Source organism: Macaca nemestrina, chromosome 3 (assembly GCF_043159975.1).
Source record: "Macaca nemestrina isolate mMacNem1 chromosome 3, mMacNem.hap1, whole genome shotgun sequence".
Classification (NCBI taxonomy): Eukaryota; Metazoa; Chordata; class Mammalia; order Primates; family Cercopithecidae; genus Macaca; species Macaca nemestrina.
Window position 1 is genome coordinate 47,717,560 of NC_092127.1, and position 144,179 is coordinate 47,861,738.

The window sequence follows — 144,179 nt, forward strand, 5'->3', positions numbered from 1 at the left end:
CCGGGTTCATGCCATTCTCCTGCCTCAGCATCCCCAGTAGCTGGGACTACAGGCCCCCGCCACCACGACTGGCTAGTTTTTTGTACTTTTAGTAGAGACGAGGTTTCACCATGTTAGCCAGGATGGTCTTGACCTCCTGACCTCGTGATCCACCCCTCTCGGCCTCCCAAAGTGCTGGGATTACAGGTGTGAGCCACCGTGCCTGGCCTGGGATCAACAATTATATATTGGTTCTGTTTACATTTCCATGTCCTCTGCCTTCTAGCCCTTTTGTTCATTGTCAGGGAGAATGTGGAGATAATATTCTTTCATATGTCTTTTTCTTTCCCGAAATTAAGAAAAGATAAAAACAAAATTCATCAATATAACTTTGGACTGTATGTCATATTGTTATGCTTATCTTTACTATTTGAGTTTCTAAGTATATGTTTCTGTGCTTTCTTTATTATATGTTCCATATGGAAGATATTTTCAGCATTTAAGGCAGTAAATGAGACATAAACACAGTATCCTATAGGCACATGACATTGGGTTGGTTAATTAAGGAAGATAGTTCAAACAGGCAGATTTTGAATCCAAAGGAAAGACTGATTTTGTAAAGAATATAAACATGAAAAATAAAATTTAGATTGTTTTACACTATTATTTTGTTTCTTCAGTTAACTAATAGTATTTTAAAGTAGTTGCAGATCTATGCTTTGAGTTTTCTAAGATCAACTGAAGTGATCCATATCGAGTAACTAATGTAAGAATTTTAATTTTGAGCCCTGGTGAATTCCAAGTTTTAAGCCCACTTGTATGCCTATGTAACCAAAATGAACTATTGATCACTATAAAATATTATTTGTAATGTGACTGACATTACGATTTTCCTTCCCCCATCTCAGGAAGACTAACATTCCCCTAAAGACTGAACTGGAAACTTAGAGATGAAAATGGTACACTTTTCCTCCTCTCCCTCCTTCTTTCCTCCTCTTTTTCTATGTAATAGAAAAAGAAACATAAAGCAAAACAGAAATACAGGTATATTAAAAATACTATCTCAATTGAAATAAAAAAAATAAATAAACTTCCACAATCCAAGACTTTTAAGAATGGCTGCCAAATACTATTTTTTCTACACTGAGATTAGGTAAGAAGCTGAGAGCCAATACATGATTATTGAAAGTCAAATAGGATACAGATTTCTTCTAAAGTTTCTCACAAGATATTTATAAGCACCATTGACTAGAGCAATAAGACCCATATACATGGATAGGGCACTGGGGTGATAGAAGAATGTTTCAACAGAGAACCAGTTTTTACTGTGGAATGGAGAGAAATCGAATTCTTAAGAGATAATTTACCTGATGTAAATGACGAGTTGATGGGTGCTGACGAGTTGATGGGTGCAGCACACCAACATGGCACAAGTATACATATGTAACAAACCTGCACGTTATGCACATGTACCCTAGAACTTAAAGTATAATAATAATAAATAAACTTAAAAAAAAATTCCCACCCCACAGTCACTCAGTATTACCAGAATTGAATTAAGATGAAATAAATGTATAATAAAACAAAAATATTCCATCTTTATTATAGTTCCATTAAAAGAGAGCTTGCTAATTTTAGACAGTGTAGTCCAAAAAATATAAACAATTATTTTCTGTCAGATAACAATGGCTCCAACAAATCAACAGGGCTTTTTAAAAATTATACAAACATGGCAAAAAGAATGTGAAAATAAAATACCTGTATTTGGGAAAGCATGAAATATAAACACTGTCACTATTAGTTTTCTATATCAGGCGCATCCAATCTTTTGATTTCCCTGGGCCACAATGGAATAAGAAGAATTGTCTTGGGCTGCACTTTAAATACACTACCACTAATGACAGCTGATGAGCTAAAAATGAAATTTATGAATTTGTGTTGGGCCACATTCAAAGTTGTGCTGGGCCGCATATGGCCTGCAATCCATGGGTTGGACAAGCTTGCACAGCATTCTGCCTATCGGTAGAAGTTTATTATTGCCACCACCACCAAGATTTACTGATGGACATTATATGCCGGCTATTGCAATTTCTTTATTTCATAACAGTTGCTTTATAGATCAATAACGAAATTACAGTGTAAAGAAGAGGATTCACGTATAGTTCTTCTTTTTCTTATTGAGAACAAATTCTTCCTCTGTTTGCAATGCTTAGTAAGAAGTCAATAAGAGTTAGTAGTCAGTGGCTCCACACTGGCAGGAACATACCAATGTAGCTGTTGACCTGCAGCATTGGTTCCCATCCCCGCCACTACATAATTTGACCCTTAAACAAATGCTATTTTGCGATAATAGGTAAAATATCAGTGCGACTTCAAATAACAACATTTGCACACGTTTTTATTCGACATTTTACATTATTCCACAAATTATGTACAATTTCCATAATAAATTAAAAACAAATGAGTAAAGTAAGTCTGAGAGAAGTTCATAGTCACTATATTACTCAATGACATTTTTCTGCCTTCATTTCTAAGAGTTCATCTGATCCAAATACTGATCATCTTCTTGACAGAAGAACTTGTTTTGACAGCACATTTGAAATGCCGAGTGTTTTGTTATGTCTAAGCAGCAGAGTGATGTTCGTTAGTAACAGAAACACTTTATAAAGAATCAGTTGCAATCAAGAAGTGTTGATGAACATTTGGACAATATGTACAAAACTCTGCAAAAATTCTTTAATATTTTTTTCCTCTAGTTCCTCACATTCTTTGCATCCAGATTCTGTTATATTCTGCAAAATATAAAGAAAGATTAAATTGGCAATTTATAATTAAATTAAATATACATTCATGGGAATGGGAATATCATATCATTTGAACCATATGGTGAGGTCTTGAGATATGAAAACTTTATCAAATAAATAGCATACTAGGAAGAATTATGAGAAAAGAGAACTGGGAGATTTGATATATGTTTATTTTTCCACTAATGGGTTAAGGACATTGAGAAAAATAAGCTTGTGTCTGTCAGACCATGGAGTTCCTGCTTTGAGCCCTTCAATGGTTTCCTATCATCTGCTTCTAGCATAAAGACCATGCCTCCCTGCATAGCACACAGGCTCTTCATGAGCTGTTCCTTACCTATTTATCTCACATATACCCTGTGCCTCAATGTTATGCTCTAGGAACACTGAGTGAGCATCTGGCTTTCCTTGCCATGCACAGCTTACTATTAGATGCCTCTCTGCCTTTGCTTTTCTCTCTGTTACATTCTTTCCTATTTTAGCTGCTGCTAGTCACACTTAAGATTATTCAAGTACTCTTTTAGGGAGGCTTCTCTGAACCCCTGGGTTCCCAGGGCTGGACTCAATGTCCCATCTTTTCATCTCAGAACCTCTTATGTAGACCTCTCTCACAACATCTCATGTATTCTATTCATATTATGAAGTTTTACTCTTTTTATACTATAATACTATTCTCTAAGCTCTCTACCAGAAGGGCAAAGCCAGTACGTTTGTTTACCTAGCATTCAGCACAGGGCCTGATGCACCGTAATCACCCACTGGTTGAATTGAGCCATTTAGGTGAATACCACAAATTGTTGTAATTCAAACACAGTTTTATGGATAACTAGAATGTTCCAAATGTAGCAATTAAGAATAAACTTTTTAGAGACCATCTGAACCATGAAGGCTGTGCCAGCAAAAATAAAAATTAGATTTTATATCCATTAACTATTTGGAATTCAGCATCACTAACATTTATCAAGCACATCCTCTATGCCAAGCACTGTCATGTTTCATATAATGCTGTCCGATTTGATCCTGAAAATAATCATGTCAGCTAGGAAGACAGAGATATTGACTCATCTCAACTGACATAATCAACTGAAATTCTTCACATCCAGGTCTTCTGACTGCGCAGTCCTGTCCACGCATTCCAGCATGTATATCACACTCTGCCATGATGAGGGTGACTATCAACATTCACATTAAAGAGCTCATCATTTATTTCGCCATGAGTTATCTGTTGCATGGCTCACTCTTTCCACCAATAAGATGGAGATAACATCATAAGAGTATTATAAACCTTAATAAATTCATTTCATACATATATAAAGTATTTAATATATATGAGACACTGTTCTGGGAATTTGGATATAGTACTAACAAAAAACAAAAACACTTGTCCCTTTTAAGCTGACATTCTCATAGGGAAAAACAGACAATACCCATTACATAAAATATATCGTATTCCAGATATGGGACCTGCAGACAAGGGGACAGGGAGTGCTCAAATAGGGAAGGGATTGCAATTGTAAACAGGTAAATCACTGAGAAGGTGACACTGAAGCAAAGACATAAAGCAGCATTGCATTTTTAGAGAAAAGTCAAGGTGTCTACCCACACAAGTTCAGGGTCTTTGCACTTTCAGTTGTGTCTGCCTGAACATATGTCCCTAGATACCCTTAAGGCTCATTCCCTCACATCTTTGTCAAATGGCAGCTTATTAGTTCAGCCTACCCTAACTGGAGCCCCAGTCCCCCTTCCCTGCCTCCTTTTTCACCACTGGACTTCATAACTAACTAACTTATCACTCATTTGCTGAGTGGTTGGTTTATTTCTGTTTCCTCCCTCTTTAACAGCAGGGATTATGGGTATTTTTTCATACTGTCTCCTGAGGGCTAAAAAGTCTTTATGAAATGAACTAATTTGATTATGCCTCTTTGTTACAAAACTGCTTTCTCTCTACCTTGCTTTGGCCACTGGTGTTTTGCCATGAAAGTCATAATTATTTGCACTTCAGGGCCTTTGCACAGCTGATGCCCCAGCCTATCAAATGAGTACCTAGAATTTACTCTCCTGGAACCCTCTACTGCTCAAGTTGCCTGGAATGTCCCAGATTATACTCAAATTATTAATATTTTCATTGTTATCCTTTTAAAGCATTTATCTTCTCATGAGATAACAGACTCTGCAGACAGACTGCTCAGGTAAGAATTGTGGCTCCTCATTTTACTGGAGCAAGTGATCCAAGCTCTCAGTGCTACAATTTCTTCATCATTCAAATAGAAATAAAGATAACTATCGCACAGATTTGTCATGAGGATTAAATGAATTAACAATTTAAAGCTCAAAGAACAGTGTCTGCCACACTGTAATAACTCAATAAATGTGAGTTACTATTATTGATGTTAGACACTTGAGTATGTAATTAGATTAATGTATATCCACTGCACCTGACAATAAACACCTTGAGGTCAGTGACCTGTCTGTCTGGTTTGCAACTATAATTCTAGCACTGAAGCACACTACCTGGCATGATTCTGTAAATGTTTGTCTACTGAATAAATCATTGAACAGTTTAGCATTGTGTGCATGCTGGAGTTGGTGCCACTTTTGGATGCCATTCCACTGGAAAAGGACTCCTCCTCCTAAGTGCCCCTTAGGAGGATCTGCTTGTCCATGAAAGACTTCTTCAAATCAGGCCCAAAACACAAGATGCAACTCTCAGCAACTGTTGGAAAACTCACCCCATTAGAAGACAAGATGTTGTTTGCTAGGATGATAAGATTTTCTACTGTATCATGAATATCTGTATCTCCGGACTCATGTGAAATAACTTGCAACTCCAAGAGAAAGCACTTCATTGCTGTTACCTTGCAACTGGGCTAAAAATAAAAGTTATAAAGAACAATTAATTTTTTGTGATTATTAATTTTCATACTGATGTAATTTTGATTTTCAAAAAGTTAATCCAAATATTTTATAAAGATACACAATATCCTTAAGAAATTTTACATAGGAGGCAGTTTAATTTTTTTTTCTTTTGGCTTTAAAATAAAAACCAAAACAAACCAATAAAACACAATCAAGAAGGATGGCAATATTGTACAGAACATGAAACTAGAAAATGTAGAAATAGTGGCCAGTTTTTCTCACTGAGCACATTTCCCCTGTGGAAAGGGTAATAATACTGGCCTTAGACTCTGAAAATATCAATATAGACAGTGCATTTGTAAGAAGTTTTAGGATCAAATTGTGTTGTTAATATTTTATTTTATTTTATTTTATTTTTTATTTTATTTATTTATTATTTTTTTTTTTTTGAGACGGAGTCTCGCTGTGTCTCCCAGGCTGGAGTGCAGTGGCGTGATCTCGGCTCACTGCAAGCTCCGCCTCCCGGGTTCACGCCATTCTCCCGCCTCAGCCTCCCAAGTAGCTGAGACTACAGGCGCCCGCCACCACGCCCGGCTAGTTTTTTTTTTTTTTTTTTTGTATTTTTAGTAGAGACGGGGTTTCACCATGTTAGCCAGGATAGTCTCGATCTCCTGACCTCGTGATCCACCCGCCTCGGCCTCCCAAAGTGCTGGGATTACAGGCTTGAGCCACCGCGCCCGGCCGTTAATATTTTAAATAGTGGTAGCTGCTAATTATACTATTCTTTCAATTTCCAAAGTTCCAGAGGGAGAGAAGAAATTCCAAGAAATTTATTAGAAAAATCAAAGCAGGACTAATGTCCACTCACAGGCTGGCCAAATCAGAAAAGGCTCTTAGGTGCCACAAAAATATGTTTTCCACAACATTTACTTTACCAAGAACTTAAAGAAAGGAAACAAGGAATATCTAGGGATTTGACCATTATTTGACTTTGTGTTCTCAATACCTTGCACAGTGCCTGGGAGCCTGCAGGCACTTCACAAATGCTTACTGAATGGATGAAAAAATGAAGAAATACACCCATGTGCCCAGCACTGGTAATATTCCTTAACCCCGACAGTCACTGCTTAGGATTGAAAGACAAATACTGTCACCGTATCAGCAATAATAAAACTGAGCTTCAGAAATGTTTAGTAATTTCCAAGGTAACACAAGTAAAAAGTGGTGGAGTCAGTTTTAAAATCTAAACTTCAGTCTAAGGTTGTTTCTATAACCCATGGGTTGCAAAGTTATCTTATTGCAAAAAAGCAATCTCAGGATGCTGAATTTGATGGTTAATTGACTACTTTCCATTTTACAAAAAATGCAGAGCAAAACAATACATGATGAAGCCAGAGGAGGGAGAAAATTTCTTTGTGCAGCAGCATGACCCAATTGGTTGGTGAATATCTCTTTTTTCTAGTTTCTGGCTATGGTTTCTTTCCAATGCTTAGAAAGTCATCTATATAAGAGAAGTTCCAATTGAAGAATAATGGAGAAGGACATAGAGTTTGTTTTCCCTGAGGTGAAGTTGGGGATTCATTTCTTGGTTTTAGTAACAATCCTGAAGGGAAGGACCACCACCAAAATGACAAATCCTACATGCCTTAGTAAATGTCAATGTATTAATGAAACAAGTTCAAAATCACTTTTCAATTCTAATACATTTCATGGGTTATGTTTCTTTTCTCACATAAAGAATAATTGGTCAGAATCTTTTTCTGACAAATGTAGAGAACCATGTAAAATGCAGAACATGGACGACTTTAAGCAATTTATGGAAAATATTGCAGATGGTGATACATTACAGCGTTGGAAATAACTGATATGTTGGCTACTCTTAAATTGAATAAGTTAATCTGATTTTTGCATCTAATTGCATCATGATGCAACTGCATCACAAAAACGTATAATGTATCTTGTTTGACATTGAGGGAAAAGACTTTTTTAATATTTTGATTTGGCACCATTACAAAAATAGCGTTTATGTAGCTATCTGCCCCCAAGTCCCATCTCAACAATCACTAGTAAAACTCATTGATCATATATTATAGAAACACACCAAAAGTTAGATTTTAAAACTACACATATTTTAGTTGTTACAAAAATATACTTTTAAAAACTTTGATAACGAGACAAATAGCAATTTTGAAAAAAGTATACTCACGTGAACATCACTTTCTGTATATAAAGTAGCATCAATATGCATAGACTGGAAGGAAACAAATTTAGACAATATTAAAAACTATGCCCTGCTTTAAATATTGTGAGCACAACCTACTGAAAACATTAAATTGTTTTTAATTCATTTATTTATTTTGAGATAATTTAAAATTCATATGAAACTGTAAGAGTAAATACAGAAAGATCTTGTGTACTCTTCAACAAGCTTCCCCCAGTGGTAATATCTTCTATAACCACAGTACAGAATTACAATCAGAAAATTGACATTAATACAATGCAGTCACCTTGTTCAGATTTCACAAGTTTTATGTGTCACAGCATGTGTGCATGCATATGTGTGAAGTTTTATTCAATTTTATCACTTGCATAGATTCACATCACCACCACCACAGTTAAGACACAAAATAGTTCCATCACCACAAGGATTATCCTGCTATTCTTTCATAACCAAAGTCACCTTTCTCCCTATACATACCTCATCATCACCCAATCTCTCTAAATTCTGGTAAGCACTTCTCTGCTCTCCATTCCTATAATTTTGTCATTTCAAGAATGTTACGTAAAGGGACTCATATAGTATATAACCTTCTGAAATTAGCTTTTAAAAGAATTGATAGACATTTTTATGAGTCATTTAGGTTTACAGAAAAACTAGCAGAAAGTACAAAGACTTATACACCCCTTTGTCCTCCACCCCAATTTCCCTATTGTTAATATCTTGCATTAGTGTGCTGTGTTTGTTATAATCGGTGAGTCACTATTATGATCTTAGCTATATAGAATATTAGGGCTCATTATTTGTGTTGTATGTTCTACAGGTTGTGACAAATGTATAATGCCACCCATCATCATATATTAACATTTTCACTGCTTTAAAAGTAGCCTGTGCTCTGCCTAGCCATTTCTCCCTCCCTCCGAACCCCTGGCAACCACTGATCTTTTTATTGTCTCCATAGCTTTGCCTTTTTCAAAATGTCATAGTTGGGATCATATAGTGTGAAGCCTTTTCAGATTGGCATCCCCATCTTTCACTTAACAATATGGCTTTGAAGGTTTCTCCATTTATTTTCATGGCCTGATAGCTTATTTCTTTTTATCAATGGATAATATTCTGTTTTATAAATGTACCCCAGTTTCTTTATGAAGATTGGCTTTTTTCACTCATCATAATACCCTGGAGATCCACCCACCTTGTGGGTATCACTAGTTTGTTCCTTTTTATTACTCTGTAGTATTCCCTGACATAATATGCCACAGTTTTTACAACTAAAGCACATTTGTTTCCAGTTTTTGGCAGTCATGAAAAAATCTCTATGAACATTCATGTACATATTTTTGTGTGCATATAAGTTTTCATTTATTAAGGATGAATGTCTAAGAGTACAATTGTTGGACTGTAAGGCAAATGCATGTTTTGTTTGTAGTTGTCTTTTTTAGTAATGTCTCTATTTGGTTTTAGCATCAGAGCAATACTGCCCTCCTAAAATCAACTGGAAAATGCTCCTTCCTCTTCTATTTTCTAGAAGAAACTGTACAATTGTTGTTAGTGCTTCTCTAAATATTTGATAGAATGTTTCAGTGTAACCAGCAGGCTTGGAGATCCCTTTTTGGGAGCTTGTGTATGATGAATTCAATGTATATAGTGATTACAGGAGTGCTTGGATTGTCCATTTCATCTTCACATGTTTTGGTAGTTTGTGGTTTCTGAAGAATTGGTCCGTTTCCTCTAAGTTGTCAGATCTGTGAGCATAAAACTGTTCATAGTTTTTCTTATTATCCTTCTAATGACTGCAGATTCTGTAGTGACAGCCTCACATTTCATTCCTGAGATCTGTGTCTTCTCTCTTTTTATTTCTGTCAGTCTTATTAAAGATTAATTGTATTGATTTTCCAAATAACCAGTTTTATGTTTCATTACTTTTTTCTATTGTTTTCTTGATTTCAATTTCATTAATTTTGGCTCTTACATTTAAATATTTTCTTTGTTCTGCTTGTATTGAATTTGTTTTGCTCTGCTTCTTCTAGTTTCTTGAAGTGGTAACATAGATTTTTGATTTGATAATTCTCCTTTTTTTCTCATGTATTCATTTGATTTTAAAAAATATCCCTGTCAGTATTGCTTTAGCTGCATTGCATATACCTTGATATGCTGTATTTCATTTTTTTCATTGTATGTATTATGAATATCCTTTGAGATTTACTCTTTGACCTACGTATTATACAGAGGTATAGTATTTAATTTCCAAGCATTTGGAGATTTGCCCATTGTATTTAATTTCCTGATTTCTGGTTTGATTCCACTGTGGTTTGAGAACAAATTCTGCATGATTTAAGTTCTGAAAAAATTTTTAAAGTTTCTTTTATGGCTCAGTATATATTCAGTCTTGATAAAAGAAAGTATATTCTGCTGTTGTTGGGTGTAGTGGTCTATGTGTTAAATTAGATCCTGTTGGTTGGTTATGCTGTATTTTTATGCCCTTGCTGATTTTCTGTCTAGTACTTCCATTAGTTACAGAGGAGGAGGTGGTGAAATTCTCAAGAATAATTGTGGATTTGTCTGTTTCTCTTTTAGCCCTATTATTTTTTGCTTCACAAAGTTTGAGGCTTTGTTGTTTGATGTGTATACATTTAAGAACATTATGTTTTCCTCATGGATTTGTTTTTTATCATTATGTAGTGTCCCTTTGGATTCTAGTAACCTTATTTTCTGTGAAGTCTACTTTATTTGATGTTAATCTAGCCACTTGTGCTTTTTATAATTAATGTATGCATGTGTATCAGTCTAGAGCTGCTGTAATAAACTACCACAAGGTGGATGGTTTAAAACAACAGAAATTTATTCATTTACAGTTCTGGAGACTGGAAGTCCAAAGTCAAGATGTTGGTAGGGCCATGTTCCTTCTGAGGGGTCTAGAGAAGAATCCTTTCTTGACTTTCCCAAGGTTCTGGTGGATCCTGGCAATCCCTGGCCTTCCTTGGCTTATAGGGGCATCACTCTGATCTCTTCCTCTATGTCTTCACATGGCTTTCTTCCCAGTGAGTTCCTCTGTGTCCTTTCCTTTTCCAATAAAGACACTAGTCACTGGATTTAGGGCCCACCCCACTCTAGTATGATCTCATCTTAATTTCATTAATTATATTTGCAAAGATATTATTTTGAAATAAGATCACATTTTAAGGTTCCAAGTAGATGTGAAATTTGGGGGGACACTATTCAACCCATTATAGTATGGTATATCTTTTTCTGTCTTTTAAAATTTCAACCAATGTATGTCATTGTACCAGAACTGAACTGCTTATAGATAGTATAGATGGGTGGTGTTTTGTTATCAACTCAGCCAATCTCTTTCTTTTACTTGGTGTATTCTCATACTCTCCTATGATACTAACCACAGGAATGCTGGATCTTTTGTCACTGTTCTCAAGATCAGTGATGCTTTTTCTTTTTTTTAAGTCAATTGTCTTTCTAGTATTCTGTTGTCAAATTAACTATCATTCCTCTGTTATTCATTCTGCTAATGAGCCTTTACAGTTTGCTTTATATTTCAGTTGTATTTTCAGTTCTATAATTTCTATATGGTTCCTTTCATATCTTCTATTTCTTTGTTAAGGCATTTAGTTTTTCATTTGCTTCAAGGGCATTTGTAATTGGTTTTTGAAGCACTTTATATAATGTCTGCTTTCAAATCCATGTCAGAGAATTCCAACATCTGATCCCCTTCAATTTTGTAGTCTGTTGACTATATTTTCTCATTCAAGTTGTAACTTTCCTATTTCTTGGTACAATGGGTGATTTTCAATTGTATCTTGGCTTCATGTCTATTATGTTAGGACACTCTGGTCCTATTTAAATCTTCTATTTTAGCATGCAGTCAGCCTGTTTGGATTTAGCATGCAAGTTCTAACCTACTTTTTAATGCTGTGAATCCAATGACAATTTAGTTTTCAGAACTTTGTGGTGCTATTTTGGTATGCTTGGTGCCATTGAGACTTCCACTGAAGCTGATATTACCTTCTATGGCAGGAAGCACTTCCTTAGGTCAGGCAATCTATTTTCTCAAGGTGGGAGAAGAGGGCCTTTAGTCCACAAACAACAACAGCTCTTCTCTGGGTCAAGCCATTCTCCCTGCAGGTGCCACCAAGATATCTGGCTTCTCTAGATACAGGAAGATAATACCTCACCTGTGCAGACTAGAACTCATCAGGCTGGGCCACTTATAAATTAAGATTTAAAGATAATTAGATTATAAAACAGTAAGGAAAAGATTTCTTTTTGAGCTTTATAAGATCATAAATTTCTACAAAAATCTTATTGTTTCAAGTGTGGTTTCTTTAAGACAGATAGAAAAACACAGAGAGAAACAAACTCCATAGCAGTTCTACCAGGCATCATATGGAAAAATGAGTACTCACTTGAATAAGATCTTCAATTTTTTTCAAATCACTTATTACATTCACCCAGTTGGCTTCTGTTTTAGGGAGCCCTGCACTGAAACAGCTGAAAGAAAAACCATGAGCAAAGCATTTTGAAGGAGCCTATTCATCTTGATGAATACTATAAGCAAAAGAGCAATCAATAATTTTTTTATTCTGACCAGTGAAAAAAATCAGTGTTATCCTTGCCTCTGTGCATTCAACAGCCTTGTAGCTGAACATAAACATTGAGCATATAGTACAACTTTGACATTTTATGATAACTTGAGGCTTCACCAACCTGATTAGAGAAAAGCCTAATTGTAGGCATACTTTATAAATAAACTGGCTCAATTTATCACAATGAAATAGAAACAGTGCCAGATGTGTGGCGAGGCTCAGTAAATGATTTTGAATGAATTACTAGTTTCCTTTACGTAGAGATTTACTGAGACTTTGAAGTCTAATAAATAGGTAAAATTCTTAAAATAAGTAATAATTATTTTCATGTAATGATTTTGACAGTAAATGTTTTTTTACAAAACATTAAACACGCCCCTTTCATGTTGCTCATGCGCTTACTATGCTTGCAGCAGCTTTCTCCATAAACATTACAGACTTCATCCCAGTGTAGGCTGAATGACCATATACTTACTCACTTTCATAAATTTCATAAAAATTAAAATTTAATATCCAGACAAAATACACTTATACTGACCAAGTAACATTGGAATGATTCTTACAGCTTGAGGAAAAATAATCCCTCACTTCCTGATGGATCTTACACAGAAGCATGATAGTCAACACTAATCTGTCTTACGATGAAGAATTACCTGCACAAATCTATGGTTCCCAATACCATGAAGGCATTAGTAGAGTAAAACTGAACTGAGAGTCAGATTATATAAGTATAGGTTAGGTGCTTTGGGCCAACTGGGTATATTAGCTGCATCTAAGAGAGAAGAAAAAAGTTAATAGTCATGGAAACATAAGAATTTTATTAGAAGGAAACAACAAAAAGCTTAAATAAAGAAAGAAATGTTTTCAACTGAACTAGGATAAGGATGAAGGGATAGGAGAAGTCAGTGTCAGGGACAGATAAGAAGTAACATAAGCAAACTCTAAATATCTACTTTTAATTGCCGTGAAAAATATGTAGTCTATCAATAAGTGGTACATTTCCAAGCTCAGTTAAATATCAAAAGGCCCAATTTATTTGAGGGCTATAATGCTCATTTGTACTATTACCACAATGTAGAAAAATGCTCAGTTAGGTGTTTACCCAGCCTCCTCTGAATCTCTATAGTCTGCCTTCTATCCCCCAGATACTGAGTACCTAGAGATATAAGCAAACTGAACATAAACTAACTTAATGGAAAAGATATCCGAGGACAGTCATCATGACCATGAACATAATATTATTTATGCCTAAAGATAAAATTACCCCAAAATGAAGACATGAATGCCAGCTTCAGTTAGAAAATGACTGTTTAGAAGTAAACACAAGTAGCACTGGATGGAAACACTTCTCAAATGTGGTTTCTGAAAAATATAATCATAGACAAATGGTTACATTTTTTAGTTAAAAAGTGAGGTTTAAAATAACATGTCAACATATTTTTAGGTCTAAAGATGTAATTTTTTCATATTTTCATAATTAATGCTCCTTATCAAAAAACAATAAAACTATAATTTATTTTTTTTGCTTTCTCTCCTACCTCCAACTCTGCCTCTTATGCACAAAATTCCTTAGCAGATATTTCTGCAGATGCATGTCAGAGATAATTTAACAAAGTTGACATATTTGTTAATTTACATACATACCAATGTCACCACTTAATGTTTTTATATTATCTTTGACCTCCTCCTCATCCTTCTCTCTGTTTTAGCAGGCCAAAATAATTTATAAAGCACAGGTTAATAACATGCATTAATAACAGAGATGCACTAGTTATATTAACTTCACATAAAATATTGATAAAATGAATTATATCAATATTATTTGGTGAAAAATTGGATAAAATGGAACCAACTACAGATACTATATTCCATCTCGAGAGTGACTATCTAATAATTTTTCTTGGTGATTTAGGAAAATCATTTATCCTAGAACTTACCAGAGTTTTGATACTTTCACCTGCCTCTTTTATGTTGTCAAAGCTTTTATAGTTTCAGGAAGCAGTGTTACCTGCCACCTTAACCACTGATTGTTCATGCTTCCTTCTGTTTACACTGAAAAGATGAATGATAACCACACCCTGCCCTCTAAGACTACACAATTTAGTGTGTACAAAGACATTTAGAGAACACAAAAGAGTGGGATAAGTGAAATAACACATTTATAATGACAAGAAGAGCCTTAAGATGGTCAATAGAGTTTTTAAAAACCTTTTTAATTTATTTTCAAAATAAGAACAATCCAAATGTGAACATACATCTATGACATCCCAAGATCTTTAGAGAATAACCATGTAACTTATTGCAAAGACTCTGAAATTCAAACGACCTTTTAGGGAAATTCCATATGCTATTTTCATCTTTTTTTTTTTTTTTCTTACCGAAATTCTCATTACTCAAAGCCACGGTAAATCCTTAAGTATTGAAGAAGAGTTGGCTATGGCAGGGGGTTTCCAGCAGCCATCCATCCACGATGCTTCCTACAATACAATCTAGGGTAAAGTATGATCCATTAAAAACACAAGTGGACTAGTGAGAAAAAGAAAGGGAGGGAATTAATACTTATTGAACACCTACCTTTTAATAAGCACTCTATTAGTTACTTAACAGATGCATCACCTTTAATCTTTATAATAATCCTATGGAGGAAGGTTAGTAGCATTTGGGTAAGCTGCTCTAGGTCCACAGCAAGTACATGACAGCCAGCATTTGAGACCAGGTCTGTCTAATTACAAAGCCTTTGCAAAACTTTTCTATTATATTATGTCCCTGAATTGAAAAATTCCAGAGTCATACTAGTAAAAAGAAAAAACAAATACTTAGATTTATAGAAGTACTGATTGTTAATCAGTTTACAACAGCAGTAGTCATTTCTACAGTCACTGAATATGTATCTTCAGTCTTTTAAATAAACCACTGTTAATCATTTGAGAATTTTGTAACCAAGAAAATTTTATTTTTCTCACTCAAATCAAGTGAAGAATGTGAAGATTAAACATTCCTAAATTCAACTCTATGTCATTAAAAGCAGTTTATAACCAAAATATACAAAAATACAAACAACTATTTTCTGCCCTTTAAAATAGTATATATGTGGTGACCTCTTCCACAAAAAATCAAAATCTTCCACAACCCATGACACAAATATTCACTGAATTAAGTTCTATAAACTCAAATAATTAAATTATTATACTTTTCAGATGTTTCTGAAATATAAAAATGGCTGCTTTAAAATATATTATGTATAACTCACAGAAAGAAAAAGCTAACACTTATTTAAGTATTAAGCAAGATATAAAGGTGTATCCAATAGAAATACCTTTTTGTCCACAAGAACGTATCAAATCTAATCTTCCTGTTACACATGATCTAAATCACTCATTGATTGGTTTATTTAAAGCAAACCTTCCTTATCACTCTCATTTTATAATTATTCCCTCTGTCTATATTATCTCAGTGCTTCAAATTTTTTATAGAACTTTACAGTTATCTTCATCATTTCATCCAAAGTCTCTTACAATCCCTACCTCCCTTTTAGTTGTGGTATCCTCAAATCCACATTTTTCAAACAGCAATAATATTGACTTGGGATTGAGCAATGCCGTGGGTGATATAATTTTTAATTAGGGCTTACTAAGCTACTTTTGTAAACAATTTCATTCCTGGCCTCTTCTAGCAGTGAGGCTTTTCAATATCACAATGGATTTTCACTACCCTGCTCAACTACATCCTGCTGGCATAAGTAAAAAAAACCTAAGTGTTTAGCCAGAATACTCCACAATAGAGTGTGATTGCCAAACATGGAGGAATGCAATAGAAAATGTCCTCAAAGGTATCTAATCAAATAATGATATTGGAAGCCAGTGTAGATGGAAAGAAGTATTGGCCGGGCGCGGTGGCTCATGACTGTAATCCCAGCACTTTGGGAAGCCGAAGCAGGCGGATCGCCTAACGTCTGGAGTTCGAGATCAGCCTGACCAGCATGGAGAAACCCCATTTCTACTAAAAAAATATGAAACTAGCCAGGTGTGATGGTGCATTCCTGTAGTCCCAGCTACTCGGGAGGCTGAGGCCAGAGAATTGCTTGAACCCAGGAAGCGGAGGTTGTGGTGAGGCGAGATCATGCCATTGCACTACAGCCTGGGCGACAAAAGTGAAACTCCATCTCAAAAAAAAAAAAAAAAAAAAAAAAAGGAAGTATTTTATAGCTCTGCTTGCTGCCTGAATCCATTTTCTGCTGCTAGAAGAGAACACCACAGACTTAATTCATAAGGGATACAAGCTCATTTGGCTCACAGTTCTGCAGGATGGGAAGTACATGAGCATGGCACTGACATCTGCTAAAGGTCATCCTGTGGCGGAAGGGTACAAGGTGAAAGCAAGCACACAAGACAGAGAGGAAACTGAGCCAAAATCACCCTTTAATAAGGAGCCCACTCATGCAATAACAAACTCACTCCCTCCATAACTGCATTAATCCATTTGTGAGGGCCCTGTCTAGTGAAAGTGCCTAAAGAGGTACCTAATTACCTGTTAAAGATCCCACTTCTTAACACTGTCACAATCACAGTTAAATGTCAACATGAGTTTTGGTGGAGGCATTCAAACCATAGCATTCTGCCCCTACCCTCCCCTCTCTGCTAAATTCACGCCCTTCATACAACGCAAAGTATATTCATTCCATCTTAGTAGGCTCAAAATCACTCCAGTATTAATTCTAAAGTTAATACTGTTAGTTAATACTTATCTAAATCTAGTTAATCTAGTTATCTAGTTAATCTAGTCATCTAGCTAATACTTATCTAAATCAAATATGGGTGAGATTTCATCCTGAAGGCAAATGTTCTGTAACCACGAGCCTGTGAAATTAAAATAAGTTGTCTGCTTCCAAAATACAACGTGCGAAGGTATAGAATAGACATTCCCATTCTAAAATAGGGAAATAAGCAAGAAAAGAGGGATAACTCATCTGAAACAAGTCCAAAACCCAACAAGGAGAACAATATTAAATCTTAAAGTTGGAGAATAATTTCCTTTCACTTCATACTCTGCATCCTGGGCACTGAGCGGGGGTTGGACGCCTAAAGCCTCAGGCAGGTCAGATCCCACGGCTTTCCTAGGCTCAGCCTGTGCTTCAGTTGTCATGGGTTGGAGTCTCGTGCCTGAAACTTTTCCAGACTACAACTCTACATTGTTAACCATAGTTCTGGTATTTTGGTGGCAACCCCATTTTCTTGGCTCCACGAGGCACTGCCCTGTCGGGGGTTCTCTGTGGTGGTTCTGCCCCTGTGCAAAGTCTCTGTCTGTGTCCCAAAGAAGTCAGCATCATCTTTTGAAGTCAAGGTGGAGGAAGCCATGCCCCCTGAGTTCTTGTATTCTGTGAGACTGCAGACTTAACACCACATGAATTTCACCAAGGCTTAACACCTGTATCTCATGAAGCAGTGGGTCAAGCTGTAGCTGGGGCCACTTAAGCCATAGTTGGAGTGGCCGAAGAGTGTTGCACCAGAAAGTAGGGAGCCAAGTCCCAAGGCAGACCTGGGCAGTAAGCCCACGGAGAGCAACCAGGTGGGGCCTGGCACTGGAAACCATTCTGCCATCCTAGAACTCTGGGCCTGTGAAATAAAAGAGACTAAATCCCAGCCCTGTCCTCAAGGAGCTCACAGGGTAGGAACTGTTTGGAATCTTGTGACTAGGTCTCACTGCAGGGTGACTGGTGACTCACGGCAACACTGAAATCGCAGCAGGATGGTATTGCCCAGGGAAAGTACATCGTGAGGTGAGCAAGTTCACACAGCCAGGCATCTCTGTAGTGTTCATTCTGAAGTGAAAACTGTCCCTTAGACTCGTAGTCACACAGTTGCCTCTGCTCTAGTTTTTCCTTCTGCTTCAAATATTCTTCACTCAGATATTGTTGGGGCTCACGCCATTGCTATTTCCCAAGCAAATAAATGCTTGTGAAAATAACTGTAAACATCTTACATTCTATACCAATATTATAGTTCTTCCCAGTGAGGAAAGATGATCCGACATACTTGATGTTTTGTTTTATTCTGCTTATTAACTTGTCTAATCACACATTTAAAATTAAACATACAAGAATGAAAGATTTACAAGTATTGGTTTATTGAGTTAAATACATCATCCATTCATTCAAACCACTAGAAAAGACACGACAAGACTGAATAGAATATAGAGATTATAAGACAGCATCACTTTCCTTGATTCATCTAGTAACTATTCACTGAACATTTACTACAGGCTAGGCATTTTTTATGACCTTGGAGTACATCAATGATGGCAGAACACAATTTTGATTTCAGAAAGAAAGATGGACTATATAGAAAATGCACAAATAAATTATTATAATTTTGTATTTTATTAGAGAGTGAAAAATTATCTAGGAAAAAGGAAAAAAAGGAAAGAAGGGTGAGGCTGAAATTTTGGGTGGTCAGGGTGAAGATAGCAAGGGTGTGAACCCCAGTAGTATCTCTGTGAAGACTATTTGAAGCGGAGGGAATAGATAGGGCAGAGGCAACTGTGTGGCTATGAGTCTAACGGACAGAAAAGAAGCCAGTGGAGTGAGCAAGGGCAAGAGTAATCTGAGATGAGGTCAGAAAGGTGGAGGAGAGGAGGACCTGAATCTGCTTTGGGTGGCAGTGGAGGTAGAGACACGTGGTTAGAGTCTGGAAACATTTTTTACGACAGGACTAGTAGAATTTCCTGACAGATTGTAGGGTACAGGAGGAAACAAGAGAATGAGAATGACTCTGAGTCTTTTCCTCTGAACACTGGAGATGATGGAGCTGCCATCAACTGAAACAAGCAAGCCTTGGACAGAGCTGATGCCTTGAGGAGAGGGGACAGGTCAGGAGTTTCAGTTCTGGACATGCTGAGTTTGAAAGGCTCATTAGATATGCACAAGGAAATGTCAAATACGCCATGGGATACGTAAATCTGGAGTTCAGGAATGTTACTGAACTGGAAATAGATATGCGACTCATGAGAGTGCTCATGAGGGAGTGGTGTAGGTAGAGAAAAGGACCAAAACCTAAGCATGGGATACTTCAGTATTAATTAGGTTAGGGATTATAAAAGAAGGACCAGGAAAGAAAAATCAAAAGGAATGACTACTGAAGAAGGGGAAAACGCAGTCAAGGGAAGTATATCCAGCAAAAAAGAATGATGGACACATCCAATGCACTGACAGGCCAAGCAAGACACAGTTTCAGCACTGACCAGTGGGCTTGGCAACCCAGAGGTCATGTCAGATGACTCTGACAATAGCATGTTTAGGGGTATGATGGAGGGGGAAGCCTGCCTGGGATGGTTGACAAGAAAGTGGCAAGAAAAGATTTTGTAAATGCTAGTGCAGGAAATGTTGTTAAGAATCCTGCTCCAAAAGGGTGGAAGGAAAGGGGGTTGTAGCAGGTGGTAGAAAGTGGTGGAAATAACAACACGTTTGCATGCTAATGGGAATGACTTATTAGAGAGGGGGAGTTAAGGATGTTGGTGGGGGTAGGAAGTGCCAGAGCAATGTTCTCTAACAAGCAAGTGAGGATGAGGATGTTAGCTCACCTCCGAGAGGGGGTGAGGGCTGAGTCATCTACTGTCACAGGAAGGAATGCTGAGTTATAAGGGGGGTGGGGCTGGTAGCTAGGTGTAAGTTTTCTACTATTGCTTCCATTTTCTCAGCGAATTAAGATAAAATGTCATGAGCAGAAAGTGAAGATTGGAGGAGGATGGGGAAAGGAGGAGGATGACAGGGAAGAGGACACACAAAATAGCCATTTAGGTAACTGGGAGAATAGTATGAGAGCCTGGCCTATTGAAGGATCAATGTTGTGAATGGCTGTAGAGTGAGATTAGTCATTAAGGTTGTATGTGTTTTCTCCAGCCACACTAAGCTGAAAGGGAAAGAAAGCCTGGAATAGGTAAGATTACTGGATTTAAACCTGTTGTGTGTATACCAAGATAGTACAAGGAAGAGAGGGGCAAGGGATTTCAGATTATATGTAAGGGAGTGATTGGGAGATTTGTCCAGGAAATTTTACTTCATATCTTTATTACAGGACTTCATAAAGGTAGTGTTACTTGAATCATACCAGGAAGGTCGGATATATTCTAGCCATGAGGGAAAGGAGAAAAACAGCATTGAGGCAGAAGGCAGAACCCAAGCAAGGCCATATGCAAACAAGTATAGCGTGTTTGCAGATGACTGTGAGCCATTTTCCTAACAGTGTGAAAATAGTGGTCGGCAGGACTCCACAAAACTGTCACCATTGTTTAATGCAGCAACTGTTAACACTTTGTGTAGAGGGACGGATAATGTTTCATGCTTTGCAAGTCTTGCAGACTTTGTCGCCAGTGATTAACTCATCCACTCTAGTGTAAGAGCAGCTATAGACAACACATAAACAAATGGGTATGGCTGTGTTCCAATACAACTTGATTTATAAAAACAGGTGGTTGATGGATTTGAAACACCAACCACCTGCTTTGACAAATAAGTAGTCGGTTTTGATAAATAAACAGTTGGTTTGCCAGCTCTTGACCGCTACAGCTCTCTTAATCAGTCCTAATTTAAGCACAGCTGAGAAAGTGATATCTTTAAACATTTCCAGTCTTCCTATCATTAATTGCATTAAGACATTTTCAGTAATTGCTTTCAAGCTGTTTTAAATTGACACCAATGTGAGATTTTCAAATAAGAAATTTCCTCAAACTTAATCTGTGTTCAATATCAAGGCTAAATAAACCCCAATACAAACTATAGTAACTTGGATTACTATAATGATTTTTAAAAATTCATTCATACAAATGTAAGACCTGAGGTTGGTATTAATTCTCCTATAAGACTACCAAACATGTTTATAAGGCCTATAAATTTCAGTTTATCAAAACCAAAATAAAAGATTAGGTAACTACTTCATACAAAGGTATACAAATATATGTATCTTTTTAAATGAAATACCTTTAAGTCCTTTGGAATGCTTAAAATAAGACAAATTTGTTAATTATATTGAAATGTTTCCAAAGCAAACAATAATCTATATAAATATTCTTTGAACTGCCACGGACAGAGGTAGCAGTAAGATTTGGACATCTTAGTTTTAATCACTCTCAAAAAGCATTAATTAAACAAATAGTGGGTAAATATAGAAACACTATATTTAAACAATATATTTATATATAGAAATATATATTTAAACAATATTTAATATATATTTAAAAAATATATTTATTTATAGAAATATATAAAATAAATACAGGAACACCTCAGGTAGTTTATCATTTAAGGTAAACAAGGGATATTCATTTATGTGGCTGGAGGGGATATATGATAGATTCTCTTACCACTCTCTGATCATAGTTTTCTGTAGCACTATGTTCATGGGCTATTGTCATTTGGTGCAAATGTTTTGGAAAATGTTTGGTATAAATGTTTGTGAAAAATCCCAGCTCGTATAATTCTCTAGGGCAGGAACAATGGACAGCTTCCTCGGGGCAGCAAAGATCTATTTAATGTACTCTCCAGAAACAATCAATGATATCTGTTCCTCTGGTCAGTTTCCCAAAGCACTTCATTCAAACACTTGCTAAAGTGAAGAAATTATCCCAAGCCATAGTACAAAAGAATAAAAAGTTGGAAATTATGAGATAGATAGGTCTAGAAATTCCAACATAGTATCCAAAAGGAGTTCCATAAACAGATAGCAAAGAGACAACAGACAGAATGAAATAATCAAAACAGTCATAAAATAAAAGTTTACAGAGCTGAAGTAGAACAAAAGCTTTCACACTGACGGGGCATAAAAGGGATAATTGAAAAACACAGCAATTTGAATTGAATTTCCTGATTCCAGGATAACGAAATATATGCTAATAGAAAGCTATTTAAGGACAAAAATCAGAATGAATCTGATCATGGTACTTACAAGACAAGAGAATTCATCTTCAAGGTTCTAAGTGAGTATGAGTTTGAACCTAGAAAGCTATTAGTATTTGAAAAAGAGGGCAAACACATTCCTTCATAGCACGTCTTAGAAAATATAAGACCCACAGAATGTCCATCAAATAATTACGCAAAAAATGCATTCCAGAAAAATTAAAAAGTTATCCAAAAAAGATGTGGGATATAAGAAAGAATGCAGAATTAGTAACATTTATATTTGAGTCTAAATCACTAATGGCAATTCATTAAAGTACATTTTTGACATCATTCATTTTGCAAAAATGTGAAATTCTTGTGGTCAGAAACCTTGTGTATCTTACTAATTACTGTACCTGCAGTACCTACAACACCTATAAGCATGCTAAGCATATAATAAGCACATATGACGTATTTACTGGATTTGATTTTTGATTTGTTTATATTATAAATAGATTGTCCTTATTCTCACAACTATCAGCATCTTAGCTGCACTAGCTTCCCTAACCAGAAGGTGGCCCAGCCAGTCACTGTAATAAATACTATCCTAAATAGCACACTAACTTTACCCCATATTTCATCTCTTTCTACTACATCCATCTCACCAATTTCAAGTTCCAAAGTGCTAAGTATTTCTGGAAAAACCATGCCAGTATAATTTCATGAGATGTAACTTGCAATGGGCTTTCTCCACATCCTGCTAATTCTTTCCTACTCTCTCTGACATTCTGTACCATACTTTTAAATAAACTTTATTGAGATACAGTTTTAAGATAATAAAATATACACTTTTTTTAAGCATACAGTTTGCAGTTTTGATGACAGTATACACTCATGAAGTTACTACCACAACCATGATATAGAAAATATTTGTAATTATAAAAAATTATCTCATCCTCCTTTTCGGTCACTGTATCATCAGTCCCAATGCTAGGCAACTACTGATTTAGCCATGTACTTTTCCAAGTAGCAATGTGCCAAGAAAATCATGGATAATTTCCCTGGGGGAAATGGTGTAGGAAAAGGAAGAAGAGGAAGTAAACTCATACTGTGATGATTATTTTATTTGTGGAATCTGAAATACACTTATGCTGATTAATTGCAAAAAATCAAGAGAAAATTTAACTACGAAAAAAAAACCCAAGCCAGACATATATAATTTCCAAACCAAAACAAAAGAAAATGAACAAACAAAATTCAAAGAATCTAACAGAAGGTTGTAATAGCAGTAGAGGTAGTGGGGACAGGCAGAAAGAAAGAAGAAAAAAAGCAAGTGCAGTAAAAATATACAGAAAAAGCAATGTGGCACTAGTAGGTCTAAACATACCAGTAATCATTCACTCACGCAAGCAAAGATGTAAATAAACTATATTTGACTACTAAGAGATGGATACTAACATTAGTTAAAAAGTAAACACAGATAAATTTTAAAATATGAGTTTATAAGAAATGAAACAAAAATAAAATGATATGAAATGCTTAAAAATTACAAAAAAAAGGATATGCCAAGTAAATGTGACTGTAGTAACAAGAATAGAGAAAAAGTAGAATTCAAGTGAGAAGTACTAAACAATATAATGGATAATGCACATGGATAAAAGTTAAAACTCTCTGAGAATGTTCATTAACACTGGCTCTTGAACACCTCCCACTCCTAAGACCTAAGATGATACAGCTCAATGTTTTCTTGATATCAGACCCACTAATAGAGGGTATCCTGCCCCAGAGGCCAATAACTGTCTCCATCGCTGAGGCCCTGCTGTCATTCCACATTAACAGTGGACTGAATTTTTTAAAATGTGGTACATATACACCTTGGAATACTATGCAGTTATAAAAAGAAGGAAATCACATCCTTTGCAGCAGCATGGATGCAGCTGGAAGCCATTATCATAGGCAAAATAATGATTTTTAATGATTTTCTGTTGAAAATCAAATACTGCATCTTCTCACTTATAAGTGGGGTAAATAGAAACTGGGCACTGAGTTAGTGTGGGGGGAGGGTGGGAGGAGAACAAGGGTTGAAATACTACTCATTGATTACTGTGCTCACTACCTGGGTGATGGCATCATTCATACACCAAACTGCAGCAACACACAATTCACCCATGTAACTAACCTGCACATATACGCCCTGAACCTAAAATAAAAGTTGAGAAAGTAAATAAACAAAACCCTCTGAGAAGATATAATAGTTATGCATGTTTATGTGCCTAATAGTATAGCTTCAAATTATACAGAGAAAAATGAATAGGAAAAATAAGTTAAAAATATTTTAACCTAGTTTTTTAGAAATTTAAACATATACAGAAATCAGTGAAGCTAGCATTGATATGCCAATAAACGAGCTCTCAAAAAAAAATCGTTACTTTGTAGCATTTGCCAATTTTTGTTGTATAAAAACCTCACTATACTGACTTCAAAATATCAATGGTTTAAAAGCTGGCTCGTAAAATTCCTAACTATTTAACCATTGGCCCTAATGAGCCAATTAGAGCTGGCTCCAGCAAACCAATGCCTAGGGTAAATTTTAAAACCACAATGAACAACCTTTTTATGTAGTATATATGTACATTTGGTTAAACAGATTAGATACATGACATCCTACACCACAGTGATAGTGCGTTAAAAATAAACATACAGAATATTCGTAAAAGGTCATCCATGACCTAGACCTAAAGTGTTTATGTCCTAGATCTAAAATAAAGTATCAAACATTACAGAAATCTAAATTCATACTTGTTACATTATATGATCCAAAAAATCCAAAAAATTAATAATATTGAACTATTAAATGGAATATTGAATCCCAAAAATTTCAATAATATTGAATTACAAATTAATAATAAAAGACTAGCCAATAAAAAATCCTGTCCACTTATAAATATAAAATTATCATTTAAAGTAATCCTAAATAAAAGAGGAAGTCAATCTGGAAATGGCACTTAATTAAAATACCTGTCCAAATGAAGTCAGAAAGATGACTGACTATAGTTACCTGGTGCTTCTTCCCCCAACTAAACGGGATCAAAACAATGACTAAACATCTATAATTTGACTGGAGTGACTGAGGAAGTATGATGGAGAGCACCAGGGAAGTGGCAACATCCCTGGGAAGCGCAGAAGGCAAGAATAGCACCATAGAGAGGAGAGCAAGTAATCTACTTCTGCCACAATGTCATCTTCACCAGAATTAGCTCAGAGTCAGGGAGACTTCTTCTTATGGGGTAAAGGTAAGCTGTAAATCCCCAGCAGTCCCAATTGTTACCACACATGCCAGAAATCCTTGCTGCAGGAGAGTTTCCTGGTCCTTACAGGTTTTGAATCCAGTTTGGAGATTAGCCAGAAGTTTGTACAGCTGCACTGCCTCAGAGTAGGAGCCCACCTTCAACACCTCCTACCCTTAAGACCTAAGATGATACAGCTCAATGGCTTCTTAAAACCAGACCCAGTACTAAGGGCCAATAGCAACTGACTGTCTCCATCCTGAGGCCCTGCTCTCATTCCACGATGTTCACATGAATGCTTGCAACTCCACAAACTCAGCTACTTAGAGCATAGGCATATCATGATGACCAAGACCCCAGTGTCCAAACTCACACGGCACACCACCATCTCAGGGAACAGGCAGATATGCACAGCAGGAAAGCTTTGAAACAGCCACTAGCCATGTTACCAACACATACCTGTGCTTCACAGCCAGCAAGCACACTGAGCATGTATGTGCCTGTGTACCCAGCCTGGCAAGTGGTTGTGTGGCAATCCACTCCTGTGAAAGACAACTGCAGAGCTGCCTGGCCTTACTGCACCCACAGACATTCACATGCAGCCTGACATCCAGTCCTGCAGCAGCTCTGCCTCTCCAACAGACTGCCACAGGGATGCTTGGCATGGTTGTGCTCATCTAGTTTGGTGGCAACCCTGCCTCCCTGAAAAGAAAGTCACACAGCTACTTTGCTGGCAGCATCTCTGTAAGCTCAAGTCTGGCCCAACAGCCAGCACAGCAGTAGCCACTGACTCTCTGGAGAGGTAGCCAGACAGCTTGTCAGCTCACTGTGCCCACACATGCCCAACCTGAAAACCAACCCAGTGCTCCCACCCCAAGAAAACTATGCCACTGCCTCAAAAGCTCTCACAGCGTAGACCACTGAGGCAATCACAGACATCACTGATGAGTATTATAGCCAAAGAAACTGCACAGATACCATGCTACTGAGTCCACCCAGAATCAAAGCCATTCTCCATACTGAACTTACACCCTAGGAGTTATCTACAGGAAATGTCTCTCCCTAAAAAAGCTACTCTATAAAATTGGAAACAAAAACTATTCTACTATATGAACAAATATCAATGCAGAGACAAAGGAAATATAATAAAAGCAAGAAAACATGATACCCACAAAGGAACACAATAAATCCTAGTAGAAGACCCCAAGTAAAATGATACTTATGAAATGCCTAAAAAATAATTAAAAATTGTAATCTTTAAAAAACTCAGTGAGATACAATAGAACACAAACAATCAATAATTGGAATGAGAAATTCATAATATACAAATATAATTTTAAAAGAACCAAACAGAAATCTGGGAGCTGAAAAATTCGATAAGTGAAAATTTTAAAAATACAAGTGAAAATTTTGACAATAGACTAGATCTTTCATGAAGGAATTTCTGAACTAGAAAACAGGTCTTTGAAATAACCCAGTCAGATGAAAAACACAGAAATGAGAACGAAAGAGAATGAAGAAAGTCTACAGAATACATGGGATACAATTAGGCAAACAAATATTCACATTATAGGAATGCCAGATGAAGAAGAAATTTTTTTAAAAGGCATAGGAAACATATTTAATGAAATAATAGCTTTAGGCTTCCCAAGTATGAGGAGAGATATAAACAGCTAGATTCAGGAAGCTGAAAAGTCCCTAATTAAATTGAACCCCAAAAGATCCTTTCTGAGGCACATGATTATCAAACTGTCAAAAGTCAAAGACAAAGAAAGAATTCTAAAAGCTGCAAGACAGATGTGTTAACTCACATACAAAAGGATCTCTATTAGACTATCAGATTTTTCAGTAGACTAGGAGAGAATGGCATGATATATTCAAAGTGCTGAAAATTAAAAAAAAAAAAATCAGCCAAGAATACTATATTCAGTAAAGCTATCCCTTCAAAAATGAAGGAGAAATGAAGACATTCCCAGACAAACAAACACTGATGGGATTCATCACCTCTCAACTGATTTTACAAGAAACGCTTAAAGGAGTGCTACAATTGGAAATGAAAGGCTGATTATTACTATAATAAAAACTTGTGAAAATATAAACCTCACCAGTATAGGTAAATTCATTCAAACTCAGAATATCTGAGCGTTCTAATGTTGTGCAAATCTTTTAATATGAAGGTTTAAAGTTAAAATCGTCAAAAATTACAACAGCTACATAATGGGTAAAGAAGTAAATTAAGGAAACAGATATATAAATAGTGAAGAAAAGAGAAAACATCTGGAGTATTTTTATGTGACCAAAATTAACTTGCTATCAGATTTAAATAGACCATAAGACTGTTTATTCTCATAATAACCACAAAGAAAGATACAACATATATAACATATACAAGCAAGGAGAAAAGAAACCAAGCTTAGTACCACATAAAACCACCAAACCACAGAGATAAACAATAAAAGAGGAAGAAAGGAACAAAACATTTGCGAAATAACCAGAAAGTAATTTTTTTAAATGTCAGGAGTAAGTTATTATCTATCAATAATAACCTTGAATGTAAGTGGACTAAATTCTCCAGTTAAGAGATAAGAGAGTGGCTAAATAAATTTTTAAAAGGAAGCAACTATATGCTGCCAACAAGTGTAACACAGACTGAAAGTGGAGGGATAGAAGAAGATATTTCACGCAAACAGAAACAAAAGGCAAGCAGAAATAGCCATACTTATATCAGATAAAATAGGCATCAAGTCAAAAACTGTAAAAAGAGGTAAAGAAGGTCATTATATAAAAATAAAGAAATCAATTCTATAAGAGGATGTAACAACTATAAATATTTATGCACCCAACACTAGAGCACCCAGATATCTAAAGCAAATATTATTAGACCTAACAGGAGAAATAGAGGGCAATACAGTAATAGTAGAGGACTTCAATATACCACTTTCAACAATGAGCAGATCATCTAGACAAAAAATCAACATAGAAACATTGGACTTAAATTATACCATAGACCAAATGGACCTAACAGACATTTACAGAACACTGCATCCAACAGAGTACGCATTGTCCCAACTGCATATGGAACAGTTTTTTAGGCTAGATCACATGTTAGGCCACAAAACAAGTCTTAAAAATTTTAAGAAGATAGAGATCATATCAAGTATCTTTCCTAACCATAATGCAATAAAACTAGAAATCAATACTAAAATTAAAACTTCAGAAAATTTAAAAATACATAGAAATTAAACAACTTATTCTTAAATAACCAATGGGTCAATGAGGAAATTAAAAGTGAAAAACTTGCAGCCATAAAAAAGGATGAGTTTGTGTCCTTTGTAGGGACATGGATGCAGCTGGAAACCATCATTCTCAGCAAACTATCACAAGAATAGAAAACCAAACACCGCATGTTCTCACTCAGAGGTGGGAACTGAACAATGAGATCACTTGGACTCGGGAAGGGGAACATCACACACCGGGGCCTATCATGGGGAGGGGGGACGGGGGAGGGATTGCATTGGGAGTTATACCTGATGTAAATGACGAGTTGATGGGTGCTGACGAGTTGATGGGTGCAGCACGCCAACATGGCACAAGTATACATATGTAACAAACCTGCATGTTATCCACATGTACCCTACAACTTAAAGTATAATAAAATAATAATAATAATAATAATAAAATAAATAAATAAAGTGAAAAACTATTTTCTTCAGACAAACAAGAATGAAAACACATCATATCAAAACCTAAGGGACATAGTGAAAGTAGCTCTGAGAGGGAAGTTTATAACAGTAAATGCCTGCACCAAAAAAGAAGAAAGATTTCTAGTAAACAATCCAATGATTCACCTCAAGGAACTAAAAATAACAGGAACAAGTAAACCCAAAATTGGTAGAAGGAAGGACAGAAATGATAAAATTCAAAACATAAATAAAATATAGACTAAAAAAATAAATTCATATAAAAACCAAAACAAAGATTTGGCTTTTTAAAAAGATAAAAATCAATAAACCTTTACCTAAGCTAAAAAACAAGAGAGAGATTCAAGTAAATAAAATAAGAGATGAAAAATGAGACATAACTGATACTGCAAAAATGCAAAGGATCCTGAGAGACTATTATGAACAAGTAAACACCAAAATAATTGATGACATGGAAGAAATGAATAAATTTCTGAGCACATGCAACTTATCAAAATTAAAATATAAAATCTACCAAGAAATATAAAATATGAACAGACTGATAATGAGTAAAGAAATTAATAACAATTAATATAAATTATTTATTATTATCACTAATAAGTCTTCCATCATCAAAGAAAAGACCAGGACCTGAAAGCTTCACTGCTGAATTCCACCAAATACATAAAGAACTAATACGAATTCTCCTCAAACTACTGAAGAAAATTGAAGATGGGAGAAAACTTTTAAACTTATTTTATAATGCCTACATTAATCTGATTCCAAAACCAGACAAGGACACAACAAAAACATAAAACTATAGGTCAATATTGATGATGAACATAGATACAAGATTCTTAACAAGATAGTAGCAAACTGAATCCAACAGCATATTAAAAAGATCACTTAGTGTGAGTAAGAGGAATTCATCCCAGAGACGCAAGCATGGTAAGCATGGCATAACAAGCTAATCAATAAATACCGTACAACATATTAACAGGAAGAAAGACAAAATACAGATGATAATATGCAGAAAAGCATTTGAAAAAATTCAACATTCCTTCATGTGAAGAACTCACAAAAATATTAGACATACAAGGAATGTATCTCGGTAGGTGATGTATGACAAAACAACAGCTAACATCATACAGAAGAAGGAAGAGCTGAAAGCTTTTCTTCTAAGATTAAAGACAAGACAAGGATGCCTATCCATCACTTCTATTCAACATAGTACTGGAAATCTTACCCAGAACAATTAGGCCAGATAAATAAAAGGCATCCAAATTGGAAAGGAGGAAGTCAAATTGTTCTAGTTTGCAGATGACAAAACTTTATATATTAAAAACCCTAAAGACTTCATCAAAAAACTTTTAAAATTAACAAATTCAGTAAAGTTGCAGGATAGAAAATCAACATATAAAAATCGCCAGCATTTCTATACACCAATAATGAATTAGCTAAAATAGAAATCAAAAAGCGATCCTATTTACAATAGCTACAAAAAATTTTAAAAAATCATATACCTAGAAATAAACTTAGCGAAGGAAGTGAATGATCCATACACCTTTTTTTTTTTTTTTTTTTTTTTTTTTTTCCCAAGATAGCAGATAGGAGGCAGTGTTAGCATGTCTCTCCCACTGGGAAAACTGGAAAAATCCACAGACCTTTGGAAAGAAGCGGTAGGCTGCAGCCTACTCCATGAGATAGGAAAAAAAAATAAAAGTTCCCAGAGTATAAGAGGGGGAGATTCTGCCTTTGAGCACGTATCCCCACAAGGAATCTGAAAATCCAGGCCACAGGAGAAGGCCTTAACGCTACCCAGAGCTGGAACAAATTTAGGGAGCCTCGTGAAAATAAAACAGAAGCAGTCGCAGGAAGTGCCTTGCAGGTATTCCGAGTCTCTAGTGTGAACCAAGGGAAGCCATTCCTGACTATATCTCACAGGAGCCCTCAAGAAACTTAGCCAATGAGCTCAGGGAGGGGTCACAGGGTGAAATAAGCTCCCAGCTGAATTTGTGGTATAATTTTGAGTAGGGACAAACACCCATCAACAGAACTTGGTGGCGAGTGGGAAGAGCACTGCTGACCAGCCTTGAGGGCAGACGAGGAGGGACATGACCCGAAAGTCATGCTTGCTATTTCTACAGGGAACGTATGGCCTCAGGCAAGTCTGAGTTCTGTGCACAGGCTATGTGGACCTAAACCTGGTGCTAATAGCATGGCACTTCAGAAACAAGACTGACCTTGCCAACTGCATTGAAGCTGGATGAGGCTTACTGCTGCCCGCTACTCCCCACTCCCTTTGTGAAATCTTCTGCATAGCAGAGGCAGTTATACTCACTCTGGAATATTGCCCTATTGGCCTGCAAACCACCCCATGCCTCTTACAGTGACTGTGACAGGCCCCACCCAAGGGGAATCTGAGCTCAGATCCACCTAACCCTGCCCCCACCTGGTGATATTTCTCCACTCACCCTAGTAGATTAACGCAAATAACAAACTTTTGGGAGCTCTACCGCCCTGTCCGTCACCTGAGAAACCAGAATAATTCCCCTGAGCAACTTAGAGCAAGCTCAAATCCCACTGCTGCTACTGCAGCTGGTGCTGTCTTGCAAGCGCCACCTCCAGCTGGAGGCCAGCCAACTCAGGCCATTACAATACTTCTCAGCAGAATATCACTGCTCTCAGGAAGGAGAAAACGGCTGTGTGATCTCAGCTTATACCACTGCCTGCAATACCCTGGCTATCCAGGGGTCCTGAGTCTGTCCACATGACAAGTTCACTATTAGTGCAACCAGCATTTAAGAAAGCCAGCACACTAAGTCTATTGACAACCAAGGAATCTCAGAGTCTATGTCACTCCCCTGCCACCTCCATTCAAAGCAGGCGCTGGTATCCATTGCTGGGAGACTTGAAGACAGGTCACATCACTGGATCCTTTGCAGATATTCTCCATCACCAGCCCAGAGTCTGGTAGCCCTACTGGGTGGCTAGACCAAGAAGATCAAGGGTAATCACTGCAGTTCGGCTCTCAAGAAGTCCCATTTTTAGGGGAAGGGGTAGAACACCATATCAAGAGAACACCCATAGGACAAAAGAGTCTGAACAGCAGGCTTGAGTCCCAGATCTTTCCACTAGTGGAATGTTTCTTACAGCAGTGACCCAAGTGCAGAGCTGGACACAATAGAGGGGTCCGTCAGCACCTCTACCCAAACAGGCAGGCAGCCTCTGTGATCATGAAGGGTCTTGGAGAAGAGATCCTTGTTCAACCCTGGTACATCACTGCAGACACAACTGGAGTTTCTACCACAAGAATGCAGTGTGGATGCATGTATAGACAGCCTTTCTGGAACACTTCATAGTGATTGCAGCCCAATGGGAGGGGGTACACCCCATATTCAGGCCTGTATGAGAGGCAGGGTCACAATTCCCCCCTACTTGGAACACCAACATTCCTACGTGTGAAAAGAGGTGCCTGTATGATCTGAATAGCCAGAACACTGGTACAGAAGTGAGGCTGTGAGGTGGATAGTTTTTCTGCTGGCCTGGCAGGGGAACTGAGGTAGCTCACACCCTTCATCGTGGTACAACCTCTGCACATCTAATTGAGAACTCCCCTAGCCACCTTCATCAAGGCTGGGATCCCTGCCCACCACTGAGTATTACGTGTACCCACCTGCCTTAGCTACAGCCAGTGACTACTAAGCGCTACCTCTCCTATTGGATTGAAGCCTGAATCATCAACTCAGTAAATAAAATACTGGAGCAAAATTAAATAAATAAAGTGTACATCACAAGAGAATGAGATAAAATTCAAGAGATTCCAGCTATTCCAACTCCACAGGAGACAGTGAACTTGCCCACACACCAAGTACATAACTACTACAAACAACATTTAGAAAAACCAGTACACGAAGTCTCTCTATAACTAAAGAACTCATACAAAGTCTTCACCCTAAAAGCACCAAGAATTAAATTAGGCTAAAATAAAGTATAAACTTTATTTTATATAAATAATTTGTATGTAATATAAATTTTATATATATAATTTATATATAATATAATTTATATATATAATTTATATATAATATAATTTATATATATAATTTATATAAATATAATATATAATTTAACATAAGATTTAATATAAAATATACTATATAATATATAGTATATTATACATAATATATGTAATTGTATATATGTAATTATATGATATATAATTTATATAAATTTTTATATATAAAAATAAAGTATAAAAAAGGATCTTAAGTCAGATCCTCAAGAGGGAAAAAATATATTTAAAAAACTCAATCCCATCAAAACTAAATTCAAGAACAATTTGAAGAAATAGTCTACCCAAATGAGAAGGAACTAGAAAAGTAATTCTGGTAATATGAGAAAAAAGGTTCTATAACACCCCCAAAAGATCACATTAGCTCCCCAGCAATGGATCGAAACCAAGAAGAAATCTCTGAAATGCCAGATAAAGAATTCAGAAGGTTGACTATTCAGCTACTCAAGGAGAAACCAGAGAAGGCAAAAAGCAACTTAAAGAAATTTAAAAAATAATCCAGAATATGGATGAACATTTTTCTAGAGAAATAGATATTATATAAAAAAATCAGAACTTCTGGAAATGAAAGACATGCTATGGAAATACAAAATGCAGTGGAAAGGTTCAACAATAGACTAGAACAAGTAGAAGTAGCACAAGTAGAAGAATGAATTTCAGAGCTCAAAGACAAGGCTTTCAAATAAATCAATCAGACAAAGACGAAAACAATTTTTCTTTAATGAACACAGTCTCCAAGAAATATGGGGATTATGTAAAGTGGCCAAACGTAAGAATAATTAGTGTTCCAGATGGAGAACAGAAGTCTAAAAGTTTGAAAAACTTATGTGAGGGAATAATTGAGGAAAACTTCCCTGACCTTGTTAGAGATCTAGACATCCAAATATAAAAAGCTTTAAAAACTCCTGGAAAATTAATTGCACAAAGATCGTCACTGAGGCACATCATCATCAAGCTATTTAAAGTCAAGACAAAGGAAAGAATCTTAAGAACTGTGAGAAAAAAGCATCAGACAACCTATAAAGTCAAACCTATCAGATTAACATCAGATAAATCATCAGAAACCTTGCAAGCCAGAAGGGATTGGGGCCCTATATTTAAACCTCCTTAAACAAAATAATTGTCAGCTAAGACTCTTTTTATCCAGCAAAACTAAGTTTCATAAATGAAGGAGAGGGCAAGTATTTTTCAGACAAACAAACACCAAGGGAATTTGCCCCTACCAACCCAGCACTACAAGAAATCCTAAAAGAAGTTCTAAATCTTGAAACAAAAGTTCAATATAACCTCCTTAAAGAATAAATCTCAGCCAGGCACAGTGGCTCACTCCTGTAATCCCAGAACTTTGGGAGGTTGAGGCAGGTGGATCACCTGAGGTCAGGAGCTTGAGACCAGCCTGGCCAACATGGTGACACCCTATCTCTATTAAAAATGCAAAAATTAGCCAGGCATGTTGGTGGGTGCTTGTAATCCCAGCAACTCAGGAGACTGAGGCAGGAGAATCGCCCGAACCTGGGAGGTGGGGATTGCAGTGAACCAAGAACACACCATTGCACCTCAACCTGGATGACAAGGGGGAAACTCCATCTCAAAATAAATAAATAATTCTCATAGAGTATATAAAACAATAACACAATAAAAGCAAAGTATCTAGGAAACAACTAACATGATGAATAGAACACTACTTCACATCTCAATATTAATGTTGAATGTAAATGGCCTAAATGCTCCACCTAAAAGATACAGAATAGCAGAATGGATAAAAGAGCCAATAACCAAATATCTGCTGTCTTCAAGAGATGCAGCTAACACATAAGGACTCAAATAAACTTAAGGGAAAGAGGTAGAAAAAGATATTCCATGCAAGTGGAAACACAAAACAAGAGTAGTTATTTTTACATCAGACAAAACAGACTTTAAAGCAACAACAGTAAAACAAGACAAAGAAGGACATTATATAATGATAAAAGATTAGTCCAACAGATATTACAATTCTAAATTTATATGCACCTAACACTAGAGCTCCCAAATTTATAAAACAATAGCTACTAGACCTCAGAAATGAGTTATACAGCAACATAATAATAGTGGGGCACTTTAATACTCCTCTGACAGCACCAGATAGATCCTGAAGGTAGAAAGTCAACAAAGTATAATAGACTTAAACTATACCATAGAACAAATAGACTTAACAGATATTTACAGAAAATTCTTCCTAACAACTATAGAACATACATTCTTCTCATCAGCACATGGAGCATTCTACAAGATAGACCATATGATAAACCACAAAACAATTCTCATTAAATTTAAGAAAATCAAAATCATATCAAATATCTTCTCAAACCACAGTAGAATAAAACTGGAAATCAACTCCAAAAGGAACCCTCGAGACTTTATAAATACATGGAAATTAAATAATCTGCTCTTGAATGATTTTTGGCTTAACAATGAAATCAAGATGGAAATTTTAAAATCCTTTGAAAAGAATTATAATAGTGGCACAACTTATCAAAACCTCTGGGATACAGCAAAAGCAGTGTTAAGAAGAAAGTTAATAGCATTAAATGCCTACACGAAAAAGTGAAAAAGCACAAATAAACAACCTAATATCACACCTCAAGGAATTTAAGAGACAGGAACAAACTAAACCCAAACATAGCGGAAGAAAAAAAAAATAACAAAGATCAGAGCAGAACTAAATGAAAATGAAACAACAACAACAACAACAACAACAACAACAAATACAAAAGATAAATGAAACAAAAAGCTGGTTCTTTGAAAAAATAAACAGAATGGATAGACCATTGGTATGATTAAGCAAGAAGAGAGAAGATCAAATTAAGCTCAATTAGAAATGAAACAAGATATTTTACAACCCAAACCACAGAAATACAAAAGATCATTCAGGGCCACTATCAACGACTTTATGCATACAAACAAGAAAACCTACAGGAAATAGATAAATTCCTGAATATATACAACCCTCCTAGATTAAATCAGGGCGAAATAGAAACCCTGAGCAGACCAATAACAAGCAGCCAGGTTGAATCACTAATAAAAAAGTTGCCAACAAAAAAAAAGTCTGGGACCAGGTGGATTCACAGCTGAATTCTATCAGACATTCAAAGAAGAATTGGTACCAATCCTACTAAAACTATTCCAAAAGATAAAGAGAGAATCCTCCTTCAATCATTCTATAAAGCCAGTATCACCCTAATACCAAAACCAGAAAGAACAAAACAAAAAAAGAAAACTGCAGGTCAATATCCCTGATGAACACAGATGCAAAAATCCTTAATAAAATACTAGCTAACCAAATTGAACAGCCTATCAAAAAGATAATACATCATGATCGAGTGAGTTTCATACCAGGGTTGCAGGGACAGTTTAACACATGCAAGTCAATAAATATGATACATCATATAAACATAATTGAAAACAAAAACCATATGATCATCTCAATAGACACAGAAAAAGCATTTGATATAATCCAGCATCCTTTTATAATTAAAACCCTCAACAAAATAGGCATAAAAGGGACTTACTTCAAAGTAATAAAAGCCATATATGACAAACCCACAGGCAATATAGTACTGAATGGGCAAGAGTTGAGAGCATTCCCCCTGAGAATTGGAACAAGACAAGGATGCTCACTTGCTCACTTTCACCATTTCTATTCAACATAGTACTGGAAGTCCTGACCAGAGCAATCAAACAAGAGAAAGAAATAAAGGGCGTCCATATCGGTAAAGTAGAAATTGATTGAACTGTCATTCAATCCCTTTTTATAATAGCTGAAAAAAAAGAAATAAAGGAATATACCTAACTAAGGAGGCGAAAGACCTCTCTACAAGAAAAACTACAAAACACTGCTGAAAGAAATCATAGATGATACAAACAAATGGAAACAGGTCCCATTCTCATGGATGGGTAGAATCAATATTGTGAAAGTGACCGTATTGCCAAAAGCAATCTGGTCATTCAATGCAATTCCCATCAAAATACCATCATCATTCTTCACAGAACTAGAAAAAACAATCCTAAAATTCATATGGAACCAAAAAGGAACCCACATAGCGAAAGCAAGACTAAGCAAAAAGAACAAATCTGGAGGCATCACATTATCTGACTTCAAATTACACTTCAAGGATATAGTTACCAAAACAGCATAGTACTGGTATGAAAATAGGCATGTAGATCAATGGAACAGAATAGAGAACCCAGAAATAAAGCCAGATAGTTAAAGCAATCTGATCTTTGTCAAAGTATACAAAAACATAAACTGGGGAAAGAGCATCCTACTCAATAAATAGTGCTGGGAAAACTGGCAAACTACATATAGAAGGATGAAACTGGATCCTCGTCTCTCACCTTATACAAAAATCAACTCAAGATGGATCAAAGAGTTAAATCTAAGAGCTGAAACCATAAAAATTCTAGAAGATAACATTGGGAAAACTCCTCTAGACATTGGCTTAGGCAAAGAATTTATGACTAAGACCCCAAAAGCAAATGCAACAGAAACAAAAATAAATAAATGGAACCTCATTAAAAAGTTTCTACAGCAAGAGAAATAATCGGCAGAGTAAATGCACACCTCACAAATTCAGAGAAAATATTTGCAAACTATGTACTGACAAAAGACTAATATCCATAATGTACAAGGACCTCAAATAAATCAGCAAGAAAAAAACAAATAATCACATCAAAAAGTGGGCAAAGGACATAAATAAATAATTCTCAAAAGAAGATATACAAATGGCCAACAAACATGAAAAAAATCTCAATATCACTAATCGTCAGGGAAATGTAAATTAAAACCACAATGAGATACCACCTTACTCCTGCAAGAATGGCCATAATTAAAAGGTCAAAAAACAATAGATGCTGGTGTGGATGTGGTGAAAAGGAACACTTTTACATTGCTGGTGGGAATGTAAGCTAGTACAACCACTATGGAAAGCAGGTACAGTGACTCCTTAAAGAACTAAAAGTAGAACTACCACTGGATCCAGCAATCCCACTACTTGGTATCTGCCCAAAGGAAAATAAGTCATTATATTTAAAAAGCACATGTACACGCATGTTTATAGCAACACAATTCACAGTTGCAAAGATATGGCACCAACCTAAATGCCCATCAATCGAGTGGATTAAAAAAAATCTCATATATATACAGCATGGAATACTACTCAACCATAAAAAGAAATGAAATAATGTATTTTGCAACAACTTGGATGGAGCTGGAGGCCATTATTGTAAGTGACCTAACTCAAGAATGGAAAACCAAACGTTATATATTCTCACTTGTAAATGAGAGCGAAGCTATGAGGACATAAAAGCATAAAAATTATATAATCAACTTTGGGGACTCAGGGAGAAAGGTTGGGAGGAGAGTGAGGAATAAAAGACTACATATTGGGTACAGTGTATGCTACTCGAGTAATGGGTACAATAAAATCTCAGAAATCACCACTAATGAACTTATCATTGTAACCAAAAACCACAGTTACCTAAACTCTATTTAAATAAAAATGAAAAGTAATAAAATTCCATACACTAAGAACTATAAACCTTTTCTGAATGAATGTGAAGACGTTGAAAAAAATGGAAAGCTATCCAGTGTTCATGAAGTAGAATAATTCATATTGTTAAAATGACCACACTACCCACAGCAATCTACAGATTTAATGGAATACCTATCAAAATACTAATGACGTTTTTCACATAAATATAAAAGAAATCCTAAAATTCATGTGGAACTACTAAACACCCCAAATAGCCAAAAAATTCAGAGCAAAAAGAATAATGTAGGAGGCATCATATTACCTGAAATATGCTACAAAGTTCTAGTCACCAAAACAGCATGATACTGGCATAAAAAACAGACACATAGACCAGTTGAACAGCAAAGAAAACCCAGAAATAAGTTCACACACCTACAGTGGACATTCAACAAGTGTGCCAAGAATATATATTGGGTAAAAGACAGTCTTTAGATAAATTTTGCTGGAATATTGCATCATCACATGCAGAAAATTAGACTATATGCAAAAGTCAAATCAAAATGAATTAAATACTTAAATGTAAAGCCTAAAATGGCAAAGCTACTAGAAGAAAATATAGGGGAAATGTTTCATGACATTTGGCTTGGCAAAGATAATTTTTAAATAACTTCAAAATCATAAGCAGCAAAAATAGAAAAATGAGATTATATCAAATTAAAAAGTTTTTGAACAGCAAAGGAAACTATTAACAGAGTGAAGAGATAACATACAGAATAGGAGAAAATATTAATATTTGCAAACTATCCATCTGAATATATAGTGTATATATCCTGAATATACAGTGAATTTAAACAACTCAACTTTGAAGAAACAATAGAACTTGAAAAATGGACAAAAATCTCGAATTATCAAAAATACAAAACAAGTGTTAGTGAGGATGTGAAGAGAGGCCACAGCTTATGCATTGTTGGTTAGATTGTTAACTAGCACAACCATTACAGAAAACAGTATAGAGGTTCCTCAAACAATTGAAAACAGAACTACCATTGGATCCAGCAATCCAACTAATGGGTATACATGCAAAGAAAAAGAAATAAATATATCAAAGAGATATCTGAAGTCCCATGTTTATTGCAGCACTATTTCCAAAACCCAAAATGTGGAAACAACCTTAAGTATCCAACAACAAATGAATGGATAAATATAATGTGGTATATATTCACAATGGAATACTATTCAGTCATAAAAAGAATGAAGTGTTGTCTTTTATGAGAACATGTGAACTTGTAGGACATCGTGTTAAGTGAAATAAGCCACACACAGAAAGACAAGTACTACATAATCTCACTCATATGTGGAATCTTAAAAAAAAAAAGAAAAAAAAAAAAGGTATCATAGAAGCAGAGCAGAAGAGAGACTAGGGATGAGAAGAGGCTTAGAAGGATTGGGAGAAGTTGGGCAAAGAGTATAAAGTTAAAATTAGCTAGGGGTGGCAGGAGGTATGCCATCAGGTAAGAAGCTGGGATTTAATTGGGCAACCAATTTGAAGCATGTTGAGTGTGGGGAGAATGTAGATTGTGTTAAATTTTAAAAGGCACACCAGGGCTACCATATTGAGGAAGTTTTTGTGTGGACAAGCATGGGCACAGGGAGACAAATGGGAAGGTGCTACAGTAATCCAAAATAAATAGCAATGGACACGGAGAGAGGTGTATATTCTGATGGTATAGGATTTGCTGATGAATTGGACATCACATTTGAAATGGAAGCCTCAAGGATGGCTCCAAAGGTTTTGGCTTGAGATACCAATAGAGCAGGGCTGCCATCTATTAAGATGGGTGAAACCGTGGAAGTACCAGGTCTGTGGGAAAAGTCTAGAGTTTTTTGAAAGTTTCATGCCTCTTAGATGACCAATTTTTTCAAGATGTTGAGAAGAGGGCTGTGTTTCAGGATAGAGGTCCAGGCTGGAGATATAAATTTGGAATAGACCTGCTTATTGATAATTTGCAGGGCCTCAAGGCTGGATGAGATCATCTAGCAAAGGAAGGAGGATGAAGAGGGTCTGAGAATTGAGCCCTGGGCTTCCCCAATTCTTTCTGTTGCAGGCCTTCCATGATCTTAAATATAAGCATGTACCACCTCCATTGCAACCAGATTCAACAACACTGCCTCTTTTTTCCTTCATTGAAATTACTTGATAAAGTATCTGACCTGGTTAAGTTCACCTCTCTGCCTACTGTGACCTCACCCCTACATCAGACTGTGCCTAGAGAAATACCATATATTGAATGGTGAAGCTCACTTTCAATTTGTGATCTCTAACCTCAAGAGAACCCACCCTTAATAATGCCCGGCTATTTTATTACATTTAATAGTCTAGTAATTTTCTCAGGTGACTGTTGCTCTGCTTCTCTTTTTTCCTTAAACCAGTACTCTCCATGTTCACAGGTAGATGATCACTTGCTTATTTCACCTAGAAAACAGGACTCACCAGAGGACTTCCACATCTTCCATCTCCTTGTATCTGTGTCCATCTGCTCTGTTTTCCCTTTACAACTATAGATAAACTGTGCCACTACCTAAGATAAAACCATCCATTGGTGCAGTAAATACTTGACTTTTTAAACTTTCTCAACACCATTGTTCCATTAATTGAACCCACTGTCTCCCACATCACCAGTTTTTCTGACACTGCTGGATCATTTATATCAGGCATACCTATATATAATTATTTCTCTCATATAGAAAGACTCTTGACCTCACCAATTCCTCCAACTACTGCCTAAGCTTTCTGTCTTCAGTACAATAAAAAAACTCTTAAAAATAATCTTTATGTGCTACCTCCTTCCTCTCTTCCCAGAATTTTCTTCCTTCCAGAATAGTGCCTTGAACACAGTATGTGCTCACTAATTTTTTTGTTTCAAATGACTAATGAAATTGTCTTATTTATCCAATACATGTGTATCTAAATCATTTAATACTAATTTATTCTTGTTTTCCCACTATCTAGAAGTATCTTTCATATGATTGCCACTCAATAAATATTTACTGTATAAATAAATCATAAATGCATTAATTTTTAAAGAAACAATCATGGAAAAATTGATAATATACCAAATAAGAAATAAGTCAGTAAGTGCAAAGAGATCTAGGGACCTATTACTGTTAACTATTCAGATCTGTTCAGCAGACATTTACTGAGTATCCCCTATGTGTCAGGCACTATGGTTACAAAAGTGAATGAGCATGGTTCCTGTCCTTTAGGAATTTATAGAAAATCAACACATACTTTTGTTATAGTATTTGATATGATTTGGCTCTGCGTTCCCACCCAAATCTCATCTTGAACTGTAATCCCTGTGTGTCGAGGGAGGGATCCAGTAGGTGGTGATTGGACCATGAAGGCAATTTTCCCCATGCTATTCTCAGGATACTGAGTGAGCTGTCACAAGATTTGATGGTTTAAAAGTGGCAGTTTCTCCTGCATTGTCTCTATTGCCACCTTGTGAAGAAGTTGCCTGCTTCCCCTTCGCCTTCTGCCATGATTGTAAGTTTCCTGAGGCCTCTCCCCAGCCATGTAGAACCGTGAGTCAGTTAAACCTCTTGTTTATAAACTACCCAGTCTGAGGTAGTATCTTTCTTTTTTTTTTTTTTTGGCGGCAGGGGGAGGGTGTTGGAGTCTTGCTCTGTTGCCCTGGCTGAGGCTGGAGTGCAGTGGTGCTCAAGTGGTATCTTTATAGAAGTGTGAAAATGGACTAATACAGAGAATTGGCAGAGTGGGGTACTGATACAAAGATAATCTGAAAATGTGGAAGTGACTTTTGAACTGGTAACGGGCAGACGTTGGAACAGTTTGGAGGCTCAGAAGACAGGCAGATGTGGAAAAGTTTGGAACTTCTTAGAGACTTGTATAATTTTGACCAAAATACTGATAGTGATATGGACAACGAAGTCCAGGCTGAGGTGGTCTTAGATGGAGGTGAGGAACTTGTTGGAAACTGGAGTAAAGGTCACTTTTGCTATGCTTTAGCAAAGAAGCTGGTGGCATTTTTCCCCTGACCTAAAGATCTGTGGAACTCTGAACTTGAGAGTTGATTAAGGGTATCTGGCAGAAGAAATTTCTAAACAGCAAAGCATTCAAAAGGTGACCTGGCTTTTCCTGTACGTGTTTTTATGTGCTCTCAAAGAGATAGTTTGAATTGAACTTATGTTTAAAGGGGAAACAAAGCATAAAAGTTTGGAAAATCTGCAGCCTGACCATTTGGTAGAGAAGAAAAACCTACTTTCTGTGGAGAAATTCAAGCCTGCAGAAATTTGCCTAAGTAACAAAGATCCAAAAGTTAATTGCCAAGACAACGGGGAAAATGTCTCCAGGGCATTTCAGAGATCTTCAAGGCAGCTGCTCCCATTAAGTCCTGGAGGCCTAGGAAAATAAAACAGTTTTGTGGGCCAGGCCCAGGGCCCAGCTCCTTTGCACAGCCTCAGGACATGGCACCCTGTGTTCCAGCCACTCCAGCTCCAGCTGGGGCTAAAAGGGACCAAGTCACAGCTTGGGCCATTCTTTAAAGGGTGCAAGCCCCAAGCCTTGATGGTTTCCATGTGGTGTTGAGCCTGCAGGTGCACAGAAGATGAGAGTTGAGCTTTGGGAGCATCTGCCTAGATTTTAGAGGATGTATGGAAATGCCTAGATATCCAGGAAGAAGTCTGCTGCAGGGGCAAAGCCCCTGGAGAACCTCTGCTGGAGCAGTGTGGAAGGGAATTGTGGAGTTGGAGCCCCCACACAGAGTCCCCACTGAGGCACTGCCTAGTGAAGCTATGTGAAGACAGCCACTGACATCCAGACCCCAGAAAGATAGATCCACTGACAGCTTGCAACATGATCCTGGAAAACCCACAGGCGCTGAATGCCAGCCCATGAAAGCAACTAAAGGGACTGTATGCTGCAGAGCCACAGGGGTAGGGATGCCCAAGGCCTTGGGAGCCCACCCTTTGCATTAGCCTGCCAGGGATATGAGACATGGAGTCAAAGGAGATCATTTTGCAGCTTTAAGAGTTAATGATTGCCCTGTTGGATTTTAGACTTGCATGGAGCCTGTGGCCCCTTTGTTTTGTCCAGTTTCTCCCATTTGGAATGGGAATATTTACCCAAGGCCTGAACCCCCATTTTATCTTGGAAATAACTTATTTGTTTTTGATTTTACAGGCTCATAGGCAGAACGGACTTATCTTGTCTCAGATGAGACTTTGGACTTGGACTTTTGGGCTAATGCCAGAATGAGTTCAGATATTGGGGGACTGTTGGGAAGGTGTGATTGGTTTCAAAATGGAAAAGGACATGAGATTTGGGCAGTGCCAGGGGAAGAATGATAATGTTTGGCTCTGTGTCCCCACCCAAATCTCGTCTTGAATTGTAAGTCCCACATGTTGAGGGAGGAACCTGGTATGAGGTGATTGGATCATAGGGGCCATTTCCCCCATGCTGTTCTCATGATAGTGATGGAATTCTCATGAGATCTGATGGTTTAAAATTGGCAGTTTCTCCTGCATGCTCTCTCTCTCCTGCCACTTTGTGAAGAAGGTGTCTGCTTCCCCTTCACCTTCCACAATAATTGTAAGTTTCCTGAGGCCTCTCCAGTCACACAGAACTGCAAGTCAATTAAACCTCTTAATTTTATAAATTACCCAGTCTCAGGTAGTATCTTTATAGCAGTAAGAAAATGGATTAATACAGTATTACAGGATTTTTAGATGCAAGAAACATCCTAGAGATGATAAAAATAAATCATCTTAAAGAATGATTAAAGGTAGTTAATCTAATAAAGAAGAAAAGTGCCTTCCTGGAAGAGTGGAAATAACGGGCAATGGCACAGAGGCATGAAATACGAAGCACACCAGTAGACTCCAAGCAGTTCAATTTTACTAGCACATAAAGTTGGACAAAGGGAGTGGTGGTACTATGGAAAATGAAAAAAAATAGGAGTATGTCATAGAGAAACTTTCTTGACAGGAGAAGTTGCTGTTCATTGTGTTCATGAATGTAATGGCATGATCAAATTTGTATTTGATGTAGAGCATCTGGACCATTATGCAGAGCGCTTAAAGGAAGCCAGGCTTAGGGTAGGAAAACAAGTCAATTATTATTGTAGTAGTCCTCATAGGAACCTAAACCGAGAAAGTAGCAATAGGAATTGCAAAGAGGAAGCTGATTGGAATAATACTTCATAGGAAAATTAGCAGGTCTTGTTGACTGTCTGGATACGCAGGATAAGGGAGAAGAAAGAATCTAGGATGATTAATAGGTTTTATTATTTGAAATATCAGGGTAGTGGGGCCACTAATTGAAACTGTAAACAAGACAGGACTGATCTGAGGGAAAGTTAACTCAATGTTGGACATGTTAAGTTGGGGAGGCTGGTGGGATATCAACAAAAGGGCTCTGGCAGACAGATGAATATGTAAATCGGAAGCTCAAGAGATGGCAGAACTAGAGATGTACTGCAATGGTCAAAAACCATGAGTTCAAAAGAGATCAAGCCAAGAGAGCATATAAAGAGAAAACTGCAGTGGGAAAAGGAAAGAACAACAATCTTTAACCTTTCTATAGAAAATGACTTCAGTGAAAGGCTTCTCATTGATTCAGGTTATTGGTCACAGCTAACATACAGCAAACAATTATAGCACGCCTGTATACTCTGATAGCACACTTTCTTGAACGTAAGAAGATTTTTTTCAACTTGAACGTTTCTGGAATTGGATCACATTTTTAAAGTGATCTCCACCCTTGTCCCCAGAGAAGCTATTATTTAACACATTATGCCTCTTAAAAATTGTGAAAATGCTTCAGGTAGCAGTCTCTAAGAATGAGACTCTGAGAATAATTTACGTACACAAGGTATACTGGAAAATATTTTCAGGGTCACTACGTGTCAAGGAAGGGAGGATAGGTAAATCGGTCAGAGGGAGGAGAAGTAAAGTCACTATTCTGTCACTAGCCAGACCTTGTGGAGCTCTGAAGCTAGGATGATCCTTCAGAATTATGCCAAGTTGGGTGAACCAGGGCCTTTGTAAACAACCCTACCCCACTCCTGTCAAAGAAACACTGGGTGTTAGCTGCTCTTAGGGAGTGATTGTGATCTTGCACAAAAAGAGTTTGTCCCGGAGAGAACTGTCATCTTAACAAGTAGCAAGCAGCACTCCCAACAACTGGGATAACAAATTCTTCATCTCTGAAAGGATCTATGGACACAGAACGGTGTCCACTACAAATGATACTTAAGAATGAAATGAATACGGCATTTTTTTTCTCAATATGATTAGATCTTAACATGATCATGAGGTATTAAACAAATTTGCTCTATCACAACTCATTTCAAATTCACTTTAGTAAAAGGCTGGGTTATTTAGAATTCTGTCCTGTTTGGAATAAAGTGGAGAAACACAATTAATGCTAAGTTTTTTAAAAAATAAAATAGAATTAAAAAAGGCATTCATTGCAAAATTCCTAGGGTTTCAATGAAAAATAATTTACCAATGAAACAGTAAAATAATTTGGGTAAGTGCTAATTTACTGAGCACTTAAGAGTCAGAAGAAGATTTACTAGGGAATTAATAGAGTTGAGGCTTCAGAGCTCCTCACCTGCATTTTCTATAGTGAGGAAGTAATAGCCTCAGGCCTGTAGTGGAGGTGTGGGGAGAGTGGTCCTAGCGTGGTCCTCGCCTTCTACTTCCTAAAAATCATCCTGGGTTTGCAGCAGATGCTATCAGGAGGCAGGCTGCCAGCATTTCCTTCAATCTATCTACACTTCAATGACAACCTAACCCCAATGGACTTCAGGGAGATTTTGGACCTTCCTTAGTGACTCTAATAATGTAAATGCAAAGCTTTGTGACCACTGTCTCCCAGGCTCTTGGCTACTTTCTACTTCCTCCCCTCATCTCTCACAGAAAGACCTGCCCTGCTCACAAGGATGAAGATGGGGAGTCAAGAGAAGGCTGCCAGGATGGAGCCGCTGCCAAGGCACTGGCCTGTCTGAGACCATGCCAAGTGAGACCCATAACCTGAACTTCTCTGAGGCTTCCTTCCAAACAAGAACTTACTTGCCAAAAAGCCATGGAGGAAGTCAGAATGTGGCATTTCCAGTAATACATTATGAATTAAGTAAATGAATACTTCCTAAACCAGTAACAATAAAAAATAAATAAATAACAATCCATTTTGCTAAAGAATGAATTTTCTTTCTATTCTCTTTATAGAAATTATTTAAAATAATTATTTGAAAAAGGAAATCTGAGTGTATGCATCTGAAAATGTATAGGAAATAAAGTATTATAATGAGTCAGGAAATTACTAGTAACAATAATACTTGATGATAACTGGGGTATTTTTCAGACCTTTGCTGCCTATAATTTCCCACTCCAAAGAAATACCTTTAAAATATTCTAATTAACTAATTTTGAATTCATAGATTGAAATTCATTTTCTTAAAGAGAGCTCAGACACTGTAAAAGCTTAAGGCCCTACAAACCTGGATTCTCTCTTGCCTATGATGTGTTAGGCACTTTGCCAAGCACTAAAGTTGATGCTCACAATGACCCTATGAGGTAGGCACTGTCATTACTGCACTTCACAGACAAGAAAGCTGAGTGACAAATTTAAGGAACGTGTCAAAGGTGACTCACAGAGGACCAGGCAGTGTCAGGATTTGAACATGTGGTCTCACTCCTGGGCTCATGCTCTTTAAATTCTGGGCGATACTGAAATAGGAAATTTATTATTTTTATGCACCTTGATATGCAGCCTTTCATTTATGATTAAATATTTACTGTGTCCCTCCCCCACCTTTTATTTATTTTTTAATTTTTATTTTTTTGAGATGAACTCTTGCTCTGTTGCCCAGGCTGGAGTGCAATGGCACGATCTCAGCTCACTGCCACTGCTGCCTACTGGGTTCAAGTGATTCTCCTGCCTCAGTCTCCTGAGTAGCTGGGATTACAGGTGCCCACCACCATGCCTGGCTAATTTTTGTATTTTTAGTAGAGACAGGGTTTTGCCATGTTGACCAGACGGGTCTCAAACTCCTGATCTCGTGATCTGCCCACCTCGACCTCCCAGAGTGCTGGGGTTACAGGCATAGCCTACTGTGTCCCTTTTTGATTAGGGGGATGTGCTAGGTTCTAAATAATATCGAACAGGTCTAAGAGAGTTCCTGCCCCTCCAAATCATAAAGACTAATGAGGAGACCCCAATGGCTGTAACAGTAAGAATAACAAAATACAAAGTTTTTTTAATGTTATGAAGAAATGAAGGAGAAATAATGAATTAAACATTCTGATCTGCCAAGTGGAAGATTGTGATTAATGGTATATAAACATCTGATAAATCTATTCATTCATGGAACATTAGGAAGCTAATGCAATAATATTCTAAAATTTCAACTCAACATAATAGATATATTTGGGGCTATAAATTTTTAAAGTTTAATTTCAGATTTACCAAGTAACAGATGTTTTTCGAGTGCCTATGATGTCACTGGCATTCTGAAGAGCATTTGGTGATTGAATCAAGAAATAAATTTATATCTGGGAAAAATAGCAGAGATTTTATAATCTATCCTTTTTTTCCGTGAGGGAGCTTAGGTCAAAAAATGCACTGCATTTATTCCAAAAGTCATCTCTTTCAAGAAGTTTTTCCTTAAATGACCATAGTCAGATATCAGTTTACCTTTCTCTAAACGCGGCTTAGGCTTTGTTGCTCTTTTATGACTCTTGTTCTTTAGTTGTGCACTTATTTCATACATACTGAGATCATGAGCTCTTCAACCTTTTAAAAAAAATTATCAATTACATCTTTTTTTTTTTTTTTTTTTTTTTTTTTGAGACGGAGTCTCGCTCTGTCGCCCAGGCTGGAGTGCAGTGGCCAGATCTCAGCTCACTGCAAGCTCCGCCTCCCGGGTTTACGCCATTCTCCTGCCTCAACCTCCCGAGTAGCTGGGACTACAGGCGCCCGCCACCTCGCCTGGCTAGTTTTTTGTATTTTTTAGTAGAGACGGGGTTTCAGCATGTTAGCCAGGATGGTCTTGATCTCCTGACCTTGTGATCCGCCCGTCTCGGCCTCCCAAAGTGCTGGGATTACAAGCTTGAGCCACTGCGCCCGGCCTATCAATTACATCTTTAACATCTAAAAACTATGTGCCCGCTCCTCAGAAAAATGAATATAAGCACATATCCAAACTTTAGATAAAATCCTCTGAAGTTAAAACATAGAATTCTCTATGGGGGTCTTAGGACCTCAAATACAGGCTCTCTCTTTTGGAATACTGACTCTATTAAGTGATTGTCTGTATATCTCCTATAATGTATAACATTGCAATGTGCATTATAGAAGTTTAATAAATGTCCATTGATTTGAATTATCCAATGACTAAGTAGTAGCCAAGAGGAAATACAAATCAGCCTTATAATTCACTACTTGGTTTTGTCTTACACTATTTCATGACCTCTTTGTTAAAGAAAAGAAAAAGACATAATGACTGCCACTGTAGGCTCAGTTTTATAGAGGAGATACAATAAATATTAAACCACAAACTCAGTATACTACTTGTTTATGACTCTACATGAAATAAAAATTCATGTTTAGGTGAGGACAGCATCTGTAACATAGAAGTCACTCAATAAATATTTGTTGAGTTATTGTGAATATATGAAAAAATGAATAATAATACTGAATAAACACTGCTACAAATGGAGAAGGTCTTGGAATGGGTGGTAGTTGAGGTCAGTTTTGAAGAGTGGATAAAGTTTGAATAGAAAGAAGGAGGATATTCCAAGCTAATATAGGCCTAGCATAGATAATAATAGCAAGTATGAGAAAACCTAAGAGGTGCCACTGAAGGAAAAGTATTGAAGGAAGTCAAAGGAAATACATGTGGACAGGCAGCTTGAAGCCAGATTGCATGCGTCCTTCAAAGCCAGTCTGAGGTATCTGAGATTATTTGCTCGGCAATGGGATATCACTTTAGATTCTTAGACAGTGATGCTGCCTAATAATTATACTTGACAGGGATTAGTCGGTAATTAAATGCATAACTGAAGAGAAAAAAAAATTTACACATTACTTTTTAACATCAGCTAGTATGAAAACTCAGACCAGTCATTTATCTGTTAGATAAACTAAGAGCCTAATCTGATAAATGGCCCTTCTACTTGAATAAATCCGTTTACAATTCCTGGTCATCAGTGGTGATTCCTTTAACAGAAAAAAAAGACTATTGAGTACTGAAGAGTGAGAATTTGTAGTTGATTACATGCTAAACTTCTGTGTTAATTTTTAGCTGTCTGGGTACAGGCTGGGTCATAATTAGTTGAGGTCATAGCATGACATCTCCCAGCTTCTCCAACACATATCCCCAACAGGGGCTTTCACCTGCACTGTAGCACTCTTTCTTACTGTTGCTTCCATAAGTGTATTTTTGGGAAAGAAAACCCTGCTATGTATCAAGTATTCATATTGTGTCTACATTTCAGTCTGTCTACTAACGCTAGTCATTAATCTCTCTACAAATCCATTTGCAGTATGTTTGGGTTATAAATCCCTTTAGAATCCTTGCTATAGATAACAGTAGATGTGAGCAATGCTGTTTTCCCCCAGAACATCTGTACTGCTCTCTCTCCAACCTAAAGCTCTTTTCTGTATCTTTAACATCATCTTCTCCATCTTCAAATAACTGTTATTCTAATAATAATGTGAAATTACACTTGAGAATGTTTTCCTAGTATATGGACAAGATAAAAGTGAGCTAAAAGTTCTTAAATGACTTGTTCCAGGTTCCCACAGTGCAGTTACTAGAACAACCAAGAGGAGACACTGTCCACTATTGTTTTTTTTTTTTCTTTCTTTCTTTTTTTCTTTTTTCTTTCTTTCTTTTTTTTTTTCCAGAGACAGAATCTCGCTCTGTCACTCAGGCTGGAGTGCAGTGGCCTGATCTTGGCTCACTGCAACCTCTGCCTCCAGGGGTCAAGCTATTCTCCTGCCTCAGCCTTCCAAGTAGCTGGGACTACAGGCACACGCTGCCATGCCAGGCTGATTTTTTGTATTTTAGTAGAGATAGGGTTTCACCGTGTTGCCCAGGCTGGTCTCGAACTCCTGAACTCAGGCAATCCACCCACCTTGCCCTCTCAAAGTGCTAGGATTACAGCATGAGCCACCACACTTGGTCTGTTGTTTTTTGTTTGTTTGCTTTTGTTTTTGAGATGGAGTCTCGCTCTGTCACCAGGCTGGAGTGCAGTGGCATGATCTCGGCTCACTGCAACTGCCGCCTCCTGGGTTTAAGCGATTCTCCTGCCTCAGCCTCCTGAGTAGCTGGGAATACAAGCACACGCCACCACGCCAGGCTAATTTTTGTATTTTTAGTAGAAACAGGGTTTCACCACGTTGGCCATGATGGTCTCGATCTCTTGACCTCGTGATCTGCCTGCCTCAGCCTCCTAAAGTGTTGGGATTACAGGTGTGAGCCACCACACCCAGTCCGTATTGTTTTTATTATACCACATTGTCTCTCATCGTTCCCCAACTCCCCAGAGAAGGTTCCAATGTTGGCTTTCCATTGTGTGTGTATGTGTACATATGTATATACACGTGTGCATGTGCCACTGAAAGAACAAAAGAGAAAAAAAGTCTCCGTTCTTATAGAGTTGACACATTTTTAAATATGACTGTATATGTTACTTATGTGTGTTATGGACATGCAGAGGTAAGTTGTAGTGACTTTCTGACAGATATATTCTAGCTAGTACTTTATTTTTTAAATAATTTTGGTCAAAAGGTTTATGTAACTCTAGGTAAAGTTATTTATGAGATTCAACTATCACTATTTCCCACTCAGCAAATAAAATTCACAGTTAGACATAATTAAGTAAAATTTTCCTAGTATTCAAATTTTCTTTCAACAATTACAAATTTTAATTTAAGGAGAGGGAGATATTTATGCAGAGAACAAAGCTGAATATTTATGTATTAATCATTTATATGTGAATTTAATGGTGATACTTATCTTGTTGTTAACTCTAAACAAATGTTTAGAAAAAAGATCACAGTTTAGAATAAACAATTTTTGAAGGGAGACAGGTACACTACAAAAACAAAAGCTTACATTAATGATCTCTATAGTAGAGTATACTAGTTCAAAAGTTGCATCTAATGTTTACTTCTAATCAAAAACATTAAACAATTGTTTAGAAACATCACTTCTCAGCAGAAATTACTTCAACCTGAGCTATAAGTTTGTGAATTAAAAGTCCACAGTATACTGCCAAAGAAAATAATGATTCTTTGCCTTAGGAACAACAAAGCGGGTCATTTAATGTCTATGAGTTATATACAACCAACGGAGAGAATAAACTTTCTGCACCAACAACCACTTAGTCAAGCCAATTAACGACTTGACTTGAGTATCTGAAGAGATACTGTGGGTTATTAATGGAAAATAAAGACAGTCTTATAATAGGGTAAAAAGGCCTTGCAAAATAATTGCCTTCGGGAAAAAAGGTTTTCTCAGTTTTTCAGTAGAAATATATGAAACATAAATTATATGGGAATGAAAATTTGTTAACAATCCTGTTATTTCACTTTAAATTCCCTCAGGTACCCATTATCATGCTAGAACTGAATATTTACATCACGCAAACAACATTATCAGAAAGGAAGATGAAAGAAATTGTTTTCCCACTCATAGCATTCTAGCACCTGTGCTACCATGAGGCATCAAGACACAGTGAAGCAGCCTGTCTGGACTGCCACTTACCCTCTTATTTATTTATTTTTAAATTAATAATGCATGTGAAGAAATACATGTATAGTTTAGAATCCCTTTGGACACCGAGAAAGCTGTTTTCAGGCAAAGCAAAAGATTACTATGACTTCTATTACCCTTTAAGAAAAAAGTCATCTCTTTTCTTTCTTTCTTTTTTTTTTTTTTTTACACAGGTTAATTAAACATACCAACTCATAAGAAAAGAAAAAGAAGGAAAGAAATTGTGTTTCATAGTGCATCTCATGTAAGAGATCAGAGCAAGAATCAAAAGATGTTCTGTGAGAAGAAAAATGTACAATAATGGAAGACAGGCACTCTCTCAGACTGTACTCAATTAAGGTAAAAGAGGACCATTAATAAGTCTCAGAACTACAGAGAGAATATAAATGCATACTGGCTGGGCTGAATATATAGACGTCAGCAGGTAAGGATACAAAGCCAGGATGACATGGCCACAAAATATAAGTGGAGAACAAGAAGTTTTAATAAGGAAGAACTGGCACTGAAGCATGTTCATTGCAATACAAACCTCTCAAAAGTGTATAATTAATATTTATTGAGGACTCCTTGGTGTGAAGTACTTCTTAGGAGCTATACCTAGGGTAATGAAAGAGGTGAATTGTTGAGCATAAAGAACATTTTGACCTTGATGTTGCAAATATCCTAGGAAAACACCCAAAGAACTTGGTTCTAGTGTACAGTAAAGATGGGTTGAACAAGACTAGTGAGCCCCAAAAGGGAGGCTTATGGGAGATATGTTCTGTAGGAAGAAAGTGATAAAATGAAGGAAAGTGTTTGTTTTAACTCAGAGCTGCACTTGCCAAATACAAAAGGCAAGCGCAGCTCTGAGTGAAAACTAACACCCAGGTTCTGAGCTGTTAATAGCACACAGGATGGCAACCCATAAAGACGATTTCTGATCAAATTTTATGGAACTTTATAGCCAAGTCATAAAGCCATCTCCATGAAGGAAGCTTTACAACAGGGCTTTCCATCAAGAGTTCGACAGAAACAGAACCATTGGAAAAGTCTCTGATACTCAAACAAAAAAATGAAAACAGTGATACAATATTCATTCAGTAGAATGAAGCGCATAAAACACAGGGGATAGCTCACTTCTGGACATGGTATTGGTGGCATTTGCCTCCCTGCCTCTCACAAACAGAGTCACACTTTCCCTCCAGCTATAATAAAATACTGCTATCAAGCTAGATAATCAGCGCATTGGCTTCCAAAGCACATGGAATCTGTAGTTTCCCTATCAGAATCCTACAGCTTTATGAAGCCACGTACTGACAGGATGGCAATGTAAAAAGAAAATAAAACCAAAAGAAAAACAGATAAACAGCTGTTTTCCCCTGCATTAAAGCATCATTGCAAATATATAGTAGTATAGGTTCTTGTGTAGTGGAAACTCTTTTTGTTCTCTGTGTACTGAATGACGACGTGAATAGTTTTGTTGTTTTGATTGCTGTTTTCCAAACTTTATTACCAGAAAAATCATACCCTATGTGCATGTTGCTCATAATGTCCTCCCTTCTAGGAAGAGAAGTTATAGCTCATCCTCCATTTCTAATTTAACTGTTCATTTAATTTTCTTTAGCACTTTAAAATATGTGAATGCTTTGACTTGTAAAAACCAGACCATCAATTTGGGGGAGAATCCATCAAAATGATAACATCAGTGCTTCATGCAATATATTTCACAAAGAAAGGCAAAACTAACTTTTCTAAGACATTGTGTAGCCATATTGGCCACAGCCTGCAATCATCATGTCTGTTTTTTAATATTTTGGTCATGTAACCTAGACAGCAGAAATAATCATATCTCATTAAAAGTAAGCACAATCATGCATGAATTATGACAAAATAACATTCAAAATAAAAGATATTTCTGGTTAAATAAAAGAAAGAGAATAAAAGGAACACCTTTGAGAACACAAGCATATACAAAAAATTGAAACCAAAGAAAGAATTTTACTGTGTAAAGAAGGAAAGACAATCTTATAACTTGATTAAGTATGATAAGCCCCATGTATATTCAAATTAATTTTACTATAATATTTACACATATTGACTTGTAAAATGTTTCCATGTCTTTATGAGATCCAGAGAACAAGTTTTTTAGCGGTCAAACTAAAATAAATTAAATATTTCCAGCCTCTTGGATACTAAGCAAAGTATATCACAGCAGATGTCATTTAAAATAACAGAATTGTGGAACTGTTTGCTTATTTTTATAATGGAGAATAATGAGGTCCAGCTGTATCTAATGACTTGTCCCAAATTACTTAGTCATTGAGTAAATAAAAGTTGGACTTTGTTTCATACACAATCCATACTGCTCCTCATACCACTGAGCTAGTTATAATCTGGGAGGCTGTCTCTGGCCTGGTGAGTCATGAGGAAAAAGAAGACTGTGTCATTTTCTGAAGGGAGGCAAGCAAACAAGATTCAAAAGCTGTTAACAAAGAAATTAATAGTTATCTCAAAATATGTTACACTTAACAGCCTAAGAAATATACGGCATATATTTGTTTATGTTATTTAAAATCACTGAAGCCAGGCGCGGTGGCTCACACCTGTAATCCCAACACTTTGGGAGGCCAAGGCGGGTGGATCACAAGGTCAAAAGATCGAGGCCATTCTGGCCAATATGGAGAAACCCCATCTCTACTAAAAAGACAAATATTAACTGGGCGTGGTGGCGGGCACCTGTAGTCCCAGCTACTCAGGAGGCTGAGGCAGGAGAATCGCCTGAACCCAGGAGGCAGAGGTTGCAGTGAGCCGAGATCATGACATTGCACTCCAGCCTGGTGACAGAGTGAGACTCTGTCTAAAAAAAAAGAAAAAAAACCAACAAAATCACACATTTGCTTTTTTTTTTTCTATTGTGTGCACCAGATCAAATATTCCACTTCATAAAACTCCATGGGGTCCCTAGTTAAATGATAGCTTTGTATGATCAAGTAAGGGATTTCTCTTGATTGGTTTTGTATCTTTTGCAGTTCCCTTAGCACATTATGGTCACTCAACTCAATCACCTCTGGAAAGGATTTAACTAAACAGAAAAAAAAAAAAAATACATGACTACAAATTTCCAAAAGAAACTGCAATGAACCTGACTCTTAGTTAACCAAGTTTTTAAAGTATGTTCATAAGGTAAGCAGAAGGGAGAAAGGGTAGAAAGTAGAAATCAAAGCTTGTAATAAAATAGCGCAGACTAAACAAACACACACAAGTGCAAATCACAGAAATATAAGGTGCATAACAAAACCTAATGTATGCATTTCTGACCATCTGGATCTCCTATTTTACAGGACCAGTGTGTACGCAAAACTGTGCTGGAGACCTCTGAGGCAATACATTTACAGCACTATATGGAACCAACATAGCCTGGCTATATAGGACTAAGACTGGTTTCCATATCACCACAGATAAAATTAGGCCCTCTGATGAATGTGGTATAGAAAAAAAGCTCTGAAGTTCAACCAAACCCAGGCTTGACCTCTAACTCTGCCAATTTCTGTTTTGAGCAATATGATATGGTAAGCAGAATTATGCCCCTTCTCCCCCAGAATATCTCACACTAACTGTGCATGTGACAACGTATCACTCCTGTGACTGTTTCATGTTACAAGGCATAGTTAACCTTAACATAGAGAGATTTTACGTAGAAGGGGTGACTAATGTAATCACACAAGCCCTTAAAAGCAGAGAACTTTATCTGGCTGGTAGGAGAAGGGAAACCCAGAAAGACTCAAATCATAAGAAGGTTTCAACATGCCATTGCTGGTTTGAAACGAGTGAGCCACACGAGCAGACGCACAGGTAGCTTCCCAGAGTGGTGAGCAGCCCCTGTTGACAGCCAGCAAGAAAACTGGCACCTCACTCCTACAACTGCAAGTACAGCTGATCCTTGAACAACTCAGGTTGGGGCACTGATCCCTGGCAAAGTCAAAAATCTACCTATAAATTTTGACTCCCCCAAAACTAATAGCCTCCTGTCGACCAGAAGCCTTATTGATAACACAGCCAATTAACACATATTTTGAATGTATTTCATATGTAGTAGATACTGTATTCTTACAATAAAGCATGGTGTAGAAAAAAATTACTATTAAGAAAGTCGTAAGAGAAAACATAATTACTATTCATGAAGTAGAAGTGGATCATCATAAAGGTCTTCATCCTCATTGTCTTCAAACTGAATAAGCTGAGGAGGAAAAGGAGAGGTTGATCTTGCTGTCTCAGGTGGCAGAGGCAGAGGAAGTGGAGGAGGTGGAAGGGGAGAAAGGAGAGGCAGGCACACTTGGTGTAACTTCGAGGAAACTCATTGTAACTTCTGAGTCTTTTGCTTTTTCATTTCTTTAAAAATATTTCTATGTGGTAGCATCTTTCTTCCACTGTTCGCTTTAGTTTCAGTGCCTGTATCATAGAAGGGTCCATGTCATGAAAGAAGTTGAAAGCAGTCTTGAATAACAATAACCCTTCTGCCAGATTGTCTAATGTCAATTTGTTTTCTGGCACTGCTTCATTTATAATATGTCTTCTTCCTCATAGTGTGGCACTGGTACAAAAGCATTCATCTCCATTAAGTTGTCTTTTGCTAATTCCTCTCGTGTGGTTTCTATTAGCTCTTGAATTTTCCCAAGATCCATATCCTGAAATCCTTTACCCCATCTTTTTTTTTTTTTTTTTTTTCCATACCTACAATCTCATCCATAACTTCCTTGATTGGCCCCATCATAAATCCTGTGAAGTCATGCACAACATATGGACAGTTTTCTCCAGTAGGAATTTATTGCTTTGGGCTAGTGGCCTTCACGGCTTTTTTAATAACAATGACATTTTCAATGGTGTAATCCTTCCAGACTTCCATGGTGTCCTTTCTATCAGGGCTGTCTTTCATGTCACTGACAATCACTTCCATGAAGTACCATGTGTAATGCGTTTAAAGTCCTTGTGACCTCTTGATCTAGAGAATGAATTAGAGAAGTTGTGTTTGGGATCACGTAGACAACTTAGACACCTTCGATCTTGAATTCATGGAGTTCTGGGTGGCCAAGGGAATTGCCCAAAATCAAAAGAATTTTACTTGCAAGGTACCTCCTGACTTTAGAGACAAAGCGCTGATAAAACAAATGCAGAATAAGGCTTCTCATTGTCCAGGTCTTCTTGTAAAAGCAAAAGGCTGGCAACTGGTGTTTATCTTTTCCCTTCAAGGCTCTTGGATTAGCAGCTTTATAGATGAGGGCGGTGTTGATCATAAACCTGACTACATTTGTACAAAACTGTAGAGTTAGCCTATCCCTTGCTGCCTTAATTCCTGGTGCTGGCTTCTATTTTTTACTAACAAATGTCTTCTGTGGCTTTTTTTCCCCAGAGTAGACACTTTTGTCTGTATTAAAAACCTGTTGAGGCAGATATCGTTTCTATTTAATTATTGTTTAATGGTGTCTAGGAAACTAGTATGCTGTCTCTTGGTCTATAGCTATGACTTTCTCATAGCAATCCTGTACCCACATAAAAGCTACATTTTCGATATGAAATGCAAAGGTATTTCACAAAATGTGCAAGGTTTTTGCACCTGCTGTTGTAGCTGCAGCTACAGCTTCAGGAATTTCCTTTTCCTAGGATGGATTCATGTATCTTGAAATGATGGGCAATCAAAGTGGCAGTCCTCGTTTTATGGTACATATCAAGCAATCCAACTTTTTCTTGTAATGTCATGACTTTTCTGTTTCTTGGAAGCACTTCCAGCATCACTAGTGACACTTCCTATGGGTGTTATTCAAGGTTTATGGTAGTACACTAAACACTATGACAAATACTCGAAAACTGCAAGAGGTAACTTTTTACTTCAGTATGCAATTTACTGGAAATAAACTGCTCACACAGGTTGATTAGCATCACAGAGCATTTTATGCAGAGACTCACAGCACTGGAGTTCACCTCAATACCAACAGGAGGGGGTTACAAAATGATTACAGTAGCTTAGTATGTTCCACAATTAATTTTATGCCTCCTTATATTTGTTTACATTTCTGTCAACTCTAAGTGCTTATATGTGTAAGTTCTGATACATTTTAACTTTTAATAATAGATTTGTGTATTTTTTTGGTAGTTAATGATAAAATAGACTAGTATCTCCAGACTAGTTAGTGTCACACTTAACTTTTTCCAAATTTTTTCAGCATTTCTAGCCTACACTGTTCATCTTTTATTTTTTTCAAATTGTCTCAAATATCCAAAAGAATTCCAATATAATTATTTTAAAAATATGGGTATAAGTGAGCCTGTGTAGCTGAAACCCATGTTGTTCGAGGTTCAGTTATAATTTAATTCTGCCACCAACCTGAATGAGCTTGATAATGAATTCTTTCCAGCTGTCGACTAAGAGCCCAGCACGGCTGACACCTTGATTTCTACCTTCAGAGACCCTAAGTAGAACATCCAGTCCAGCTTGCTTGGCCTTCTGATCTAGAGAACCACGATATAAGTCATGGTGTTATTTTAATTCTCTAAGTTTGTGGTGATTTGTTACATAGCAGTAGAAAACTAATACATGGGGCAATTTATTTAACTTCCAGAGCTGCTGAAAAACAGAGATAATAATACAAATCATAAACACATTTTAGGAGGCACATTGCGTACATACTGCATACATAATCTTGTATGTAATGTGCCTAGCACACTATTTAGCATACAGTAATAAATTAATATGCTGTTACTGTACCTTTAAATTCTTTATTTTATGAAACTTCAGAGATTTTTTATTTCATATTTATTTTTTTGAGACTAAGTCTTCTCTGTCACCCAGGCTGGAGTGCAGTGGCGTGATCTTGGCTCACTGCAACTTCCACCTCCCGGGTTCAAGCAATGCTCCTGCTTCAGCCTCCTGAGTAGCTGGGATTACAGGCAGGTGCCACCACACCTGGCTAATTTTTGTATTGACACATTTTATATTTCTGATATTCTCTGCAAAATTGTTAGGGTATTACTTCTACCTGGGTTTCCCTGTACCTTGAACAGACTTACAGGTTTGTTTAAATTAAAATTAAGTCTCATGTGAGATACCACACAAATAATCAAATGACCCCACAAAGCACACAGAAAGTTCAGTCTGGTTGGTCTGTATTTGCATCCTATACATGCTACACTTCAGTTGAGAATGAACCAAAAGTCAAATCCCCACTTCCCAAAATTTCCTTAAATATCCTTAAAATATCCTTAGATATCCTTAAAAATTATGGAATCCTAGTAAGCATACAAAAGCACAAGGGCTCTAGGCTGTGGTTCATTATTTCAATAAAGATCAACTGAAGAGTTATGTGAAATTCCTGCAAATTTAACACTTTAATATCAACTTTGGCTGAACTTTCTAAATATCAAGACCCAGACAAAATAGATCAAATGCTATGAATGATCAAATGCTGTGAATGTTCAATTTGCTTACATTGTTTAGCTGGCCCAAATAATTCATAGTTATCAAAGTACAAATATGCGTTGAGTGAAAAGAGCAGATCATTAATTATGCTGGAATATTAGAAATGGTATAAAAAACTAGAATGTTTGTTTTTAGAGGAAGCAAACCATATAATGAAATTAAAAAGAGAATGAAATCTATGCTACTGCTGTCAGAATGAATAAAGTAGTTTATATGTATGATATAAATGGACAAAAATTAAGGAAAGGTGGCAACTACAGAAGGTGAGTTGAAATATATTGTCAGATAGTATAAATACATTATTTCATGTGTGTTCCAAGAGGCAGATACAGTCAAATAACTTGTATCTAATAGCCGAGCCCTCTGAGAACAGTGGGGCAATGAGGTCATTATTGTTTCAGAGGGTGAAAGGAAGCTGTAGAAAATTTTAAGAAGCAGAAAGATACAGGCAAAGTAGGTAGGATAGTGACGAGTAAGATACCAAAGGCATAATTGAGGTATTTGATTTGGGTGACCTTAATTCCCATAGTAATTTGCTAGGGAACCACAAAATAAAAGTAACAAGAAAAATCATATTTTTGATTATATAAAGAACCATTTAATGAGAGACTATGTAGACACTTACAAAGCGTAATGTTTGATTTGTTGTACACAATGAAATGATAGATCATTGTATGCTTTTTCTATTTCAGTGCCAAACAACTATGAGTCCTGATTCAAAAAAGAGATTTTCTGTTGTATTTTTATCTGAATGAAAATGCACAAAGTGGGAGATTTTATTACGGTCTACCCCAAATTCATTCATTTAACAAATATCAATTGCCCACTACAATGTTCTAACTGCTGTGCTAAGAAGTGAAGGTATAAACATGTTCAAGGTCAGCATCATGACTGTCCTCATTGAGCTCATAGTCTAGTGGGAAGAAAGAAAAGTCCACAGCAGCTAGATGATAATGGGAGGCATTAGAGGAGGGTGCTATGCAAACATGCAAGAGAGGTGCCTGGCCAGAAGACTGGAGGAAGTGACATGGAAACTGGGACTTACAGGGTAGGGAGACACTCATCAAAAGAATAGTAGGGTGTGTTTCAACCTGAGAGGGCAACATATCTATAAGTTAAAAGATAAGAAATTGTCTTGTATTTTCAAGAAAATGAAAGGCATTCCTATAGCTAGAGTCTATGATCAACATACATCATTGGCTATAAACTGGTATATTTTTCTTTGTTATAACTGCTTTTATGTATTTAAAGTCTACAGTTCATCTGGAGACTGAATATTTTTCAAAGTAGGATTTTTGCAACTGTCAAAAGTTTGGAATACCCTTATTTCACCAAAATGGACAAGTTTGTGTTTTCTGCTTTAGCACACATACCCTCAAAATAGAGTGGGATGTAAATCATAAATTCACTGAGACTTCAAAACAACAAAAATAAATCAATGCAGCAATGTAATAGTTTGTGGTGAGACATTGGAAAAGTAAGGCTATCTAGTTAGAAATGATATTGAAACTACTAGATTAAAATAAAAAGAAAACACAGTCACACTTCACCCCAACTCCATGCTCTGTAACCATTGGTTATATACTTAGACAAGAGGAAAACTGACTTAAAATATTTATCTTCTTGTTATGGAGGAATAAAAGTGACAGATATTAAGCAGTAAAGTAAAAATGTACCTCTTATTGCTAAAAAATGGACGATAGTGTAATAATAAAGTAGCAAGAATTAAGAACCTTCAAACTACTAGATTTTTTCACAGACAGACAAATCCTTCACTCATAACCTATTGGTTAGAAGTTGCTGCAATTTCTTTAATTATGAACAACAATGACGGAATGAACTATATAGGAGAACTCAAACTGTGCCTTTTCATACTATTATTTCCTTGCTAGCAATGATGATTGAAATACAAAAAAAAAAAAAATAAGTACAACTGTTAGCCACTGTACACAGAAAAATAGATTACTTACACTTTACCAAATGGGAAATAAAAACCTGTCATGTGTATTTGTGGTACATAGTTGCAAAGATGGCCACAACAGCCTCTTCCATCCCATGTGCCCTTCTGCAATGTGAATTTGCCACTTCTTCCATTGAAAGGTGGAGTCTATCTTCCCTCCCCTTAAATCTGGGCTGGCTATGATTTATGTCCTAGCTATGATTTATGTCCTATGTCTTTATAACTAGCTATGACCAACAGGATATGGCAAAAATAATGTGTGACTTCCAACTCTAGGTCCCAAGAGGCCTTGCCATTCTGTTTGTTACATCTTTGACTGTTTCTGCTGTCATGTAAGAAAATCCAGCTGGACTACCTAATGAATAAACTGCATGATGAAAGCAGCTCACACAACAGCCATCACCAAGGCACCAGGCAGGTGAGTGAGGAGATCTCAAATGAGCCCAGAAAAGACAGGGAGAAAATCATTCAGTTAACCAGTAAAATAATGAGAAATAATAAAGTGTTGTGATTTTAAGACACTAAATTTTACATGGTTTATCACACCACACGTAACTGATTTACTATAAAATATTAAATCAAGAAATTCAGAAAACATGAGTTAGTAATCTCTTATCCAGAAATCCTTCAGTCAATAATGTCATCTAACATTCTATAGCATTTTGTACTACTTTTCACAATTTCATTTTCCCCCATAGATAATCCTCTGAGTTATGCATTATTATTATTATTATCTGGACTTATAGAGGAGGAAAAGAAAGCTAATGGTTTACCTAACTAATAAGTGTTCCCATAAAATATGAGCTTCCTCATTAGTCTATGAGCTTCTTTAGGTAAGGGTTATATTACTCATCTTTCTGTCTCTAGTATATACAATAAGATTAGCATATAGAAGGCTATTTCTATATGAAATGATGGGTGAATGGTTAGACGGATGAGTGGATAGATAAATGAGTCTGCTCCTTCTTCTGCCATTTTAAATGTTTAAGACAACTGTGATATACACCCCATTGTGCAATGCATACATGAGGTCAGACCCTCCAAGGTCTTTCTTCTCCATACTAGTTGTTTTAGCTATTTTTCACTTGAATTAGTACTTAGATATGTTACATTCCTGGTTATGTCTTTCCACATAAGCTCCAATTTGCCCATGTTTCTCTCAAACACTTCAGGTATAAAGGTACTACTGGAACTTGGACATAATGTTGAATCTAAAACTAACTTCTGTATTCTACACTCTGCATTTAATATATGAAAGTCATACTCTATAGATTTCAAAAATTTATCTGAAACATTGTATCATCTTAAATGAAAGAAGTAAAATAATTTCTAGATTGTACTAGTAAAAATGTTGAATCTTTCTATAAATCTGTTGCAAAAAGCAAAACATGTTGGTTAAACTTACAATCAATAAAATTCCATTAGGAAAATAGACTTAAACTCTAGTGATCTATTTGAATTAAGGGAATAAATGAACTCATTAATTATGACTAGTTTAAAAGACTTCTTCAATTTGTGCCATTCATTTGGTTAATTTGGACAGAAGTAAAGAACTCGTGTTGTTTTTATTTAATCCTACCTATAATGCATTTATTTCAGTCAGTTTTGAAAGGATATAACCCCCTTTAATCCCACAGTTAAAGCATAAATATTATAATTCCTTGATGGCAACACAGCTGGCTACAATTCTTACAGCCTGTCTTATTCTATCATGTATCATGATATTCTCATAAACCAAAGATTACTTTTAGCCTCTGTGACATCCAGTAAGCTTAATGTTATTTTGCATTAATTTCCACAGAATTATGAAATTAGAAATTTTCTGAAACTATTTTTCTTAAATCCTAATCAAATTTGAAAAATTTTATTAATTTTATTGAATCTATTTTTATATCTGGTTGATGGAAGTCCTTAGTAACTTTACATGGCTCAAAAAAATAAGACATGATTTTATAAAATCTATTTCTGGGCAAAACACTTTCAATGTAAATACTTATATAATTTACAATAATAATCTATCTTAATTAGAATATTGTACATCTATGCTTACTCATGAGTTTTCAAATTATCCACATGCTGAATATTAATCTAGATTTCTAGACCCAATATCTCAGTCAAGGCTCTGTCATGAGACAAGTTACATTGCAGCTTTTTGTTGTTGTCCTACATTTTTGTATTTTAAATATACATTAAAAGAATGGTAAAAAAAAAAAAAAATACAAAGAATAAGATGTGACAGAGATCACATCCGGTCCACAAAGACTGAAATATTTACCATCTGGCCTTTTACAGAAAAAGTTTGCCAATCCCTGTCCCCTGGGATACTTCCACTTGAATAGCCTATTATTGCCTCAAACTTAATAAATCTAAAATCAAAATTTTTCTACGCAGACAACATTCTCTTCTTTTAACTCTCTATTTCTGCTAAATTCAACATGATGCAGCCATTAACCTTGGCTCAGAAACACCCTGGGCAGCTCATCTGAGCGTCTTCTCTGGAAGAAATCCAGAAGTTTCTGTCAAAACCCACAGGGAACATGGAAGATAGCTGAGGGGAGAGTCAGAGGCTTGCATGAAGAGGCAGTGGCCAAGTGGCATAAAGGAAGCTGAACCCACCACATCAGAGACAGCTTAAAGGCCTGGCCCAGGGAGGTAGGTTGAGGCACAGGAGAGCTGCAGTGTCTCTCTCAAAAGGCCTTCCATCCTAAAGAAAATACCTCTCAACAAGGATGTGCATGTATTTCCCACCATATGTGGCACTAGGTATGATCTCTATCTCAAAATCAATCATTTGATACATTTCAATAAAATTATACAGTGATTTAACCACAACTGTAAAATATGTGCTAATAAAAGGTAATTGTATATACACATTTTTAATGCACAAATTAAATTTCTGTAAAGTGAGCTTTACTAACTGTGACAGTAGTCAAAGTGTAATGTCCCATGAAAAGGCTAACAATGTCAGGTTAGTTTTCACAGAATATTAACATAACCTATTGTACCAGAAAATTAAAATAAGAGAAAGAATTAAATAAATAAGCTCACTAATGGTAGATGCTGACAGTGAGGTTCATGCTTATTTATCTATGTATATATGTCTAATCCCTAGAGGGTTCTGACAACTTTCTAAGTATTATATACATTAGGATACCAAGAAAAACATAAATACACCCCACATTACCTCACATTATAAGAGAACTAAAAAAACAAAAGATGCTTTAAGAATTAGTATTTGATTCAACTCTACCCTTCCTTCCTATAACTGAAAAAAACAGAGCCCCAAAAAGCAGAAGACAAGCTTATTTCTTAGTCTTGCTGGCTAGACAAGACACTCACATTTTTATTTTTTTAAAGTAAGTGGCATACAGAGTGAAAAAAGAAGGTATGAATTAAACCATAGGTGCTGAGTGGGAAAAACAGTTTTTCTCTACTCTCATACCACAACAGTCAACACGGAAAATTTCTGTGACCAAGTGTGTGGGGATTTCTCCCAACCAACAAGCAAGCAGTCAGTTCTGCAGTGGACACCCAACTCTCTACCTGGAAATAGCCTCCTGACACTATCTACCTGGAGACAGCATCAGATCACACAGGTTGGAGGCTCAGTCCCTACAAGTCCCAGGTTATTTTGCCTGGGTTTCTAACCAACCAGTTATAAATGAGAGTTCCCATAGCCTGGTCCTTGGGTTTCATTAATTTGTTAGATTGGCTCACATATTTCAGAGAAACACATTTACAACTTGATTATAAAGGACATTTTTAAAAATGAAAATAAACAGTCAGATGAAGAGATACATAGGGTGAGGTCTAAAGGGTCCTGAGCACAAGTGCTTCCATTCCTGTGGAAGTGGGATGTGCCACCCACCCGCACGTGGATGAGTTCTTCTTCACCTTTCTGCAAGCTTCCACAAGTTCAGCTATTCAGAGGCTCCCCCCATTCTATCTTTCTGGGCCTCTTATGGAAAATTCACTGGATAGGAATGATTGAAGCATGGACAACCATGTAAAAATATGACTGGACAACAAAAGTATGGCCTAATATGAATAGACTGAGTGGGGCAACCCAGCAAGGACTGTTGAGATTTTTCTTGGCCTGTCTGTGCAGCATTCCTTCTTCCTGGGTATGGTGCAGGAGGACCCCTTCAGAAATGGGAATCTTATGACTTACAATCAGACAACTTCTCTATGGCCAGCTCCAAGACACAAAAGGAGGGAAGATGAGAGTATATTTTTAGTTTCTATAGCTTTCCTTGGGGAGAAAAAGGAGAAAGTTTTAAAAAAGTGGCGGGGGAGGCAGGAAGGCCAGGTGGGGTGGGTCACGCCTGTAATCCCAGCACTTTGGGAGGCTGAGATGGATAGATAGCTTAAGACCAGCATAGGTAACATGGTGAAACCAAATCTCTACAAAAAAACACAAAAAATTAGCCAGGCAGCGTGGTGTGCACTTGTAGCTCCAGCTACTCAAGAGGTTGAGATGGGAGGATCACCTGAACCCCGGAGGTCAAGGCTGCAATGGGCCAAGATTGTGCCACTGCACTCCAGGCTGGCTGATAGAGTGAGACCCTGTCTTATAAAATTGAAAATTTTAAGTTAAAAGGAGGGGAGCAATCTCCTGACCTTGTGATCCACCCGCCTCAGCTTCCCAAAGTGCTGGGATTACAGGCGTGAGCCACCACGCCCGGGGATGTAGTGGTAGGTGCCTGTAGTCCCAGCTACTCGAGAGGCTGAGGCAGGAGAAAGGTGTGAACCCAGGAGGCGGAGTTTGCAGTGAGCCGAGATCATGCCACTGCACTCCAGCCTGGGCGACAGAGCGAGACTCCGTCACAAAAAAAAAAAAAAAAAAAAATGGAGAGGAGTGTCAGGAAAATGTTAGAGAGAGATTCAGTTTTCTGAGTCCTGCTTCTGAGCCCTAAACAGCCCCAACATTATGACAAAAGGCTGTCTTTCACCTTTATTACTTTAAAGCTGTTTAGAAGCTGCTTCAGAAATCAAGAACAAAAGACTAAATACTTTAACAAAAGACATACCTATTGTTTTAGTCAACTAGGAAAAACAAGATCTATGGGAATTATGAGACAGAAACCATTGACAGAAACCAAAATATATACCTCATAATATCAACAACTCTTATATTTATCATTCCATGTCTCAGCGGTATGTAGGGGAAATTACCTAATCCACATTAGCAACAAAATTATACAATAGTTAGGAATGAATATGGTAATGTATGGAAATATATAAAGAAATCAGTAAAACTAGATTGAAAGGCAGAAAGAACAATTAAGTAATTTGAGAAGCATACTTTATTCCTAGATGGAAACTATATATTACAGAAATATCATTTTTCCAAATTATTTCATAAGAAATAAATTCAGAAGTGAAATTGACATATAAGAATTGACATAAGAAGCGAACTTGACACTATGATCCGTAAGTTCATCCAAAAACATCTACTGGTGAAAATAATTTTTAAATAGAAAAGGAATAAAGAGGAACTAGACCTAGTAGACGTTAAAATTTATCACAAAATAAAAACAAGTTTGTTCTATCAATACTAACATATTGACAGTTGACTCAATGAAGCACTGTCTGAATCTTGAAGCAGCAGGTAAGGGACAAGTTATTACTTAACAAGGATTTTGTGAAGCATTCGTCTAGGTCTTTAAGAGATTTATATTCTCATCTCACTTCCTATGACAAATAAATTCTAGTTTAAAAAAAGACATTCTAGAAAAAAAGTAAATATTTACGTAATTTCTAGATGAGCTCTAATATTTCTGGAACTTCTCAGTGACAGCAGAAGCCCATCTTAACTACAGTGGCAAAGAGATCAACTAGTATCATTCAAGACTCACATACCTGCCCAACCTGCTGTGCCAAGTCTCTGTGAGTCCATCCTTGGGCAAGGATGAATCATTTGAGGCAATGTCTTGAGTTCCATTCATTCATTTTTCCATTGTTTATTAAGAAGAGGAAGTGTCATAGATATATTAAGGAGATTCTTAGGAGGATTTGGGGTATGTATTAATTGCCTCTTTCTGAAGACTTATATCGTTAGATCCCAGCCTCCATGAGGACAGGAAGCCCAAACTATCCCAAAGGAATGAGCCTACATGGAGTGGTCTACATGAAGAACAACTGAGACCTCCACTTGACACTTCTCATCAACCTGACATGCAAACAAATTATCCTTCAGGTACCTCAGGGAGCCAAACCCAACCAGTTGCCTGTTTTTGAAAATAAAGGTTATTGGAACCCATGTTCATTAATTTATATATTATCAATGGTGTCTTCTATCCTGAAACAGCAGAAATACGTAGTAATGACAGGGACTGTACTTAAATCCTGCAAAGCCAAGAATACTTACTCTCTGGCTCTTTAGAGAAAAATGACCTGCTTCCTGCCTCCCAGCCTTCAAGTCTTCCATTGAAGCCCCATGCATCTGGAGCAGAAACAACCATACCTGTTGTGCCCTGTCTACATTCCTGATCTGCAGAATTTATGAGCATAATAAATGGTGTCTTTATTACATGAAGTCTGAGAATAATTTGTTATGCAATCTGAGCACCTGGAACACAGGTAAATATAGTGCTTGGAAAATTTCAAACTTTTGTTTGTTAAAATCTTGGATGATCTAAACCCATTTTATTTCTTCCCTGTTCCTCCATCTCCCAACACACATACATTCAGATCTTTGTAGTCTTTAAATTCTACCTAAGATTAAGAAACATGCCCACCTATCTCCCCTTTAGTGTTTGCAACCTAATATACTTTCCTTCAAGAAAGCAAATAGTAGTTACAGATGTCCTAATTAGCCTTAAAAATAAAAATGTTTTATTCATGTGGGAGAACTTCAGTTTCACCTGATGTTTCCAGATCTCCCAAACCATGAAGTCTCATTTCACAGTTAGTCTTTGTTTCCTAATTACTGTAAGAATCTCTAATGAACAAGCAACACCCTCCAGTCTCATAGCACTGGTAACTGTGGTTCATAGTTCATGCAAAGAGATGTCATTAAAGTACCCAGAATCATTTTCTGTATTTTCTCCTTTTGTCATTCATCAAAATGAAGGTTTCATGAAGAAGATTAAAGGTCATGAAGTAAAATATACCGTCACGATTCCTTTGAAATGTTTTATGCATTTATTAAAACTAGGGCAGTTTGAAGTGAAAGGTCAGCCAGTGATAATCAGTTTCCTTAAAATTGATGTGATTCTCATTAAACATTTAGCATTTGGTTGTCATCTCAAAAATAAAATAAAGTAATGTTTCTTAAAAAGTCAACACAGGAATATTGACAGATCTGACAAAATAAGAATTACTAATTTTTCTAAGTTAATAAACTTAGAAATAATGTATAATAAACAAAATAATAGGATAACCAGACTTTTAAAAGGTGAGATAAAAATGTTAAAATGTACTTGTTCCTAAATATATTAAGGAATTATAAAGTTTGTTTAAAAAAACTACAAAGCAAAAATATCTCTAAAGAACTTGAACAGATAATTTTAAGAAATAAAAATACAAATAGCACATGAATGCTTTAAATAACTCAACTTACACAGTAATCGAAAGAGGTGAAATTTTTCACCTTACATAAAGGAATTGCAAATTTGTATTTTTATATTTTTTTCTATAAAAGTAATATGTTCACATGGCTAAAAAACAAAACAATATGAGAAAGTGTTTACGTAAGAATTAGGCTTCGATTCCAGTCCCATTCACCCTATTTGTTGTCCCTCCACTCTGGTCTCTGTAGACAACCATTTCTATTAATTCTTATGCTTCCTTGAAAGTTTCTTTATAAAACGCAAGCAAATTTAGAAATATATACTTATATTCTCTCATTTCTTAAATAAAATCAAATAAATATTAGCGTCTTATGTGGAGTTGAACACCTTTGTTCTGAGTTGAAATGCTATTTGCAATTCTTTTTATATAAACCGTTCATTTACATTCTTTGCCAACAGCTCTACAGTTTATATTTCCCCACATGCCCCAGTTTCTAAAAGCTCTTAATATATTAGGGGGGAAGTGCTTGGTGATTGGAGAAGTAAATATTTTTCTCAGTTTATCATTCTTTTGAATTTCCCCAGAGGGTGTTTTTGTTGTTGGTTTTTTGTGTGTGGGTTTTTTTTTTTTTTTTTTTTCCAACCAAAGGATTTTTTTAATGAGTCAGATGTATCTCTGTTTTTCCTATTTTAGATGCTGGAATTGAGTAATGGTTAGAAACTTTCACAGGTTATTTGGGGGTTTTCTAAATATTAAGTCACAAAAACATAAAGGTTTTACTTCCACCTACTTAGGTCTTAGAGCTTAAGACTTAACTTGTCTCTTGCATCTGCTTTGTTGGCTAAAATCTCTGGTACAGTATCAGTAGCAGGGTTGAGAATTGTGCATCCTTATCTGATTTATACTTTTAACTGAATAAGCAGAAATGCCTCTAGTGTTTTTTTTTTTTTTCCATTACAATAATGGCTTTGAGACAAGATGGTGTATTTGTGTGCATGTGTGTTTTTGTTTGTTTGTGTGCATTCTTAGGGCTCAAAAAATAATATTTCAAAATGAAGTCCTCAGAAGCAGCCTCAGAAGCAAGTTTCTCTCTGATCTTCTATTCTCGTGTCTCTCAGCCTCATTCTTCCCCACGGAGAGCTATAGAAACTAGAAGCCCTCTTCCTCAACGCAGGTCATAGGAGCCAGAACCCCTTTTCACCAAAGCCAGGAATAAAACCTAAAAATATTACTCTAAACTTCCCTGACCTTTCCATGTAACAGTTGGCCAAAAAGAAATTAAGACTCTCATTCCAGAGGGGCCATATCCCATACCTGGGAGGAAGGAAAGTTGCATAGATAGGTCAAGAAGAATCCGAACAGGCTTTGTTGAGATTTCCCCACCAGGTCTATTAACATTAGATCATGCCATTTTGGTCCAAGTACAGTTCTACATTAGCTGTTTATGCTTCAATCATGCCTAGCTAATGAAGTCTCCATAAACGTTCCAAAAAGACGAGTATGAAAATGGATAGTTCACCCTGAGTCTTTGGGTCTTCATTTTTGAAGGCTTCTGTGTCACATGAAACTATGATCAACTAAGTGTGTTATGCATTTCTCTTGTTAATTTGTCTTTTGTTAGAAGGGTGTAGGCTGTGACCTTTACAATGGGGAAGAAAGGGATCACCCCATTTCTGCCCCTACAGCGTAAATAGTTTGTCAGTTCGCCATGTTCATAAAATGTTTTAACTCTTATTTTATTGAGCTGTCTTTTTAAAAGATATCCACAGTGGCTGTTGAATTTTGTCGAATAAATATTCAGCATCAATAGAAATTAACATATGATTTTTAGACCAATTAATATGATAAATTATTTTAATAGAGTTCATAATATTTCATTCCTAGAATGAACCCTGCCTGCTTGGTCATGATATTACTTTATTTATTTATTTATTTATTTTTTTTTTTTTTTTTTTTTTTTTGAGACGGAGTCTTGCTCTGTCACCCAGGCTGGAGTGCAGTGGCCGGATCTCAGCTCACTGCAAGCTCCGCCTCCCGGGTTTACGCCATTCTCCTGCCTCAGCCTCCCGAGTACTTTTTTAATGATTACTATTTTAATGAGTTGCTGGATTTTTTTTCTGCCAATAATACAAAGAGTTTTGCACTGATATTCATAAATAAAATTGGGAAAATAGTTTTCTTGTGAAATTTTTATCAAGCTTAGATATCAGTGGCATTCTCACTTCATGGAAACAATTTGGAGTTTGTATTCTTCTCTAAGGGTTTAAATCAAACTGCAATTTTCTCTTCTTAAAACAAATCATTAAATAGAATGTAATATGCAAAGGATGCATGTTGTAATAGCTAAGTAATAAAAACAAAGGAAGAAAAAGCTACATAAAAGCTGAGTCAAACAGAAAAAAAATAGGTTGATGAATACAAACACAAATTATATTAAATAAAAATGAACTAAATACTCTGTAAAATACTAAGATTGTCAGGCTGAATTCAAAACAATAACATAAAACACAGCTACCTGCTGTTTACAAGAGATGCACGTGTATAACATAGAGAAAAAAACAGGCTGAAAGCAAGTGGATGAGAAAATCTATATCATGCAATATTAAATGAAATAAGCTGAGGTAGCTACATTAATAACAAAGCAGACTTTAAGGCAGGTAGCCTTATTACAAAGATGATGGTGTGCATTTCTTAACTATGAAAAGGTCAAACCACCAGGAAGGTCTCACATTCCAAAATCTATAGTCTTCTAAAATCACAGCTTTAAATCTTGTAGGCAAATTCACTGTCATTGTGGGTAATGTAAAAACATCTCTTTCAAAAGCTGATAAAACACACAGTAAAAGAAAAAGTCAACAAGGACAGAGTAGATGTGGACAAAACAATAAATTTGACCTACCTGTTCTCTAAGGTGCATTGCACTCAATGGCAAAACTTACTTTTGTTAGGTCCTCTTGGAACATTTGCCAAAATTAACCATATGTTGGGCCTAAAGCAAGTCATGACAAAACTAAAAGGACTAAAAGTACTCAATGTTTTATTCTCTAAAAGAAACCTGGCTGTGAAATCTAAAAATGAAAAAGACAACTAGGGAATCTTCAATTGCTTGAAAATTAAGCAATACATTTTTAAATAATCCATGGAATAGAAAAGAAATCCCAATAGAAATCAGAAAAACAATAAAGGTATGACGGGTATGACATCATCATTAGACACAGAAAAAAGTATTTTATTGAGGGGTATGATTCCAGGAAAGCAGAAAGAAGTGAAAATAAGGAGAAAAAATAATAACCACAACAACAATAACAAAACAGAAACGAAGGATGGAGGGAGCCAATATAAGGGTGTGCAACAGAGTTCGTCATTTCTAAGTGCACAGCAGTACACAAACTGTACTTTTAAGAGGTCACACCCAGGCAGAGAAAAGGGGAAGAATGTGTTGCTAACTTCTGTATCCCATTGGTCAAAGATGAGCCACACAGGCTATTAACTTGTCCACATCTCCATACAAGGAGAAAAGTCCCAGGCACTAAGTGCACAATGCAGGCAGGAATCCAACTCTGCCTGTCAGGATGCACCTTGTGAAGTCCATTGGATCTTACGAGGAATGACACATGCACCAGCTCTGAGCTCCTCCAGCTTCCTCACTAGAAGCTGCCGCCAAGGCATACAACCCCTTCCTTCCAATGCATTTCTCTCCTTTTTAAAAGATGTGCTTTCTGAGATCTGCCTTTTATGGGGACAAAAACATCTTTCTCCAATTCTCCCAGGAATGACTCCCTATTTGAGTTTAGCTCCCACTCGAAACAGGGCTCTTTCCTTCTTACCTGCTGACAGTCAGCAACATCTGCTATCACCGTGGCCCCTCCACACTCTCATTCCTCCTGGCAGTGCTTCCTGCACAAATTCTGCTAATTTCAGTTGCTTTTGCCTATCTACAGTAACATGTTCTGGATTTTATGGTTACTCACTGTCTCTGGGTCTTGCTAGACCTAGTTTGTGGGACTCCCTTCAATCCCATTCTCATAATTTTCTCTGTGGTTTCCAAGATAAGAATTACATTTGGCATAAACTGCTGCCCCTATTCTTCATAGAACCAGAAAGAATTGTGAAACATCAGCAATGGTGAGGATGCAATATCACCAAGACTCACATAGAGATGATGAAGGTGTAGGGATGACAAAAGTGTCAATCTGTACATCATTTTTGGGATAAGATCTGAGCACCATTAAAATATTTATTACTTTAGACATCTTAGTTCCCTTCCTAGGAAATGTACCTAATGAAATTATCAGAAATATGGACAAAATTTATTCAAAAATACATTCACTGAAGTATTATTTATAATAATCAAAAATTAGAGAAAGGAATGATGGGTTGGATCCTGTTTTGAATTAGAGTATTATATACACATTAAAATAACGTTTACTTATGTAATGTCACAGAGAAATGTCACAATTTCCTGGTAAACAAGCAAAACCACAATGCAACTTTTCAATCTTTTTTATAGCAATCACGTAAACAAAATAACCTGTTAACAGTCATGCATTTAGCTGCCTTCTAGTAAGTACGGCAACTGGTGATATTTTTTCCACTTTAAACTTTTCTGTAGTTTTCACTCTTCTATAATGAGCACATATTACCCTGATAATCAAAGAGATAAGAAGAAATAAAATTAAAAACTTTAACCAAATTGAGTTAAAAGTGGTGACTCAAGGCCACCCAAGCTTGTAAGCTGCATCCCTAGCTAAAATAAAAGAGGAGGGGCCCTGAGTGAAAACATGCACTGGTGAGGTTTTTAGTAACTTAGTTGATACCCCAATTCTGCTTTATAAATGTGTTTATTTTCAGAATGTAAAAATTATAGCAAAGAAATCATGATAAAGACTACAAGTGAGATTCGGTTGGCAGAAAAATTTCAAATGTTTCTTTAGCATTGAGCCCATTACACTCCCCAGGTGACTATCCAAAATAAAAGCTACCTTCAAGGGATTAACTGATACAAATAGTGCCTTTCTGGGTTCTTGTTACAGTAAGAGCAGAGTTCACCAAGGAACAAATTACACTTACTTGCCTGTTTTACTATGCAAATTGGAAGAGATACTTGAGGTCTTTAATTCCATCTAACCTAAATCCTGATATGAATAACTATTATTGGCCACCAAAAAGTAACCAATCAAAGTGCCCCTGTTTTTAAGTATCCTGACAAAGGAGGCTGAACCTAAAAATGTAGGAGTCAAAGAGAATTCATAAAAGGAAAAGAGAAGGCACACGACACTCTTCTTATGACTTTGAAACACTTATTTACTACTCACATACTAGGGGAGATCTCTGTTTAAATCTCTTGCATATTTCAAGCGTAATTTCGTTTAAGCAAAATTCCCCTGCCATAGCTAATTTGCCACAGAACTGATCAGAATAATTTTATTAAAAAAAGAATGTTTATTCATTCCATCAATATCTCAGTGACAAGACGCTTTACAACTACATTGCTATTACTAAAAATGTCTTAAATATTATCACTCAATACCCAAAATTTCCCCCTGCTTCTTTTTTAACCCCTCAATGGTAGCAATACCTAATTTGTGTGGATCAGTAAGACACCAGCCAGGCACAGTGACTCACGCCTGTAGTCCCAGCACTTTGAGAGGCCAAGGTGGGCAAATCACGAGGTCAGGAGTTTGAGACCAACCTGACCAACGTGGTGAAACTCCGTCTCTACTAAAAACTCAAAAATTATCTGAGCATGGTGGCATGTGTCTGTAATCACAACTACTCAGGAGGCTGAGGCAGGAGAATCACTTGAACCTCAGGGGTGGAGGTTGCAGTGAGCCAAGATCATGCCATTGCATGCCAGCCTGGGCAAACAACCGAGACTCCGTCTCACAAAAAAAAAAAAAAAAACCCACCAGTGAATTTGTTCTTGAGTTTGGGGAATTCTTAATGAAAATTCCAAGAAACAGTAATTTCTAGGAAGTTCATGAAGTTAAGGGGTAAGTTTCAGTTTATAAATAATTACTGTCAAAGAACATGATTTCCGTGTTTTTTCTTTGAATTTATAGTTATTTTATTTTTTCATACTAAAAATGATGGAAAAATAAAGAAACTACCTTTTTCCTCTTAGAGTTCTTATAAAATGCTTCGATTTCCTTAAACTCTTTTACTTATTTTACTGTTTATCTTGATCTAGTATACATGCTACAGAATTCTATCTGAGGATGTTAATTAGAAATTATAACTGGAAGTGAAAATAAAATGTATAGATTCACTTTACCAGTAAGAAGCCAGATGCTTAGATTTATTTCTGTGCTTTAATGCCACACACGCCCCATAATGAAGTTTCAGTCAATGATAGACTGCATATACAATGAGGTGGTCCCATAAGATTATAATGGAGCTGAAAAATTCCTAGCACCTGGTGACAAAGATATCTGTATTAGTCCATTCTCACATTGCTATAAAAAACTACCTGAGACTGGGCAATTTATAAAGAAAAAACAATGTTTAATTGACTCACAGTTCTACAGGCTATAAAGGAAGCATGACTGGGGAGGCCTCAGGAAACAAAATCATGGCAGAAGGTGAAGGGGAAGCAGGCATGTCTTACATGGTCAGAGCAGGAAGAAGAGAGAGCAGGGGGAGGTGCTACACACTTTTAGACAACCAAATCTCATGAGAAGTCACTATCATGAGAACAGCAAGGAGGAAGTTTCTCCCCGTGATCCAATTACCTCCCACCAGCCCCCTCCTCCAACAATGGAGACACAAATCCAAACCACAATGACATCATAACGTCATAACACAGTGCATTGCTCAATTTATGGTGATGCTAGTGGAAACACACTTACTGTGCTGCCAGTCAAATAAAAGTATAACATAAAATTATATACAGTACATAACACGATTATAACTATGTTGCTGGTTTATGTATTTATTATACTATACTTTTTTAATCATTATGTGTGGTGTACTCCTTTTACTTATATTTTCTTAAAAGTTAAGTTTTACACTGTTGGTGGGACTGTAAACTAGTTCAACTATTGTGGAAGACAGTGTGGCGATTCCTCAAGGATCTAGAACTAGAAATACCATTTGACCCAGCCATCCCATTACTGGGTATATACCCAAAGGATTATAAGTCATACTGCTATAAAGACACATGCACACGTATGTTTATTGTGGCACTACTCACAATAGCAAAGACTTGGAACCAACCCGAATGTCCATCAGTGATAGACTGGATTAAGAAAATGTGGCACATATACACCATGGAATACTATGCAGCCATAAAAAAGAATGAGTTCATGTCCTTTGTAGGGACATGGATGAAGCTGGAAACCATCATTCTCATCAAACTATCACAAGGACAATAAAAACAAACACCGCATGTTTTCACTTATAGGTGGGAATTGAACAATGAGAGCACTTGGACACAGGAAGGGGAACATCACACACCGGGGCCTGTCATGGGGTGGGGGGAGGGAGAGGCATAGCATTAGGCGGTATACCTAATGTAAATGATGAGTTAATGGCTGCAGCACAGCGACATGGCACATGTATACATATGTAACAAACCTGCATGCTGTGCACATGTACCCTAGAACTTAAAGTATAATAAAAAAAATTATATAAAAAAAAGTTAACTGTAAAACAGCCTCAGGAAGTTCCTTCCAGAGATATTCCAGGAAGAGGGCATTGACATTATAGGAGATAACATCTCCATGTGTGTTACTGACCCTGGAGACCTTCCAGTGAGATAAGATGTGGAGGAGAAAGACAGTGATGTTGATGATACTGACTCTGTGTAGACCTAGGCTAATGTGTGGGTTTATGTCTTAGTTTTTAACAAAAAAAAATTAAAAAGTAAAAATTTAAAAATTTTAAAAACAGGAAAAAGCTTACAGAATAAGGATATAAAGAAAAACATTTTTGTACAGCTGTATAATATGTTTGTGTTTTAAGTTGTGTTATTACAAAAGTCAAAAAGTTAAAGAAAATGTTTGTTTCTTAACTTTAAAAAGTTATAATCTAAAGTGAATTTATTATTAAAAGAAGAAAAATATTTTAATAAATTTTGCATGACCTACGTGTACAGTGTTTATAAAGTCTACGGTAGTGTCAAGTAATGTCCTAGGCCTTCACATTCACCCACCACTCACTCACTGAATCAACCAGAGCAACTTCCAGTATTGTAAACTTTATTTATCCTAAGTGTCCTATGCAGGTATATATTTTTCTATCTTTTATACCGTATTTTTACTGTATCTTTTCTATGTTTAGATACACAAATACCATTGTGTTACAATTGCCTACAGTATTCAGTATAGTAACATGCTGTACAGGTTTGTAGCTTAGAACCAATTAGCTATACCATATAGACTGGACATGTATAGGCTATACCATCTTGGTTTGTGTCAGTACAGCCAAGGATGTTCCCACAACAGAATTGTACAACGATACATTTCTTAGAACATATCTCCATCATCAAGTTATACCTTACTATATTTTGTTAGTTATCGAGACTGAACTTGACCTTACATTTCTGTAAAATACTCCTCAAAAGTCTCAATTAGTCTTTTAAAAAATCTAATCTACATTACCTTCTAATATCCTTACATTAGTAAACTCATTCAAAAATTAGATGTTTGATTACATTTATTATTTAATTTTAAGCACCCAAGTTCTTTCAAAATTAATCCAGTAATATACAGAAAGTGATATGCACAGTTCTGTCATTTTATATGCCTAGAATTGACAAACTATGACCCAGAGGCCAACCCTCATCTGCTGCCTGTTTTTGTAAATAGTTCCGGTGGGACACAGCCATGCCCATACACGATGATGGCTGCTTTCAAGCAATAGGGCAGAGTTGACTCGTTGTGACAGTGATCATTTGATTCACAAAGCATAGAATATTTACTAAGTGGTTCTTTTCAGAAAAAAAATTATGTGCAATATTCTGTGCCCTCAAATATATACTGTAAGCATGCAATAACAAACGGTATATTTTTTAAACCAAGATGCTCATTTTAAAAGTTCTGGGTATGTATAACTTCACCTGTTTTGCCACATCTTCCTTATTATTAGTTATGCTATTACATAAAAGTACCTATATTGCCATGATACAATTTTTAAAACTTTACTTACTCGATTTTATATGGGCTGGTTATCTGCTAACATTGATTTCTGTGCTCCGTATGATGTCACCATCGTGGAACATGATGGAACACTGCTCCAAAGAGCCACATGGCCATATATTGGAATGGATTCTGTAAGAGTCAAAGGTAGGGATAAAAGGATTAATAATTATGTATTGAGTAATCCTCCCTTCCTCAGATTTATGGTTACCTACATACCTGATCATGCTATAAAAAAACAGGAAGACTCATATGGAGAAAACTATATAAGTCAAGACTGAACTTCTTAGAGAAATCTTTTCTATAATCCTCAGAGTTCTCCATAATTTAACTCATGTCCTTGCTGACTAGAACTACATCATTTTGGAGAAAAAAATATCGTATATCATTTTGGAGAAAAAAATATCATATATCATTTTGTAAAACCTATAATGCTTCATATAGCTCTTTAGTAAAATGTTTTTCTCTTTATCACAAAATATCACAAAGCACATGTGATGTCAAATGTATTTGTTTGATATCAAGTTATTGACCAAGTCTAAAGAAGGTGTTGAAAATAAGTTGTAAACGTTTATTCTAAAAGTCAAGTGGCAAAGTCTCCACTCAAATATGAAGTAGTAAACCACAACATCACAATATAGTATAATATTTTAAGGTATATGTGATCTGAGGGGGGTATAAGCATGTCAACAGACTATATGATTGGAAAACCTAAAAATAGTATAACTTCTGTTTTTATAAGGGTAATCCAACTTATTATGCCATTTTAAAAAGTAAAGTAGTATAACTTTTATTTTATAAAATAAATTAAGAAACATCTTAACCAAATTTCAGTATGATCCAAGAATCTTTATGAAGCTTTGTGTTGAAGAAAAAGATTAAGGTTTTTTAGAAAAACTTACATTCAATTTAAAAGTTGATCCTACACCCATACAGCCACCAATCTTAAAATTGCTTCTTCTTTTTTTTTTCCTTTTTGTTTGCTTCTCTGCATCATATTTGTATAATACCCACTGCTTTAAATTTGATTTCACTTCCCATTTCCTTATCCAAAAAGAACATTTTCTTTTTCTTGGATATATTTTCCATTCTCTTTATGAACCTTCATCAACTCTACTAGGCACACTTAAGAGAGGCCCATTCCCTGAGCCCTTTTCCCTCTCCTGCCAGGAAACAAGCTTCCATCAATAACAACCACTATTGATGAATCCTGCAGGAGCATGAGAATGAAATTCGCAAGTACCATAAAAGACATAGGATGCGCATTTAGACCCATCTGATTCCCAAACGGATGGTCCTTGAGAAATTGCTATCGCTGTTTATCTACACCTGTTTGCTTCCTGAGCTTCTAAAAGGAGAATAAATAAGAGCTTCTAAGAATGTGCTTTAAAGTTAGTTATGCTCTTCTCTCCTTTACACCTCATGCCAGTATATTCCTTCAATTTTATCAATATGGGCCAATGTTCCTAGGAAGATAGCAGGCTAGCTTCTTCAGCAAACACCTAACAAGAGGTAACCAAAATATTTTTAAAATAAAAAGCTCTAATTCAACTCTCATTCAATTTTGCCCCAAGAGTCTGCCCCAAGATTCTGCCCCAAGTTAAGGAACATATACTTGAAAGTATAACAATGCACGTTTTTTCCATAACTGCACAGCAGAAATATTAAAAAATTAGGGCCTATCTATCCACATTATTGGCCTCTATATAGCCAAGTATGTCTTTGGGAAAACTTATGTCTGACCTTAGAATTTAATTCGCACATACTGAAATGGAAATGGATGCAAAGAATGTTATAAACTCTAAAGAACTTTCAGTTCAGTATACATATTTCATACAGCAAGAAACTGAGTCCCGGGAGACCGAATGACTTGCTGTGACCAGCAAGATATTCTAAGAACTGATAAGCATCTCCTTTAAAAATTTGAAGATTCTATACAGAGTTGTAGTGAACAATGAAATTCATTGTTCCAGTTGATAGCTCACAGCTGAGCCCCTCCTGAGAAATGCTTCCAATGGAAGAAAGCTGTCAGGGAGTGGCTCTCCCTTCCAGGAATCTGGCCTGCTTCCCTTCCAGAGTTGGAACATCTCCAAAGGGACATCCTGCCTCTAGAAGGCTCCCCATGGGATCCTGTGAGGCCACTGTTGCAACTGCATCACAGTCCAACTTCTCCCTCTGCCCACCCTGTTTTGATCTGCCCTCACTTCCATCAGGTGTTGTTCTTTAGAACATGCCCCAGTAAGCCTCTCACATGAACATTTCTATCTCAGTCTGCTTCCCAGGAACCTGACCCAAAACAATAGTGTATGCTGTTCCTTGAGAAAATGTGAGGTTGGGAAACACTTGGATTACATCGAAGCAGATTATTGCAAGATTTCTTTTAATTTGACAGTGTACACTACGAAACATCAACAAATACCCAGAGTTAACTGAAGTTATTTAACTATAGAACCCTTTTGGATATTGAACATCTCATGAGACTTGTGTTCTGTGGAATACGGTCTGGGAAACAGGAATACAGTCACTCTAGCTCACTTTAGAATATAAGTATTGAAATTACTCATGTGAATATTTTCTATAATAGCAAAGAATGGAAAAAACCTAAATGTCCATCAGTAGGGGACTGTTTAAGTAAATTATAATACATGCCTGCAATGTAATATAATGCATCCATAGAAAAGAATGGGAAGTTTTTTTAATACTAGCATGAAAATATATCCAAGGTGTATTTTTTAAGTAAAAAGAACAAGGTAACTCAACAGTGTTTATTTGGTTTCAGAAAGGGGGATGGTTAAATACATATGTGCATTTTTGTGTGTCTGCACAAAACATTACACTAGAAAATGACAGCACTGGTTGCACCTATAGAAGGGAATTGGAAGGCGCTTTGAACCATTTGAAGTTTAAACCATGGGAATGTATTATCTATTCATAAAATTAAAATCAAAATACCACAAAATATTATATAGCACAGATTTAAATATTTTGTCTAATCATTTATGAAGAAAATTTGGGAAAAGAACTATGACATTCTCCATAAAGCTACTTAGACGATGAACTCTTGGAAGACAAAATTCATTTAGAATGCCCAAAGCATGACACAGTTTCTGAACCAAAGGAGACTGTAAATAATTTTTTTAATTGAATTCTGTTACCTCCAATGCAGCAGCAATTTAAGATAGTACCCCTGCTGTTGTTGTTGTTTTTTGGTTTTGGTTTTGGTTTTTTTACAATGTCTGAGAAACTCTAGCAATGGAGAAAAACTAGACCTTACATGAATATACTTTCCTGGACTGGGTTTCCTGTGATTAGCCTGTAGTTAGCAACATTTTAAAGTCTCCGGACCTGTGTTGTTGATCACAGTAGCCATTAACCACATGTGGCTATTTAAATTTATCTGTAAATTAACTAAAATAAAACTAGAAATTCACTTTCTCACTTGAGCCAGACACACTGCAAGTATTCAAAAACCACATGTGGTAAATGGCTACGATTTTGAAAACAGAAGACAGAACATTTTCACTGCAGAAAGCTCTGTGGGACAGAATAGATCCAGGTATAGACTTTGGTTTCAGACAAATCTGGGTTTGAAATCTGAATTAGCCCCTTACTAAGTGTAAGGTTTGGGACCAATTAATTTCTCGGGATCTCACTATTTTTTTTTTTTTTTTTGAGATGGAACCTTGCTCCATTACCCACGCTGGAGTGCAATGGCACAATCTTTGCTCACTACAACATCCACCTCCCAGGTTCAAGCGATTCTTGTGCCTCAGCCTCCCAAACAGCTGGGATTACAGGTGTGTGCCACCACACCTGGCAAATTTTTGTATTTTTAGCAGAGATGGGGTTTCACCATGTTGGCCAGGCTGGTCTCAAACTCCTGACCTCAAGTGATCTGTCCACCTTGGCCTCCCAAAGTGCTGGGATTACAGGTGTGAGCCACCGTGCCTGGCCTCAAGAACCACAATTTTTTCATCTGTAGAATGGGGAAAATGGCAATTGTGAGGTGTAAGTGAGCTCATTCATAAAAGCTGCATAGAACAGGCCTTGACACACAGTGAACACTCAAAACTGTCACCTCTTATTAGCAGTTATCCAACACTGTGAATGTCACAGCTCACCACCAACCAGTCACCTCATCTATCACAATTATCCTACTCACCCTTCTCACAGGAAGATTAAAAAGTATCCACTAACATCCCTATAGTCTAGTTCATTAAAGTGCCAGTTTGCAATTAATAAAGCTTGCCCTAATTTCTTTTTCAGGAAAGTCTTGCTATGAGAAAAAAAAGTCACGTGAACTAAACCTGTGTTAGTGATGTGGCTAGTTTATATTCTGGTACAAGCTCTTTATCAGGCCAAATACTAGCAACAAACATTTTTATATTTGGATGGTAGTGGTCTTACTGGAAAGACATACTCCTTGATATGATTTGAACATTTTCACAAAAAGGAAGGCTGTCATATTTTGCCATGAAAAGGGCAAAGCCTAGTACAGAAACATTGAAGGGGCAGAGACAAACTGAGGTAGTCAAGGTGAGGTTTCTACAGCTGGTAAATTTGAGCGAAGTTTTGAAAACATAAAAACCATGATGGGGAAAGAAAGGTAAGTAAAGAAGAATGATAAAGAAATAATACCAAGACAAAGGAAAGGGTAAGAAGGAAAAGAAGCCTTATAGCTTTAACCCTTCAAGAATAACGAAATATTTTCCTTTCATTCCATAGGCCAAGGCATTCTCTTTTAGTTGTAGCTTCCCACAACAGAATTTGTTAGGCCTGAATTTAGTAGTGGTCAATTTTGGCCTCTCAAGTACCATTATTATATAGTAGAAATTATATTTTATTTATATTATATATATTAATTACATATGACTATATATGTATGTCATACTTTTAAACTCTAAAAATAGATATAGAAAGCTATTTTGATGGTTTTCTGAACAGTTCCAGCATTTGCAGTTAAAGATAAATAAGTCCAGACAACAGAAAGTTCCCAGAAATGCTTTTAAAATTAATGTCCTTCTTTTGAATTCTTCAGGTTATTTATATAAAAAGATTTGCATTAGAATTATCCTTCATCATAAAAATCAGCCAATTATTACTAAACAATTTTCCAGTGGTGCCTCTTTAGATAATTGTTTAACTATTAAAACGTACCCTGTAATTTATAACAGCCATTTTGACACCAGTCTCTATGTGTTCACTCAGCGCTGCCACAGAAGACATACCTTGTCTATTTTAGAACAAAATACCACCTGAGAATCTGTAATGATGCACATTTCTTATTACCTGCTGATAATAACCTATTGGGTGAAAAGGACACCTAATGATAGAGCACATCTCCCACTCACAAAAAGCTGGACTCAAACATTGCTATTGCATCTCACCAGCCCCTTACAGAAGCAAAGAGATGCGATGACCATAATCCTCAGGAATAACACTTAAATTTAAAAATCTAGGAACAGCTTATCTTTTATTAAGCACAAATGCACATTAGACTGCAAATCCTCCAGTACTCTTTCTCCAGACAGTTTCGCTAGACTTGGCTGTCATTCTTCTGTTTATTATTCTTGCTGATTAGACCTCTAGCATCTCTTGTTCCAAATACTTAGCTTCGTATGAAATGTATCAAGTGATTTAGTCTGAACATTAGATCCCTGTGGCAGTCCCAAACGTCTTGTTTCTAAAACATTGCTTTCCAGTCTACTTTCTGACGAGTAAACTAACCTTCTCAAGTCTATATGAAAAAGCAATAGTGTTTATAAAACTGCTAAGGGGGAAGTTGTCTCTCTTAATGAAGTTTATTTGGCAACTAGCAGTGTTTGGACTCCTGAGCTCTAATGTGGTCAGTGTGGTTGCTTTTTTCTCCCTAGATTGGACAGAAGAACTTATCTTTTATAGCACTGCTGGTTCTTTCTTCTCCGCTTGGGCTGTACAAATTATCTGAGACAGAGCTAACAGAGATCCTGTCCTCACGACAGGAAAATGGTCAGTTTTAGTACTGTATCTCCTCTTTCACTGGCCTCATGAACTATTCTTATCTAAATGGTAGTTATCAAAACCATTATTATAAGTAGATTGCCATTCTTGTCTTTATAATTTTTGCTTTTCATTTTTCTCTGCTTTATATCACTTCTATGCCTTTCAGCTTTTGTCTAAGGAAAATGGGTTTTGTAGACATCATCCAACACTTGGCATGCATCATCCCTTCTGTGGGATTACAGATATGTCACAATCTTTAAGACTTTGACCCTTTCTACTGGGTGTACTTGTTGCAGGTTTCCCAAGATGGCTGCATTTTTTGTAGTCTAAGAGGTCAGATTTATTTGGAGGGCTTTTTTTGGCAGTGGCGGAGTGAAAAGTGAAGCGGTATAGAAGGCAGAAGTGAGTAACTTTTTTCTTGCACCAGAGCAATCCCTGAGTAACTAAGCCTGCACTATTAATTTACATGACCAAATTACTAATAATTTTTTTTGACAAATACAGAGTGAGAACAAAGAAAATTGAAAAATCTTACAGAATATATACATCATCTAGGTTAGAATACAGTATAGAAAATTATCTCCATTCAGTTATAAAACATACTTCTAGGCAAGTAACATTAAATGTGGCCATGTGGTGGGACCACAAACATTCATTAAAAAATATACATTTAAGGAGTACAAAGGTAGTGCTGTTACATGGCTATATTGCATAGAGGTAAAGTCTGGGCTTTTAGTGTAACCATCACCGGAATAATGTACATTGTACACATTAAGTAATCTCTCATCCCTCAACCTCTTTCCATCCTCCAAACCTTTGGGATTCTCCAATGACTATTATTCCACATTCCATGTCCATGTGTACACATCACTTAGCCACCACTTCTAAGTGACAATATACCACATTTCACTTTCTGTTTCAATTTGTTTCACTTGAGATAATGGCCTCCAATTGCATCCGTGTTGCTGCAAAAGACATGATTTTATTATTTTTTATTGCTGAATAGTATTTCATTGTGTATGTGTATATATATATGTGTGTGTTTTTATATATATATATAGATGGTGTGTGTGTATATGTATATATGGTGTGTATATATACACATGCACACCATAGAATCTCTCTCTTTGGATGTGTTGTGTAAATAATGGTGGAAATGTTCACCATCTATTGTTTTCTTATACTCCATACAGACTACCATCATTCCCATCTATTCATCATTAACATATTACAATTTCCAAAACTATAGTTCATGTAAAATTCAGATTGAGAACTTCTTAATGAAATTTGGAGCTTTCCTAATCTTATCAGAACCATGGAATGGACTGGGGTCTAGAGACTTGGACCCAAGGCTTGATTCTGTCATTAAACAGCTATGTGACGCTAGCACGGTACTTTATGTCTTTAAGGGTCAGTTACCTTGTCTTTAAAGTAAGGAGATTAGATTGGAGGTGTCTAAAGTCCTTTCCAGTGCCTAAGTAACATCTATAAAGATCACAGGTTGAAAACCTCAGCATATGATAGAATCCATCCATGTTATGTTGGCTCCCCGAACCACCAGATTCAACAGCAAAGGGAATTTCTCTGGTCTAATCATCTTAATTTTCAAGAAGAGAATAATAAGTGCAGAGAAATTAAATGTATTATTCAATTTTACATAAAGAGGTTAAATTGAGATTTAACAATGTGTTTTGGATCCCCACTTTAATTCTTCACCAGAAGTTCATTCAGCTAACATAGCAAAAGGCATATGCTATGCATTGTGCTGCTTCTCCATATTAATTTCAAAAGGGCTCTGCTTCAACCACAAAAATCCATGATTACAGTATGTTTGGTACTTGCACCTCCATATGTATTGACTATATCTAAAGTGCAGTTATTAGTAGATATTGAGGGATTTTTTCATTTCACAGCTTAGATCTAACTATCCTACACCATCACCAGTACCACCCAAATTTTACTACATTGTAATTTGCTCCAGTCCATTATGTCCGAACAGCTACATTCTGAGTCAGAACGATAAATTGAACATCCTACCTACAATTGCTCTGCAACAACTCCTTTTCATCCTGGCTCACTTTAGTTCAATTATCACCTCTACCTTCGAGGAGTAGGAAGATGGGAGTTTCACCATCTCCTTGCACCAATGGGAATCCACCACACTTTTGCTTTTATACTGCTTGGCACATAGGTAAATACTCAATAAAAATGAATGGTCATTATTATTTTTGTCTTCGTTACTTTACTGAATAGCTGTGCCAACACTGGCATTCTCATCATCTCCCAAAATTTAAAACAAAAAAAAAGTTTTTCTGAGCCCTGTATTAAATTTGATGTTTACTATAGATTTTTCATAGATATACTTTAGTCAGTTTTGGAAAATTCCATCTATTCTTATTCTTCTCAGAACTTGACATTAACTTTTCCTGTATCGTCAAGATTTTTTTGATAGATGTTCTGATGTTGAGCCATCCAGACAATCCTCAAATAAACCATATTTAATTGCAGCAAGCAGTCTTCTGCTGGGGAAGGTTGTGTTGCTGGTCTGTTTTACTGTTATGTTAGCTAATGCTTTATTTAGTATTGAAAAATGTTATTGAGTTTTAAAAAATCTTGGTCTGGCAACTTTGCTGAACTCATTTGTTTTAGTAGCTTGTTAATTTGTATGGCTTTCATCTATAATGAAAATTTTACCTCCTCTCTTTTAAACTTTATAATTCTTATTAATTGCACCAGCAAGGTAGCACCCTCTATAGGAAGTGTGCATGCTCGGGAGAGAAACCTGAGTTCAAGCTTCAGTTCCACCACTTCCTACTGGTAGTCCCTGCACCAGTCACCACCCTTCTGGTGCTTCAGTTTACTTATCTGAGAAGTGCAAAGGAAAGTATCTCATGAGTTTGAGAAGGCTACATATGTTAACGTACTTGGAACTATGGATGAAAATAAAGATTAACTATTGAAATATTCATGGTATGAAGTTAAGAATCAAAGACACCTAACCCAACTCCGGACATTTAGGACAATATTCCCAGAGAAGCCATTATCAGACTGAGACTTCTGGACGAGGTAAGTGAGGAGAAGGGGGCAAGGAAGAAACAGACACTGGATGAAGTAGTGCATTTCCAATAAGAGGAACGTGTCCAAATGTTTGGCTATGAAAGAAAGTGTGTTGTGTTCAGGGGCTGACAGTAGTTCAGTACCCTGGACACTCAGCTCTTTACTTGCAAACAATAATTGTTGCACTAGATAATAAGTTTCTAAAGATAATCATGTGTGTTGCGTCTTTTTATCCTTCACAGCACTTGGCAGGGAGTCATGTACAGAGAAAGTGATCAGTAAGTATCCACTATTGTTTAGAACTTTTGGTGTGCTGTTAGCTTCTTCGGATTAAACACCTTAGCCTGGAAGCCATGTTTTATAAATTGCAGTGGCTCAGAGTAATATGGCTTGACTTAAGAAAGGTCAAGGTTTAGAAGATGAATGCCTCAATATCAAGTCAAATAAGCCATCAGCATAATCACATCTTTCCAGTTTTAGAGGTTCATTACAAGGATCTTGCTTTTCAGGGGTAGAATCGAGAGATACCAAATACAGATTTTAATCTGATATTTGAGGTAACTACAAATTTTTTAACAGCATAACAAGAGAAGAAACTATATTTCTTCTTTTAAACCCTCAAGAGAAGCGATACTAAATAAATTAAATTTCAGCAATACCATTATTTTCACACAATTTCTCATCTCTTTTTTGTCCTACTGAAATAACTTCTCAAAATATTCAGCAAATAAAATTAAGAAAATGAAAGGATTTCTGTTTGAAGGAATTTAGAGAATAGGGTGTGACTTGTTTCAATTTCCTTTCATTTACTGAAGCATTTACTTTGCAAATTTATAAAATTATCCCCCCATATTAAAACTGGCACAAAATACTAAACAAACCTATTTGTTTTCAGTTCTCTAAAGTTCATACTCCTAATAAGGAAGGTAAAGATCCTATTTGTTACCTGGCCAAAGTACACCCTCAGAAAATTCTATTTCCCTTTCTGACCCTGACAATAAGAAATATGCTGTGAATAGTTTCCCAAAAGCCATGTGATCACCAGTAATATACTATGAGTCAAATATAGTCAAACTCATTTTCTCAGAACCTTATCTAACTTGACCCCTCGGGAATATATGTTGGATCATTGACAACAAGAATAACGTTATTATAGGTCTACTCTGTGCCAGGCAAGGTGTTAGACACATAAGGATTCAGTGTTTCTCAAACTTCAGCCCTTCCAACTCCACCATCACAATTCTTGTCATCTATGACCTTTAGCATACACCTGTGGAAGAGGCAATATGAACACAGGTAAATACAGTGAAACACTGCAGATACTATGAGAGAAATATCTATCAGGTGGAGAACTCACAAAGAAAAGGTGTGAGGCAAGACAGGAGGTAAAGATGGCATCTGGCCAGGAAAATGTCACAGAGAAAGTGAGTCTTTAAAGATGAATATGTAAGAACAAGCATATAAGGGATTAAAATCCCTCTAGATAGCAGCAGGCAGAGCAAGTATGACAGGCAGGCAAGGGATAGGAGGTGTGGCCTTCTCTTTTGAAGACCTGGGAGCTGGCCAATCCCTCCTCGAAGGCCTTCCCGAACATCTCCTCTTTCAGGGTGCTTAGCTCAGTGACAGTCCTTCTGATTGTCTTATGTGATCCTAAACCATCTATATATACATTTGCCTCCTGGGGAAAAAGCCTGACCACTTGTTTTAACCAATAATTTTTACTTAACTCACAAACTCAAATCTCTTGTACAAATAGTTCATCCAATCTTCAATCTAGCACTTCTAATCACTTACAGGACATTTTAAGTAGTTTGTTCCACTTCTAGCTCTATTGTGATATTTCTAAAATAAAGTTCATCCATTCCCCTACCTTGCCCCATGTGTTAGCTGTAATATATATCGGTTCCTAACATGTTTATCTTTCCTAACCCTCGTGGTTAAAATCTTGGGCATCCTCTGACTCTTCCCTGTGCTCTGCTCCCCCCACTCAATCCAGACCAGTCAAGTATTTAGGTAGGTGCCCAACCCATATTAGGCACTCAAAATTATTAACTGCTGAATTGCCAAAATCAATTCAATGAATAAATAGAACACTGGTAAATCAAATCTTCCTTGAAATTAGCTTGTCTTTCTATTCTCCATTCTATTTGCAGTACCCTACCACTTAGCATCCATTAATCCATTCATTCCCTCATTCATTTTTGCTTTAAATATTGCTTTAAACACTCAAGCAAATATTTGTTGAGAGACTACCATATGCCTGGCACTAATAGGTGATGGGGATATAACAATGAATAAAATAACAAAACTGCATAAATTGGACTTTCATATTCATATTCTAATGAAGGAGATGTTAATAATCGAATAATTCAATAACACATATAAGTCCATAGTTCCTTATATGAAAATATTAAATCAAAAAAACTCTAAAAACTGAAAGTTTCTCCTTAATTCACTGGTTAACAAAACACACACTGAACTAACATTAGACTATGTGTAAGCTGTATTTATTCCCTTTTGAGGAAGTACCTGAATAAGCTTGGTCGTTACATGATATATAGTAAACACACTATATTACTTTCCAAAATCTGAAAAATAATTTGAATTCCCAAACAGGATTGGGACAGGGAGTGCTGAGGAGGCTGCAATTTGAAGTACATCAGTCAAGGATTACTTCATTGCAACAGGGATATTTGAGCCAAACCCCAAAGCAGGTATGGGGAAGAGGGTGATATCTGAGAGAAAAGCATTCTAGGAAGAAGGAACAGCAAGGTAAAAGACTCTTAGACAAGAGCATAGTAGTATGGTTGATGAATAGAAAAGGTGCCAGTGTAACTGACTCAGTGAGCTAAGGAAAGAGTAGTAGATGGCAGACATCAGGGGTACAAATCACTTAGAGACTTAACATCCACTGTAACAGAATTTGGCTTTTATTAGAGTGAGATGAAAAAACCATGGGGGGTTTGGAATAGAGGAACGGCATAACCTGATTAATATTTTAACAGGATTATCCTTTGTGGTGGATAATCTCCAAAGACAGTTACCATCAATCAATGTCTTCCTCCCATGAACATGCATGACACTCTACTCATCAAGAGGTGGAATCTTTGTCCTCTCCCCTTCAATCTGGATGGTCTTCTGACTTGCTTTTCCCAAAAGAATAAAACAAATGTTACAGTCTGGAAATTACATATCCAAGCCTTAAGTGATTACAGCTCCAACTTCCTCTCTTATAGAAGTTGGTCAAGTTGTGAAGAGTCTGACAACCCTGAAACTATCATGCTGTGAGAAAGTCCAGTTTAGCCATGTGGAAAGACTAAGAGGAGGAGAGCCAAGGGGCCCATACAACAGCCAGAACTGAGGCTCTCTATCTGTGACTTAATGTCTGAGCCATCTCAGACATCCCTTGACCATTGAGTCATACCAGCTGAGGCCATATACATTGCAGTGTAGATACAAGTCATTCTCTTTGTAACTTGTCCTAATTCTTAGGTTTGAGAAAATAAAATGGTTCTTATTTTACACCACTAAGTTTTGGAGTAGTTTATTATATGGAAATTAGTAATTGACATTGAAACTACTGTGAGACTGAGTGGTGGGAAGACACCTGGAGAGAGGCAAGGACACTGTCAGTGAAGGCCAGAAACACAGTGATGAAATAGTTCAACCTAAGACTTGCTAGATTGGAAAATAACAACTGTTCTCATTCTTGCCTTTCCAGGCAGCAAAAGATTCTCCAAGAAATAAGTAGTTTCAGGGCAAAGATCAAATCCAGGGTGTACTATTACATGTGCTCTCAGGTTGAAGATCAAATCAGTTGTATGGCAGGGAGGCCCTTCATTAAGAACTCTGAAAGATTTAAAGTGGTGCCTCATAGACCTTTCTAATTAGGCAAAGGGCTTCTAAAAATGCTAAGGGTTTCTATGGCATCTCGACTTCCCAACAAATTAAAGTGGAACTTGTCTCAAGGATTTGAGACAAGTCGTCTTTTATCTAACGAAGTGAATGAACCTCAATAAAATTCATAGGAAGCCCCCCAAATTTTAAATATCATTGAACTTAAAAACAAAAAGCAGTTAAACAAAAGTGAGTATACAAAAGGTCTCTAAATTATTAACGCTCTAACATCAGGAAGCAGGCTACACCAATGCAAAGAATAGCAAAAATTATTTCTCATAGAAAAGAAAGAAAGAATGAGAAAAGGAGCCCACAGTACAAAAGGTAAAGTTAAAAGCCACAGAGAACGATTCCTAGGGAACAAATTTAAACCTTAATCAGGAAGATGTATTGCTTCCAGAGCAAGAACTTAGGACATATGCCGGCTCTATTTAGACTTGCTATGGACTAGCGACTGTTATATGCCTTCTATTGTCTTGTTTTGAAATTGTATTGTTTAAAGCAATTGTCCTATTTTTGTTTTACTGTTGTATGTTGGGACAAGGGGAAGGTCACAGATAACCTATCTTTTTAGTTACAGGTTTCTACACTCAAGAAACTACATCAGAGAAATATCATCCTCATCTGGAGATCCAGTTTAGAGACTTAAAGTCTGAATTTGATACCATAACAAGATAAGCTATAGGGGGTCCTGAAAGTCAATAATTAGTTCAATGGTACAACTATTTGAGACCAACATGATGTAAAGTCCAAGTTAGCCATGTATAGAAGTCACATAAAGAGAGATGGATGCCTGGCCAGCATGAGCTTTCCAGCTATCCAAGCCGATGTTCTAGACATGTGAAGGAAGACGCCTTCTTGAATATCTCATCTCCAGCAGCCTAGGAGGAGTCAAGCAGCCGAAAGTAGCCCAGATTACAAGATTATGATAAATAACAAATTATTGTTATTCAAGTCACTAAGTTCTGGGGGTGTTGTTTTGTTTTGTTCTTGTTTTATTGTTATTGATCCTTTTGATGCAGGGACAGGTAACTGAAACACTGTGGCTGCCATGTTGAGAACAGGCTGTAGTGGAGATGAGGGGACAAGCAGCAGGCACTTTTGCAATAATACTGTGAGACATGACAGCAACTTGAACCCAGGTGACAGCAGTGAAAAAAAGGATGAGAAGAGACAGGATGTGGCGTATATTTTGAAGGCCTAGCCAAATAATTTGGTGGCAGATTCAACGTGGAATATGACATAAAGAGACGTTAAGGACAAATCCAAGACAGACTGATTGATTATCTATGGAACTAAGAGAATGAAACTGCCATCAAGCCAGATGAGAAAGAAGGTGGAGTAAGCAGATATGGCAGTAAAGGCAGGAATCCAGTAAGTATTAGGCATCCAATCAGAGATGGGTGAATAACAGATAAATAGACGGCTAAATGAGTCTGGAGTTCAGGGGAGAGGTTATGGCTAGATTCACATGCACATTTGTGAATCATCAATGTAAGAAGGGATTAAAAACCATGACACTAGATGAGATCACCAAGACAGAGAGTACAGATAGAGAACAGGCCTAAGGACTGAGCCCCCAGACTGCTGTATTTACATGTTAGGGAAATTAGGAACCAGCCAGAGACTGAAATTGTTGCTGGTAAAGTAAAAGGAGACTGAAATTGGTGCTGGTAAGGTAAAAGGAAAATAAGGAGAAGGAGAGTGGCTTGGAAGCCACATGAAGATCTCTCAGGTCCTGCTGAAAGGATACATAGGAAGGGACCCAAGAACTAACCACTGGATTTAATAAAAGGGATGTTCTTGGTACCCTCGACAAGTGTATTTCTAGTGGAGCAGTGGACATGACAGCCTGCCTGGTTCAAGAGAGAATGGACAGAGGAAAACTGGAAACAGAGAATATAGTTAATGTTGTAAGTTTTCCTGTAAAATGTGGGCAGAAAAAACAGATATAGAAGTGAGGAGAAGCATGAGGAGAAAAACATGAGTATTTTTTAAAAATGGTAGAAATTATAGTATGGCTACATGGTATTGGGAAAGACCCATCAGAGACAGAGAAAAAAAAAATGGTGATGGGGAGAAAGAATGAATTACCAGAGTTATGTCCTTGAGCAGATAATGAGAATGAAACTACACTCCTAAATTAGCTGTGACAGATTTTTAGCTGGTTTCCTTATTTCTAATTGTCTTTTCTTCAATAAATTCTACCTCAAACTAATTTCCCTAAAATGCTATCTTTATTACAGTATTCCAACATTATTTTGCTATATTACTTATGTTTCCTACTTTTTTTACAGTTGTCTGCTTAGCTGTCAAACACCTGAATGATGACTGACTCTTACTGAAGTCAATCCTAATAGACTCTGACCAACCCTCTGCTAAGCACATGGAGCACATTGTCCTTACTCAAAATATAAGTGTACAGGCAGACACATAAAAATGAGTTTACAGACATTAAATTTGTTATGAGGGAATGCAGACTGCACCAGAAGAATTCATGTAAGGGAGAAAATAATTCTGCCTGGGCAGTAGATGGGGACAGAAAATGTTATAGAGGGTTAACATTTTGAACAGGACCCAGGAAGGCTGACAAAGAATGGCAAGTGTGTCTGGAACACTGAGGCAGGATGACCGTAGCTGAAGAGGAGACTTCACTGCAGAGGCTACCCAAGCCCTTTTAGAGCTTATTTCCCACTAGTCCCCAGTGGGAAACCTCTACAGAAGTTAGCCCAGGCTCTTTACTGCTCCCCATCCCACTCCCTGTGCTTTGCTTTAAGCACAGTAACCCATGGTAATCCAGAAGCCAAAGGGAGGCTGTGGGAAAGAAGGCTGAACTATATATCCCAACTGAACAACACACTCCTCTGGCGTACCCTACAACTTTCCCAGGGGTTTGTGGGCATAGAGGGATCTAAACGAACCAATTTCAAGATCCATTGCTTGCACAGGAGCCTCTTTTACCAGAGATATGCCCGATATGTGCCCAAAGCAGGCAGATTTCTGGCAAGTTCTCCTTCCTCACTTCCTCTTTCATAATTACCCTTTAGGAAAAAAATGCCTGTCTCTCCCTATCCAGAATCTTAACATGTGTCTTGCCTCACCAGGATGCCAAATAAAGGGGCGATTTGAAAAGTTGATATGAGACATCTTTAATCAAAGCATTGACATATCTACTTGTATGATATGTATTTCCAATGTTGTTTTAGTTTTATGCTTAATAATCACTTACCAAAAATTAATGGTTCCTTTGATTAATTTTGTAATGATAGTATTTTAAATAACGTAAGCAAGAATAATTTTCACAATAAAAACCCTTCAAATAAAAGATCAAGTTGTACGTCCTTATTTTTGTTGCAGACGAGTCAGGAGAGCAAATAACCTAAAAATATAAAATCTTTATCAAATGTTCAATTAAGAAATAATTATTTGATAATTTTAGAGGTCAGTGCTAACAGTGTGCAAGGACTACTTTGTCAAATTTCTATTAGAAGGAACATGAGCAAAATACCCGGGAAGGAGAAGTAGCATTCAGTGATATAAAGGACCAAAGACCCTCTCTGGGCTCCTTTTGTGTGTCACAATGGCAAGCAGAGCTCACCCCCACCGCCACCCCTCCCCATCAACCTTACAACCATCATATTTTCCGGTTCTAGAACCATTTGCAGTTTCAATTCCCTCATTTCACAAAATAATTTGTCACTTTCCTCATCTTGTCTGCATCCCGTCAGCACTTGGAGGAACCATTAGCATTTAGAGAAGAAACAACTGTGTATTACACGCAGACTTTTAAGAAATCCAATTTTATATGGTCTATATAGAGTCTTCTGCCCCTACAGTGGGCTGAAACACTATGAAATAAGTGCATACAAATACTCTGGCTCTGGATGTGAAATGTGGACAAATAATATCATTGAACTAAACTGAGATCAAAGAGCCTCTTTTTCTTCTCTTGCTGACTCCAGCACTAAACAACTTTTTTTATTTAAAAAGGGGCAATATTCTGCCCAGGCGCGGTGGCTCAAGCCTGTAATCCTGGCACTTTGGGAGGCCGAGGTGGGTGGATCACAATTTCAGGAGATTGAGACCATCCTGGCTAACATGGTGAAACCCTGTATCTACTAAAAATACAAAAAAAAATTAGCCAGGCCTGGTGGCAGGCATCTGTAGTCCCAGCTACTCAGGAGGCTGAGGTGGGAGAATGGCGTGAATCCAGGAGGCGGAGGTTGCAGTGAGTGGAGATTGCACCACTGCACTCCAGCCTGGGAGACAGAGCAAGACTGTGTCAAAAATAAATAAATAAATAAATAAATAAATAAATAAATAAATAAATCTATATTCTTTTACATAGGCAAATTAATAAATAGCATTAAATCACCCCAAATGGTGACCAGGGTCTATTTCAAGGTAAGGATAGCAGCATTTTAGTTTTCAGTACACTGAACACCTGAGTTTTCTTAGAAGAGAATACATATGATATCCAAAAAGGAGCATTAACACTAGAATCAAGATAAATCTCAGTGGAGTGTCTGTCTTACCCAGTTGTGTCCTAACGCAAGTGAAACTCTGCATGCCTTTTTTTTGTTTGTAAATTCAGGATAAAAATGCAATGGTTATTCAAATCCAGCGAGGACATACAGATGAAGGGCCAGTATGGTGCCTGAAACATAGCACAGGCTTCCTCTTTGTAACTTTCAAATTCACATGAGGTTCCTGCTGGAATGGCACTGTTAATAACAATAATTTCTGTTTCAGGCTTTCTGTCAAGATTTCTTAGCTACTTATGCTTACCTAGTCAATACAGTCTGGAAGCTGAGTAAAAAGTAGCCCTTGTCTGCCCACAGCTGTTAACAAATAGTACAGTACAAAATATACATACACACACATATATACACATATACAGTATATATACACATATATAGGCATATATGCACACATATAGACATATACTTGATAGTATTTAATTAGTGAAATACACCATCAAGTAGGTGTTAGTTAATGCATTCTAGTACTCACTAAAAAACAATTTTTCCTTCAACTCCTCTGTGGAATGTTTCCATCCAACCCGTTCCTATAGGACAGCAGCAAGTATTTAAGCGATGTTTAGTGTCAGTAGTCTCATGCAGTTACTGTAATCACTGGGTAAGTGAATCAAAGAGCTAATATTGAGTAAAAGAATTGGCTTCTTGCCAACCCTTCTACCATAACGCCTTCTGAAAAGAGGACGTCCCAAATGGTTAACCATATATCATCATTGGTTGTGATGTTATGGAAACCTCTTCTCTGACCTCTCCATGAACCCCAGCCTTCTAGTTGTATGGATGAATGGATACATAGATAGGCAGAGACAGATATCTAGATCAATCCACATTTGCCTACTATTTGTCAAGCTCTCTCAGCAAAAAGTGATGCAAATTAGACAAATGTTTTCATTCGGGGACCATAAAGGAAATTTCTCCAACGAACCAAACACATATTGATACTCAAATGAATATTATTTGATTAGAAAAATAATCTTTAAATATATAATAATGTCAATTGCACGAGTGCCATACAAACATTACTTTACAACCAACATTCTACCATTACAACGCTGCCTGAAAATAAATAGGGATTGATTATCACTGTCAAATTGTAGGAAATATTTTTATGCAGATAATACCATCCTCCATAAATATCAACAATCTTAAACTTGTCTGAGTTGGAATTTCAGCTCTACCACTTTCTAGCTCTGTGACCTTGAGAATTTCCTCAGCTGTAAAATATATTGCCTACCACATACGTTTATTGTGATGTTTTTAAAAAATACATTCTTAGAACAATGTCTGATATATAGTAAAAACTCAACAATGTTAGCTATTATTCATACTGTTTCTCATAACTTAAGTTATGGGTCTGAAGACAGAACTCTGTATTATCATTAGCTAACCCTCAGAAAAATAGTTAACACAATGTGCAGAACTCAACATTAAACTCCAGGACAGATGGGGAGAAAAGGACAGTAGTCTATATTTCTAAAAGATTTAAAACTGTTTTGGGTCAGAGACCTATTTAAAAAGTTGATCAAAGTTGCGGATATTTTCTGAGAAAAATCCACATGTACCCAGCATTTCAGGGTTCCTTTTCTAGCTATCCTGAAATCCATTAGAGGCACCAAATCTGAGATGAGTATCCCGTAGGCTTTAGAACCTTCCATTTCCAAAAGCTATTTCAATAAACTTTAAGGCACTGTTTTTCTCCATCCCCCAAGGAAATTTATAAACAAATATTTCATTGACAAACATTGGGCCTTGCAATATAGCTGTTGATATTTGCTACATTAATTTCAAGGATTAAAACAAAAGAGCATCATTTTAATCACCAGTAGTCTGCAGGAAAATTCCAACCAGAAGTATAGCTTCCCATCAAGTTCTGGAGTTGCCACTACAAATCAAGCAGGGAACGGTGAAACCAAAAGTATGGGAATACCCTGCCTATCAGAAGTTCCAGACCAATGGCCAACTGACCCTTTTCTGTCACTGTTGCAAAGCAGATGATACTGCAGGAGAGGCTCTTCTGATTGACTAAAATTCTGTGAGAAAACAGAAACGCAAGGATACGAAACTAAGACAATCATAACGAACCTTAAGATCTCTACGATACTTGTTAACTTTAAGTAAAACTAGCTTTTTCTTCACTTTTTAAATCTAAATGGCTTTCGCTGTGTTTTCAGTTCTTCTCTTTATATATCTTTATGTTCCTTCCCTTGGATCTTGTATCTCCTTTCTTTGTTGACCACATTATTTAACATGAAAACAAGAGGAGTTTAAATTTTTAACCTGTATTATATCTTTTTTATTTATTTATTTATTTGACAGGCTGGGGTGCAGTGGCAGATCATAGCTCACTGTAACCTGAAACTCCTGGTCCCAAGCTATCTTCTCGCCTCAGCCTTCCAAAAGTGTATTGTATCTTGACACTTTCAGTAGAGTGGTTCACCTTGCCTCCTCTACATGGCAGGATACATAATCACCAGTTTATTCTGTAATACCACAGTAAGAATTCAGTCTAGCTAATATGGCCTCTTTCACCACACTGACAAGATAAGGATGACGACCACTTAGTTGGCCACCACCAGTATCATAATATTAGAAAGTAGTTTAAAAATATGTAATGGAAACTAGCTGGTGACCACCACTTCACTTCCAGTTTTGAAATTGCTGACTCATCCTATTTAAGAATATGTTGTAAGGGTCATTTAATAATTAGTTTGGTTTACACATACTTTGAAGTTAACATAGTTTTTAATGCATGGAATTACATAAAGTCAAATGAACTGTATACCCTAGTAACATGCGGTCTTAATAACACTTGAAAAAATTGGCTGGATTTTCATTTAAAAGCCACCGTGAATAATGATTTTATTTCAGTGAAATTCGCTCGTATTTTTTCCAAGTTCCTTTGGCATTCTAGATACACTATTGCTTCTCCAATAGATAACTGGCTGGCTCAGAGTTGGAACCAATACAGACCCAGGCCTGACTGCCAAGCACTAACCATTCCTGCAAATTTCTCTCCCAGAAGACGTATGCAAGCAAAGAAGAGGGCGATAATTTGATTTTGCAAAGATAGACGCGCACGCACAAACATCTGCACCGGCCCACAGGGAGTTTGGGGCGGGAGCAGTTAGGAAGCGGGGAGCTGCGATACCTTTCCTTGGCCTTCCTGAGCTTGACTGGGTGCAGAACTCAGCCCTCAGGGCTGCGGGACAGCGTCTTCTCAGAAACCGGCAGCTTGGCTGGGGCCACCAGACGCGCGTCCCTCACCCTCCCAGCGGAGCGCAGGGTGCCCGGCCCGCCTTGCGCTAGCCAGCAGGCTGGAACGCCGTAAGAGCGCAGCGCAGTAGGGAGTCGCACGCCAGGGGCAAAGGGATCTGCGATCTGCACTCCTCCGGAAGCGGGAGGATGGCGAGGAGAGCCTCGGAAGTGTCATTAAAGTGTCATTAGGGGAAAAAACAAAAACTGAAGTTGCCACTAAGTTTTCCCCAGGAGAGGGCGGGGCAACCAGGCCAGTTGGGTAGACCAGAGGGTAGCGCTGGAGCTGGGAGGGGCCCCGGGCGTAGGCTTTCGGGGAAAATACCATCGCCCTTTCAACCACCACCACTCCCCTCCCAAAGCAGAGAAGCCGAGCTCTGTACCTCCATTGAGTCCTGGCTGCAGGGTAGGGGGCGACAGCCACCGCAACCGGGAGGGTGCGGCCACCCAGTTCCCTCCCGGGGGACGCAGGACTTCGAAGGCAGTGAGCGAGTCAGCTGGGATTCCCCCGGGCGCCTTCCACCCGGAGTCCCAACCCCTGGCGAAAAGAAAAGTGAAAGAGAAAGAGCCGGGAGCAGAGGCGAAGACAAACACCTCCTGCAGAGACTGGGGGTGGGGCGGGTGGCGGCGGCTCCTGGATGACTGACTGCCCCAGGTGTCACTACTTCCCGGCCTGTTTCCGTCCTTGCCGGGTCCTGGGGCGCAGAACCTGCAGGGCGAGCGCAAGGACATCGAGGAGCCCCAGCCCCGCCTTGCAGGAACACTAGCCACCGGCCGCCTCCTCTACCTGCCGGGACACCTGCAGAGAAGACACAAGGACACTGGAGGGAGCCCACCAGCCGCGTCCCAAGCGACGGGCACCATGTGGGAAGCTTCCGCAGCAGAACCTGGAGACCTGGGCTGGGCTGGCACATATCCAAGTCTCCCAGAGGAAAGGGAAAAGGGTGTCGGAGCCTGATGCTGGGCGGCTACTCTAGACAGGCCTCTTGGTCCCCGCATAGGCTGGAAGAAGGAAACTTTGAGGTCCAACTAGAGGAAAAGTTGGAAGAAGACACCAGGGTGGCAGCTTTGTGCAAGACAGTTCCTACATGGAGTGAACTTACAGCAATGAGCCTCTCTGCGGATCACTTTTCCAGTCTGTTGTGTAGTCCAGTGTAAAATATCACACATGGTCCCATTTGATGGAACCGTGAGATGTTGTTCTTGTAGGATTTTTTACACTGGAGGAAGGAACTGAGTTGAGGCTGAGTGATTTGCATGCCATAAAGCCAGTAGCAAAGACCTCATGCTCAGTTTTGAAAGTACTTTGCAGAATCTTGCAAATCACTGAAATCCCTGAATCACTGAAAATCCCTATTCTATGGTGCTTTCCAAATTTTCAGAGTCATGGCTCAGAGAAAATGATAAGTCTTCCTGGAGCTCAGTTTAATTTAGCTTAAAATTTAATTATGTTTTTTAATTACATAAATATAAATATCAAATAGAAAAATAATAGAAATTATTCAATTTCCATGTACATAAAGTTCCATATAATATTATTTCATATTTTTATGAAAACTTTGAGTTTATTTTCATTAACTCAATTTTTTGATATCAGTTTTATATTTAAAATAATTACTGATGGACTTTTTGATGAGAATTCCAACTCTAGTCTCCATCAACAAAATAAGTGAGGTATAAACATGCAAAAACAGTTTTTACAATCATTCAAAATTTCACCATAGTTGGAAATTATATGTAAGAATATGAAGCAATCATCCATTTCTGTTCATGACAATGTCATGTTGAATTTTCTTGTGATGGTGTCAATGGATTTCAAGACCAGACAGAATTTTTCGTAGCAATACATTGAAGCTCCGATTTGCAGAATGAGCATGCACTGGGAGAGCAAGACTGCAGCTGGATTGGATCCCATCACAAGGATATTGCAGCCACAGAAGGACTGATACCCATATGTGTGAAAATAGAGAATAGGGATGAACAAGTGTATTATGTGCCCCAACCTCATTTTGGACTGCTGTAGAGCTTCTTGGACTCCTGCCATGTAAACTCCTCTAGCACCTCCTTCAGCTCTTTTAATGGATACTGTGTTCTCTGCAGCCGGTGAATGAAGCAGGTGTCCCAGACAATAAGACACCTCAGAGGCCACACTCAGCACCACCTAGCAGAGCTCGATATCAGATATTGCTGCTGCCAGAGGACATATCATCACATCTCAGATCCTGTCTCTCTTGGGCTGCTCACGAAATCTATAGAAAGTTGCTCTCAGCTGGTGCTCACTAGCCTGTGGACTTCAGCTTTGTTAGCTATCCGCAGGACTGAGGGATATCAGTATCTGACTGCATGCTTTTAATACATTGAGACCACCAAGAATGTTCTGAGCTACTAGAGAGTTTTCACAACACTATGAAATTGATGGAAAGTTTACTTGTAGGGTGAATTTCCAGGCATAATCTGAGTATATAGCAGTAAGAAAATTGGTCTACAACTATTTATTGGGCTTCCAATACAGTAGATTCTAGAACAAGATGGACTGAATGATATATAAAGCATTTTGTCAGAGTAGGGAGATAAAAAACATAAATAAAAATAAAGTACAACTAAAAATTATTATAATCATAAGATATGCTTTGCTCTACTATTTGCCTCCCAAATATGTTGATCAAATTTGTTTTCATAAATGCAGATATTTTAAAAGTATTTTTAATTAGTTATGAGTGCCCACAGTTCAATAAAGTTGGGTTTGCACGTAATTTGTTTTTGTTGCATTGCACTCAAACAGAATGTATGCAACTTGTGCTTTCAGTTGCCACAGGCAGTTTGGCAAAATATTGAAAATTACTCAGACCAATGAACAAGTAAATTCCACCACATAAATTAAAAGCAAAGTTGAAGATTGATGAAATAATTTGAAACTGCTTTGCAATGACTAATAAAATTACAACATAGAAAGAAGTGAAAATTAACTAAACCTCACAGAAGTGACCATAATAATCTTCTTGAATTCAAATAATTAACAATAAAATTACAGTTTAATAAATTTTTAATATCTTTTTTTCAAAGACAATGTCAATTGGGTAATCTTCTTTAAAATAAATTACTAATAAATGTTTTCTAACTTTTGTGATTACATGGAAGAAGTTACAAGTTATTTCATCTGATTTAGTGTTCAAAGTCCATGACTGTGGCCTTATTTATGGTTTTCCTAAGATTTAAACCACCCATCAAGAACAAGTTGATCCCCTGCTCTTTGGAAAACATGGCCTGCCTGGGTCCTCTACGTTTCCATTCGGGGTAAAGCATGCTGCAATGCAGCATTACCTTGAAGTTGCTTCTCACATGTTTTTCTGGTGATCCTGACAGTAGATGGATACTCTTGGCCTTAAATGCTATTTAGGTTTTCAAGAGCTCCTCAAGTTGCTGCTTTTTCAGAACCACAGCAATATTAGTTAGGACTTCTGTAGTTCCTCCAATCTGCTATTTCTCCAGTGCTGTGCTAAACACAAATGTTAACTTATTAAATCCTCACAGCAAACCTATGAGATATAAATTATTGTTATCTCCATTTTACAAATGGGAAAACCAAGGCCCAAAAGATTATACAACTTGCCTAAGATCACATGGAAATTAGCTAACCCAGCAAGGATTTGAACTCAAACAGTGTGGCTTGAATACACATTCCTATTCTCTGGTGCCTCTAAATTGGCAACCATTCTCCACTGTTTCTAAAACAGAGTTCATAAGGAAAGAAGCCATGGGCCCTCAGACAGTATGTCTTGGTCCAATTTTGTTTGCTTCAGGGTAAATTTAGTCACCACCAGGGAGGAAGCTCATCAGTTTTCCTTGAATTTCTGCTTTCTCATCTTATGTTTCTGTAATGAAACTGCAATAGGTATTGCATACCTGCTACTAACATAAGTTATTTGAATAAAGTGACTGACAAAAGGCTGGCAGAACATTGCTGCAGGTCTGAAACAGAGGAACTAGGAGTTGGCAGATTCTAATAGACAAGGGTGACTTTGAACTGAAATGTCAGAGTGTACCCATGACAAAGAAGGAGAAAAGACGCCTAGTTTCAAGCTGGAGATTAAGAACAATAATAACTGTATTAGTCAGGGTTCTCTATGGGGATGGAACTAATAAAATATACGTGTATATGAAAGGAAGTTTATTAAGGAGAATTGACTCATGATCGCAAGGTAATGTTCCATGACAGGCTGTCTGCAAACTGAAGAGCAAGGAAGCCAGTGGTGGATCAGTCCAAATCCCAAAACCTCAGAAGTAGGGAAGACAACAGTGCAGGCTTCAGCCTGTGACCAAAAGCCTGAGAGCCTCTGGCAAACCACTGGTGTAAGTCCAAGAGTCCAAAAACTGAAAAACTTGGAGTCTGATGTTTGAGGGCAAGTGGCATCCAGCATGGGAGAAAGATGAAGGCTGGAAAACTGAGCAAATATAATCCTTACTTGTTTTTCTGCCTGCTGTATTCTAGCTGTGCTGGCAGTTGTTTAGATGGTGCCTACACATTAAGGGTGGATCTGCCTTTCTCAGTTCACTGACTCAAATGTTAATCTCCTTTGTCAACACCCTCACAGACACACAGAAGGATAATACTTTGCTTCTTTCAATTCAATCAAGTTGACACTCAATATTAACCATCACAATAACATACTTAATTTTTGATATATTTAAAAGTACATGTTATCTTAAATGCATTGGTACTTAATGTGGGGGAAAGGAGCTTACGTAGAAAGAAGTGACAAGTTCATATGCTAACAATACTATTCTGAACAGTCATTTAATGTTGATCTTAAGTTACAAAACATTAATAAACCTATTTAGATTTATAATCTGAGAGTTTATTATAAATGTATACAATGGATCTTGTCAGCATTTATTTCAATGACAAATTATAAAAAGGAATTTTACTTCTCTTCACATACATTGGCTAAAACATGGCAAATACACCTTCCTTGAATTTGTTCTATGATTAAAATTCATACATTTTTTTACCACACATAATAACCTTTACAAAAAGTGTAAATCAAGTCAATACCAATAATATGTTTATGTCAACAAAGTTAAACTGGCATTGGTTTTGACTCTATGGCTGACAAATAGTTGGCCTTCAATAAATATTTGTTATATTAATCTTGGTTAAAAAAAATCACCTCTTGTCTCATAGTTTAAATACTTGCTAGAATCAAAATCTAGGAACTTATAGGTATGTGTGTATGTATGTATGCATATATATATGTATGTAAAAAAGCTCTTTCCTTTATCATGAAATAATTTGATAATTTATATATTTATATAACTTCATTCTGTGGTTAACATGTGTGTTTAGTCCTACAATCACTTTTTATTAAATTTTCAACTAAAATTTCTTCATAATATATATTAAAATTAGTTCTAATCACTGGTAAAATATCAATATAACTTTCTGATCACTGGTTAAAATATTGATTTTGTTATTATGGTTGTGTGTGAAATTACCTTGATGAAATGGTAGCCTCCAGTTGCTACTCTACAAGTCTCAGAATAGGAAAACTCACAGACCAAATTAAGATGCCCAAATAACATGATATATTAAATGAATCTAAAGCACACAATGAGATGTAAAAGAAATGGGGCACCAGGTTAACAAAAAGTGTAGGGTACAAGTGTGTGAAAGGATCACACTACCCAAATCCTGAATTATATAATTTTCACATAAACACAGCTATCTCCCTCCCTATGTTTCTCAGTCTCTGCCATGCCAACCTTCTCTGCTGATGCTGTGGTGATGGGGACCAAGGCTGAAGTTTGAATAAGAATGGAATGCATGGACAGAAGTTACCTGGGGCCAAAACACATACTCTACCAGAGAGTGTGTTAGTCTGTTTTCATCTCCATAAAGGAATACCTAAGACTGGGTAATTTATAAAGAAAATAAGTTTAATTGACTCATAGTTCTGCAGGCTGTACAGGAAGCATGGCAAAGGCCTCTACTCAGCTCTTGGAGAGACCTCAGGAAGCTTTTACTCACTGCAGAAGGTGAAGTGGGAGCAGGAATGTCACATGGTGAGAGCAGGAGCAAGAGAGAGGAAAGAGGAAGTGCCTGGCTCTTTAAACAACCAGATCTCATATGAACTCTAGAGAACTCACTTATTACCATGGGGAGGGCACCAAGCCATTCATAAGGTGTTGCAGGAAATCAGGGACCCCAAATGGAAGGACCAGCTGAAGCCGCAGCAGAAGAACATAAATTGTGAAGATTTCATGGACATTTATTAGTTCCCCAAATTAATACTTCTACAATTTCTTACACCTGTCTTTACTGTAATCTCTGAACATAAATTATGAAGATTTCATGGACACTTATCACTTCCCCAAAGAATATTCTTGCGATTTCCTATGCCTGTCTTTAATCTCTTAATCCTGTCATCTTCTTTGTAAGCTGAGGAGGATGAATGTCACCTCAGGACCCTGTGATTGTGTCAACTGCACAAATTGTTTGTAGACCATGTGTGTTTGAACAATATGAAATCTGGACATCTTAAAAAAAGAATAGGATAACAGCGATGTTCAGGGAACAAGAGAGGTAACTTTGAACTGGCCGCTGGTGAACCGGACGGAACAGAGCTGTATTTCTTCTCTTTCATAAGCAAATAGGAGAAATATCGCTGAATTCTTTTTCTCAGCAGGAACATCCCTGAGAAAGAGAATGCGCCCTGAAGGTTGGCCTATAGACAGCCCCTTTTATGGTGGAAGCCAAAGGGATGAAATAAGCCCCGGTCTCTTATAGTGCTCTCAGGCTTATCAGGTGGAGGAAAATTCCCACCTAATAAATTGTGGTCAGACAGGTTATCTGCTCTCAAACCCTGTTTCCTGATAAGAGTAATCAATGACAATGCCACCAAAACTTCATTAGCAATTTTAATTTCTCCTCTTCTGGTGGTCCTGTGATCTCACCCTGCCTCCACTTGCTTTGTGATATTTTATTACCTTGTGAAGTATGTGATCTCTGTGACCCACACGCTATTCGTGCACTTCCTACCCTTTTGAAAATTGCTAGTAAAAACTTGCTGGTTTTACAGCTTGGGGAACATCAGGAATCCTGCCGACGTGTGATGTCTCCCCTGGACACCCAGCTTTAAATTTCTCTCTCTTGTGCTCTTTCCCTTTATTTCTCAACCCAGCTGAGACACTTAGGAAATAGAAAAGAACCCACGTTAAACATCGGGAGCGGTTTCTCCCGATAATAAGGGATCCGGCCTCATGACCCAAAGGTTTCTCTTTGACTTTCATGACTTCCCACCAGGACCCATCTCCAACACTGGGGATTACATTTCAACATGAGATTCAAAGGGGACAAAAATCCAAATCATATCAGAGAGACATAGGAGCAAAATTTGAAGCAAAATTCTATTTCAATTAGCCTCCTAAACAACTATGGGTCTTATCTATACCTCATAGACACAAAACATGTGAATGGGTTAGAATGGGACCATGTTGGATGTCACTGATAATGGCCAACTTAAAGATTATATATAAAAATGCCTGCCTGAAAAGGGCATGATCATAACTACAACTTACTATCCTTTTCTATTATACGTAATATTCTTGCTCATTCTAGTATATATTTCATTTATTCTACCTTTAACATGTCTTTCAGGCTACAAACTTACCATCTATTTTTAACACATCTAATGAATTTTGCCATACCACATAAGCTACTCACTTTTGCATTGTTTATATTTAACATACATCCTATAATTTTTTGCTAAATATTCTCTAATTATATAGCAGAGTCATATTATGGAAGTTCTTTGTGATTACTTATTTTATTTATTTGAGACTTGTGTGCTTTTTGACTTTGTTGCATTTGTAAGTTTTTGTTACGCATCAAGCTTGATGTCCTCAACCCAAGGCTCTCCTGACCTGTAGCATCATGTCTGCTCTGATACTGAAACTTTCTCTTCACATTTATGCCACTCCCTCCAATGTGATACCATCTTGGATCTCAATAAATCTCTGAAATGAAATCAAATCTGCTATAACCTGTGGGGGAATATAGATCGTGTGTATACGTAGATTCAATCCTGAGTCTATTCTCCACTCATACTTTATATTCTAAACATGCCCTATACTCTAAATGTAAGCAAGAACAGTGCTTAACATTTCCTAAGGTATATTCTGATAAGTTTCCAAGATAAACAACAAGTCTTTATCTAAATAAACAACGGACCAAAGAAGATATCACAGAAGAAACTGTAAAATACTTTGAACTGAATGTTAATGAAAACAAAACATACCAATATTTGAGGGATGCAGCTAACAGCTCTTAGAAATTTATAGTTATAAATACCTTACAAAAAGATCAAAATCAATAGAATAAGCTTCTCCCTTTAGAAAAAGAAAAATACACACAAAGCAAATTACAGGAAACAAGAGCTGAAATGGAAGAAGAAAAGGAAAGTAAACAAGTTACTTATTTGAAAAGATCAATACAATTAGAAAATCTTTAGCTAAATTGTTTTTAGCTAATTGATTAATGAAAAAGAGAGAAAATATAAATTACCAGCATGAGCATTGAAGGAGTAGTCATTGCCAATATACTGTACACATGAAAGAATAATAAGGAATATTAAAAAGAGCCTTATGGCAATAAATTTGACAACCTGATAAAAAAGGGCAAACTTGAAAGCCACAATTTATGAAAGCTCACATAAAAAAAGTTTAAATTGATCTATATCTATTTTAGAAATTAAATTTATAATTAAAGTCCTTCCCACAAAGGAAACTCCAGGCCCAGATGGTTTCAATGGCAAATTCTATTAAACAGTTAAGGAAAAAATATTAATAATATACCAATTATATACAAACTCTTTAAGGGAACAGAAGAAAAACACTTTCTAACTTACTGTAGAAGTCCAGAGTTATTCTGCCAAAACCGAAGATATTACATGAAAATAAATCTACAGATACGGTTACATCTTTTCTGAACATTGCACAAAACTTCTTAGCAAAGTATCAGCAAATCTAATCCAAAAATGTATCATAAGGAATAAGAGCAGCTAGAGATCTTCCATGCAATATGTAGCTGATTTAACATTTGAAAGTCAGTCAATGTAATTTTCCATATTATTTGAATAAAGAAGAAAACCATCTGAAAAAATTTAGTGTTCAGCCATGATAGAACATTTCAGCAAACTAGAAATAGAAGCTCCCTCAACCTGATAAAAGGCCTCCACATAAAGTCACAGCTAACACCTTATTTTATAGAAAACGATTAATGCCTTCTCCAAAGTTAGCTGTAAGCAACGACGTCTCTTCTCATCACTCCTATTCAGCTGGAACTGGCTATCTTAGACAACGCAGTGCAACGAAAATAAATGAATATTTAAATAAATAACTAATATTGGGAAAAAATAGGTAAACTGTCTTTATTTGCAGACAACAAATTTATGAGGAGCCTACCAAAAATTTCTGGAATGATAAGTGAATTTAGTAGTGTCCCAGGATACAAGATAAGTATGTAAAGATCAATGATAATTTCTTATTCAAGCCATTAATAATAAGAGATTAATATTTAAAAACTACGATTTACAAAAGCATCCAATATAGAATTCTTAAGTGTGAAGTTAACATCATGTACACTGAAACTACAAAATACAGAAGTCCTCTGCCTTACTGGTGGTTTTGCTTTCCAGGTTTCTGTTACTCGAGGTGAACCACAGTTTAAAATAGGTGAGTAGAGTATAATAAGATATTTTGAGAGAGAACACGTTCACATAACTTTTATTGCAGCATATTGTTGTAATTTTGCTATTTTATTATTAGGTATTATTGTTAAGCTCTTACTGTGCCTAATTTGTAAATTAAGCTTTAATCATGGATAGGTATATATAGGAAGAAACATAGTATATACAGGGTTTGGTACTATCTGCAGTTTGTGGCATCCACCAGAGGTCTTGGAATGTATGCTCCACAGGTAAGGAGGGACTACTATAGTATTGGTGAGAGAAACTGAAGATGACATAAATTAGAGATTGGTAAACTATGGCCTGCTGTTAATGCTCTGCTTTTGTTTTTAGAATACATCTATACTCATTTGTTTACATATGGCTATGGCTACTTTTGCAGTTGAGAAGTTGCAAGAGAGACCAAATAATTTAGCAAAACTTAAAATATTTATTGTTTTGCTCTTTATAGAAAATGTTTGCCAACCCCTCATAAATGCTTGGAGAGATATACCATGTTTATGAATTAGAAAATTTAACGCTGTAAGATGTCAGTTCTTCCCAAAGATATCCGTAGATTCAGTGCAATCTCAGCAGGCTTTCTTGTACAACTTGATGGAGGGATACTAAAAGTAAAATGCAAATGAGAAACCTAGCAGAGGCAAACACATTTGAAAAAGAACAAAGTTGTAAGACCTGTACTGTAGCAGGACGAGCCACAGACAAAACTCCTCAGACACCAAGTTAAAGAAGGAAGGGGTTTATCTGGCCGGGGGCATTAGCAAGACTTCTGTCTCAAGAGCCAACCTCCCCGAGTGGGCAATTCCTGTCCCTTTTAAATGCTCACAACTCTAAGGGGGTGCATGTGAGAGAGTCGTGATTGATTGAGCAACAGGGGGTACGTGACTGGGGGCTGCATGCACCGGTAATTAGATCAGAACAAAACAAGATACGGATTTTCACAGTGCATTTCTATACAATGTCTGTAGTCGATAGATAACAGAACCAATTAGGTCAGGGGTGGATCTTTAACTACCAGGCCCAGGGTGCGGCGCCGGGCTGTCTGCCTGTGGATTTCATTTCTGCCTTTTAGTTTTTACTTCTTCTTTCTTTGGAGGCAGAAATTGGGCATAAGATGATATGAGGGGTGGTCTCCTCCCTTAGTACTACTTAGTCTTAGATATCAAGACTTAATATGAAGCTTTAATAATCAAAGTAGTATATTCATGGCATAAAGATAGACAAATCAATAGAACGGACTAGAGAGTCCAGAAATAAACCCACACATATATGGCCAGTTGATTTTGACAATTGTGCCTGCGTAAGAGAATGAAAGAATAATCTTATCAACAAATAATGTAAAAACAACTAGGTATTTTGGTGGAAAAAATACTCTACATTTCCCAACTTACATCATACTTAAAGTTAACTAAAAAGGATTCAGAGACCTAAATGCAAAAGTTAAAAATGATAAAACTTCTTAAAAAAAAAGCATAGGATAAAATCTTCACAATCTTAGAGTAAGCAAAGATTTCTCGGACAGAACACGAAATGTACTAATGATGAAAGGAAAAAAAGATGACAAAATTGGGTTTCATCACAATATAAGCCGTTTTACCCTCTTTAAGGTCCCAAATGACTATCAACACATTAAAAGTTTTGGAGTCTCATGTAATTAAAAGTCCTATTTGATCTTATTTGACTTATTTCTCAAACTTATTGGCCTTAGAACCCTTTAACAGAACACCAATTAATCTTTTATAGAACTTGTATTACAGAAAACATACTTACAAAGTGGTATTGAAAACAAATTTTCTTTTCTTTTGGAATAAACTATTAGCAAGGCTAATTTAGGGACGAAGAGCCAGAACAGCCAAATAGTTATTTTTGCCACAGAATGTGCTGTATTTGATGCATTTACATTTTACTATAATGCTTCTAATGTTTGGAGTTATAAACATTTCTCAACAGCAGTAAATATTTTTTTAAACAGCATTCTATAATAGCCGTACAATTTAATTAACTTGCTCTATGAATAGGTGTTTACAATTTTATTTACTTTTTATTCCAACCAAGATATCCTCATATAAAATTCAGCTGGAGAATCTGAAAATTTAAGCTTAGGTCACACTCATTAAAGTGGTCTAAAAGACATTGCCAGGAAGAGGTCTTAGTCCTAAAAGTTCTAGAAAGAAACTTATTCTATTTCACTTTATTTTGAGAGAAACCGGAGTATAGGGAAACGAGGTGATTCATACCTAATGAAAAATCCAAGTAATGGCAGAATGCAGAACAGATGTCTTGACAAGTGATGGGGATAACACTAAAGTTTCTCAGCTGTACATGTTAAATTAAAAGAGATAATAAAGATTAAGTTTCAATACATCCCCAATATGAACTAACCAAAAACCAGCATAAGAAAGAGTTGTCAATAAATAGTGTACTAATAAAATACACCACAGAAGTAACCATTCTCATGCAGTTGAAAGAGCAAATAAATTTTAGGTGAATGTAATATAGTATTTGGGTTCTTATCCAAAACAACAAGAAAATGTGTTATATTCCAAGAAAGCATTTAAAGGTTTATTACTGATTGCATAAAGTCAGAAGCTTATACAATACTGAAAGGCCATTTCTCTGAAAAATGGCTTTCAAAGGTAAGGTTTGGCAGTTTTGTTCTATTTGAAACATGAATAAGAAATGAGATTATTGAGCAGGCAAGGAAAATCTTATGTTTGCAAAGTTTACTTTGATGCTCAAACATAGTGAAAATTGAAAAGGTATTGGAAATAGCCATGCATGGTATTTGAACATCCTTTCATTCATACAAAAATAATGAACTATAAGGTATATAAGTTGTGTTGAAAGCCTTGGTATTTTATTTGCACATCTCATCACATATATAAAGGTCTTCTTTTTAAAATATACACTTGTTTACATTTATATTGCAAACCACAATGTATCTGAGATCTGTCTTAATCGATTTAGAAGTTTATTTTGCCAGGGTTAAGGATGATGACCTGTGACAAAATCTCAGGAAGTCTTGGGAACATGTGGGCAAAGCTGTATGGTTACAGCTTGATTTTATACATTTTGGGGAGACAGAAGTTACAGACAAAGACATAAATCAGTAAATCTGAGGTTTACATAGGTTTGGCCTGGAAGGATGAGACATTTTGAAGCAGGGAGCTTCCAGGTCATAGGTGGATTTAAAGATTTCTTCGTTGACAATTCATTGGAAAGCTTAAGCTCTCCATAAAGAAATGAGGTCAGCTTGACTACAGATAAGTAGGGGATTATGGAGGCCAAGATTCTTGTCGTGTAGATGAAGCCTCCAAGTAGCATGTGTCAGAAAGATAGATGTGCATGCCTTTTATTGGATATTAAAAGGTATCAGATTCTTTGAAAGAACTCCTTAAGGAAGATTCTCTAAAAAATGTAAATTCCCCCACGAAAGATAGCTTTTCAGGGCTATTAAAAAATATGTTGAATAAATATATTTTGGGATTAAAATACTTTGATTTCCTTCAGGGCCCACTATCTGTCATGTGACATTATACCAGAGTCAGGTTGGAGTAGCCCAACCTCCAATTCAGCAGCTTATCTAGGAATGGGACACAGGCTGAAGACTGCTCTCTACAATGTTAGATGAAGGAAAAAAAACCTCAAGCTTGCCTTCCTTGATGGAAGTAAGTGATAACTCCACAAAGGAGTTAAATTGCTCTCCATTGTCATGGAAACAATCTAAGGATCTCTATTGTAATGTTAACAATTTGATCAGTTTTACCTAGACTCCAAAAGGGAGAGGGTATAATGAGGTATGTCCAACCCCCCTTCCCATCCCATCATGGTCTAAACTAGTTTTTCAGATTTCTTTGAAATCCCCTAGGCTGAGAGAGGCATCTATTCAAGTTGGGAGACTCCCTAAAATGCATGAAATCAAGCTGTAATTGAACTACCTTGGGCACAGGTTCTCAGCACCTTCTGAGACTATGTCACAGGTCACAATCCTTAACTTTGGCCAAATAAATCTCTAACTTGAGACCTGTCTCTGATACCTTTTGTTTTACAAATTGGTGATAAATGGAAGGGACCCAGAGTGGAGGTGCCCTGACTTTTCACAAATCTTCTATCAGCGCTTATTACCAGCTCGGGCTCCTCATTGCTCAAACCATGAGGACAATCTGCTGAGGTGAAAGAGCTTCCCCACTCCAGAGAATCTCTCAAATTTGGAGTGAAATCTAAGGTTCATTTTGCTGTATAGAAAAGCAAAAAAACAAAAAACCCCTCCTTTTCTGGAGTTCTGCTCTCTTCCAATAAGAAAGGCAAATGTCCTTGCTTCCGTGACAATGACGAGCAGTTTAACTTTTCTTCTGGAGTTTCCACTTGCTTCCACCAAGGAAGGCAAGTTTGAGTTTTTTTCCTGCTTCTAAGATTGTAGAGAGCAGTCTTCAGCCTGTGTCCCATTCCTAGATAAGTTGCCGAGTTGGGACTTGGGCTTGAAATTTCTGCTTAATGACTAAAGGTTTAGGTTCACAATCAGTGGGTCTTAATTTTCCCTCACTTTTAGAGTGCTCAGTAATTGTATACATTGTGGGATCATTTGCTTATTTAGTTTAAATTTTTTATTTGTATGTTTCCGTTTTTGTTGTTGCCTTTTGTTGTTTCAGCCCTTCTCTCATTGGGTTTGACCAACTGTACCAGGTTTGGTCATATCTGAAGCAAAGTCTCAAATTAGGGGGAACAAGGCCTCTAAATTGGTTGAAATTCCCACAGCTGCATAACAAAGGCGGGGGGAAGGGAAAAAGAGTCCAGCAAAAAGAAAAATTAAAACATTTGAGTACATGGGGGACTTCATGTACCCAGCAAGGCCACTTTTTGCTAGCGAAGCCTAAACTGAAAGAGCAATGGCAGCCACCTCATGTTGCAGTTCAATAGCTAAGATTTGCCCTTTTCACCCTGACAGCCTAGGTTTGGTTCTTACATCAAGTCCTTGCTGGTTTGATATTTGTGCTACTTTTGAAGTATCAGCTGTTTGTCCCAGCTAAGATAAGATAGTAACAGATTTAAAAGGATTTTTTTTAAGAGCTCTAGGGTTAAAGGTCAGCTTAATTAATAGCAAATATCCAATGTGTGTGTGTGTGTGTGTATGCTTTTTTTCTTTATGCTTTTTTTCTCTCCTCAGTCAACTAAGTTCCATTTCTTCCTTTTACTTCTGCCTGTCTCTCCTCCTTCTTGCCACCTCTACCCCATGAGGGACCTAGAAAGAAGAAAGGAATTTCTGGCAGCCTTGGATCCCTTGGGGGCTGGGTGGGAAAGGAGGCAGTGGGAGCAGTGGGCGACTAGACTCCTCTACTTATGAGAAGTCTGTTTTTCCTCATGGGATACCAAGAGTTATAAGCAAACAGATTTCCACTGAGGTCACAGAAAAAGCAGAAAAACAAAAAAACAAAACAGAAAAACTTCTTCTCTCTTTTTGTACTGCATTACATGATATTTTTTACTTTTGAGGGTACTGGGAATTACTTTGCATTATGAAAAAATGTTTAACCTTGGTGTGTGTAATAACGAGGTAAGAAATATACTTTTAGAGGCAGCTAATGGCAATTGCTTAAATAGTTATTATTATAGGGGGTACCCTTTGCATGTTTAAAATTAAAAAAAGGGTACAGTTTAAACACTTAGAGAAATGTCTTCATAACAAATTGCACTGTAAGAACATAACATGGCCAGGTCTTATGGCATTTTCTCTCTTTTGGGTGACCGAGAATTCTCTGTGGGCTCTGCCCTGAGCTCAGTGGTCCAGTTAAAAAATAGAGACTAAAGTACAAACCTACCTACTTTTCAGCAGGTTTAGCTTTCAGGTTATCCAAATGGGCTTCCCATAAGGAAAAACAATCACTGCAGCAGGGTTTTTGTTTGTTTTTTTGTTTGTTTGTAACTAGCCTAAGAAATAAATATTTCACATTTTATCAAATTAATGTCTGTATTGTTTTCATTAGGTTTTTAAAAATTAATTAAAAAGCTAAACTTTAAAAGGATTAAAGTTTTATATCCATGTGAACTTCCTTTATCTCTTTTGAAGTATTTCAATTATCCGTTTAGTTAAATGAATAGCTATTATTCTACAATGACCTGTTTTAATAAATTTGTTTTGGGCCTTTAAACATCTTTAAGAAACATCCTCAAAAGAAAATCCTAAATTTAGTCTCTGATTTAGATTTATTGTTGGAGACTTATCGAAACTATAAAAATTAATCACCTCAAAGTTATAAAATCTTCCTACAGCTTCCAATTAAGTCATTAACTCCAGTATTACCACCTCCAGCCTGATGATTAGCTATCAGTTGAGACTCCCTCCAGCTCCAATAAAAAGGATCTTTTATGAAATATTTTTAACTAACCTTTGTGCTGCTAAGTTGCAGGGCTTTAATTCCTGGGTACCCCTATCTTCTCTAAAAGGGGGCACTGACTCTTACTGAATCCTAAACGTCAACTCTGGTATCTGGCACCAAATTCAAGTTTACAAAAGCCTCATCTTCAAACTGGGAAAAAGATGGCAGTCAAAATAGTTTGCTTCCATATGACATTGGACCAGAACTGTATGCAAAGACATAAGTACTCATTTAATAATTTTTCCTCTGTCTAAATTAATATAATTTGTTTATGCCTTAATATTAGATCATTTAAATGCTTAGCTACCCATGTATTTCCTTTTCCTGTCATTGTCAGATTTAGGCAGGGCTTATGTCATGTCCTTTTTGTTTAAAATGTTGCTAATTCTATATATAGCCTACAAAATTGGGTAATACAACAAAGATTACCTTTTTTTTTTTAAATCCCACTGGACCTTATCTGTTTTCATTGTTAGCACCCTGCTGCTAAAACTATATGAGCTCCTTCCCTCTAAATCCAGGAACTGTCACGGAAAATGTGGGCATGTGAGATCATAAGGGCTGATTTTGAGGGAGAGAATTAGTCCAGGCCCCCCAAATCAAGGACAGGCAAACAGATGCCAAAACAGCTGGCAAAATGAGGGACTTTACCTCCTGGGACATTTCATGGCCCTTTCCATTCATCCCAACTGTAAAGAATTCCCTGCTTCCCATTGAATTTAAAGAAAAAGTATTGAGAGGATATCCAGATACCTGGTAATAAAGTCTCCTGGGTGTAGTGCTCTCAGTTATGACATTTATGCAAATATATATAAAAAATGTTTTCAACCACCTCAGGAAAAATTACCAAAAAGACTGCAAAAGCACAGTGGCATAACCAAAATCTCTAATTTCCTTAGCTAAAATGGTTTTAACAAAATGCTTATGTTCTGTATAGCTGATTGCTACAAGTCTGTAGCTAAAATCAAGTTTAAGGTAGCTCAATGCATAAAAGTTACAGATAAGCCACGTTTGTAACCTTGACTTTTGCATTTGGGTTTTACATGGTTTAAATAATTCTAAGCGTTGATGAATGCCTGCCCACTTCCACTCCCATGTGACCTAGAACACTTAAATTAGCTATCAGTCTTTTGTCTCTAAGTCCATTGACCATGTGGGTCCCACTGAGGGTCAGGATGGACCTGGGGCAAGCAGCCACACCATCTCGGCAATGCTATGGGACAAAATAAAAGTTCGGCCGTTGATGTTACCTCTGGCAAATTTTGGCCAGAAGGGAGAGAATGTAAACCAAAAATGAAATTCTAAGCCGCCTAACTGACTGAATGGAGACCCCTCTCAATGTAGGGGATTCCAAAGAAATCTGAAAAACTAGTTCAGATCATGATGGGAAGAGGAATTGGACATGCTTCATTATTCCATTTCCCTTTTGGATTTTTAGATACAACTGACCAGTATTAACATTACAGTTGAGACCTTAAGACTGACAGAACAGAGTCTGTAGCAATAAGAAACTTATTCCAGCCTGACTCTGGTATAATGTCACATGACAAATAGCAGGCCCTGAAAGAAATCAGAGTATTTTTTCTCAAAATATATTTATTTGACATATTTTTAAGAGTCCTGAAAAACTATCTCCTGTGGGTGAAATTTACATTATTTAGAGAATCTCTTTCCCTATCTAGCTATTTCCAGGGATTCTGAAATCTTTTAAGGTGCAGTAAGTGACATTGACTTCTATTCTCTCTGAAGTCTGCTACCTTAAGGTTTCATATACATGGCAAGACCTTGGCTTCCACAACCACCCCCACTAACTCTTGCTTACTTTAACTAAAGCCGACTTCAATTTTTCAGATAGAGCTTGACCCTTCCACTCAGTTGCTAGTCAGAAATCTTTGAATCCACCTATAATCTAGAAGTCCCCTTCTATAAGATGTCCTGTCCTTCCATTCCAAACCAATGTATATCTTAAATGGATTGATTTATGTCTTTGCCTGCAACTTCGGTCTCCCCAAATTGTATAAAATCAAGTTGTAACCCAACCAACCTAAGCACATGCTCTCAGGATCTCCTGAGGTTGTGTCACAGGTCATGATCCTTAACCTTGGCAAAATAAACCTCTTAATTGATTCAGACCTGTCTCAGATATCTTTTGGTTTATAATACCTACACTTAGTTTAGGAAGGCAAAGATTTGTGGATTAGAAGTAGGCTTTGACAGACCCAAAACTAACGTTATCAAATCATCCTTTTACTATCACTTACTAACTCTGCATTAAGAATCTACTACATGCCACGGACTATATAGAAGTAGCATAAGATATAATTCCTCCTTTCCAAAGGGACAACATCTGACATAACTGCTCCTACTAAGAAGTTTGTAATGTGTTGTTATTTCTGTAGGTGGAACAAAACTGGCAACAGTGGTTTGCACATAGTCCTATACAAAAGGCTTTCCTACACAAAAGGAATTCTCTATCACAATTGCTTTGAAATGATATCAGAATATCATTTTAATTGACTTTCTATGATTGTTTGTGAAAATTTTCACACCAGATGTGTGCTAATTCTTCTGTAGTCCAAAACTAGAGGAAAAAAAGGAATCTTCATCAATTAAAGGCCCTAACACTTTACTCCACTTAAGCAAGTACCATGAGTCATATGAACTTGTCTCACTAACATAGACTACTAAGATAAGATACTGTTTTTTGGTATCAGCATAATATAATGTAAAAAATATAAAATTGTGAAACACTTTAATGTGAGCCCATTCTGAAATCTATTTTGCCTAAGTGGGTACTTCATTAATTTAGATACTGAGAATTGAAATGAACTTGCCCAGGATAATACAAAACTAAAGGTGAATTCAATAGTTGAACCCATCACTAATTATCTGCAAAGTCTCATCTCGCCTAATATTTTGAGGATTGGTTCATATACTATTAAGAATTGACATATGCTAATTCTCACTCCATGGCCCTGGGGCTTGATATGCATCATTATTAAGCCTACATCTAAACTTTACATGGTAGAAATTATTATCTTCAATATACATGTGACAGAACTGGGATTCGAACAGGTTACATAACGTGCCAAAGAACATATGGCTAGAGAACTCCATAGTACTTTTTCTTTTCTTTTAGAAATTTTTGATGCCAATCATAGTGCCTCATACATACAAACATTGAATAAACTGTTATCAAATTATAGGATGAATTAATAAATAGGGATGTGAAGAAAAGTATAATGTACCATTTCTTTAACTCCTCTTATGCTTCAACAAAAACACACACATTGATTTTCATATCTTTTTTTTTTTTTTTTTGGAGACAGAGTTTTGCTTTGCTGCCCAGGCTGGAGTACAGTGGTACAACCTTGGCTCACTGCAACCTCCGTCTCCCGGGTTCAAGCAATTCTTGTGCCTAAAACTCTTGGGTAGCTGGCATTACAGGTGCCTGCCACCACATCTGGCTGATTTTTTCTGTTTTAGTAGAGAGGGGGTTTCACCATCTTGCCTAGGCTGGTCTCGAACTCCTGAGCTCAGGCAATCCATCTGTCTTGGCCTCCCAAAGTGCTGGGATTACAGGCATGAGCCACAGTGACCGGCTGATTTTCATAGATTTTCTTAAGGACCAAACCAATAACTATAGAAAAACTATAGAAAAAAACAGTCAGTTAAAACGATTTTGTGACATTACTTCAAAGTAGTGTAAAATGTACATTTTTTTCCCCCAGAAACTTACAGAGCATTCAGCCTTATAATTGAACTCTCTGATTGTCTGTGTAGCCTGAATTCAACAGTCTTTAATATTTGAAGAAAAAGCTATATTTACATCTGAAGTTCCAACAAAATGTCCCCAAATAAGCAGCAAAACATAGATTTTATTTGATAGCTTTTTAAATTAACATAGAAAGCAATAGGTAATAAAATGCTATTTTGATTTTCAAAGGAAAAAAATGGTCAAATGTTTTTCAGTTGATAGACTGGAAAAACTTCTGAAATTGAAGACAATTTGAGAAACCTTGCAGATAAACTGTGTAGCCTAGATATATTGAAAAACTTAAGAAAAGTTTAGGTATGTCATGAATGCAAAAAATGTATGCAAAGACCAGTCTATTTTATCATTTGCCACTAAAATATACAGAAATCTATTACAAAATGTTAAAATTTATCACAACTTATGCAAAAAAACGCAGACCATTCATAGTGCATTCCCAGCTGAGAAAAAATGTTAACAAATACAAAAATGCACTATTAAATCATAACTGCACAAAATAACTACATTACATATTGTAATACTATAATAATTTTAGAGTCACCTCCTGCTGCTGTTGCAGCGTGATCAAGTATCCCTTTAAAAAGCCCTGTGATGCTTATTATCTCCACGAGAGCAGTTCTGTCTGTCCAGTAAATTGCAAATCAAAGTAAAAAATGATCTCTTACAGTTCTTGAGTATTTTTCAGTGTTTAGCGCCCCACTTTAAACTCGAATAGCACCATGGGACCCATAGGAGGTGCCAGTAATGATGCTCTAAGTGTTCCCCCACAAAAAGAAAGAAGTCATGATATTATAAGAAAATGTTGAATTGCTTGATTTGTACCACAGACTGAGGTATGCAGCTTCAGTTGCCTGTCATTTTAAGATAAATGAATCCAACATAAGGACAAGGACCACTGTGCTACACCAGGAGACACAAAAACCTTGTAGTTTTTGTGAAATCCTTTTTTATCGCATATTGAAAATGCAGCTTTTATGTAGGTGCTGTATTACTATAAGAAAGGCATACCTATAGACATTAATATGATTCAAGAAAAGGCGAAGCCATTATACGACAACTTCAAGCAAAAGGAAGGTGAAGATTCTAAGCTGGAGAATTTAAGGCCAGCAAAGTATGGATTGATCATTTTAGAAAGAGGCTGAGCTTAAAAAGTATCAAGACGAGAAGAGAAGCAGCTTTTGCCAAGCAAGAGGCACCATACTGGTTCCTGGAAGCCAGTAATAAAATCATTAAGGAGAAAGAGTATCTGCTTGAACAGGTTTTTAACGAAGATAAAAGTGTCCTATCCTGGAAAAAAAAGAATGCCACAAAGGACATTTATTAGTCAAGAAGAGAAATAAGCACCAGGAATTAAGGCGGGAAGGAATAGACTAACTGTATTGTTTTGGGTAAATGTAGTTGAGGTTATAATCAGGATTGTCCTTATCTATAAAACTGCTAATTCCTGAATGTTGAAGGGAAAAGATAACCACCAGTTGGCAATCTTTTGCTCATATAAGGAGACTTGGACAAGGAGAAACCCTTTTCTGGACTGGATTCATTGATATTTTGTCCCTAAAGTCAAAAAGTACCTTGGCAGTAAGAAATTGCCTTTTAAAGTTCTTTTGATATCAGACAATGGCTCTGGCCACCCAGAACCCCATTAGTTCAACACTGAAGGTATCATTGTGTTCTACTTGACCCCAAATACAATGTATGTAATTCGGCCTCTAGATCAGGGGTCATAAGGACCTTTAAGGCTCATTATGCACATTACTCTAAGAAAAGGATTGTCAATGCTTTGGGAGAGGATCCTGGTAGAGAGAACATCATGAAAGTTGGGGAAGATTACACCATTGAAGGTTGCATTGTTGCCATAGAAAAAGCTATGAAAGCCATCAAGCCTGAAACAGTAACTTCCTGCTGGAGAAAACTGTGTTCAGATGTTGCATGACCTCATGGGATTTATAATAAAGCCAATCCAGGAAATCACAAAAGAGATATGTAGATATGGCAAAATTTAAAAAAAAAAAAAGAAAAAAGAAAAAAAGAGAAAAAAAAACACCAAAAAACAAAGGTGGAGTGAAGGATTTCAAGATATGGATCTTGGAGAAATTCAACAGCTAATAGACACCACACAAGAGAAATTAACAGAATAGACTTCATGGAGGCGAGTCCTTCTAAACCACTGCCAGATGATGAGGAAGATGACATAGAAGAAGCAGCATCAGAATCAAATTGACATTAGACAATCTGGCAGAAGAGTTCCAATGATTCAAGACTGCTTTTGATGACTTACAAAATGGATCATTCTATACTTAGCAGTTAAGTATTTGGGGAGTCAAAAGTTATATGCAGATTTTTTACTACACAGGGAATCTGTGGGCCTACCGCCCACATTGTTCAAGGGTCAGCTGCATTTACTCTCAAGCAGTTTCAGGAGTTTCCTGTTTCCTCATTTAGATAGTGTGCAAGCTAAGAGATGGTTAGGCTCTCAGAAGTCAAACACATAAATGTCTCAGAGTTGGAATAGGTTGAAAAGAACTCTGTGTGTGTGTGTGTGTGTTCATTTTAAAATAATCTCTACCTTGTGGTGCTAGTTTTAGGATTAGAGATGAATGCATGGCTCATGATAGACAGTAAGAATATGGGTCTGTCCTTAAGGAGTGCACAATACAGTAGGAAATATGGGACTTTGGGAAAAGAAAGATCTATGCTCAAACACTGGGTTTACCATTTAATTTCTCTGTGAGAAGAAGTCCATTTTATATCTTCAGTTTCCAATTTATAAAATGAGGACAAACATACCATACATTCTAAGTTTTGTGAGAATTAATTTACGATCATCTACTTGATAACATTTTCATTGATGTGAACATGTTGAAGTCAGGCTTTCACCAGGAGAAGCCAGCTGTCTGGCTGTCATGCACATTAAATTCACCAAATTTAATATGGTTTAGTTGCTTCATCCAAGATTGTGTTATATAATTTGAATGTTTAATAGCATTATGATTTTATAATATCAAATGTCCTGATACTCAATGACCCAATTAAATAACTGTGTTTTCAAGATATCCTTTTCCCTAGAGAGTGCATGAATGGGCAGCTCACCACCAGGGTGTGCTGCTTCTGTTACCTAGCAACCTTCCCTGATTTATACATTGTTTCTTGCTAATGGCAATGATTGTAATCAAATATAGTCTTGGTCTGAGAAACCCCTTTTTCTCTCTCTCTTCTCCTAATCCCCTTACTATTTGAATTGAATACAGAAATACATAAAGACAGACATAGAAATGACTGTAATCATATCACTAAAAGTTAATAAATGTTAAGTATAGCATCAGCCTTTTCCTTTGTGGTGATCATACTGGATATAGAGAGTCTTTTTAAAATTTATTTTAAATTATATTTTTCATAGTATAAAAATACTATATACCCTTTCCACTTAAGAAATTAGCATTCCACATTATTTGACATCTTTCCAAATCCAAATTTAGTGAACGTGTAGTATTTTTAATTAAGCATTCTTTGTTGCTTGGACATTTAGATATATTCCAATTTTGTAATATTAATTAGCAACATAGTAATGATCTTTGTATATACATATTTTTGCATAGATCTGGCAATTTTTAGGATAGAGTCCAAGTAGTTAAAAACACAAAGCTCTTAATTTATGTCAATAAATTTTTTAAATAAATTTACTGCCCCATATTACACTACATGAGAGTGCCCATTTCCCTGCACCATGCCAATATTTAGAAATAGAAAACATTCTAATTAGTTGAATTAGAAGTCATTTTTTAATAAGAGTAGTTATGCCATCTGCATATCATCATAATTCAGTATACTTTATAAAGCTATATATAACACTTTCTGTTTTAAGATTATTTTTAATTTTTTTAAGAGATGGTCTCGCTGTGTTGCATAGGCTGGAGTGCAGTGGTGCAATCATAGCTTACTGCAGCCTCAAATTACCGGGCTCAAGTGACCCTCCTGCCTTAGCCACCCAAGTCACCGGGATTACAGGCAAATGCCACCACACTCAACTAATTGTTTTGATTTTTTGTAGAGATGGGGTCTCACTATGTTGCCCAAGGTTGTCTCCAGCTCCTGGGCTCAAGTGATCCTTCTGCCTCAGCCTCTCACAGAGCTGAGATTATAGGTGTGAGCCACTGTGCTCCCAGCCACTTTCTTAACACTTACTGAATTGACTACAATTTTAGAATATTTTAAAAAAATAATATTGGTGACTTGTTTCTTGATTTGAGAATGATTCTGGTATTTTAACCTTAAATGCAGTTTTGGCTGTTGGTTAGAAAAATATTCTTTTCATGAAAGGAGTCAGCATATTCTCATTTAATAAGACGTTTTATTATTAAGGGGGTTTAGCTATTAAGTGCCTTTATAGTACAACAGAGATTACCTTGTGATTGAACTCCTTTGGTTTATATAAATGATACATTACATTTTTCCTTTAACATTTTATAATAGTATATTACATATTCTAATATCAAACTATACATATAGTTTTGTTTAAATCTTCTTGACTTTGAGGCTTATTCTTTTGCAATTTTGATGAATCCAGTAATTGTTGATTTGATTTTAGACATTTTTATTCACACATAAATTATATTCCTTATCCATTTTCCTTTGATGTATATGTTATGAGATATATATGTATAAGATTTATATGCTGTATTATTTGGAGCAAAAAGTTTTAATATTTTTATATGCACTAATATTTTGTCTGTTATGAACACAAAATGACTTCTTCTCTAATCCGAAGTAAGTTAACTAGAAGTTTACCTTCCTTGATATTATTTAAAACAATAAACAGTTCAAACATTTGAACTAGAAAAACCTAGGTTCAAATTCCAACTATGTGATCTTTAACAAGTAACTTCTTTGTGGCTTAATATCCATAACTGGAGAAATAATGCTAACTTTACATGTTAGTATAATAGTAAGTGGTATGACATATGCTTGTATTATCCCAGAGCCTGCAAATAGGAGGCACTCAATAAATATGTTGTGGATGTTCTATCTGCTTTCTTTCACACCACTATCTGTAATCTTCTTACTTGTAGCTCTGCTCTGTTTTTCATGTTTATCGTCCTTTCATTACTTTCTTTACCTTATTATTTTGTACTTCATTCTAAAAGAACTTTGAAATTTGTCTTCAGCTCACGGATGCAATTTTCTGTATCAATTTTCTAGCAAGGGCCATTCTATTATTGCTATTTCATTGGTCAATTTTTCCTCTACACAATTCCCATGACTTCCTAGTTGATTATGTTGTCTCCTTGACCTGTTCTTTACATGTGTCAGATACGCATATTTCTTGAAAACATCTCTTTAAATACTTTGGGGGAAACAGTTGTCTAACACAGTTTGTTCAAACAGTTGTCAATAATATTTGTTTGCTTTGCTTCCTTTTCTAAGTTATTACCAGAGATTTGTTTTTCACTGTGGATTTTTTGGGTAATATGCCCCTGTTTCTGTTATATAAATGTATTTTTTTCCACTGGGATGGGATGATAATTTTCATCCATTTTTAAAATTATGAAGCATTTGGTGCATATAAAAACATATATAACACAATAAATAATAATACAATGAAATACAATATTTCCTAGGCTATTGAAGCTCCCTGTAAGCCCTCTCCAATTACCTCCCTTTGTTCCTCATTTATTTATATATCTCAGACTGTCTTTCTAAGATGTTTCTAAATTATATTCTTCCTAAAGTATATTCTTTCCTAAAGTATATCCTCTAGATACCATTTCAGGGAGAATCTGTTGGTGATAGACCTTTTATTTATAAAAGTGTCTTTAAGTTGACTTTCTCGAAAGTTGTTTTTGTAGGGTATATTATTTTAGGTTGAAATAAACTTTCAGCATTTAGAAAATAAAATTCTAGTGACTTCTGGGAGTCTGTTGAGAAGCCAAATGTTAATTTAGTTTTCATTACTTTGTTTGTAAATCATCCTTTATCTTTGCTTTTTCTAAGCACTTACTTTTTTATTTGGTGCTCTGCAGCTTTTCTAGTTTGATATCTAGGTATGAAAATTTATTCTGTTTGAGACTTGTTAGTATCCCTCAGCACGACTTAATTAGTTTTGGGAAATTCTTGACCATTATCCAATAAAATATTGTCTGCCTTCAGTGTATTATTTTCTCCAGAACTTTGACAGATACATGCTGAACTATCTCAGCATCTTCATGTTTCTGAGCCTCATATTTATACTTTTCTATGATTTTATCTCTCTGGGCATCAGCTATATGTTTTTTGCATTTATATCTTCTGTGGCATTAGTTCTCTTTTAAGCTGCTATACCACAAACTTAGTTTTAATTCACTAACTATATTTTTATTTCTAAAGATTCAATTTGCTTTTTCTCAACTATGCCTATTCATCTTTGATAGATGCTTGGTCTTTACTCATGTTTTTATTCCATATTTTATTCATATAAGCTTAGTCATACTCAGATTATATTTGTAATAATTCTAATACTGATGATGTTGCTCTTTCACAATGCCTAATTTATTTTTGGGAGCTTTTATGATCTCTAATTCTGAACATATGTTTATTAAAACTCTCTGGGAATTTGTTGAAGCTTGATGTGAGGGTGTGTTTATCAAGAAGGAATTTACCTACTTTTTCTATGGCCTAGAAAGCTACAGACTTAGATCTTCTTTCAATTAAAATTATTTAATTGCAAATAGTGTGAATTAAGGATGCAAGCCCACTGAAGAACAGACATATGGCCCAAAATATTTTAGGAAGACTACTACTTCTCTCTTCACCCAAAGCAAATCCTAATCAGAGAATATCTTATTTAATCCTTTCTTTGACTTAGGTCTTTGTAAGTCTGGGCTTTTCACAAAGGTCTTTAGTTGAATTCCGCACTATGCAATGGCCCTATCTTTGTCTTTAACTCTCTCTTAAACAATCATTAAAACTAAAGCTTTAAGCTACCAGTGATCATATAGCCGGGGTCAGTGAGGACCCTCAGTGTTCAATTACTTCTTAGGCTTGTGCTCTTGCTTCATTCCTGGCTCCAGAGAAATTTCATCAATCTCTAGATCACATTAATTTATATAATTGCTATTTTAAAATTCTTACACAGAACTTAAATGATTTCTTGCAGAATTTTTCACAATTTCCTAGAACTCATAACGGTGCTTCAAACTAGTGACTTAACATGAAGATTTTTTAATCTTCAATGTTAACCATTGCATAGACGCAAAGAGAAATGTCCAGCAGATCCTGTTTAATTGCGCCTTGCTCATGAATTTTCCTCACCTAAGATATTTCCCCACTCCGATTATTATACAAAAGTCTAGGATTGTTGGAAAGAAAGTTGGACACAGATGATGGATTACAGGGAAAGTCTCCACTGATAAATTGCTCAATTTTGAGTCTCTTTCTAACAATATCTTCTCTCTCTCATTTCTTGGCCAAGTCCTTTCTTTCAGTTCTGCCTGCCTTCTTACCTTACTTCATTCATATTTAGTTTTTGTAAGTAAGAGAATGAGACTCTGTAAGAGTATATTATAATCTTTCTGTGCACTAATGCCTCCTCTGAGTAATTGGTTTTGCTTCTAGGCTGGTCCACAGTGGAGGCAGGGAAATAGGTAGGGAAAACCCCCTTTACAGGACAATTGAAAGAGCAAAGGTGGAGGAAAATGCACAATAAACACGTAGATAAATTCTTCAAGATTTTAGAGAGAAATTCATCAATTCCTTGCAGGATACTATTGCTTTCCTTTGGAGTAAGTAGGTAGGTTTCTTTTTGTTGGATCTCAAACCAATAACTTCATGTCAAGAATATTAGTTTACTCTGGTCATTACTATTATTTTCCAATTTCCTGTGCTTAAGTGTGTAGATTCATTTCACTCAGTCCTACACAGTGTCTTCTGCCTGCTGAATTTGAAGCGATCATGTCTCTACAATTTCTTGGGTAGTCTACAATCCCTGCCACAGCTGAACCACAAGAGTGCTATTGCCAACACTGCTATTGTGCCAGTGACTGGCTATGTTCCAGCGCTTTGTTGTTACCCTTACTATTCAGTGAAGCCAGAGCTTAGAGGAACAATACTACTCAAGAAATATCATGTACTTAAGCCTGTGGTAAACGTATGTCTCTCAATGGCAAAAGTAGTGAAATGTGACATTAATTCTACTTCTTCAGCCAGATCTGAAGCTTATCTAGTAGTTATGATTTGACTCAAGAACTTTCTAAAATTGATATATGAATCAACTCTTCCAACAGGGCACAAGTATCACAAATGATTTGCAAACTGATAAGTATGAAAATAACCAGCATAACAAGTTTTCTCTTTTACCTTTGAATAGATATTTGTAATATTGGTGTAAGTCGATTTTTTTTTCTCTCTCTCCCTCCCTCTCTCCCTTCTTTCCTCCATCCTTTTCCCAGTTCTGTTATGCATTCAGAAGGGAAGGTAGAGATGCCATAATTTTCAAGATCTATTTTGCTCAAATTGAGAAATAACTGTTTGACAGATATAGGGTGGAAAGCTTCAGAAACTGACCAGAAGTTCAAACAGCAAAAATACAAAAAACTTAACAGAGGATTTTATCCTTTGCCCTTTATTTTGATGAATAGAAAGTCATATTAAATGTAATTTTATTAAATACAAGCTCATATATAAATAATGTGATTAATGGGATAAACATTTCTTTTTTAAGTGTTGAAAATAAGTTACCAAGGTGGGCAATAATTTCTTAGGACCATGCCATCTTCTAATCCCCAGAAAAAAAAAACTGGAAAACAGAATAAATATAATTTTCTGAATATTCTTATGCACAATAAATGGAATTAACATATACTAAGTTTTTAAAATTTGATATGTTTTGTTAAGCAAGACAGAAAGTAGTCAGAAAAGTGATTAAGAGTTACTTAAGCTGGTTCATACATTTTTACTTTTAGTCTGCATCTCCTAATTTAATAGAGTGATATATTTGACATTATGAGTTCCTTTATTTGTTTAGAAAAAACTCATCATATTAAAAAAATCCTCCAAACTCAATGAGTGATAAAAATGTTATTTTAATAGATGACATTTCTTGAGCACTAACAATGTGCTACGAACTTGCTTGAGAGGTTTACATGTATTGTTTTCATTCCACCGCACTGCAGTGAGGTATGTATGACATTATCTTAATTTTACACTTGACAAAACTGAGGCTCAGAGAATTTAACTGACTTTCTGGTCCCCAGATAGTAAGTAGTGGATGCAAAATCCGTATATGTCTGGATTCAAATCATTACTCCTATCTATGCTGCATATCAATATCTTTCATTAGGAATAATTCAGAATTCAAAATGTAATGGTGCCCTTAAATATGCTTGCTGTAAAGACAGAACATCTTCTTATTATAAAAATCTCCTCTCAACATAGAATTAAAGCATTTCAGAGTTGAAAAAGCCCTGCAAACCATCCAATCCTGTATTTTTCATATTATGGAGCCAATGTGCTTGGTCTACTGTTACAAACACACAAAGGTGAGGGGAGGGAAATGTTCAAATTGTTCAAAGGAAATACACTGACTTCTGATATCTCTCAGACACTGTTTGAACTATTAGCTCAAGGCATTTCAGTTTCAACTCTAAATAATGTTAAATTCCCTTTGGTGACATTATATCTTTGTGAAACTCATTGAATTTTCTAGGTTGAAATGATAAAAAGAAAGTACCACAGGATAATCAATGTGAAACAGGAGAAAGTAGCAGTGTTCAATCCGATTTCAAAGTTTAACAAGTTGTGCATTGCTCAATTAGTGCACACATGCCATTAACAACTAGTCGTGTTTCTTTTAAGAGTGAAACTTTAATAAATTTGTTTCAAATTATTTGCAAAATGGATACTGAGTTTAGAACTTCTTATAAAGTATGATCTGTTTTGAAAATGCACCTATATCAGCTGCATCCCTATCAAGATCTCCATCATCTCTGGCACTGTGCAGTCAATGTCTGCTACATAGAAACAAACACTGTTCTGGTTTCTATAACCATGCATTAATCATGGTAATTCAAGGATTTCATATAAATGGGGGCACAAAGCAGGTGCCCTTTTATGTCTACCTCAATTTTGTCAGCATAATTTGGGGATTTTCATCCATGTTATTATATGTATATACACAAATAATTCATTCATTTATATTGCTAAGCAGTATTCCATTGTATGAAATACCAACATTTATTTATTCACCTGCTTTTTAATAGTTCATTTCCCAATGTATGCTATTATGCACAAAACTGCAATAAATAATTTTATATAAGTCATTTTTGGTGGATAGACATATCAAGAACTGTGATAAGTCTGGGATTTGACCCTACTTACAAGCAAAGAAGTTAGCTTGGCATAGTTTCCTGGATTCTGATAGAAAATTATAGCAGCACAATTCACAATTACAAAAATATGGAATCAGCCCAAATGCCAATCAATCAACTGTGGATAAATAAACTGTGATAGATAGATAGATAGATAGATAGATAGATAGATAGATAGATAGATAAAGGAATACTACTCAGCCATAAAAAGGAATGAATTAATGGTATTTGCAGCAACCTTGATGGAATTGTAGACTATTTTTCTAAGTGAAGCAACTCAGGAATGGAAAATCGAACATCATATGTTCTCACTCAAAAGTGGGAGCTAAGCTATGAGAATGCAAAGGCATAAGAATTATGCAATAGACTTTGGGGCCTTGGGGGAAAGGTCAGGGACGTTGAGAGATAAAAGGCTACAAATTGGGTTCAGTGTATACTGTTCGGGTGATGGGTGCATCAACATCTCACAAATCACCACTAAAGAACTTTACTTACTCATGTAACCAAATATCACCTGCTCCCTAAAAACCTATGGAAATGATTTTTTTCAAAAAAGAGAATGAAACCAAGTATTTACTTATTTCATTGGAATTTTCTCCTCCCCTAGAAATGAAAAATTACAGCTTAAACAAAAAAAGCTTTTTTTTTTCTGAGTCAGAAACAAAAGACTATTATTTAAAGCACAGTAAGCATCATGACATGAGTATCTACAGATGTGTGTTCTCCTGACCTCCAAGTTTCATGAGGTAATACAGTGGGGCCCAGGTGGATGCTATGCATGCAGCAGATCTGTGTTATAGTTGTAAAACCCCAACCTTAGACAATCTGCATCTTTTAGAATAGGCTAGAAGAAATCGGGCCTGAACTTTTCCCAATAAAGAGGCATTATCTTCATTATATTGGAAAGTAAATAAAGTTATCCTTCACTCTTGATGGATATGTTATTTCTATATTTCAAGGTTTTGTGTTTTTATAATATAAAAACGACCTTAAATAAATAATTTTTATTTCCAGTTCAACATGCAAAAATTTTGTAAGTTGTCCTTCTCATCCTCACAACAAGGGAAACCACTGAGGAAACTAAAAATTAGTAACTCTTCTTAGATCCACCAAAGAATTGAGGTCACAGTACAAACCACTGCCCCAAAATGGGACAGAGGGATAGATACAGAGAATCACAGATTCCAGGAGCAGAAGCTTGCAGTAGAGCCAGCAACTAGTGAGAAGACTTAAAGGATAATTGATAAATTGCTGAAGACAGACTGAGTATGGACTAGATTGAGAGAGAAAATCAACTGAGGTTCCAGTCTTACAGGGTTGGGGGTCCCTCATACTTTCATGAGTTTTAGCTCCAGGAGTCCCATCAGGATCTCAGGGTGAAGAATAGAGAAAAATCCCCTCATGCTTTTGGTTAGGGGAGGAACAAGTAGCCATTCTGAAATATTCCCAAAGCATTCTGTTCTTCTGAACAAAAGCCTGGCCTTAAGAGAAAATATTTTACCAGAGCTTAACAAACATGGGCTTTACCAGAGCTTCACTGACCTGTGGAAAGTGAAATTCCCAACTGTAGGCCTCTCAAAACTTCCTATCTCAAAGGGGATAGGGGAGGAAACTAAGAAGCATTGTGAAGGCTGTAGACCAGAGGAACATGCCCACAAAAGATTGAGACCTAGTCCTAAGATTGTGGAATGCTTCCACTTTCCCCACACCTTACCACCACATCAATAGAACTCATGTGTAATAACAAAGGATTACAGTTTAAAGAACTGCAAGGCTCAGACTCTAAGACAGAGTGGCTAGGGAAACCCAAAGACAACAATGGATACAAATACAAGGACACTAGAGGAAATTTAAAATGGCACTGATCGCTATAGCAAACAGCAAGCACAACCTAACTCCTAGACAGATAAACATGAAACCTCATACTAAAAGCCTATCTCATTTGGTTTATTTATTTATTTTTCAGACAGAGCCTCGCTCTGTTGCCCAGGATGGAGTGCAGTGGTGTGATCTTGGCTCACTGCAACCTCTGCCTCCTTGGTTCAACCAATTCTCCTGCCTCAGCCTCCCAAGTAGCTGGGACTATAGACGCGTGTCACCGTGCCCAGCTAATTTTTCTATTTTTAGTAGAGACGGGATTTCACCATGTTGGACAGAATGATCTCGATCTCCTGATCTCAAGATCCACCCGCCTCGGCCTCCCAAAGTGTTGGGATTACAGGCGTGAGCCACCACGCCAGGCCATTCATTCTGTTTCTTTTACCCCATATATTATGTATGCCTTTCAACTAAAAATTACAAGGCATACTAAAAGACAAAAAGACAAAGCAGGTATGGTAGAGATTTTGGAGTTATCAGGCTGAAAATTTAAAATAACTATGATTAATATGCTAAGGGATCTAATGGGAAAAGTGAACAACATGTAATAAAAGATGGGTAATATAAACAGAAAGATGCAACTCTAAGAAAGGTTCAAAACAAAATGCTAGAAATGAAAAACCCTATAAAAAAAAAAAGAAGAATGCCTTTGATGGGCTTAACACATGAGAGGAAGGAATCAGTGAACATGAAGATAGGTCAATAGACATGTCTCAAACCGAAAAGCAAGAAGAAAAATAATTAGAAAGGTGGAACAGAATATCCAAGAACTATGAGACAATTGCAAAAATATGATTCATGAAAGAAAATAATGATTAGTTAGACTTAATTGAAATTGAAAAGTTTCTCTCTGTGAAACACACTGTTAAGAAAATGAAAAGACAAGTTGCTAATGGAAAGAAAATATTTGTAAAACACACACCTGATACAATAGTTGTATCCACAATAAAAAAAAACTCTTAAAACTCATACAACAAGAAAATAAACAACCCAATTTAAAAAATGGCCAAAAGATCTGCACACACACGGCACCAAAAAAATACATATGGGTGGCCCATAAGCATATAAAAAGATGCCCAATATAGTATATCATTAGGGAATGGAAAATTAAAACAAAACAGCATTACATATCTATTAGAATGACTAAAACCTAAAACACTGACAACACCAAATGCAGGCAATGTATTGAACTGACAGGAACTCTCATTCATTGCTAGGGGAATGCAAAATGGTAAACCAATATTAGAAAGTAGTTTTGCGGTATTTTATAAAACTAAACATACTCTTACTATATGATACAATAATCTCTCTCCTAGGTAATTATCTAAATGAATTGAAGACTTATAAACATAAATGCACACAAATTCTGCATACAAATGGATAAGCAGCTGTATTCATAATTGCTAAAATAAAAAAAAACCAAGGTAAATGAATAAGTAAACACACATTCATTCAATTGTATATCACTCAGCAGCAGACAGAAATGAGCTATGTTTACCATCTTTTCATATGCCTATTGATCACTTGTCTGTCTTTTTTTGAAAAAGAAAATACTATTCAGCTCATTTGCCCATTTTTTAATTGGTTTAGTTGGGTATTTATTTATTTATTTATTTATTGATAAAATCTTGCTCTGTCACCAGGTGGGAGTGCAGTGGCACGATCTCGGCTCACTGCAACCTCCACCTCCCGGGTTCAAGTGATTCTCCTGACTCAGTCTCCCGAGTAGCTGGGATTACAGGCATGTGCCACCATGCCCATCTAATTTTTGTAATTTTGGTAGAGATGGAGTTTCATCATGTTGGCCAGGATGGTCTCGTCTATTGACCTTGTGATCCTCCCACCTCGGCCTTCCAACGTGCTGGGATTACAGGCGTGAGGTTTTTTTCTGTTGTTGGTGGTGTTTTTGTTTTTTTTCTCTTGAGTTGTGTGAGTTTTTGCCATTTGTTGTCACAAACGGTGTAAACTGAAGGCAATTTTGAAACTTTTAACCCAAAGGAAATTTTGCTAAATGAAATAAGCCAGACACAGAAAGAAAACCACTGTATGATCAACCTTATATGTGGGATCTATAAAAGCCAAATGCACAAAAAAAGAAAATAGAATAGTGTTTACCAAAGACAAAAGTTTGGGGCAAATGGAGAGATGTTGGTACTAAGTACTTAGTACTTGATATAGTTGATACTTAGTACCCTTAGTATCAAAGGGTACTAAGTTGCCCTTATGTAAGATGAATAAATCTACAGAACTAATGTACAGCATGATGACAACAGTTAATAATACTGTATTGCTTACGGAAAATTTGCTAAGAGAGTAGATTTTAGATGCTCTCGCCACACACACACACACAAAGGCAGCTATGTGAGAAGATAGGTGTATTTGTTTGCTTTATTGTAGTAATCATTAACTATGTGTTTGTGTGTATGTATACAAACATGTTGTATATCTTAAATACATATTTTTATGAAAATAAACACTCAAAAACTAGGAATAGAAGAGAACTTCCTCCATCTGATAAAGGACATCTGTAAAAAAATCCACACTAAGATCATACCCGATGGTGAAAAACTAGACTCCTTCTCTGAAAAATCAGGAAAAAACCAAGAATATCCACTATTGACACTTCTATTCATCATTGTATCAGATGTTCTAGTCAGGGAAATTAGGAAAGGTAAGGAAATAAACTGTTTTTCCAGACTGGATAAGAAGAAGTAAAACTATTTCTATTCGCAGATATCATGATCTCATATATAACAGAAAATCCTAAGGAATGCACTAAAAAATATTAGAACTAATAAATGAGTTCAACAAGATTGCAGGATAGAAGTCGATATAAAAAAGCAAATTGTAAACATACCATGCTCATGGATAGGAAGAATCAATATCGTGAAAATGGCCATACTGCCCAAGGTTATTTATAGATTCAATGCCATCCCCATCAAGCTACCAACGAGTTTCTTCACAGAATTGGAAAAAACTGCTTTAAAGTTCATATGGAACCAAAAAAGAGCCCGCATCTCCAAGACAATCCTAAGTCAAAAGAACAAAGCTGGAGGCATCACGCTACCTGACTTCAAACTATACTACAAAGCTACAGTAACCAAAACAGCATGGTACTGGTACCAAAACAGAGATATAGACCAATGGAACAGAACAGAGTCCTCAGAAATAATACCACACATCTACAGCCATCTGATCTTTGACAAACCTGAGAGAAACAAGAAATGGGGAAAGGATTCCCTATTTAATAAATGGTGCTGGGAAAATTGGCTAGCCGTAAGTAGAAAGCTGAAACTGGATCCTTTCCTTACTCCTTATACGAAAATTAATTCAAGATGGATTAGAGACTTAAATGTTAGACCTAATACCATAAAACTCCTAGAGGAAAACCTAGGTAGTACCATTCAGGACATAGGCATGGGCAAAGACTTCATGTCTAAAACACCAAAAGCAACGGCAGCAAAAGCCAAAATTGACAAATGGGATCTCATTAAACTAAAGAGCTTCTGCACAGCAAAAGAAACTACCATCAGAGTGAACAGGCAACCTACAGAATGGGAGAAAATTTTTGCAATCTACTCATCTGACAAAGGGCTAATATCCAGAACCTACAAAGAACTCCAACAAATGTACAAGAAAAAAACAAACAACCCCATCAAAAAGTGGGCAAAGGATATGAACAGACATTTCTCAAAAGAAGACATTCAGACAGCCAACAGACACATGAAAAAATGCTCATCATCACTGGCCATCAGAGAAATGCAAATCAAAACCACAATGAGATACCATCTCACACCAGTTAGAATGGCGATCATTAAAAAGTCAGGAAACAACAGGTGCTGGAGAGGATGTGGAGAAACAGGAACACTTTTACACTGTTGGTGGGATTGTAAACTAGTTCAACCATTATGGAAAACAGTATGGCGATTCCTCAAGGATCTAGAACTAGATGTACCATATGACCCAGCCATCCCATTACTGGGTATATACCCAAAGGATTATAAATTATGCTGCTATAAAGACACATGCACACGTATGTTTATTGCGGCACTATTCACAATAGCAAAGACTTGGAATCAACCCAAATGTCCATCAGTGACAGATTGGATTAAGAAAATGTGGCACATATACACCATGGAATACTATGCAGCCATCAAAAAGGATGAGTTTGTGTCCTTTGTAGGGACATGGATGCAGCTGGAAACCATCATTCTTAGCAAACTATCACAAGAACAGAAAACCAAACACCGCATGTTCTCACTCATAGGTGGGAACTGAACAATGAGATCACTCGGACTCAGGAAGGGGAACATCACACACCGGGGCCTATCATGGGGAGGGGGGAGGGGGGAGGGGGGAGGGGGGAGGGATTGCATTGGGAGTTATACCTGATGTAAATGACGAGTTGATGGGTGCAGCACACCAACAAGGCACAAGTATACATATGTAACAAACCTGCACGTTATGCACATGTACCCTACAACTTAAAGTATAATCATAATAAATAAATTAAAAAAAAAAAAATTCAACATACAAATATATTAAAATAAATTTTTTGAGCTGCAAAAAAAAAAAAAAAAAAAAAAAAAGCAAATTGTAAGGCTCAATCCAAAAATAAAAAAAAAACATAATTTCATTTAAAATAGGATCAAAAAGCATAAAACACTTAGGAAAACTGCTTTTAATAAATGAAGTATAAAATTTATATCTGAAAACTACAAAACATTGTTAAAAATAAAATAAAAGCTAAATAAATTGAAAAATTTTTCATTGTTCTTGACTTGAATGACTTTTTAATACTGTTAAAGTGGCAATGATCCCCAAATTGATCTACAGATTCAATTCAATTACAATAATTTCAGCTGACTTGTTTTATAGAACCTGACAAGTTGATCCTAAAATTGATATGGAATGCAAGCACCATAAAGTTGCCAAATCAATCTTGAAAAATGATAATAAAGTTGAAGGACTCATATTTCCCTTTTTCAAAATTTACTACAAAGCAACAGTGGATACAGTGTGATACTGGAATAAGGGTAAACACATAGATCAATGGTATAGAACTGAGACCAAAAATTGTTGACCATGCTTCTGTGGTCAACTGATTTTTGACAAGAGTTCCCAGATTATTTAATGGTGAAAGCAGAGTTTTGTCAACACATTGTTGTGGGACACCTGGATAGACACATGTAAAAGAATGACACTGGATCCTTAATTCACATCATACATACAAATGGACTCAAAGTGAATTAAAGTCCTAAGTGTAAGGCTTAAAAGTATAAAATTTGGCTGGACGCGGTGGCTCACACCTGTAATCCCAGCACTTTGGGAGGCCGAGGTGGGTGGATCATGAGGTCAGGAGATCGAGACCATCCTGGCCAACACGGTGAAACCCCGTCTCTACTAAAAACACACAAAAAAGTAACCAGGCGTGGTGGCGGGCACCTGTAGTCCCAGCTACTCAGGAGGCTGAGGCATGAACCCGGGAGGTGGAGCTTGCAGTGAGCCAAGATCGTGCCACTGCACTCCAGCCTGGGCAACAGAGCAAGACTCCGTCTCAAAAAAAAAAAAAGTATAAAATTCTTAGAAGAAAACATAGGAGTAAATCTTCATGATCTCAGACTTGGCAATGAATTATAAAACAATACCAAAATCTTGAGCAATAAAGCAAAAAAAAAAAAAATTGAAATTTATTTCAATTAAAAAATAAATTTGAAATATTTTGGTTTTTGAAGGACACTATCAAGAAAGTAAAATGACAACTTATGGAAAATGGGAAAAATATTTTCAAATTATATGACTGATAAAGGACATGTATCTATAATATGTAAATAACTCTTACAACTCAGCAGTAAGAAGATAAATGACCAAATTTTAAAATGGGCAAAGGATAGGAATAAACATTTGTCTGAAGAAAATATGCAAGTGGCCAATAAGCACATGAAAAGCCGCTTAATATTGTTAGTCATCAGGGAAATGCAACTAAAATCCCACAATATGATGCCACTTCCCCATCACTAGGATGGTTATAATAAAAAAGACAGATAATATTAAAGTGGATAACATATGTTAAACGGATGTGGAGAAACAGAACATTCGTACGCTGCTGATGGGAATGTAAAATGATGCAACCAATCTGAAGAACAGTTCCTCACATGGTTACACATAGAGTTTCTGTGTATAAGTTTCCTGGGGTTGTCATACAAAGTACCATAAACTAGGTGATTTAAACAACAGAAATTTATTTTCTTGCATTTCCGGGGGCTATAAATCCAAAAATAAAATGCTGGCAGGGTTGTTTTTTTCTGAAGGCTGCGAGGGAGAATCTGTTCCTCACCTGTTTCCTAGCTTCTGTAGCCACGTGTGTTCCCAGGCTTATTTATAAGTGTTCTGCTTATTTCTTGTCATCTTTTCCCTCTGCATTTCTGTGTCCAAATTTCTCTTCTTTTGAAGTTCACCAGTCATAATGGATTAAGGCTCACTCTAATGATCTCATTCTAACTTGATTACTTTTGCCAAGAACCTCTTTCCAGATAAGTCACATTCTGAGGTACTAGGGGCGAGGACTCCCATCTATCTTTTCTTGGGCATACAAGTCAACCCATAGCACCATATGATTGAGCATTTACACTCCTTTATATAGTCCCAGGAGAAATGAAAACATATTTCCACACAAAATCTTATGCGTGAATGTTTGTAGCAGCAGTACTGTAATAGCCTAAAGGTGGAAACAACCGAAATGTCCATTGACTGATGAATGGACAATATGAAATATGATAATTATATTAATTTATTTTTTTCAATAGGTTTTTGGGAAACTGGTGGTGTTTGGTTAGATAAATAAGTTCTTTAATGGTGATTTCTGAGATTTTGGTGCACCTATCACGTAAGCAGTATACACTTTACCCAGTGTGTAGTCCTTTTTCCTTAACTCTCCTCCCACTCTTTTCCTGAGTCCCCAAAGTCCATTGTATCATTCTTATGTCTGTGCATCCTCACAGATTCTCACTTATGTGTGAGAACACACGATGTTTGATTTTCCATTCCTGAGTTGCTTCACTTAGAATAATAGTCTCCAATTCCATTCATGTTGCTACGAATGCCATTATTTTATTTCTTTTTACAGTTGAGTAGTATTCCATGCTGTATAGATATATAATATATAAATATATACCATATACAATATATAAATATATACCATATATAATATATAAATATATACCATATATAACATATATACCATATATATATAGTGTGTGTGTATGTGTGTGTATATATACATCACATTTTCTTTATCCACTCATTTATTGATGGGCATTTGGGGTGGTTCACTTTTGCAATTGCAAATTGTGCTGCTATAAACATGCATGTGTAGATATTGTTTTCATATAATGACTTTTTTCTTTTGGTAGACACCCAGAAGTGGGATTGCTGGATCAAATGGTGGCTCCACTTTTAGTTCTTTAAGGAATCTCTACACTGTTTTCCATGGTGGTTGTATAAGTTTACATTCCCACCAACAGCGTAACCCTTTTCACCACATCCCCACCGACATCTTTTGTCTTTCGATTTTTGATTATGGCCATTCCTGCAGAAGTGAGGTGGTATCACATTGTGGTTTTGGTTGGCATTTCTCTGATAATTAGTGATGCTGGGTAGTTTTTCATATATTCGTTGGCTATTTGTATTATATCTTCTTTTGAGAATTGTCTATTCATGTCCTTAGCCCACTTTTTGTTTGTTTTTTCTTGCTGATTTGAGTTCCTTGTAGATTATGGATATTAGTCCTTTGTAGGATTTATAGTTTGCAATGATTTCCTCCCACTCTGTGGGTTGCTGATTATTTCTTTTGCTGTGCATAAGCTTTTTAGTTTAATTAAGTCTCATCTATTTATCTTTGTTTTCATTGCCTGTGCCTTTGGGTCCTCGGTCATGAAGTCTTTGCCTAAGCTAACATCTAGAAGGGTTTTTCCAAAGTTATCTTCTAGAATCTTTATGGTTTCAGGTCTCAGGTTTAAGTCTTTGATCCATCTTTAATTGATTTTTGTATAAGGTGAGAGATGAGGATCTGTTTTCATTCTTCTACGTGTAGCTTGCAAATTATCACAACACCATTTGTTGAATAGGGTGCCCTTTCTCCACTTTTTGTTTTTGTTTACTTGTCAAAGATCCATTGACTGTAAGTATTTGGGTTTATTTCTGGGTTGGTTCTCTATTCTGTTCCACTGGCCTATATTCCCTTTTTTTGTAACAGTACCATGCTGTTTTGGTGACTACAACTCATCCCTTTTACAATAACTAATCCCCTTTACAATAATAACTAATAACTAATCCCTTTTGTAATAGCTGCAAAAAACTAAAATACTTAAGATTATGCTAAACAAATGAGGCGAAAATTCTCTACAATGAAAACTGCAAAACACTGCTGAAAGAAATCAGATGACACAAATGGAAACATATCCCATGCTCATGGATGGATATAATTAATATTGTGAAAAAGACCATACTGCCAAAAGCAATCTGCAAATCCAATGCAATTCCCATCAAAATACCACTATCGCTCTTCACAGAACTGGAAAAAACAATCCTAAAATTCATATGGAACCAAAAAGAGCCCTCATCACCAAAGCAAGACTAAGGGAAAAGAACAAATCTGGAGACATTACATTACCAGACTACAAACTATACTATTAATTCATTTTGAATGGTTATCTAACCTTTTATTCTTGAGATATACCCCACTTTGTCTAGTTGTCCTTTGTGTGATGTGTGCGTATATTTATAAATTATTTGCTAATAATTAATCTTATAATTATTATAAATGATAATAAGTTATTTGTAGACTTAAGAGAGGTATCGGTCTGTAACTTTGTTTTCTTTTGATAACCTTCATTGGTTGGGGTGTCAATGTTATGCTGTCCTCACAGAGTGAGTTGAGAAGTGTTCTCTTCTCCTTTATTTTCTGAAATAAAAATTTACTAGTGAAAAATTTGATCCTAGGGTTTCCTTTGTGGTAAGTTTTTAAATTAAGAATTCACTTTCTTTAACAGATACAAAACCACTGCAATTATCAATTTCCTTTTTTTGTTTTTGAGATGGAGTCTCACTCTGCCACCCAGGCTGGAGTACAATGGCGCAGTCTTGGCTCACTGCAAACTCCACCTCCCGGGTTCAAGCAATTCTTCTGTTTAGCCTCCTGAGTAGCTGAAATTACAGGCATGCACCACTACGCCTGGCTAATTTTTGTATTTTTAGTAGAGACAGAGTTTCATCATGTTGGGCCAGGCTGGTCTCGAACTCCTGACCTCAGATGATCACCTGCCTTGGCGTCCCAAAGTGCTGGGATTACAGGCATGAGTCACCATGCCCAGTCCCTTGTGCTAATTTTAGAAAGGTGTTTCTTTCCAAAGAAATTCCTTTTATTTAAATTGTCAACTTTTGACATAAAGTTATACTAAATAGCCCTTTATTACCTTATAATATTTTCATAATTATTAATATGTTTCTTTATACAATTCTTGATTAGTGGTTTCATGTCCTTTTTCTTCATTGGGCTTGCTACAGATTTAACAATATTATCACTATCTTCAGTAAACCAACCTTTGGTTTTGTTGATGCTCTATTAGTTTTTTAGTCTTATCTTTTACATTTCATTTGTGTCTGATTTAGTTCTTATTATTTCTTTTGTTCTCCTCACTTTCTGTGTAATTTGCTCTCTTTCTCCACCTTCTTAAGCTGGTAACAATAGATCATGGATTTTATACCTTTTCTTTTTTGTATCATAGCCTCATAGTGATATAATGTTCCTCAAAGGACTCTTTCTTTGTTGCATCCCACACAGTTTGATATGCATTACTTTCACTATCTTTTCATTGAATCTGTGTTCTAATTTTCCTTGTGATTTTTTTCTTTGACCTAGAGGCTGCATAATTTTCAAATATCTTGAGATTTCTTAGACATGTCATTGTTTTAATCACTGTTATTATTGTTACATCAGTGAACACACTATGTATCTTTTTAATACTTTTAAATTTATTGATACATGTTTTATAGTTCAGTATGTGATCTGCTGTGTTTGTCTGCCAAGATGCTCATCAAAAAATTCTTTATCTTTTTATTACGTGTTTTTTTTTTCTTTTTAGCATTTACACTTGACTTTTATAATCCATATCTCCAGTGAAATTTCCTATCTGTGGCATGGTAGGATAATGGCTCTCTAAAGATGTCTATGTCTCTTGGAGGTGCTTCTTCCTCTCTCTGCCCTGTCAAGGATGAAATTAGCCTTAGGTCTCTTGTTTCCTAGGGAGGATTGGTTTATTTTTGCATGTGGTTCATTACACTGCTCTGTGATCTGAGCTAGGCTTAAATAACAAAGCTGTGATTTTTTTCAGTTATCCAACTTCTTCTCATTCTTCTGATGAAGATGATGATCTCATGGAAATTTTTACATCCTAATAAGATGAAGAAAGATTACATTTAAGATTTAATTCATGCATTTGATTGTATTTTCTATCAACATCCGGAACTAATCAGAACCTTAGACCACCATAATACTCACAAGACTTTTAGAATGATTTTACTTCTTTCTCCTCTCCGTCATTGCTAACTCCCATAATCTGTTGAAAATTTTGGGAAATTGCCATGCCTCTATTGTTTTCAAGAATCACGACTTGACAATTTCCTGAATCATTGTAGTCATACTGTCAACTATTCTTTGGGCTTTAATACAAATTTTACTAGTTTCTTTGTTCTACACTCTTGTATATTTTATTTCCTTTCAGTTAGATACACTTTTATTAAGTTATACTTTCAAAAATGTTTTTAGGTAGTAAAATTTTTTAATTGTATTCATTCCCCCCCTTTCAATGTCATTTAAACTTTGTATATGTTACATTTATAATTATTTTTCCTAGTGGATTTAAAAATATAATCAAAGACATGTAGGTGTACAATGTGAATCACATCCAAAGAACATGCTTATGCTAGAATACTTTCCTAAGAAAGTGCTAACAAATATTGAACTCTCATAAAATTTTTGTCATCTCTAAACAACTTGACAAAATAATAGTTTTTCAATAAACAGTTACTGAAGTTTTTCTATGAGTCTGAGATATTGCACAGCACTAACATTCCAAGATGCAGAGATGATATCTGCCCTCAATTTGTTTGGAAGGAAATGAATGGTTTCAATATAGATTTTTAAATATCTTAATAAATTCAGAATGCAGTGCTTACAAGTAGAGGACACAGCAAAACCAGTCTGCCCCAACATCCTTGGAGGGGGATTCGTATCTGAGTCTTGAAATAAATTATGCTTAGTTTAACAAAAAAGAAACGTGGAGGAACTTATTCCACGAAGTGGGAGCAGCAGTTCAAATAGCCAGAAGCTAAACAGAACATAACAGGTTTTGGGAACTGCCACTACTGCATTTCATGCAGTATGTGGCATATACTGTAGGGCATAGATTCAGAAGGAATTTTAGACTCAGATGCCTTTGGAGGCTAAGCCATTGTAAGATGACCAAATCACTCATATATATATATATATATATTTTACACACATATATAATATATATTATATATAGTTATATAGATGTATTTAAATATATATATATATTTAAGAAGGCATGCTCTGTCAGAAACTATTTTGAAATACTTATATAGCTAAAAATAATCACAACATTAAGAGATATCTGTGAGCCAAATTTAACCACAGGCCATGAATTTTGCAGTACCTTGTCTAGATAATAGATGTTGTGAAACACTGTGTCAGAATCTTGCCGCTGAACCATATAACAATGGATTTCTCTGACTCTTAGTGTTCTCACCTGGAGCCACGTTTTAAGTTATAACTCTTAAAAAGGATGAAATTACAAATATATCAAAATCAGGAACTGAAGTTGCATTATGTCATTGAGGATACAGGGAGCAACCAAAAAAAATGACGATCAAAGCTTGTGACACATTTACTTTGTTTTCAATAACATTTTGATGGCATTTATTTTATTTTATCTGATATACTATTTTCATGCCGCCATCTCTCCTACAAGACTATAAGCTTTGTAGGGCAAAATCTTTGATATTTTTCATCCAGAGATGTCCCACAGCATTTCACTAACATTGCACAAATAGTAGGTAATTACAAATAATGGTCGAAGTTAATATTAGATTTTAAAGAGAGAAAAATTTAATTTTTGTAGACAAAACTGCATGTCTCAATAAATAATCTTAGGAAAATTGAATTTTGGAAAATCATCTTTAAAGGAATAAGACTAAACTATAATAAATCAGAGTAATAAACAAGAAAACAAATGATAAACAAGAAAGAGCAAAAACTGGTTTATTTTCCTCATGGTCAAATACACTGAAGTTGCAAGAAACAATTTTCCTTCAATATAAAAGATGTAGACATTTTCTACTCCCTGGTTAGGATACACAACATGTTCTCTAAATTATGTTATATTTTGCCATTGATATAGTCCAATTTCAACGCATAAATACTACGGAAGTATGGTACTAAGGCTTACCTGTTTTCTGGGTACTTTTAGTTGAGTTTTCTCTGTGCTCCCGCAATGCTTTGCTTTTACAATTATTATAGGAT

The 144,179-nt window shown here is 36.4% G+C and overlaps 1 protein-coding gene across 5 annotated transcripts; it reads right to left on the reverse strand.

Moving 5' to 3' along the window:
• Positions 1-1,550: 1,550 nt before the first annotated feature.
• On the reverse strand, positions 1,551-100,302 carry LOC105493292 (interleukin 15). Of its 5 annotated transcripts, none has more exons than XM_011760831.3 (8): positions 99,855-100,039; positions 78,756-78,877; positions 14,834-14,944; positions 13,720-13,817; positions 12,276-12,360; positions 7,846-7,890; positions 5,513-5,650; positions 1,551-2,771 (listed from the first exon to the last, which is right to left on the reverse strand). In XM_011760831.3, the coding sequence occupies exons 3-8, from the start codon at positions 14,843-14,845 to the stop codon at positions 2,661-2,663; spliced, it is 489 nt and encodes a 162-aa protein (XP_011759133.1). In that variant the 5' UTR covers positions 14,846-14,944; positions 78,756-78,877; positions 99,855-100,039; the 3' UTR covers positions 1,551-2,660. The 5 variants fall into 5 exon arrangements, with proteins under 5 accessions (XP_011759133.1, XP_011759132.1, XP_070949099.1 ...); XM_011760830.3 differs by having other exon boundaries at positions 99,368-100,039; XM_071092998.1 differs by lacking the exon at positions 99,855-100,039 and adding an exon at positions 99,368-99,829 and having other exon boundaries at positions 14,834-14,932.
• Positions 100,303-144,179: the final 43,877 nt, after the last annotated feature.

Excerpts from the sequence above, each read along its gene's own strand:
- LOC105493292 (XM_011760831.3), bottom strand. Across the intron at positions 7,891-12,275 it reads AAATTGAAGATCTTATTCAA|TCTATGCATATTGATGCTAC; the intron begins GTGAGTACTCAT and ends GTTTCCTTCCAG. Across the intron at positions 2,772-5,512 it reads ACATCTTGTCTTCTAATGGG|AATATAACAGAATCTGGATG; the intron begins GTGAGTTTTCCA and ends TATATTTTGCAG.